Consider the following 144,179-nt stretch of genomic DNA (forward strand, 5'->3'; position numbering starts at 1 on the left):
AAATAATATATTAATATGTTTTTTAATTTTTGTGAAAAATAGTTTAAAAAGTAAAAGAAATAATATTAATAATAATTTAAATAAATAAAAAAATCGTGAAAAAAGTAAAAATGTATCAAATATGACATTATCACCATTTTATTCTAGATACTAGAGTCGGGGTACTTGGACTCGGGCTCCAACTTGACATGGACTCTGATAATAAGTCACCACATAAAATTAAAGCTGCAATACATAAGTTTTGCCTCTTTGTCGCCATCTCTGTTTGAAACCTGCAATTGCAGTTATTTGTGGAATTATCATCTTTACGTAGGTTGTGCATCGGCACGGCTCCTCAGCGCGGATGAATCTAATGTTTGCTGACAGTCACCACAGCGGTGTGGATCACATCTTGGAAGTATGATCAAAATAAGAATTTTTCACTGGAAAATGTCATCTGAACAAGTAAGTATCATGTCTGCCACTTTTGTTCTGACCGACTGAGAAAAAAGCATTTCAATAACGCGCTACCAAAGGTGATTAAATCTAATGATCGCTTAGCTCATATCACATCAAACCGTGCAAATTATTATTACTGATATACATCAGCTTTGTGTGACTGTGTATTTAGTGTGTATTAGCGTTACCTGTAGATTTCAATTTCTGCCACTCCACAGACTGAAGTCTTTTGCTTTTGACTACAGGTTAATCTCCAGTTGTCAATGATGATTGTCATTTGGACCTTTCTGCATTACAATCTGCCATCAAAATGATAAGTTTAATTATTTCATCTGCTGTGAGAAAAGGCTATAAATGATCCGCTACCAGCAGCATCCTCACATGCCATATAGCCTACTAGCTGGGACTCCTTCTTTATGTAAACATACGTGACGTAATGACGCAAAGACAAACGGCTGCATGCTCAAATTTCCCGCGGAAACCCACCAGTACCACCCGAATTAGCTTTAAGATGACAAGATTACAAGACATCAATAAATGTCTCCGACTCAAATTGGTTAAAGGTGCCCTAGATTATGTTTTTAAAAGATGTAATATAAGTCTAAGGTGTCCCCTGAATGTGTCTGTGAAGTTTCAGATCAAAATACCCCATAGATTTGTTTTTATACATTTTTTTAACTGCCTATTTTGGGGCATCATTATAAACAAGCCGATTTTATGCTGCGGCCCCTTTAAATCCCATGGTCCACGCCCACAGAGCTCGCGCTTGCCTTGAACAGTGCCTTAACAAAGTTTACACAGCTAATATAACCTTCAAAATGGATCTTTACAAAGTGTTCCTCATGCATGCGGCATGCATGCGTCGGATTATGTGAGTATTGTATACTGTTATATTGTTTACTTCTGATTTTGAATGAGTTTGATAGTGCTCCGTGGCTAACGGCTAATGTAGGTGAAAAAAGTATAGGTGTAGGTGATGTAGGTGAAAACAGTTGGTGTTATGTTGAGATTCGCCTGTTCTTCGGAGGTCTTTTAAACAAATGAGATTTATATAAAAAGGAGGAAACAATGGAGTTTGAGACTCACTGTATGTCATTTCCATGTACTGAACTCTTGTTATTTAACAATGCCAAGATAAATTCAATTTTTCATTCGAGGGCACCTTTAAGGACTTGGAACCAACACTACTAGATACTGTTTGGAAATTGTGAGATTAAGCATATGCATTTTATTCAAAGGACACACATAGTTTTATTTATGTCTTTTGGGTTTTCAACATGGTAGGTAGAAATAATAATAATAAAAAATAATATATTTATAATATAGTTTTTACATTATAATTTTTTTACACATGAAAATATACAGTTGCTCAAATTTGGGGGTGAAAAAGTTTGAAAAGAAGACTTAGAATACAGTGCACAAGTCACATAATTCACAAAATAATCCAAAAAATGGGCCATGAGCGTAATTAAATGATGACAGCATTTTCATTTTTTTTTTTTTAACTATCCCTTTAACATGTTCTTGAAATGTTCATAGATTACATGAACAGCATGACCAACATCTTAAAGGGGGATTAGGCCCAAAAAGTGTCTAATTTCCCTGGACAGGACATCTCAATAATCCAGGCCTCTGCAGCCAAATGAGCCACATGTACAGTTGTACAGAGCTGTATGGATTGATTTAGAGCAGTATAGTGCATAGAGCTGCAGAGAGAAATATAGGTTTAGAGGAGCGGTATAGAGTGATATACAGACCATTTTTGATTGGTGTTCTGTGGCACAGAAAGATGTAAAGCAGCGAAGAGCGGCGTGGAGTTGTTTAGAGCAGCGTAGGGCGGTGTAGATCAGTGTAGTTTAGCACAGCTCCCTTCTCCCACTATCTGGAGCAGAGCGACAGACTGCCGGGCCCATGGGGCAGATTCTCTGGCATTCATCCACACTGCGAGCCTGCTGGAGGAAAGAAAATGGAGCTCTTTGGTAAAACAGAAACCCCCCTTTTTCTTTTTTTTTTTTTCTTTTTTTGCTGTTATCTCTTTTTTCGCAAATGCATGTACCATTATTTTCCTGTTCTTCACTTTGCATAGTAATAGGACCGATAGATCTCCCTCATTGGATGAATTTCCAAAATCAATTTTCTCTAATTATCATCCATTCCTTTTTGTTTTCTTCTTTTATCTCGCTTAACATCCCCTCTCTACTGTGCATTTATTCTCGTTATCTGATCCTCCCTGTCTCCAATGTGTCTCTTTCTCGTTTAACTCTCTGTTAAACTGTTAGCCTTTACCACAGCCTTAAAAAACTCATCTCTGTTCATGGGAGTGTTAACGCTCTTCAGCACATCTCTACGATGACTATGACCACTGACTGGGGTGGAAGTAATGTTTTTTTTTTTTTTTTTTTTGCAGCTGAAATCAGAAGCAGATGGATTCAGGATGGCTCAAATTAGCCTCTCTCTCGTGTTCTGCTGTTGCTAAGTAACAGTTGACAGACAGGGGGTGACAGGCCAGTGATGGCAGCGTTTGATGGCAATATGTCTTTGGCTCAATGGCTCCGAGCTAACATTGAAACAGTGCCTCATTTAAATCAGAAGGAGAGTGAGAGAGAGAGAGAGCGAGATTTTTGTAAGAGTCTGTGAGCAAGCAGATGAGCCAAACCTACCACACACATAGCCAAAATTTGTCACTCATGTCATATGTGAGAATACAATCATGTTGCCATAAGGACATCTGTTGTGTGCCAATAAAATATGTTGTTTTAAGGGCATTAACCAATCAGAATCCCGCCTTTCCCCTGCATAAGATCACAGATTTGACTATATTTTAAAACTGTCAGGCACACAGACCATCAGGAAAAACAAAAGGGATAGAAAACTAAACTGAATAAAGAGGTCATTTTTTTGTATCTATTGTAACTATTATGTATCATGTTTTTATTCGTAAAATTGTTTTATTTTCCCTAAAGTTGGCATGAAAAGGAAGTTGTGAGTCTTTTCTTCCCTATTTTTGATGTATATCTGAGTGAAAAGGCTTCTCAAAGAAAAAATGTAGGGCAGAAAGAAATGGTAAATGGTAGCCTGGTAAACGTCATCAGAAAAGAGACAAAATCAAAAAATAATATGTAACATTTGTAATAAATATTGCAATATTCCATATTAAAATAAATAATTTTGATCTCATGGTGATTTAGAGCTGTTTGGTTTGTATAGAATTAGCATTTCCCATGTAAACTGCTAGGACTACACTGGTTTTCAGATTCGTCACGCATGTAAACCTGCATCCTTGTGGTTGTTGTAGTCTTTATGTAGAAACTTGTCAGCAAAAGCGCAACTGTTTCAAAATTCATGTTTGCGGCAAAATGTTGCCTACTTTATGTTGTAAGACAATAAGTCTGTAAGTAATTAACCTTATATTTTACTGTACACTTTTGTTTGCCACTGTATGTGCAGCTCACTGCATTCAAGAAGCATTTTTACTTGACGTTACACATTACACTTTTCTCCGAAATGATAGATGGCAGTGCAGAGAAAGAGAAAGAAACCGCAGTAAACGTTAGAATAATTTTATGAACTCTGAATTTGTCAGTCACAAATTTAACAGCGTAGTTCAAATCTGACTGCTTTAATAATATTTGCGGTCTGTTTCAAGTAGGCTCACCTGCACATGCAGTCGCTGTTCGTTTAATGCCCCAAAATTTTGAGATTCGCGGAGTAATTTGTCAAGTGTGCAGTGACGTATTGGTTTTTTTTTTTTTTTTTTTCGCGCGGATCCACAACAACAGGATCCATTGAGTAGAAAATATAAACGGATTAGAAGCTGCGATGAGCAGAAACAGTCCTCAGAACCTACTCAGGTAAACTTTTAATTTACTTGTTGATAAAGTTTGACAGTTTGACAAAACAACAAACACATACATCTGTCTGGCTGTCTGGTTCTAACGTTACGTTACACTACTTTTTACAGTTTGCGTTTTATAAAATCAGTATCTTTTTTTTTTTTTTTTTTTGTACGTTTGAAATCATGTTATGAAACGAATTTTATTTATAATTTATTCATTACCCCATAGTGAAGACAAAACAGATTAAAATTACATGGTTAAATTGAAATTTCACAAAATTTTAGACTGTCACGTTTCAGTTTTTTAGCTGTTAGAAACAATCCACATACAGACTGGCAAGAAACCTTACATTTTTAAAGACATGAAATAGAGTTATGGACTTCTGTGTATTTATAGCACTAATAATAATAGGCTATAATTCAATCAATTTATACAATTAGATTAGTTAAACTGTAACAGTATGTAGAATTTAATATTAACCTAGATTAAAAAAGTCAGTTTTGCACCTTTTTGTTACCTTTTGCTCTAATTAAACTTACAGTTAAAGGTGCCATAGAATTGAAAATTGAATTTACCTTGGCATAGTTGAATAACAAGAGTTCAGTACATGGAAATGACATACAGTGAGTCTTAAACTCCATTGTTTCCTCCTTCTTATGTAAAGCTCATTTGTTTAAAATAGGGCTGGGCGATATATTGCATGCAATTGTCACGCGCATTTCGTCAGTAAAGCCGGTTCCCTTATTACGGCTAAATCGCCATCACCTGCTTTCAAATGGAGCGGCATTTAATAGACAGAGCCGTAGTTCACTGACAAGCTACGCAATATCGTGTTCATTATCGCAGATGAATCGCCTTTGATAATGAACGTGATATTGCGTAGCTTGTCAGTGAACTACGGCTCTGTCTATTAAATGCCGCTCCATTTGAAAGCAGGTGATGGCGATTTAGCCGTAATCAGGGAACCGCCTTTACTGACGAAATGCGGGTGAAATTCACATGCGATATATCGCCCAGCCCTAGTTTAAAAGACCTCCGAAGAACAGGTGAATCTCAACATAACACCGACTGTTACGTAACAGTCAGGATCATTAATATGTACACCCCCAACTATTGCATATGCCAGCTCATGTTCAAGGCATTAGACAAGGGCAGCCAGTATTAACGTCTGGATGTGCACAGCTGAATCATCAGACTAGGTAAGCAAGCAAGGACAACAGCAAAAAATGGCAGATGGGGCAATCATAACTGACATGATCCATGATAACATTATATTTTTAGTGATATTTGTAAATTGTCTTTCTAAATGTTTCGTTAGCATGTTGCTAATGTACTGTTAAATGTGGTTAAAGTTACCATCGTTTCTTACTGTATTCACGGAGATCAGAGTCATTTCGTTATTTTCATTATTAAACACTTGCAGTCTGTATAATTCATAAACACAACTTCATTCTTTATAAATCTCTCCAACAGTGTGTGATGTTAGCTTTAGCCACAGACCATAGCCTCAAACTCATTCCGAATCAAATGTAAACATCCAAATAAATACTATACTTACATGATCTGATATACGGCATGACAAACACTTTGTAAGGATCCATTTTGAGGGTTATATTAGCTGTGTGAACTTTGTTTATGCAATGTATTATAGAGTCATGAGCTTGGAGGCGGGGAGCGTGAGGATTTAAAGGGGAAGCACGCTGAATCGGTGCATATTTAATTATGCCCCAAAATAGGCAGTTAAAAAAATGAATTAAAAAAAATCTATGGGGTATTTTGAGCTGAAACTTCACAGACACATTCAGGGGACACCTTAGACTTATATTACATCTTGTGAAAAAAGCGTTCTAGGGCACATTTAAGTCTTAGCAAGATTCTTCAAAAGATTTTTAATTTTTCCTTGTTCAGAATAATAACGGTAAGCAGGTTTAGAACAACATGAGCATAAAAAATACAAAACAGTAAATTAATGAGAGATTTGTCATTTTCAACTATTTTAACCCACAAGTTCCACATTTTCCTTGTAGAGTTTTTTTTTTCTCATTTTCAAGACTTTTAAATAATACATTGAATATATTTGTAAGCTACTGCCATCATATGTTCCCTCATTTATTTTACTTTGATGTGTAATGCAATGTTTATTATATTCTGTACTAGTATGTATGTCTCATTCTATAGCAATATTAAAAAGAGAGGGTCTGATAGAGATGAGATAGAGGGAATAAGAAAGAAGCTCGGGCACAGTATTAGCTAGAGAAGGTTTATTATTCTCTGCAGCACTCAATCAAACATTGGCCCTATGAACAGAGAGTAATGCTAGAGAATCAACCTCAGGGCTTCTGTCTGTCTCTCTCTCTGTCTCTCTCTCTTTTATTCCTTACAGTGTGTGAGTGGTATCCATCTGTCAACTGTCAGTGCCAGTGAGAGATATCCAGAGCTGTCACATCTTGTCAGCTCTCTGAGCTGACGCCTTTTGCAGCTGCCTGGCCAACACACACATACACACACACTGTCCCCGATGATGGCCAGCATGCAACCACACTAAATGGGGAAATAATGTGGCTGAAAGAAAGAAAGCAGATAAAAGCTGTATAAAAAAAATCATGGGCCGGAAGAGGGATGGAGGGATGGCAGGAGCAGACAGATTGTACAGAGGGACGATGAGTCAGATCCAGGCTGTAGAACTCTGTGGATGAGAGACTGAGTTGGAGAACCATCAAAGTGCTGTGGACAGGGGGTTAGGCGAGGGGCAGCGGGCATACGGGCAGCGTGAGGAGGATTAACACAGAGAAAAGCTCAGAGATGGCTGTTTCAATGGCCACAAGATGAAAGGGGCAGAGTAGATATATGACATATATATAGCCTGTCCCTCTTCAGCACGCATTGGTCGTCCGTTTCTCCTTCAGTCTGCAGATTAATGTTCTTGATAGAGCTTCTAAGACTCGCGTGACTTTGCCGTTAGTTTGAATGGCTGTTAAACGGCTTGATGTAGCTATTTGGCTCTTGTCCCAGCTCTTAAAATGATCTCCTTCTCCTTGTCTACTTTCCATCATTAGTTCAGATCTTCACAAGATCTGGATAAATAAAAGCAAGATGGCTTCAGCTCCATCAAGCTCATCGGCGTGTTAAAAAATCTAAAGACGAGGGAGGAAAGGATCATTTTGAATTTTGGAAAAGCGCCAGCTGAGTGTTGAGAGATCAGAGCAGGACATTCCCATCTGACTTCCTGTCTTGATTTCACTCAACAGGAAGCAAGAAGTCAGGTGTGGCCGGGGGAAACAAAGCTACAGCTTATGTTTAAGACGTCCATCTCTGGGGCCCAGATTTGAAGGATTAGTTCACCAAAAAAATTAACATCCTGGCATGATTTACTCACCCTTGTGTTGGACTAAACATGGATTCTGTTATTTTTTATGTAAAGTATAAAGTTGCATGTGTCTAGATTCTTTAATTGTAATGACATGAGATTAGTATGCTCATTTTGGGGGGTATACTATCCATTTACATGTGGAAGACTAAAGACATATGGTCAGGTGTTTAAATGAAGCACTCATTTTCCCTGGCTGACACAATATAATGATGAGAAGTACTGTGCATAAAATGAGCGGGCGTTAGAAAGAGAGATGATTAAAGATTGAGAGATGATGTTGATGTACATGTGAGTTTTGTGGCATTTGACAGTTTCCGCATTTGCATCTGCAACCTCAGCAAAACTGATCTTTACAACTCAGACAGAGCAGTGTGTATGCGTGTGTGTCTTACAATGGCTGATGTGTGGTTGTGCTCAGGGCTTGACATTAACACCCGCCAACCTGCCAAATGCGGGTGGATTTCAGTATTGGTGTAATGCAGTCACTCCTACTAGCCACTTTGGGAGGTTGAATTTTATAAATAATATATACTTTTTTCAATTGGCTTTTAAAAAGGCATCTGAAATAATAAACTAAATGCAATGTAGTGTCAAAAATATTGATACATATTGATACTAAAATATCTGAAATGCTTCCACTACTCATTTTCTATAGAACAGATACACGACACCAGCTGCGCTTTCTTGCTCTCCCATCTCTCCGACAGCAAGTTGATACACAAACTTGCCTCCCCTCACTCACTTGTTTCATTTGCTCAGGATGAATATTGTTGGTGTTACAGGGCTTGAATTCAGGCATAGGATTTGTGTGTATTGCGCATAATTTTACTCATTCCCGCAGATTTTGTGCTCACACCCAAAGCGCGTGCATATGAAGCCGGCTCTCAGTACTAAATTGAGTTCACTGCTTATTGTACTTAAACAGTCAAATACACACAAAATAATGTCAAAATGCGGGTCTTGGCGAGTATTCACGTAAACACAGTCAGTTATGCTTTAAGTGAACATAAACAGTTGAGAAAGAAAATGCGTGTAACATATAAAGCCCTGGGTATACTTTTTTTTTTTTTTTTACGCGAACGCCAGTGTACACGCACAGTCGAATGCACAGCCCTGCAAAGCACTCGTACACATACATACACAGGCGTTTGAAGCATGCAGTTCTTTTGAGCAATCTCTCACTACAAGTTACAACCCATGTAAACATCTTTGTATTTTTTCATGCTATAGTTGTACAAAGGAGGGTAACTTTCTACCCTCTTTGCAAAATCTCTTCTCTATGTTGGCCTCCATTGTTGCTGTAGCTTGCATCGATTCTGGCCTGTTCTGTTTATGCAGTTTTTCTTTGACTACCTTGTGAATTGATGCCCCCAGGGTAGAGTCCTGCACAGGCCCTGTTTGATAAACCTGCACCCGCAGTTATTAACACCACACCCGACCCGATATCTGACAGAAACACTAATTTTAGCCCGCACCCGACCCAGTTGACATAAAAACCGCGACCCGACCTGCACTCGCTGTAAATCTCAGGTAGACAAAAATATTTTTCTCATGTAGCCTAACACAAGCAATAAAACCAACATTAGGCATTATATGTCGCTGGATCTAATTAAACATTGCATTAAACAACACAAGTAAAATAGAACAAAGAATGTTTTAGTAGGGCTATTTAACTGTAAGCTTAAAGCTAGTAAATATTTTATCAGATTCACTCTGCATTTTAACGTGGTTGTCTCTTCTAAAACTAAGCAGTGTTTACCTGGCCACTGGTCCTCTTTGTAGCAGCGCGAAAAATATTCTAAAACATTTATTCAAATTGTAAATAGCCTATATTAAATACATAAAGTGAGCAAAGCGTGCTCCCTAATAATCACTATAGCTTTCAATCCGATGCAGCGTGATTGGCTACAATGCTCAGCGCAATTAGAAGCCTTTAACGGTCTTCAGACAGCGCGTGAACACAAATAAGCACAGGACCATTTGAAAGCAATCAGATTCGATTCTGATTCTGGGAGTCACGATCCGATTCCAAAATGATTCTTGATCTTCTTTTTTCTTATTAATTAATTAAATTACTGACTTGAAAATCTTAAAATCCTTACGTAAGCAATTATAAGTAGCCTACTTTTTAAAAATTACTAAATTGAAACTGTCTGTTAAGAATTTTAAACTTATATAACTTCAAAACATACAAGCAAGTAGCTAAATAATAGAAACAATAGAAATAGTGCTATTTAAGATTATCTGAACGTTTTCCATTCAAGAAATATGAGTAATTTTCTTTCTCATCTTTACTGTTGTTTGATTGTTACTATGACAACACAGACGGCGGGAGCTCTAAAGCCGGGCACACCTAACGATTAGCTGTAACATTCTAAGACTGAACTGAACCAAAGTCCCTTTAAGACAAGTCATTTCACTCGGCGGCCATCTTTGAAACGCCTCTCGGGCATCCTGGGCATCATGCCCTATCTCTTTGAATGGGGAAACATCAAATTCTCCAAAACTGTTCACCAACCTTACAATTACATTTCATATTTGAAATCACCAATGAAATCTGACAACAGCTGTCTTATAAATGTTTTATCCAAACGCTCGAATCATGACAAAAAACTGTATTTTTTAGGCTGGATCAAGCTAATGCGCATGCGCAGACCTAAATGCGCGTCTCTTCTGCCATGTTTCAGAGGCGCGCGTCTGACTGTTTCTATAGAAACCGGCGCTTCTAACGGCTGTTGCAGTGACGCGATGACTTTACCAGTCGGCGATTGGCTCTTATTTAGAAGGCGGGACTTATTCCGCCATATTGCGCGTTACACTTTCTCCCATTCAAAACAATACGAGTGACACGTCTTGTGTTATTCTATAGTCTTTGACTGAACACACATACCGATTGTAGCTGCATTCACGCAGAGATCTCTATTGAAATATAAGAAGTAATGTGGTTTGTTCTGTCCGTTTAATCCCTTAAAACATAACTGGCTGTGTTTACGACATAAATGATGACTTTGTAGAGCAGTAAGGAAAATACCGGCGGTTAAGTCCGCGCACTGCATGTGTAACATCAAACAAAGCGCGCGTCTTTCACAAGGCATCCTGTGCAATGAAGCCCGCGAGTGTCCTTTATAATTCGCTTCAACCTTCCGAACTTTATGAAAGATTATTTTGCGGAAGATATGTGTGTGAGGAATTGGAAGCAAGCAGAATACGGGTGTTTCTAAACCACACTCAGCGTCATCGCGCATCTGGTTAAAGCGGAACTCAGTAAGATTTGCGAAGCTCCCCCTACAGGTTCCTTCAGTGAATCACACTGTCATAAATACTCCAAGCACAGCTCTGGACTACAACGCTCACCAGCGCAGTAGTTTCGCAAATACAGTACAAGAAAGAGGAAGTGGCTAATTTGCAAATACAGTACACTCGATGGAGGTGGATAATTTTCGAAATTGTCTTATAAAGTCATAATATATACATTGTTTTTGAATTACCGTAAAGCATTTTGTCACTCTCACATGAACGTGAACATGAGGCGAGATTGTGTTGGGTCGATGCAGCTCAACCTATGAGCTCAACTTGCAAGTGCTGTATTCTGGAGTAGACGTGCCAGAGGGGGTTAGTGCACACGTCAAACAATTAACCATCATAAGGACTATTTAAACTATTTATGAAGGTAAAAAAAAAGTTACTTAGTTCTGCTTTAAAACTATAAGCTCAGAATCGATTCAGAATCGTTGGATAGAGAATCGCGATGTATCTTTTTTTTTTCTCCCACCCCTAGCGCTGTCACTCACGGAAAAACCCCTTAACTGTTAAAAGGACAAGATAATACATCAGACATTTAAACTGATTTTTTATTATGAACATATGACTGACCTGAAGGAAAATGTTAAATCTGAATGCAGGTAATAAACTTGCACACTCGATCTCTTTCTCATAATACTCTTCTACATAATACAGTAAGCTTCATTGAACAATATCAATTGAGAACAAACAGATTATGTTGCTAAGAGTGTTTGCTAAGGGTGTTGTGTAGTGATACACAGAACTGTTGGGTGAACACAGCTATTGACCAGTCAGAATCAAGGACAGGAACTAACCATTTTATAATGTGTGATTGTGCACATTTTCTTATATGTTCACTACTTTTATGATGCTTTTTGTTTTTTTTATTTTGATGCTTGACATTTTACCATCCACTTTCATTGTATGTAAATGGCCATTTAGACATTCTTTAGCAAAATTTCTTCTTTTTTGCTCCACACAAAAAAAAAAAAAAAAAAAGAAGCCCTACAGGTTTGGAATGACACAAGGGTGTGTAAATAATGACAGCATTTTAATTTTTGAGTGAACTATCCCTTTAAGGTTTCTGAAGATTTAATGTGATGTTTTGTAAGAGTTAGAAAGTCTGAAAGAAAGTAGTATAGATGTTGTTTGTGTGGTTTTTTACGTGGAATAATGTGTGATTGTGCACATTTTCTTACAGGTTCACACAAACGCACCAGGAGGGATCTGAAGCCCACGCGACACAGACACCTCAACCGAATGTAAAACAAACACACTCGATTTCACTCTTCAAAAAGATGTTCTCCACCTTCAAAGCCTTACGACGAAAGCGGAGCGGAACGCTCCAAAACACAGGCAACAAACAACTCGTTTATACATTCTCCTAATTCCTCTCCGACGGGCCTCAATGTCTTTCTTCCGCAACAGACTGTTGGGGATCACGGCTTCAATGTTGCGGTTTTAAGACTCCTCCGTCTCCCCTCCCCGCTCCTCCGCTATCTCTGTGATAAACGCCGGAGCAAATTCAAAGCCAAACAAACACGGATTCAAAGAAAGATTTTCGTGGCAACTTAAGGAAAGCGTGCGTTCCTGACAACGTGTCGCCGGGGAGTTTGTTCAGTCGGTGCTCGCTCAGATAGACCCTGGCTGCTCATCCTGAGCAGGGAAGTGCATTTGCTTGATTATCATTAAAAAAAAGAGAGATGATGTCTTCAGAAGTCAGCAGGGATATTTATCAGACTCGCAGTTGGAGACATGATGGCGTGTCTCTTCTAATAGAACAGCCTCAAGGCTCTGGGCCTGTGTGTGCAGGTTATGATCCCATGAGAAGTGAATAAGTAAAGCGCTGACTGATCACATGTATTTACTTCATGCTTGCCTTTTGTCCTGTAATGAATATCAATGAATGAAAAGGCAAATGTGGATGAATAACGTAGATGGCGTACTTATTCAAATGCATATTACTGCGGCATAAAATACTGTAGACTATATGACACAACAGATAAGGCTTTTAACATCTACCATTATAAACCAGGGCCGTAACCACCATAGACATTGAGGGGGACAATAAATAGAAATGGCCAAATTTGATATTATTGATGCTGCTCTGCTGTACTCCATTACGCTCTGTTTGTTGTTAGGATGATAAAAAAAGATTTCAAAGTTCATCACTGTCAGAATGAGTGAGCTGGCCAATCAAATCAAAGAAGGCGGGGCTTAATGTTCACAGAAAACAAGTGTGAATTCCAATGTGACGCTTTCTTTTTAGCAGTGAAAGAGTACGTGGCGAGTAAATAGCTAAACATTTAATATTTGACAACTGTTTTATAAAATACATATATATATATATATATATATATATATATATATATATATATATATATATTATTTGCAAATAGTTTACATTGATTACTTAATAAATACAATAGACCTGGAACTTTTACCGTTATTATTTTTTATTAGTTATTAAAGAGGATCTTTTCGTCGACTGAGAAACCAAAGACTGTTACTGAGTTTTTGAAATGAGCGCATGCATAAGAATTTCGAGGGAACGCCTCCCAAAACTCGTGCACGAGTATTGGAACACGAGTGTTTACCACCGGCATTCGCTGTGTCGTGTTAGTGGATTCATTATGTCGGACTCACCGCAGGTAACTCATAATCTGCAGTTGTTACTCCTGTCTCCGGACAAAAACATTGCATGTGGCGCCTGTGGAGTGTGGAAAGTTACTGGAGCGCGCAGCCGCGCTCGTCTCTCACAAGGAACGTCATGGCAGTGATTGACAAGCCAGAGGGCCAATCGCGTAAACGATTGGCTGATGTTTTTAAGGCCCTACCTCGTGCACAGATGATGTATATTAATATTATTCCTTTCAGTGCACCTAATAAATAGTCTTTTATCAGTTAGTAAAGAGAGTTTCAAGTAATATTGCAAAAATGTAAAAAGCTAAACATCCTCTTTAGCACCTTTAAATCCCTTTTAATATTTTTATTATTCAATTTCTTTTTCCTTTTAAATTATTTTTACAAAAAATATTCGCTTTTGAAATCTGCAATTTTGAATAACGTGTACCAATAAATAGGGTTCTGGTGGTGGCTGACTTACCCAGTGTGTATACCGTGGTATTTTTCTTTAACATAGTAAAGGGTTTGTTTGGGGCTAAATTTAAGATCACACTTTTGTGAACGAGAAATGAATTTATAATGATGTAATCAAACTTAGCAAGATTTACAACGATTCCCTTTTTATTACGATGTGCGTTCTCTTGCAGACCAGACTGTGAAAGCGCCATAAATCACTCTATTTTTATAGGTGTGTATATATATTTATTTTATTTCCACGACATACTTTTACTGCTGCTTGCTCAAACTTCATACAAAACAAAAGGAAAAACAACATGACCTGTTATCAGTTTTTATTCAAAATCCCATACCTGTCTGAAAGCAAATGTTCAGACAAGAAAGAGAAGCTCACAAAGACGGAGAGGAGGGAGCGCCGCAGGAAAGTTCCACATGCAATCTTTTTTGTTTGTTTGCGAGTGTAAACGCAGTTGTGATGAAATATTGATGCTCCCTTCCAAACTGTCTTGTAAGTCGTCTCCGTTCTTTCAGGCTTTCCATCTGTAGCACCTGAGGAAGAGGACGGGAACGCCGGGCTGTCAGGAGAGATGAGCTCAAGCTCTCTGCGGCAGGCTGTCAAATGCGACACATCCTCTTCAAGAGCAGACACAAGAGCAAACTTCCGCTACTCCTCTATCGTTGTCTCTTTCTCTATCTGTGTCGCTGTTCCTCAATCTCTATCTTTCTTTCTCTCTTTGTTTTTCTCCCCTAATCACATTGCAGGACAGTAGGTAAGACTTGTGTTTCATGACCTATGGAAACAGAAGCATCCATCATTTGTAGGTAATCAACATTTTTGAAGGAAGTGACTCACCAAAAACAGCAATATGCATATATAGCAATATGAATACAGATTCAAATATAAATTAATTACAAACAGATATGGAACAGAAACGAAAAAAGACAGTGTTCACATACTTCAGCTCTCCCGACATCTCTCTATTTTCTTTGTTTGTGCTCTCCGCTATATTACTGCAGACTATCATTTGCAAAGTGTTGTTTGGCATTTGTGTTTTCTCTATTGGCTTTGCATGCTTGGCTAGCTGCGCTCGAACCTCTCAGCAGAAGAGACCTAGGCCTTTTTTAATAAGGTCCCTCATGAGAAATCTTCCTCATCTGAGCAGGAGCATGTCTAGAGGGCAGTTAAAGAAGAGAAATAGAAGAGGTAACAAATAAAAAGATGAGGAGATATAGACAGAAAAGAGGAGAGACTGATGAGGGAAGGGGAAGAACGTGATGCGTGATTGAGTTTGTGCATTCTGCCTCTCTTAGAGGTGAGAGCTGCTCTATCAGGGGACAGGAAAAGGCATTCAGAGTGTGACATGTTTGTCACGGTGGGCGACATTGGCATCTGTCACGCAACCTTTGGCAACGCTTGCAATAACCCTCTCCGTTCCAGAGAGTATGAGACAAAAAGAGACTTTGAAAACGAGAGAGGTGTGTCCTAGTCGGAGTGCACAAGCTTGAGGGCTGCAGTGCTCACAGCAACCTGTCCTGTCTGAATAAATCCAAGGATAAAGGCCTGAAGTTTTAAAATGTAATAAAAGATAAAAAACATAAGAGTAAAAAGAGATTCCCTTGTTTTTGCATTAGCAATTCTATGGTACTCACATTTGGCATTTTGTCTTTCTGAATAGGACAAAAGAATCAAAATGATCTTCCCTTCCGAATTCATGGAAATGGAGAGGGGGAGGAGGGCTCCTGTCAGGAGGGAGGCATGGAGCGCTGGTCAGTATATCAGGGAGTTTTAATTAACAGCTCAGTGATGAGGATTGAAACAGCCCTCATGCCGTTTACCACTCTACGGGACCGGATCAAACCAAACTGTAGCGCAGAGGGGTTGGACTGGTGAGTCTGAGAGAGTGTTCAGGAAGTACCATTATGTAACTGAATATATTGGATATTTATCATAAGACATTGTCAAGGTCTGTTAGTATCAATATATCATTATTATGATGATGATGATTATTATTACTCACAATCCATATAAACAACTACAACTATAGTGTAACCATTAATAAGTAATGATATTTATAAATCTTATTATTAAAAATCAGTATAAAAACAACTAAAACTTCAACTATAGTGTAACCATAAATAAGTAATGATTTTAATAAATATTATAACTCTTAATCGGTATAAACAACTAAAACTACAACTATAGTGCAACCATTAATAAGTAATATTAATAAATATTATTCAAAAACAGTATAAAAACAAATAAAACTACAACTATAGTGTAACCATTAAGTAATGATATCTATAAATCTTATTATTCAAAATTAGTATAAAAACAAATAAAACTACAAATATAGCATAACCATAAATAAATAATGATTTTAATAAATATTATTACTCATAATCAGTGTAAACAACTAAAACTACTACTATAGGGTAACAATAAATAAGTAATAATATTAATAAATATTATTACTATGACTCTAGTTGTAGTTTTAGTTGTTTATATTATTGTTGTTGTTCACAAAAATCAGACTTTAAATAACTAAAACGACACGTAATGTAACCATAAATAAACAATTCTATTATTATGACTAGTTGTGGTTTTATTATTATTATTTATAATAGTCATAGAATAAACAACTAAAACTACAATTTGTGTAATCAGAAATAATGATATTAATATTAATAATATCACTGTAGTTGTAATTTAATTTGTTTAACTTATTATTATTGTTATTATTATTATTATTATTATTTATAATAAGTATAACCACCTAAAACTACAACTTGTGTAACCATAAATAAGGATATTAATATTAATAAATATAATAAGACGACTTTAGTCATAGTTTTATTGGTTTATATTATTATTATTAGTAGTAGTAGTAGTAGTAATAATAATATTATTAATAATAATCATAATCATAATATAAACAATTACTACTACAATTAGTGTAACCAGACATAATAATATTAATATTAAAAAATATGAATAATATGACTAGTTGTAGTTTTATTATTATTATTATTATTATTATTTTGTTGTTGTTGTTGTTATAAAGGAAAGATAAAAATGTAAAATTAATTTTAAGTCTCATACCAGACTGATTAAGAAGATTGAAGCATGTTTGTTCTAAATCTTCCTTGAAGTATTAGTAATTCACATTGTAGTACACTGTGTCCAGTCATCCTAAATGGTTTAAAAAGTAAATAACGCCACCTCCCTTGACATCTCTCTCTCTCTCTCTCTCTCTCTCTCTCTATCTCTCTCTCTCTCTATCTCTCTATCTCACTCTGATGAACAGCTCCACTCAGCCATCTATAAAAGACTGGCACTGAAATCAGGGGCATTTGCATACGGTAATTATTCTGCGAATCAGGCTACCTTTATTACTACCACAGAAATCTACTGTCAGCAGACACACATACATCACTGCACCGGGGACATACAGTACGTGTATATCTACATTACTGCACTGTGCACAAGACAAGGATGGAGGAGACGCATACTTGCAGTACATTATATTGTAAAACACCTATTTGTTTATTTAATGGGATATTTGTAGTGCCCTTGGAATTATTGAATTCCTAAGTACAATCTTCAAATAGCTAGTTAGCTGTCATTAAGAAGATGTTTTCTTATCCAAAGCTGTACTTGTGTGTTTGCTGTACACTTATTAAGCAATACGATTCGAGAGGCTGTGCTATGTTGTAAATACAGTCGATGCAAATGGCCTGCAACCCATTCAGCCATTAAATATATTCACAGCCGGGTGTCGTATTGCTTTTATAAAATTTTTACTAGAATTTAAAAATATTAAGGACACTAATTTGATTAAAATACTCTGCTAGAATTCCTTACATAATTTACACCAGTGTAATGATGTAGTACACATGCATTCAAACACACAACAGTGCAATTTTGTGGATTGTTCATTGTGCATATATCACACACATACACATATATACTAAAGGATGTAGTTTGCAGACATTGTCACTAATGGTGTTTGCTGTGTGTGCCCTGGAGACGGTCTGATCATTTACTGACAACATCATTATCCTGAGCTTATTGATCCCGTCATACTGCTGGGAACAATAGCACACACACACACTCTCTCTCTCACACACACACACACACACACAGTTACTGCCTTGCTTTAATTAATAATTAAAGTGACACTGTTCATTTCAGAAATTGTCAGTAAACATCTTGCTCATGTTTTTATTGTCGTCAGCGTTAAACACAATCATTACAGACAGTCGAACCAAGACACAATATTGTATATATATTCTGCTGTGACTTTGTCAGATATTGCGAGATCTGTCAATATCAGGGAAAGTCTGATTGGCTGCGCTGTTGTGTGACCATCAAATCATTGGCCTGCGGTGACTATACATTCAAGTTTCATGAAATGAAAGTGTTTGTCTGGAAACATCATTTGGACAAATCCGTTTCATAGATTTTTTTTGTCATATTGTCGGTGTCATTTGAGGCTTCAATAATAATTTAATATAATGAAAGTTCAATTTATGTAAGGCATAATGTACAGTCATTCGGTTATTATTACAAAATACACCCAGACGGGGTGATTAGAGCCATGCAATACTCGCTGAGATGTTATTATTGTGGCAGATGTGTTAAGGCATTGAATAGAAAAAAAGTTTTAAAAGTCAATATATTGTTGCTACCCTAAGACTCGCCAAGTGAAAAAGTTGTGAGGTTTGTTGTCTGTAGCTCAGGGGGATTCAATTAAATTATGTTTTTATATAACTAATTTTACAAAATTAAACATTACTTGTAGTTCTAACATTAAATAGTTAACATACAACAATAGAGTGCCCCAGGGATGGCGCGTTTTTGTAGGCAAAACCCGGAAGCGAGTTAGCATTTTAGGACTTCCGGTTCCAACGCCGTAAAGTCTATGGGTTTTTTGAATGGGTTTTTGCTAAATCGCCTGAAATAAGGTCTGTGGTAAACAAAGCCTCTAAATACTTTCACGTTTTAATCTATGACATAAAACACACCAGTTATAATAACCCACTTGTGATTTTTTTTTTTTTAACTTTTACTGTGTCTTAAATTCGGCAGTTGCTAACAAATTGCTAAAAGGGACTACTTCCTTTGGCGGGGACTTTAGACGTCATCATGACAAACAGGACATTTGGACAGCATTTCTCATGAAAAAGTGGATAAGTATTCATACACAGCGCAGATCATAATCAGTGAGCATGTTTTTAAATAGAGTTGTTTTCTAAATAAAGTTTGAGGACGCTTGGTGGTGACGACGTTGATCCGCGACCATGGTGTGCTGTAGTCCGTGTATAGCCTACTGTTAGCCTTTTATATCTGATGACTTTATTTAGGCTTCAAAATCTATAAATGTTGTGTTAACTTGTAAAGATTATCTTGATAGACAAAACGTGTAAGTGTCATAACCCTTTGTTAAACACAGAGCTTATTTTCTGCGAATTTCCAAAAGTCTATGGGAAAAATGAATAGGCTTTCAGTCGAGGGAACCCGTGCGCTGCTAACTTCCGGGTTGGCCTACAAAAACGCGTCATCCCTGGGGCACTCTATTATAACATTTTGAAGTTAATCTATCTCTTAAAGGAATAGTTCACCCAAAAATGAAAATTCTGTCATTTACTCACCCTCAAGTAGTTCCAAACCTGTTTAAATTTCTTTCTTCTGCTGAACACAGGAAGGAAGATATTTGGAAGAATGTCAGTAACCAAACGGATCTCGCCCCCCATTGACTACCATAGTATTTATTTTTCATACTATGGTAGTAAATGGGGGGGCAAGATCTGTTTGACATTCTTTCAAATATCTTCCTTTGTGTTCATCAGAACAAAGAAATTCATACAGGTTTGGAACTACTTGAAGGTGAATATATGATGACAGATTTTTCATTTTTGAGTGAACTATCCCTTTAAGATGAGCCCCTGTTTGATTTTCAACACGTAAAGGAGGAACACAATTCACTCATCACCATGCATAGTATCGCCTCACTGGACTTATTATGGGATTGTGTTACTTTATAGTCTGCCCTGAGTCCTATATTGCCTCAGCGTTGACGCTTGAAACCTGCGCTCATGGGACTCCGGTCTTACTATTAATACACACTGGAGAGTTTTACTAACATTCATTTACTTTCTCTCTCTGTCTCTGTCTCATTCTATCTATTCCACGTAGACTAGTATCTCTCCTTTTTTTCTCTCTCTTCCTACTATGAATATATTCTATTATATATCTGCTTCGTCTGCTATCACTGTAACACATTTTTAGTAATTTTATTGGTAAGGTAATGTAAATGTGCTTAATTTAAAAACCTGCTAATTTGTTAACTGTAAATCTATTTTATATTTAACAAGAAAATAATAAGTGAATATGCGAACTTGTAAATTGTTAGGCACCAAATTAAATGTGATGCATAACACTTTTCTTGGTTATGTTTATTACTTCAGTTATTATTGGGGTCGGTAAGATTTTTTTTTTTAATGCTTTTGAAAAAAGTCTCTCATGCTCACCAATGTACAGGTACAGTAAAAACTGCAATATTGTGAAATATTTTTACAATTTAAAAGAACTGTTTTCTATTTCCATTTGTTTTAAAATGTAATTTATTTCTGTGATTGCAAAGCTGAATTTTCAGCATCATTACTCCAGTCTTCAGTGTCACATGATCCTTCAGAAATCATTCTAAATGGCTGATTTGGTACTCAAGAAGCATTTATTATAATCAATGTTGAAAACAGTTGTGCTGCTTAATATTTTAGCGGAAACCGTGGAAACTTTGATGAATAGAAAGTTCAAAAGAACAGCATTTATTTGAAATATAAATCTTTTGTAACACTGTAAAAGTATTTACTGTCACTTTTAAATGAATTTAAAGCACCCTTGCTAAATATAAGTATTAATGTCTTAAAAAAAACGGTAGTATACATTTTTACATTTAGTAATTGTATGATTTTTATCATTTTATTAGCACAATGCTGTCCAAATGTTTATTAAAGGAAAGGCCAGTTTTGATCAACTTAAATTCATAATGCTGCCTTTTAATGTGCCTTTTAATGACTGAAACATTGTCGTCATATATATATATATATATATATATATATATATATATATATATATATATATAAATTTTTTTTTTTTTTTTTTTTTTTTTTTTTTTTACTGTATATTTAACAGGATTTTTAGTATACTCTCTGTTCTTCCTCTCTCTTCTCTCTCTTTATCATGTTTTTTTTCCATCTGTCTTCTTGTTCATTTGCACTCTCTTGTTCATGCTCCCTCTATCCTCCATCCTCTTTTCTTGCACTCTGTTTGTTCTTGGATCTCTCTCTCATTCTTTTTCTCTCTCTTCTAAATGGGAGAGAGGAGAGCTCATGGCCTATATAGAAATCCCAGTGGGAGTGTATGAATTGCGGATCCTCTCTGAGTAGCTGTTTTGTCATGTTTTATATCATTCAACTAATAAAAGGCAACTCCGTTTACTAACGACTCAGAGTCCCATAAGAGCATTGTTCTAAATGTACTGCAAACACAGTTGTTTGCTTCAGAACATGTTCTCTCTTTTTCTTTCTCCCGATTTCCCCTTCTTTGCACAATTTGCAGTCACGCTCTCTTTCTCTGTCTCGCTCTCTGATTTTCTCGCTCTTTAAAGTGCAGTACTGAGATAAAGTGTAATTGAAGAGTACTGAGCTACCATCCTGCCAGATGAGGAGATTTGACTCTGGAGAAAGAGATCTTTAGAAACACGCTCGCTTTTGCAGTGGAATTATCTTGTCCTTTTGTATGTACAACTGTTGTGTGAGTTTTGTGTCATTTCCTGATTGGCCGGCCTTTCAGTCCTCCAGGGCATGGTCAAGATCTGCTTTCTGAAATGGGCTATGATGTCGTTTGCCCTACGGACTACATTCGTATGACGTGTCTGATTATTTGCGAAGCAACAAACCGAAGTGAAACCTTTTCTGAAAGACGTTAAACAATATTCAGTCATTCCCAGAGGAAAATTGTTTTGCTCTTTCATGGCTGAGGAGATGTAATGGAGTTCTCAGTTATGTTTCCTTTAAGCTTCCACTTTGTTTCAGATGTTTCTCCTCTTTTTAAATGCATTTTAATATACGTACACTACTATTCAAATGTCTGGGGGTGATTTTGTTGAAAGAAATTAATACTTTTATTCAGCAAGAATGCATTAAAGGGTTAGTTCACCCAAAAATGAAAATTCTGTCATTAATTACTCACCCTCATGGCGTTCCACACCCATAAGACCAACTTATTCACACAAAGATATTTTTGATAAAATCCGATGGCTCAGTGAGGAATGCTTTGCCAGCAAGATCATTTCCTTTTTAAATGCCCAGAAAGCTACTAAAAACATATTTAAAACATATTTAAAATAGTTTAAATATTTTTGGGTGAACTAACCCTTTAAATTGATCAGAAATGACAGTAAAGACATTTATAATGTTACAAAGGAATTCTATTTCAAATAAATGCTGTTCTTTTAACAAATCCTGAAAAAATCATAGTTTCTACAAAATTATTAAAAATCACAATTGTTTTCAACATTGATTACAGAAGTGTTTCTTGAGCACCAAATCGGATTGATTTCAGAACGATCATGTGACACTGAAGACTAGAGTTATGGCTGCTGAAAATGTTGCTTTACCATCACAGGGATAAATTACATTTAGAAATAATGTATATTCAAATAGAAAATGGTTGTTTTAAATTGTAATAATATTTCACAATATAACTGTATTTTATTTTTGATCAAATAAATGCAGCCTTGGTGAGCTTAAGATACTTCTTTCAAAACCATTAAAAACCAATCCTAAATAGTAGTGTGCACTGTATATATTGATATCACATGAATAAAAGCCCATAACCAGTTAAGGTAAATCATTTACTCTGAACTGTAAATGGCATCATGTGTCCTGTTATTACTTGGCACTTTGACATTTTTTGCACTTATGCCTCTTAAAAAATATATATATACTGTATTCTATGTTGTCTTTGCTATGGATATCCTGTGCAGGTTTTTTCCTTCCATGTGTTTGGAGTCTATGAGATTTCATTGCAGTTTATGAGAAACTATTAAGAGATTGTGAGAAAAGGAGTGTGATTTTGTTGATCTGGTCTGTCTCAGCAAATCGGCATTGAATTGCTTGAACTAACACCTCTGTCCTCCTCAGAATTCAAAGGAATTTACTTAAGGACACACAGAGATAGACAAAAAGCAAGAGATCAGAGGAGAAAGAGGGAGAGTTTAGATGCAACCCGATCAATACGTCAGTCAAAGGCAGCTTTGATTGATTCTTGTGTGTGTGTGTGTGTGTGTGCGCATTAAAATGTGAGGGAATGCATACAAGAACACAAAAACAAGACAGAATTTCTCAGAACCTCAAGTGCCCTCCTAATCCAATTAACCCAAAACCGACTTAGCAGAGAAAATCTCACATGACTCTTAGACGGAAAGTCTCGACAAACGCTTTCCACACCTGTCCCCGTTTCCATTTGAACCAGGTGTGGGATAAAGTCAGTGCTTCTCTGTCCAAGTGACCCTGAGCCTCCCTCCTGTCTCAGCAGCGGTTTTAAAGAGAGCTCCGAGAGCTTTATTGCTAAGTGGGCCTAGGCACACTAAAGTGGCTGGTGACTGTGTTTAACAGGACCATTAAGAACAGACAGACCGATCAATACTTTGAGGGAACAGGAGAGAAAGGAGATGTGTAGTTAGTGCATGACTGTCTTGAGGTGTCGGCAAATCTTAAACACACCGATCCTTCTCTCATCCTATTATTCTTTAATATACCTGACTCTGCTACAATTAAACCGAACCCTTGCAGGGCATAATGCGCACCGACCGTAAAACTGAACGTGTCAACATTTCCTTACGATTGATTTGCAATCAGACATATCTTATATCACCTTATAAATGCAGACAATTCCTCCCTAATTAGGTATAGTGTGCTTTAGTGATTAAACAATCTGAGTTGAGTTGGATTCATCGCCTAGCTGTTTGCTTCTTGGTTTTTATGTGTCTGTGCATTTATCTCTATTTATTAAATAAAAACCATTGATCAATTCATGTGTATATATAGCTAAAATCAAATATGGTGACACATCAATAGCATCGACGCTTGTGTTATGATGTCATGGCGTTAATTCACGTGACATGCAAGAACCAATGAGGTTTGATGTTGCTGGCGTGCCATATTTGATTTGGGCTCTGTATACATGAGCTGATCAGTGATTTGATTTGAGAGTGAAATGACCACTTACACTTTAATATGTATTATGCTAAATTTATTTTTGGACAATTTGGAACTTGGACTTTTATATGGACATGCTCAAATTGTGTTCCACAGAAGAAAGAAAGTCAATTGGAACAATATGAGGGTGAGCAAATGATGACAGATTTTTAGGTCAATTGTTCCTTTAAAGAACCTTAAAAAACTCCTTTTTGAAGGTCTAAAATAAGGAAAAGAGAAAAATCTGGGTTGGTAACTAAAAGATTGTTGGTTTGAACCGCAGAGGCGACAATTTGTGAGAGGCCACCATTGTGCCCTTGAGCAAAGTACTTAACCCCAACTTGCTCCATAGAGACCGTCCTCGTCATAAAAAATTATGTAATTTGCTTTTAGATAAAAACATAAAACAAATATAGAAATTGATGTAATATTTTTTTACCACTACAGGTACAGATGACTTTACATCATGATACTGATCCTTGGAGTCCGTGGAGTAATGGAAGTCACCGGAGAGCTGCTGAATAACTGTGCTGAAGTAGGAATTACAGATCCTGGATCTACGGAAATGGTGCTTATGTTGGAGCGGGGTATCATTCTAGTTTTGTTTTACATTTTAAATTAAGATACTTTCTTTGTTTGGTAAAGACATTATATTGCACATCGGCCTTTTTGAGACCTGCAAGACCCCAAGAAAGTGCGGTTGTCTTTCTTGTGTTGACACATTTCTTATTCAAACAGGATGTTTACATATTTACCCCCGGTTTCACAGACATGGCTTAAGCTAGTCCTAGACTAAAATACATGTTTGAGCTGTTTTACCTCAAAGTAACTTGCACTGACATATCTTAAAGGTGCCCTAGAACTTTTTTTTTAAAAAGATGTAATATTAGTCTAAGGTGTCCCCTTGAATGTGTCTGTGAAGTTTCAGCTCAAAATACCCCATAGATTTTTTTAAATTAATTTTTTTAACTGCCTATTTTGGGGCATCATTATAAATGAGCCGATTCAGGGCTACTGGCCCTTTAATTCTCGTGCTCCACGCCCACAGAGCTCGCGCTTGCCTTGTACAGTGCATAAACAAAGTTTACACAGCTAATATAACCCTCAAATGGATCTTTACAAAGTGTTCGTCATGCATGCGTCGGATTATGTGAATATTGTATACTGTTATATTGTTTACATTTGATTCTGAATGAGTTTGAGGCTGTGCTCCGTGGCTAACGGCTAATGCTACACTGTTGGAGAGATTTATAAAGAATGAAGTTGTGTTTATGAATTATACAGACTGCAAGTGTTTAATGAAAATAGCGACGGCTCTTGTCTCCGTGAATACAGTAATAAATGATGGTAACTTTAACCACATTTAACAGTACATTAGCAACATGCTAACGAAACATTTAGAAAGACAATTTATAAATATCACTAAAAATATCATGATATCATGGATCATGTCAGTTATTATTGCTCCATCTGCCATTTTTCGCTATTGTTCTTTCTTGCTTACCTAGTCTGTTGATTCACCTGTGCAGATCCAGACGTTACTGGCTGCCCTTGTCTAATACCTTTCATAATGTTTGGAACATGGGCTGGCATATGCAAATATTGGGGCGTACACCCCGACTGTTACGTAACAGTCGGTGTTATGTTGAGATTCGCCTGTTCTTCGGAGGTCTTTTAAACAAATGAGATTTATATAAGAACGAGGAAACAATGGAGTTTGAGACTCACTATGTCATTTCCATGTACTGAACACTTGTTATTTGACTATGCCAAGATAAATTAAATTTTTAATTCGAGGGCACCTTTAATATATGTCAGTGCCTCTGTTTTGTCTCAAGATGCACACCAGTAATGTTTTTTTCTTGTGAATGTTTATAAAAGCTACTTATATGCCCTAATTGAACTAAGGCCTGATCCAGGCTTAGGCTAAGCTCTGTCTGTGAAACCGGGCCTTAAAGTCACAATAAAATTGAAGTAGTGACATATCTTTGCTTCCCTATTGTGATGCACATCTGAGTGTGAGTTAGGATATTTTGATTAAAAATGACCAACTCAAAACTAAATTTAAAAATTGAAACATGTACGCTTGAATCATTTACAATGAGATAAATAACATACATTTAGAAAATAAATAGGGTGAATTTCCATTTCATCCCAACTTTGAGAGCCAATAGCCTTAGCTTTACATCACAGCCATGAACATGAACTGCCATTTGCTATTGCTAATCATAACTAAAAACAAACATTTTGGATAAACCCATCAGATGTGTTTCAGTACAGTTTTCCCAGAAGGGCAATACTAAAAAGCTTAAATCTGTATGTCTTCTAATCTGAATGATTAGACTAAATAAGATTTTGTAGAGAGATTTTATGCAGAGCCGTTTTTTTACTGCCTTTTCTTCAGTGGAAGCATAAGAAACTCTCTACATAGTGTTTTAGATGCTACAGACTTCGCCGGCACTACGGTGAGCGTTTGAGTGTGTGCGAAGGAGACCAGGGAAGTGCGAGCCTGCCTGTTTGACTGTTTACGTGGAGCTGATATATTTATTTCTATCTCTCTCGCTTCCTCAGAGGGTGGTGTATGAAGCTGTGTTTGCCTGCGGCAGATCCCCCTGGCAGTCTCTGAGAGCTGCCATCTTCTTCTGCCAGCCCTCCATTAGGCCTGTAAGGTGTGTCAGTCAGCGCTCGTACACAGGGGCTTATGGGAAGACTGCGGGGAAGTGAGGAGTGAACGGTAACTTGTAGCGCGCACACACACACTACTCACCCACACATGCCAGCGTGTGTCAAATTAGGACAAGCAGGGGACAATTAAAGTCTCTGTCTCTTACACACACTCTCACACAAACACATATACACAAAGTTGGCTGTGGATGCAGTTGTCTCAGACCTCTTGTCTTCTCGTCTCTTCCTCCAGGTGATTATATGTACTGACTACTGCAACTCTACAGTAACACAGTGTCCTAACCAGGCACGATCAGCCGCGGTTCTAGACTGTTTACAGTGGGTGGCCACAGTGAAGTTTGCGTGATGTGTCATGATATGTCGACTATAAAACTAGGTCTATAAAATATTTCGCTGAAAGCATATGACAACAATAAAGTGTAGTGCAGATGCTCATAGGCAAAATATGCATTCTGCAGTTTTTTTTAATGAAAAAAGCAACTTAAGGCATACATTTTAGCAGCTTGTAAGTTCTCTGGTAAGAGTGCTATTTTAGAATTGTATTATTTATACATTATTATAGTATTTATTAATATTTTTAATTATCTTGTATTTTTAAATACAAGATAATTAAAGCTTGCAGTGATACAAGATCATTTTAATTTTACGTTTTATTAATTTTGTCATATTTATTAGTTTTTTTATGTTTCTTTTTAGCTTTAATTTTTAGTTTAGTTTTAGTTTCAGTAATTTAGGTACTTCAACTAAAACCTATTTTTATTTCAGCTAATTTAAGTTTTTCACATAATTGTTATATTTTATTTCAATGAGCGAAAACATTTTTTTTTATAGATTTTGTTTTACTTAAAAATAACAATACTGTCTATGACTTTAGTGTTGCTAGCTCCATGCTCTAGAGTTGTGCTAAATAATAAGAGTAATAAACTCTGCAGTTATAGAGCCAGCATTTGAAGTGAACTGCACAACTTCACCTGAGTTTGAGAACAATAACATTATTCAGCCAAATTCTGCCAAAGTCTGCTTACTCTATTTAAAAACACTTGCCGCCTTACAGACAGGGAAAAAGAGACAGAACGCTACCTCAGAAAAGTGGCTTACACCTGTGAGTTTGCTGAAAAGAAAAATCTCTGTGTCATCTCTCAGCAAGATATGTGCAGTTCAGCTGATCATATTAGCTTGACAAAAAACAAGCAATGCTTTTGTTGAAGTTCGTTTTAAAGGTCTTGTATTGTACCAAGTGGCCTACACTACTTTTTATTATTTAAATGACTTTCTTTCTTTAATAGAACTCAAAAGAAGATGTTTAGTGGAATGTTTGTGCTGCTCTTTTCAATACAGTGACAGCGAATGGTGAACGGTCTTTCAAGCTCCGAAAAGGTAAAAACAAACACCATAAAAGTAGTCCATATGACTTGGTAAACGATAGCATTGCGTGGGAAACAAACTACAATTTGAAATTGCTGCATCTCATATAAATGTGTCAAATGTTTTTACACCCACATAAATGTATTTAGATTTATAAAACGGTTAGTTCCTGTCCTTGATTCTGATTGGTCAATAGCTGTGTTTTATTCACGATAAAACACGGCTATGACCGCTTCACCCAACAGTTCTGTGTATCACTACACAACATCCTTAGCAACCACTCTAATCTGTTTGTTCTCCATTTATATTGTTCATTGAAGCTTACTGTATTAGGATTGTGAGGAAGAGATTGAGTGAGCGAGTTTATTACCTGCATTCAGATTTAGCATTTTCCTTCAGTTCAGTCCTATGTTCATAATAAAAATCTGTTTAAATGTCCGCTGCAATATCTTGTCCTTTTAACAGTTAAGGGGTTTTCCCGTGACTGACAGCGCTAGTCAAAGCATTTGTCAGTTGCGTCTTTTTCCATGTTCACAACAATTTAGTCTTTTCAATGTAAAAGTCTTAACTTCTGTTGCTGTTCACAGTGAGGGACTTTTTTTTTTCAGGCGGAAGGAAAGCTTTTAGTGATTTTACTTCATGAAAGTTGCATTAATACATATTTTTTGGCTTTAATATTTGTATTGTGTGGTAACCGTTTTATAAAAGCAATAAGGTACTCGAGGCTAGTGCTGTATCGTGAATAAGTCACGGCTAAAGAGGGTTTAGGCACTTTGCATCATGCCTAACAACACCCTTCAGCTGTGACTTATTCACGATACAGCACAGCCTCTCGTACCTTATTGCTTACATATACACTACTGTTCAAATGTTCGGGGTCAATAAGATTTTTTTGTTGGAAGAAATTTATACTTTTATTCAGCAAGATTGCATTAAATTGATTAAAAGTGACAGTAAGGACATATAAAATGTTACAAAAGAATAAAATATTGTTCTTTTGTGCTTTTTATTAATCAAAGAACCCTCAAAAATGTTGTATCACAGTTTCCACAAAAGCATTACGCAGTACAACTGTTTTCAGCGGTAATAAGATAGTAATAAGAAATGTTTCTTGAGCACCAAATCAGCATATTATTAGAATAATTTCTGAAGGATCATGTGACACTGAAAACTGGTGTAATGACTGCTGGAAATTCAGCTTTGCCAACACTGTAATACAGTAATACATTTTTACTGTATTTTTGATAAATAATTGCAGCCTTTGTGAGCATAAGAGATTTCTTTCAAAAACATAACTGACACCAAGATTTTGAACAAAAGTGTAGATATATAAATAAAAAATATAAATATGTGTGTAAAGTTACGTTTGAATATTGAGAAGTGCAAATGAGAGCCGGTTTTCCACCTTATATTTCAATCTGTTCCTCACACAAGTCATACAGGTTTGGAATGGCATGAAGGTGGGTAAATAATGACAGTATTTTCTTTTTTGTGTAAGCTATTCTTTTAAAACTGTGGACACAAGCAGTAAAACTTAAAACTCAAACTATTTTGATTATTTTTTTCCCCCTGAAGTATGTGTGGGTGGTCTAAGTGTGTGCAGTACTTGTTTGCCATTACTATTTGAGAGCCAGTACATCAGGAGTCAAGCATAACAATACATACGCGTTTCAATTCAAAAACTTTTGTATCCTCTTCACACATTTATAGCATTTCCACAGTCTCAACACTCAAACTCATGACAGATCTCACTCTGTCTCCATCTGTGTCTCTCTCAGTCTCTTTTTCTCCCCTTCCCTGCGGAGGAGGCCTGCCACATCTCTCTTCTCTCTTGTTCTTCACTGTTGTTCATGGATGTGGGGGCAGTACAGTATCAGATAACTTTATCCTGGGCCAGTGCCAGTATTTTGCGCATGCAAACGCGCACACATACACACCAGCTGTGTGGGTGACTCGGCTCCCAGGCAACGGCAGGAGGTCAGGTAGTCCTTTGCATTGCATGCTGGGAGTGTAGGAGTGTGGGGGTGTGTGACAAGTTATTTCAGCTTTTGTTTAAAAACATGTGCAACAGTTTTGCTAAATGTCCAAAACAAGTCGCGCAGGAGTAGTTGCGGACTGTCGTCAAGTTGAGCGCTTCAACTTTGTGTTGAGGCGCCTAACTGAAAGTTCTTTTTGTGTTGTCTTTTCACCAGGATGAAGAAAAGACAAGATGAAAGAGTGATTCAGTTTGAATCGCCTACTCTGTCAGATGGCCTGAGTCCTTCATGAAGTCTGTAATAATCCATCACGCAGGACTATCAAGGTGATATATGACTTCCATTTCATTCACATGAGGTTCATATGGTGTCGTCAGCTTTGCTTTTAATTATCGAAACCTCGCCTGATCCCGCTGTTCACATCTCCCTAAATATTGATTTGTCTGTGGAGCACAGCTAAATCAGTCAGTGCATTCAAAGCATTGATTGTGGGTGGTAAAAAATAGGACAAAAAAGGAAAAATTTGAAAGAATTGTTTCCATTACCATGACAACCATTCTCTACGAAAATTTCTTTGGCTCTCAGGTCAGGTTTGGATGGGGGTTCGGACGTCTTGTGGGGAACAGGTTGATTTCGCTCAGCCTTGCCCAAAGCGATGTCACATCTTTAAATGCAAGGATGCTGTAGCTTGATTTTAATTTAATTATATTTATAAAGAGCTTTTCATCTTTCATATGTGGACTTAGCGACACATCTGCTTAAAATAAAAAATTATGCTTTATATTTTTTATATTTTTTAAATTATGCTTTTAGCTTTTATGACCTTCTGTTAATGGAGAGACTACATGGAATGTTTGTCACACCACAGGACAATTAAAGTGCACTTTTAGGGGCACAAATTTGAATAAAAAAATTTGAATAACAGTCAACATGGAATTAAAAATGATTAGTACACTTTATATAAAAGGGGACCTATTGTGCCCCTTTTACAAGATGTAATATAAGTCTCTGTGTCCCCAGAATGTGTCTGTGAAGTTTCAGTTCAAAATACCCCACAGATCATTTATTATAGCTTGTCAAATTTGCCCCTATTTGGGTGTGAGCAAAAACACGCTGTTTTTGTGTGTCCCTTTAAATGCAAATGAGCTGCCGCTCCCAGTCCCCTTTCCAGAAGAGGGCGGAGCTTTAACAGCTTGCGCTTTGGATGCTCAACAACAACAAAGCTGGAGAATCTCACGCAGCCAAAATGACGATTGTCAGTAGGGCTGGACGATTAATCGAAAAGTAATCGAAACCGAAATTTAGAACTTTTAGAATTTTTCTACTTTTGAAGTAACTATTTACAACCCACAGCTTCACAATTAATAGAGAGAAGGTATGACTAATTCACACACGCAATCGCTCTCATTACGTACTGATACTGTGCTAATTTATCTTTATCTGATTTACAACGAGCAGAAACCATAGATAAAATAACTAATAGCTGATATGTCAGAGCACTTTTTCAATAGGAAACAATATCCCACCTTTAATAGTCAAGCATATTTTCAGTACAAACCTTGTAAGTGAACTATGAGGAAAAAAAAAAAAAAAAACAGAAACAAAATAATTGTTCATTAATCATAATCGAGGTAAAATGCTCAATTAATCAAGGTTTTGATTTTAGGCCATAATCGTCCAACACTAATCGTCAGTAACGTGTTCATTGTTCAAACTGGAGTCGGACACTGATGGAGAGACTCAGGAAGAAGTTACAACTTATAGAATGCAACTGGACACTTCTGAATGGTTAGTGGATACATTTATGTAGTTGCTGTGGAGTTCAACTCATTGACTAGCTTGTGCCGTCTTGTTAATCTTTTGTGCAAATCCAGCATTGAATTGACCCTCGTTTGTGAAGCAGTCTGGCGTAAAATGACAGCATGGCAACAACTACAACAGCTCTTCCTCTTCTCTAAAGCAGCCCAACATGGCCTCGCCCCTTTGTTGCATGTTCCCAGGGGTAGGGCTTATGTAAATTTTAGGGTTTTTGATGTCACCTACCTGGGAAGAAGCTTGTAGTCCCTACCAGCCGTTTGTTGTAGTCCTTAAAAAACAATTTTTGTAAAAGAAAATATCTCCCTTTGCATTGATCTTTGAGCATCGTAACTTTGCAGATGTTGTTTATTCTCAAACAGCAACATTACACACTAACTAAAGTTAAAAAAGTGAAATCATAATCAAGGACCCCTTTAAAAAAAGCATGTTTGTCTTCATAATCATTCATCAAAATGTCCTTTTTAGATGATTTCACTTAGGTCATGCAGACTATTAAGTAACTATTAAGTAATGTGACTAATGCCACTTTTTAGAAAAAGCTTAATGTTTCAGATCTTATAGAGGCTCTCGATAGTGAACTTGACCGCCAGCTATTATGTCCTGATCGGAAACTTTCCTCAAAAATGGCTATGGAAACAATCCACTGCAAGCTTGGATTCAGGTCTTTTTTGTGTTGCATGTCTAAATATGTCACATTACAGAAGTAAAATGGTTTGCAAATGTCTTTTGTTGTGAAGGGGGCCTTCTAAGGACGATTTAAAAGTATTACAACTAATAAATTATTACTAACACCCCCCACCACCTTCAGTAACTATTGTCTGTATTGAAGTACAGAATCATGTATGGAATCATGAAGTTTAAATAAAATGTGGTTATTTTAATATATCAGCACTCCTACTTTGTTAATAAAAAAAGTTTTAAAACAAGCAGCATTTTCATAAATGAAGAAGAAATAGTAGAAATATATGTCCTATATGTGGGACCTTTGAATAAGACCTTTAAGCCAAATAGGCTGAAAACCACTGATCTAAAAACTTTTTTTCTCCTTCATAAATATAATATATATATATATATATATTTAATATATAAAATTTGTTGTTAGAGCATTTCTTATCTGAAATGGCAGCTAGATGCTTAAAAAAACACTTTAGCTTACAGTAATGGCAACTGTAGCAGAGCTCAGTACAGCTGATTTTAAGTCCATAATATGGTCACTTGAGGCGTTGCTTCCTCAGCGCTTCTAGCGTCTGTCTGAGGGTTGCCATGGCAACCAGGGCCCAAGAATACCTCTAACTGCTCCTGACTGCCACCTGTTGGCTGGGCCAAACACCTTCGTTTACTAGATTAATCATTGTGTGTTTAACAAAGGGAGCACAGTGTTACAGCAGCGGCTGTAGTTCAAGAGCGAGACAGTTCTACAAAGTGGCCATTGTTAGAGGAGCCGCAGTTGGTTCAAGCATCCAAAAAAATAACAGATGGATTCAACTCTTTGAGCCTTGGGCAACGAACACGTCCTATTAAGTTCTGTCCCTCTATCACAAACACACACACACACACACACACACACACACACACACAAAAAAAGCCTGCAGCTGTCCTACTCTCCCAAACTCCATGTGTTGCTCTGGATTCATATACTCGTTCTCTCTCTCTCTTTAGGCCTTCTGGATATGTCTCTGTCTTCACGGAGGGACTGGAAGTAGCATGAAAGGAGAAGCTGTCTTGTGGTTCTTGATGGCTGTACACTAATTGCTGACCCTAACAGGTCCAATTAGAAGCTACACGCGCCCCGCGCGGGCCCAGGGGACTACACATCCCGGCATGCCGAGCACTGACACTCTCAGAGTGACATGAACAAGACAGCAACCAGACGTTCCCCTTTCTTCTTTTTCCCACCATGCTTTTCTCCATCGTAAGTAACGGGCTAATTTGTGAGGGCTGAGAGGCACATCCAAGTGACTTTTTATGGGCCACAGATACAGATGCATTTGCAGTTGGAGTTTTTGGCGCTTTATTATAAACAGAGATTATGACATTTGTAAGTATCAATAGTTAAAAGTAAAATTGTGATATAGGATTCTATCTAAGGCCTGGGACACACTAGACGATTTTCAAATCTTAACCGATTTTAAAACAATGTGAGACCACAGCCATAAGGACAGTTTCAACCGATTATTTATTTATTTATTTATTTTTGGTCAGAGGCAGCCCGATCAAGAGTGTAAATCAAACGTATTTGATATTTACAATTTGGGATTGGGGAGGCTCTGACTCGATTAGGAGCAGTAAAATAATCATAATGACACCACACAGTTGAGAATTATTTTGGACAAAAAGTCAGTTCAACAAGCCTTGAACCGGGCTCGAATCGAAACCTCCCCAATTCATTGGGTGATGCAAATCGGGCCAAATATCGGGTTTAAAATCGTCAAGTGTGTGGACAGCATCAAGTTAGTGATACAGGTTCTGGAACTATACGATTTTTTGTTGCACCTATATATATAATATAATATAATATAATATAATATAATATAATATAATATAATATAATATAATATAATATAATATAATATAATATAATATAATATAATATAATATAATATAATATAATATAATATAATATAATATAATATAATATAATATAATATAATAATATCCTGCCACCCTATGTAGAACAAGTGGTTTGGGCAATAGGTGGAAAATATAATATATCATATAATCCAGCCATCTATTCTTCAAACCGCTTGTTCTCTGTATTATATTATATTATATTATATCATTATAAAGGTGCAACAACAAATCGTATAGTTCCAGAGCATATATCACTAACTACATATCACTATTTTAGGCATATATCACCATTACACTTTTAAACTGCTCTGTTTTTTGGCCTATATAAAACAGTTTATGTGCTTTATTGAATTATTCATACACTATAATTTCATAATCTATAATGTATTTGATATATTATGATTTTATATTGCATTATTCAAGTGTTTGTGCAGTGTGTGAAAACTGAATAGTAGCGCACTTACTGCATGACAGCTATGGAGGAGCTGGTGTGATCACTTAAATTACTCCGACGCACTTAAATTACTCCATAATTTTTGGTTATACTGATAATACATCTTTTGAATCTGTGAAGAGTCTATTTTTATTTTTATTTTTAAACGGGGTGCGCATTCTGCCGTCTCGCTCAGTGAACTTGAGTGCGGTGAAAAAATAAACCGAAAAAACTCTTGCCTCACAGACATGAAAAATATAACTATAGAAAGCGAAATGTACTGCGGAGGTGACGAGTCAGTATTGTCAACTTCATCACTGTAGCCGAAAACACAGAAAACACTAGTTTATCAATTAATTATTAAAATGTTAAAGCAATCTCCATGCTGTTTTTCCCCCGACACATTTATAATCATTACTTCTGCCGGTGCGCTGTGGCGAGCTTTATGCATGCACTTGAACGCTAATTAGGCTATGTAGTCTACTAGTCAGCCAGAAAAATCTTTAGTCAAGGGCAGCCCTAATATATAGACCCTTAATGGCAAGCAAAATAATATAATATATAAAAATGTTGTAGATTTAGTGCCTATATAAATATTAAAAGTGCCTATATAGATATTAAATAATGTAATGTATTTATAATATATTATATTTAAGTACATAACATTATTATTTATGTATTACTACTATTATGTAAATTTAACACTTGAGTTTTTTTTTTTCCCTTATTGTAGCAGCCCGGTACCTTGTTAACGCAACTTTTCCGGACTTATAAAACCCGTGCACGCTCACTCCAACCAATCACATTCAAGCTTGTCAGTTTGAGAAAGTGCTTTCTTTTTTGTGTGAAATATGCATCAGACAGTCAGTGCATATACTGGGGGTGGGCCGCAGGCATGACGCTGATACTAGTTTGATTGAGTCGTGCTGATGGACCTTCCCTGGTCCCGTCTATCTGTGATGCTGATCTAGCGGTCTCCAGCAGCCCCATATGGATCCTATTATGTCTCGGCTCTGTCAGAGAGGAATTACAGGGCATCAGGCATGAGAACATGATGACCGTATCAAAACGTTGTCATGTCCTCTCTGCAGAGCTCTGATGTGGTACGCACACATGCTCTGACGTTGCCCCAGATTGCGGCATGGTCGCTGTCCACACGATTCGCAAGCAAATCAATAGCATTATGTCTCGTAACCCTCACAATCTTTACATCACGAACAAGTCCCCAGGGTCGGAAAATAAACAGCTGCAGTTGGAATAAAAGCGGCCTAAAATTGGTTAAAGGAATTGTATTTATTTGTCGAGGATAGATACAGAAACCATTTGTGTTCTGAACTAAAAACTGAAATGTAACTCTTTTATATCGGATCTTTTAAATGTGTACATCCGTCTCGCTTTTCATTCTTCACTTGAGCTCTAAGGCTCTTGAAAAATTCATTCAAAGAACATTGTTTGTTGATTGATTCTCAGTATGGAATATTAATCCCAAATCGTATAGATATTTTATTAGATGTGAGTATTTAATAGTTTAATCTTGAAATAACATAACTGATTGAGCTATTGAAGCTCATGCGGTATTACATTATGTATAGATATTAAATCACGCCGGCTATGTATTTTCCTCAGCAGTTAGAAGGAAAGACGGCGATGTTAGCGCACAAAAGAGGAAGAGTTGAGAGATCAGCCCCATTTTCTGCCATTTACAAACACCTTGTTTAGTTTCCCGTGTTTACCGAACGCCTGCACGTTGATTCTCCTGACATTGACGCATTGCCCTGGAAAAAAGAAAAGAAGCGGAATAGATAAATAACACAACAGCGACACTGCTCCGTAATCCCTTTTGTTTCGCTGGATTTGTTCTTCTCATACGCTAAAGCAAACAATCCCCCGTAAAAAAACTTGGCTTGGAACTTTCCCCCCCTCGACAAGCCCCCTCCCTTTACGCCCGTGTGTGAGAGAAAAAGATATTTAGTGACTTTGATATGTAAAGCTACAAAATCTTACCTGAGGCTACACAATCATCTCTCTTCCACAATCCAGTCAAATCAGGAGAGAGAGCGAGAACAAAAGAGATAGGATAGGACACCGAAGAGCAATGCAAATCTCGCTTTCTGATGAGAACAACAAAGAAGGGGGGAAAAAAGGAGTGAAAGGATGGATGAGGAGATTAAAGGGAAGACAAAACCCACAATTGGCCGGCGCTGGATTCGAAACGCCGCTCTCTCTCGCAGCAACCCAGTCCGTCATTCCGAGATGTAGATTTCCATTAGGAACACGTTATTAAATGCAAAGGGTTAAAGGCGAGGGCTGTGAGGTGAAAGTGGACAATAGACTAAATGCTACATGCGCTCAGGGCAACACATCAGACTAATTTAACAGAGCATGCCTCCGTGATGCAGAGGTCAGATCTGGAGAGTTGCACGTCCTGAAGCCCACAATGCTTTTTTTAATGAAACAGGCAATGGAAAGAATGCCCAGCCATTTAAAACGCCTGACCCCAGACTTTAACACAGCACTTGTAAATTAGCCACACAGACAGCCTTAGCCGAAAGGTCACGAGCGTATTTTTCTGCTCCTCTTTCTTTGACATAATCTAAAACGGAGGGTCTGAAATTAGCTTTAACCTCCCGAATGACACGTTTATTTACATAACCGCTATGGACAGAGGGAACGGCTCCACGCTAGATCAAAATCAACACATTGTTTTTGCCACGTCGCGAGCAGTCGCCCAGTGACCATCTCCGAGTGGCCCGGGGATATTTGTTGTCAAGACGAGAGCTCAGCAAAGGGCTTCAAATAATCTAATCTGGTGCATCTAAGTGTGTTCTGTCCTAACGCGCCTCTGACCCCATTCTGTTCTCGCGGATCCTGGCGGTGGGGGCCGAGGGGGGCTCATGTGCGGCGCGCTAATCCGCCGAGTCAATAGCGGCAGCGAGCGCTCGCGAATAAACCGGTGCCGCGGTGGTGGCACTATCGCGACTTGGCTTGACTCTAATGCCAATGTCTCCTCAGGGGAAGGACTTTATTTCAGCGTCGTTAAGGGAGGGTTTCGGAAAAACATTAGCGTCAAAGCGCGTGAGCTTTTATGGAACAGCACAGAGGAAGAGTGCGAGGAGAAAACCTGTCACAGCAGTTCTAGTCTCTGCGATCGCATGAGGGCGACCTGCAGTTTTAACTCTGTCACGGCAAGAGTCCGGAGGTTTCCTGCTTCGCTCTGCCTTTTGATAGCACATTTGAAATGCAAGAATAAACGTGTCGGCTTGGCACACAATCCGTGTCCACTGGGCCTTTGTGAGATGACCTTTGGCTGGTGAATGTCGGACTGAGTTTTTAAGTGTTATACGCATTAATTTGAGTGATTATTCATATTAGTGCGTGTGCACAAGGCTTTGACTGTTGTTTTTTTTTTGTTCTGTTTCCTTGAGGATGCCAAAGACCTTTATGCTAGGCATCATGTACCTTTTTTTTTGAGGGAGCACCAGTGACAGTCTTGGTTCACTGAATTGCAGGCCTATAAGAAATTCTTGTGGTACCCTATATTGTTTAAAATTAATTAATTTTTATTTGAAAAGTTAATGTTTTAAAATTAAGCTTTACTGGTTAACAAATCAAATTGTTTGAGAGTTATATATATATATATATATATATATATATATATATATATATATATATATATATATATATATATATATATATATATACAATAAATATATATATATATATATATATATATATATATATATATATATATATATATATATATATATATACAGTAAATGAGTACACCTCCTTTGAAAAGTAACATTTTAAACAATATCTCAATGAACACAAAAACAATTTCGAAACTTAATACCTTATAACATGAAAGTAAGGTTAATAATATAACTTAAATTACACATTTTTCAGTTTTACTCAAATTAGGGTGATGCAAAAATGAGTACACCCCACAACAAAAACTACTACATCTAGTACTTTGTATGGCCTCCATGATTTTTAATGACAGCACCAAGTCTTCTAAGCATGGAATGAACAAGTTGGCGACATTTTGCAACATCTATCTTTTTCCATTCTTCAAGAATATCCTCTTCTATAGACTGGATGCTGGATAAAGGGTGATGCTCAACTTGTCTCTTCAGAATTCCCCATAGGTGTTCGATTGGGTTCAGATCAGGAGCCACTGAATCACTTTCACCCTGTTCTTCTTCAGAAATCCAACAGTGGCCTTAGATGTGTGTTTAGGATCATTGTCATGTTGGAAAAGTGCATGACGACCAAGGGCACGGAGTGATGGTAGCATCTTCTCTTTTAATATAGAGCAGTACATCTGTGAATTCATGATGCCATCAATGAAATGCAGCTCCCCGACACCAGCAGCACTCATGCAGCCCCATATATATATATATATATATATATATATATATATATATATATATAATTTATTAGATATAAGTCACATTCAAGATCCACTTGGCTCACTAATTTAAGGGGGCACATGACACAGTTCGGTGGGTAGACTGTGTGTCTGCCACCATGTGTGCGTTTTTTCATACATGCAAAATGCTCGTGTGTTCAAGTGATTGATTAGATGAGTGAGTAATGTGTGTGTGAGTGTGTGTTTAACAGTTAACGCAGCAGGGAGTGGACAGAAGGGCCAAGTGTGACAGGTGGACAGGCATGATAAGGAGAGAGCAGTGCAGCCCAGCGCTCAGCAGAAGCAGAGCCCAGGAGAATATCCAGCCAAAAGCAGCTAATAGCTGATACTCATCAGAGATAGAGCCACTGAAGATTTCCTGTCTCTGTGGAATAGTCTGTTCATTCAGCTCCAGCCCAAATTCTCCTCCCTAAACATGTACTGTATTTTATACAGTCGTGACAACATGTTGTTGATCAAGTTTTGTACAAAAGGACAATTAAAGTTGGGACTGATGGAACATGCCATGGTTAGTATAGTTTACAGCTTACACTATAACTCAGGTTAAATTGTATGGGTTTTTTTGCAAAATGTTTTTGTTAAATTATGATATTCACATGTTCAGTATGAACGTTATGGTCTTTGTGACTACTCATAAGAGAAAAAAAATCACAAATGAAATCTCTTTAATTTCACTTTTTGTTTGTCCTAGATAAGAATGAAATCAGATGGAGACTAAATTGAGATTTTCTGTTTACGCCAAAGAAACATCACATTAATCTTGCACATTCTCTCTCAGTTTCAGAAGAGATTGCAACAATATCTCGAACTGTTGATACACATGATCAGGCCCATGTCTTTTAATTTTTTTTTTTTCTCTTAGACAAGAATGAGATTATATTAGAGCAATAATTGGGCCTTTCTGCTTCTCAGATTTCTACAGATTTCACACCAGTGTCTCCTTGAGTTTCAGAGATGATCTCAGCAACTGTTGTAACTGCAAGAACCCAACATGGTCAGTAAAATTTTTTGCTTTCTCTGTGATCCAGAATTTTTTATTTTTTTGTACATTTGTTTTTCACATATATAAACTTGATCATATTTGTGACTGCCCATTTCTTTAATATCTAAACTGAACTCTTTCTCCTAGACAAGAATGAGTGTAAATAAGAGAGGAAATTGTACCTTTCTGCTTCTCTGCTTTTACAGATTTCAGGTTCCGAACAGATCTCTTTTGGTCAAAGTTCAAAGGTGAGTGATTTCAATATGAACAAACATTTCTCATTAATTTCAGAACAAATGATCTGCGCTATGCCATTTACAAAAATGTTTATAGATCTATACTTTTACTGCGTGTCATCATTTGACTCATTTGTTTCTATTTTTATTTCTTATAGGACGAGAGCGACCCACTAAACGTGTCTTTACACTGCCGAGCCCACGCTTGTAATTTTTGTAATGCCCCAGGTCCCATGAATTCAAGCGACGGCCCTCTCTGTGAGACAAATACATGTACCTGAGAGATTTTCAGGTATGGAAAGATGATTTTGATTGATATGTATTTACTTAGGCATCAAACGTATTGAATGAAGGTTCAGATCGGAGCTTGTTTGTGTCGAGCCGAATGATGTTTACGGTACAGTATCGTTCGAGCTTAGTGATTTATCACAAACGTGGCAAACAGTGAGTCAGTCAGCAGTGTGGGTGGCAATGTGTCACCAACACACAGCGCCATCTGCTAGGAGTTTGTTCAACAAAGATCGATTGTGCTTCGAGACGCTCCCTCTCTCTGTCGGTTTCTCTCCTGTGTTCGTTCTCTCACCTCCTCTCCTCTCCTTTCCTCTACTCCGCACAGAGGAGGACGTGCGATGCCAAAATAAGAACGAGATGTTGGAAGGCACTGAAGAGGAAAAATGATCGGTTTGTCCTCTCGTTGGGAGCGGTCCAAATCTGTAGCTTCATCTGAAAAGTTTGTTTTAGCAGTTGGTCATTGCTTATGAAGCCAATAAAACTGTACAAATGCACCTATAACGTCAGCTCACGGCAGCCCCTAGGGGTCAGACGTGGTAAGTCGACATGTGACTTTCAAAAAGCGCTGTTTAACATACAAAAAATATATCATGTTGCCCTGCGAAAGGGTCAAGTACAAATGGTTAGATCTCAGGAGACTAAGCTTCACTCTAAGCGCTTCCTGCAGAAATCAAGATCTACGATACGTGTCAGCCATTATGTGAGACGTACGAGGTAAAATTGCTAATGTAAAATTGGTAATGTGATTAGAACGGTCCCTGGCAGGCGAGGCCGGGGCAGCGGTAAACAAGCCACCGCTCCTTATGTGTAAGTGAAGATGGTGGAGGAGACACAGACTCGACATGAATAACTTCAACCCGGCCTGTTTGCCCCAGAGCTAGAGGTCAGGACCCGTTTGGAAACAGCGTGTTATGGCGTTTGGACATACTTGTGCGGGTGCTGGACCAGTCTTCTGCGTTTTATGCCCTTTAGCTTCTTACATGCCAGTTAAAGTCACCGAGGACAGCAGCCGACATCTCCTTTTGCGCTAAGACAGGGGATCCGTTTGTTGACAGAGCCGTCCATACATACGCCAGATTGGGATCTGTGGCCTTGGTAAAGCCAAGGGTCCTACCCCCATCAGACTCGCAGCGGTGACCCTCGTTTTGGTGTTTACGCCCAGGCAGGTGTGCCCATGATTGCGGGGTGCGTGAACTGGCATCCGTCAGGGCATCCGTTCCCTTAGCGTGAATGTAAAAGAGCCTACAGTCTGTGGGTGAGGCCCTTGTCTGTTTACCTGCCAAAGGAGGGCAGAGAAAGGGCTATAAGCACAGAAGGCCTCCTTTGACCTGGTGTTCCTGATGGCCCCCGGGGTCAAGGTCCCTCGTTTAGCTCTCTAAAAGGACTATGGGTATGTTTTTATACTTGTTTTATGTTATTTATACAGCCTATTGCCAAATGTAGCATTTGATTGCACGGATACCAGTCGTGAATGAGTCTTGCGTACCGGCAGCTCTCATTAATTGTTGGTTCTCTCTTCTGTCTTTGTTTGAAATGAAGAGGTTTCAGAGAAGCAACAGCAGTTGGAGTTAAGAAGTGAGTTGCTGGACTGACACTTTTTTGTTGTTGCAGATTCTCTATTTTAGATTTTAATTGATTTCATTAATTATTTCCAAGCCAAAAAACATCTTATCTTGAAAGCCATGTTTGAGTCTCTTCGGAGCATAAATATTTTAAGAATTGGGCCCTAAATTTGAGGTGGAAAAAGTGAAAAATGTTGAGATGGAGGTTGTATTGGGGCCTTAAAGGATTAGTCCACTTTTAAACACACTTTTCCTGATAAATTTACTCACCTTGTCATCCAAGATGTTCATGTCTTTCTTTCGTCAGTCAAAAAGAAATTAAGGTTTTTGAGGAAAACATTCCAGGATTATTCTCCTTACAGTGGATTTCAATGGCTACCAACAGGTTGAAGGTCAAAATTACAGTTTCAGTGCAGCTTCAAGGGCTTTAAACGATACCAGATGAGTAATAAGGGTCTTATCTAGCGAATCGATCGGTCATTTTCCAAAAAAATACAACCGTTTATGCTTTATAAACAAAATATCGCCTTGAACGTACTTTTCGCTTCCGCATTCTTCATAACGCTTATGCTGAATGTCCTACGCCTTCCCTATTCTACTTACGGAAAAAAACGAAACTGCCGCCGCGTTCGTTCCATAAGTAGAATAGGGAAGGCATGGAACATTCAGCGTCAGCGTAAGCGAAGAATGCGGAAGCGTAAAGTACGTTCAATGCGATATTTTGTTTATAAAGCATAAATGGTTGTATTTTTTTTCGAAAATGACAGATCGATTCGCTAGATAAGACCCTTATTACTCATCTGGTATCGTTTAAAGCCCTTGAAGCTGCACTGAAGCTGTAATTTTGACCTTCAATATGTTGGTAGCCATTGAAATCCACTGTAAGGAGAAAAATCCTGGAATGTTTTCCTCAAAAACCTTCATTTCTTTTCGACTGACGAAAGAAAGACATGAACATCTTGGATGACATGGGGGTGAGTAAATTTATCAGGAAAAGTGTATTTAAAAGTGGACTAATCCTTTAATCAGCTTTGACCTTTGTCTATTTGTGATCAAAATGTGAGATATGTCCTAAGCCTTCCCTATTCAACTTATGGAACGCACGCGGCGACAGTTCCGTTTTTTCCGTAAGTTGAATAGGGAAGGCGTAGGACATACAGCGTAAGCTTTTTGAAGAATACGGAAGGCGATCGGAAGGGATAGTTCACCCAAAAATGAAAATTGGATGTTTATCTGCTTACCCCCAGCGCATCCAAGATGTAGGTGACTTTGTTTCTTCAGTTGAACACAAATGCTGATTTTTAACTCCAACCGTTGCTGTCTGTCAGTCTTATAATAAGAGTGGATGGGAACTCGAACGATAAGAGTCTAAAACACTTCCATAGACAAGTCCAAATTAAACCCTGCAACTCGTGACGACACATTGATGTCTTAAGACACGAAACGATCGGTTTGTGTGAGAAACCGAACAGTATTTTTATCATTTTTTACCTCTAATACACCACTATGTCCAACTACATTCAGCACTCGATTCGTAAGGTCTGATCGCGCTCTGACAGCGGCAGTGATGTCTAGCACTCATTGAAGTATATGCGCGAGACATCACTGCCGCTGTCAGAGCGCGATCAGGCCTCACTAAGCGAGGGAAGAACGGAGTTGGACATAGTGGTGTTTTAGAGGTAAAAAATGATATAAATACTGTTCGGTTTCTCACACAAACCGATCGTTTCGTGTCTTAGGACATCAATGTGTCGTCACGAGCTGCAGGGTTTAATTTGGACTTGTCTATGGAAGTGTTTTAGACTCTTATCGTTCGAGTTCCCGTCCACTCTTATTATAAGACTGACAGACGGCAGCGGTTGGAGTTAAAAATCAGCATTTGTGCTCAGTTGAAGAAACAAAGTCACCTACATCTTGGATGCTCTGGGGGTAAGCAGATAAACATCAAATTTTCATTTTTGGGTGAACTATCCCTTTAAAGGCACAATATGTAATTTTTGCCACTAGAGGTCGCTTACTCAAAACAAAGGCGTAGCTTGACGATGCCTTGAATGAGCGTGGAATCATGGGAGTTGTCGTCTCCACCTCCACAACCGATGGAAAGCAATCAGACAGACTCAGGCAGAAATCATGTTAATGGATGAGCTAATGTATTAAAGTTTTATTAACGGTACTGTGGTATGAAGGGCAGGCCGAGAACCACGAGAGTCCAGCAGAGATTTTATGCTGCTTCCTGCTTATAGGCTGCTTCCCCTCTTTTTGTTGCATATGTGAGGTAAAGCAGCATTGTTTTACATGGTTAAAACAATCATACTAAATACATTTGAGTGTGTTGAAAGTTACAACGTTACTCTGTGCGTTCCCTTGGTGGCTGGTATAAGAGACTTGTTGCACTTTGCAGTAATCCAGATTGGTATTAGAATGTCATTTTAATAAAAATTGGATGACTTGCGTTGCTAAATGACATACAGTTACTTTAAAAATATATTGTATGATGGAAAAAGCTCTTTCTGATTATGCTATGTTAGCCACTTGACAAAATAGTGTCTCTGAGGCATGGTAAAAATCATGGTAAATCAAGAAAAAAAATGATTCAAACAATAAGACTAACCGTGTTGAGCTATATAACTATTAATAGTTTTCAGTCAATAAATATATCCAAACAGTTGCTCACCTGTCTAATAAAACACATAATATATTAAAGCATCTTTGGTGTTTCCATGGTTTCTATGAAAGTATAACTGGAAATCAAGGGTAACACGGGTATGACGTCATTGACAACGAAATGACACGGTCCATGTCCTGGTTAAAATTCCGGATTTCTCTGGATTTAAACATTGTTTGAAACATTTGGGATGATGTAAGTACAATATGTATGTCAATAAAATATATAACATTGTTCTAGTGGTTTTTGGATATTTTAATCTAAAAATCGTACATATTGTGCCTTTAAATTGATCAAAAATGACAGACAATTATAATTATTTATATTTCATATAAATGTAATTTTGAAATTTCTAAAATATATATGGTTTCCACAAAAATATCAAGCAGCATACCTGTTTTCAACATTGATGATAATATGAACTGTTTCTTGAGCACCAAATCAGCATTTAGAATGTTTTCTGAAGGATCATGTGACACTGAAGACTGGAGTAAATTCAGCTTTGCCATCAAAGGAATAAATTACATTTTAAACTACATTCAAATAGAAAAGAGTTATTTTAAATTGGAATAATATTTCACAATGTTATTGTTTTTATGATACTTTCTGATCAAATAAATGGACCCTCTGTGATCCAAAAATATTACCAATCCTACATTTTTGAACTGTAGCGCGCATATGTGTAAGGGGGCAAGGGGCAACAACACCTAATTTTTTGCACTTCAAACACTGTCTGATACCCCACCCTCACTGCTGACAATGATGGGAATTTGATTTGTAAATTTACAAAAGAAAGTGTAATAGCCTGCATATTGTAGTCATTAGAACTGTTTTTCTGGTTATTTCCTCAGGGACGAAATGGAAAGATAGAGAGCGAACGAGAAAAATAAATGCAAATTATGAATCCGTTTACAAAACACCGGTAAGAGCATCTTTCTTTCTTTTTTTCTAACACCCAAAACCTCACAACTTCCTGCCTGTCCTTGGGGAAACGGCCACACTTCTCCAGTCCGCCTATGAACAAACATCTGCCGTGAAACACGGAAGCGTTCCCCTGATGATTTGTTTCCAACAGATCCCCTCATCCCATGTGCTGTTTAATCACGTGTTAAAACTGGCGAGAATAGAGCAAGTCCCGGCAATCTGAAAATTAGACAAAAAGTCCGGGAACAAATTTACAGATTTTTAATGAAGTTTTTTTTTCTTCTTCTTCTTCTTCTCCTCCATCTTGATGTGTCTCGCTCTCTCCTGATGTGCTCTCAGCAGTGCCGCGGTTCCTCCTCCGTTAATTCAGTTCCTAAACACCTGCTTTTGCACCTTTGATAATTATGGCTGGAACGTTTGTTAATCCGCTCTAATAGTGCTCAAGCTGAGTCCGTTTGCAGCTAATAATTACGGCAGTCGGCATGGGGTTTGGCTCGTCTCTGGTGTAGCCTGTGTGATACAATACCGATCACAGCTCTAGCTAGCTAACATCTCGACTGGGATAACTCAACATCACGTCCCTGCCTCTTCCTACAGCTGTCTCTTAAAACTCGCCGCTCTCTAAATGCAATATTCATCCCTCTTTTGGGACATTTATTTTGGAGATATTAGTGCAAGCTTGACCTTAAAAAGAGATGAATTAATAGGATGGAAATATATCAGGAAAAATAAACGAATTCTTGAAGCCCTGAAGGAAGAGCAAACAAATCATTGGCACAGATCTCACCTTTGGGAGTTGTCATACTTTGCGTTTTTTTTTCTCCTTCTTCTTCTTCCACTCTCTCTCTTCTTCCTCCCTGTGAAAAGTTAGCTAGCGCTTGCATATCATCATTAGTGTGGCTGCTGCTCCTTCAGAGATCAAATGCTGTTTTCTCAGCACTAGCAGAAAGTCTGTTGGTTTTAAACTCCAGAGGGTTTGCCCCGAGGCTTTAAAAACATAGGCATGTCAATCTGTGCATGTCGAAAGCACTCTCACAGGCTGCTAGATAAAAAACGGCGATCATTTAAATGGTAAATAGTCTAAATGTTTGGCGTTTGAAGAGTGGAGAAATGCCAAAATAGATGCTGCTATGGTTCATAGGGAAGCAACGAGGGGCAAAGAGGCTTCTGCCTACCGTTTCATATGCTATGGCTAATCGTGCGTGTATCGGAGTGTCTGATCGTTAGCATTGAATTAAAAGGAGAGTTCTAAGGCCGGGCTTCTAGTCTCAGATCTTTCTGTATTGACACGTTGCAGCGGTACAGACAAGAAAAAGCATGCAGCAAAACACATTAAAGAGGAGATTCTAGAGTAATTCTATACTGGCTGCAAATGCTTTAATATCAGGGGGAAAAATCCTGAGGTGCAATCAGTGAGTATAGACTAGAGCAAAAAGAGAGAAAAGGGATGTGTGATCTTCGTGTTTGTTGTACACTGAAATAAAGAATCTCAAAGTACAGACAGAATCTTGAATGTATGTACAACTCGACAATAACATTCTGGTACTCTATTGATAAATGGTAAATAAACTTTGTCATAAAGTGATGAAGGCAGATTTGTTTTGTAAATTCCAAATAAAATAATCATTTTAATGGTTAGCCTTGGTTAAAGTGAAAATAAAGTGAAAGTTGAACATGACACCACAGTGAAATTTTGGTAGTGCAGGATAAAAGTCAAAATAGGAATGTTGGTAGCACTTTATTTTTACAGTCCTGTTCCCCATGTATATACTATGTACTTCTTATAGTAATTACAATAACTGGGTTTTAATTAGGTACTAACCCTGAACCTACCCCTAAACCTAACCTTAACCAATGTAGTTGCTTATATTACCCAGTACTTTCTTAGGTAAGTGCACTGTAAGTACATGTAAGTGCACGTACTGTAAAATAAAGTGCAACCGGAATGTTTTATGAGAGTGTTACTAAAATGGTTTAAATTTTATATCTTGCTGAATATGGTGATCTGTTTCAGTGTCTACCCAAACATATGAAAATGCACATTTGCTAGAACCAGACATTTCATACTAGTGAGGTTTAATATTTTACCTTTTTTTTTTTTTTTTTTTTTTTTTTTTTTTAAAGTAAGCATCATATATGTGATGTTGGGTTTTCATGTTTAAATAATTTTTACACTGTACAAACTGTATATTCCATCCCCTAACCCTAAACCTACCCATCACAGAAAAACATCCTGCATTTTTGTTTTCAAAAAGCATCATTCTGTGTGATTTATAAGCTGTTTTTCTCATGAGGACTAAAACGTAGGGTATACACATTTACTAGTTATCTTAATAGGGGCATTGCATAGACTTCTATTCTTTTATAAGCAGCTAGTTGTAAATACCATAACCAAGGTGGTTAGTAACAGAAATCTTTCTGCATTTTTACAAAAAAAAAGTTTTTACTTTTTCTATCTCTGCATCGCTTTCACAACATTTTAGATCCCTCAGTTCTTGCCATCTCTGAAAAGCCGATGTTGATTCTCGTTTTATTACAAGAGCATTCTCTTTTTCCCAGCATACTCTCCACCAAGTCTAACACACACACACACACACACACACACACATATATATATATATGTGTGTGTTAGACTTGCGTTTTGCCGTCATTTTGATGGACAGGGTCGTAAAAAAAATCCATCATAATCAATATTACCCGTCATTTTAATTTTTATATTTTAATGATAAGACATTTTATTCACAAACTTACAGGATAAGCAAATTAGCATAGGCTTGCATTTATTTATACTATGAAAAGAAAGTTGATCAAAGACAAGCTGTGTCACTTTCAGTTTTCATCTTGAACTCGTCACGGATTGTGAGTGAATGCGATCATCCTTTCCTCTTTACTACTGTACAGAACGAAATAAACATGAATGAAAATAAAAAATATGTTGAAAGATACAGTAGCTTACCGAAATCTGTATCACGTCAGTTCAGTCAGTGTTGCCAACAATGTCACCTAACATTATACCTCAGAAAAGCCATTCGTTGACCATAAACTTATAGTCAGCAAGAAAAATAACGGAAGGGCTGCAGAATTTTTCTATCACTGCTAAACAAATTCCATCAAAGATGGAAAATTTTCAGTTAACGTGATCTCTGAGATATATAAATACATATTATATATGACGTCACACAACCGTCGGTGACACTCCACGACCGCGTTCAACATGTTTTTTTCAACATTTTTGTTGATCCTGGAACAACATTCAAATCAACCAATCTGATTTGAGGAACAAGTTTACAGATTATGTCAAGTTTAGGCTTAAAATCATGAATTGGTGCTTCTACATCAGTGTTATTCATCTATCATTTCCCTCTGATTTTGGGGATAACTTAAGGGTAGGGTTAGGTTTAGGGGTAGGAATAGGGTTAAGACTAAATTTTCAGACTAGAATGTTGTTCCAGGATCAACAAAATATGTTGACCCAGGAACGCATCTAACTCAGCAATATCAGGACGTGCTACACAAACACACACGAATAAACACACACACACATATATTTAAGGAATAACTGACGACTTTTTTCAATTCTTTGAAAATAATGCACACCCGAGGTGGTGATGTGGCCACGACGCGAAGCGGAGTGCATTATTTTCTAAGAATTCAATGGGCCGGAGTCAATTATTCCACTTATACTACTGTTACCACACCTCAAGACACTGTTCCGATGTTGTATTTCAAGACAGGTTTTTGTCCTTCAAACACTCTTTGTGTGTGGGACTAATTTCTTACACATCTCATCCCAAGCCTATGTTGCTAATTACAAAACGGAGGCCCAAAACTAGTAACAGAGGCTTAAGCCTTGATAGCAGAGCCAGTTGAGAGAGAGAGAGAGAATGAGCATATATGAATTAGCCTACCTGAGTCTGTGCGTCTCTCACGGCAGCAGTGTCTCTACTAATAGCGAATCTATAAGTTTATCTACCACAAGAACCACACAGACATTACCTCGCTGGTGAGAAAAGTAGCTTTGTAAGTTGCTAAACTATTTTACTGATTAATTCATCAGAGCAGCGCTGACAAAATGTTTCTTTGCGAGTGTGTGTCCGCACTATACAGTATGTGTGTACGTTTGCGAGAGAGAGAGAGAGAGAGAGAGATGGAGAGAGTATGCCCTTTCAGGACACAATAAAATGTATTTTGTGGCAAAAACCATGACAATAATTTGTCGTTTTCGTCCTATTGTTTACTATATTTATTTGCTTGGTCAGTGTCGTTGTGGGTTTTGTTTCTTTTGCTGCTGTAGGACCTATTGAAATAACTGAAATCATTTGGCGAAGTGATATGTAACTGCAGTGCGGTCAAGGCCTGCCTAGAGCTACTTCAGTCGTGTGTTTCCCTGAAAATAATTGCACACCTTAGAACGTTGGTCAACCAATCAGATTTGAGCGTTCAACAACCCCGTAGTATAAATATATATATGTAATTATGACTTTTCATTTTTGTTAAAATGAGGGTCAATGCAGTAAAAAAGAAGTATGTGCTTTTACGGCTGTTTAAAAATACATGAGAAAAAGAAGCAAAGGCCTGAGACACAGCACCGTGGCTGTGGTACGACTCCGGCCTGCTGTCCTCCGTGTGTCCTCTCCCAGCGCCCTTAGAGTCACGCATCACTCATCGTGTCACAGTGAACTCCAGATGCTCTCACCCAGGAGAACCATCCCACCCCTCTCATCCCTCTTCATTCCCTCCAACAATTTAGTAATGAAATATTGATTTTTAGTTAGATTCATATTGATGCTATTAGCTTTGCATTGATAAATCACAGCTCTGTGCCCGTCGGTGGCAGAGCAAGTGTTTGCGGTGCAGTGCCGGGGAGATTACAATCAAGCCATTGATGTGTTAATTTGATGGATATCTTTGATTTCTGTGTCGTTTTTCCCCTCCCTTTTTTTCTACGCTGTCCTCTATTTCCACGAACCGAGTTTCATAACAATGCTTTAGCACAAATCACACACAGCTGGATTTATGAGACTCACTGTCCATTGGAGCGCCTGCAGCCTTCTACACACTCTCTTGCTCTGTGTCTTAGTGTGTGTTTGTGGGAAGGTGATATCATACTCTTCGCCTCAAATCACCCACGCAGCATTTGAGTGTCAGCCTGCACACATCCCAATTAAAGCCTTGAGAGAAAAAGAGGTGAAGCTAAAACTCAAAGCCCTTTTAGTCTCCACCCACAGAATGTTTCTATAAACACAGCTGAGCAATAGATGATCATCAACATTTCATGTAACATGATTAAATACACAATATTTTAATTAAAGCCAGTCTCCGCAGATGTATTTCTTCTAAAACAAATAAGTGGGGTGACTGTTGCTTAACATATGCACAGTTAGTAAGATGCTTTGGTCAAAAAGCACGTGTTAAATGATCATCTGTAATTAAATTACATCTTTATAAACAAAACATTATTATAAAACTGATATTTTTCTTTATTCTTATTGGATTAGTTGTGTTAAACCGCTATAAAATGCAGATAAACGCATAACTGCGACCACAGATTACACTGTTTAAACGACTTCATTTAGCTAATGCAAGCAGCCACAGATACAAAAAAAATTTAAATTACTTCAAAATCCTCAACAACAACAACAACAAAAAACATCCCCCAAATGTTGTCCCAGCTAGTCAAACACATTTCTTAAACACATTTCTTATATTGAACAAGTTTGCTGTTTTATGTGCAAAAAAGCATTCATTGTGTAACTTTGCTTCAAAGTAATGTATAAGTGTCATATAAAATTACATATATAAGAATAGGATAGACTAAAATGTACTTATTAATTGAAGATTTTATTAACAAGAAATCTATAATTGCCTTCAAGATTTTTTGGGGCATCTTGCATTTAGTGATCATACAAAGTCAAATTGGGGGGAAAAAATCAATTATTTTTGAGAACTCAGTTTAAATGTTCTCAACAAGTCCTTTTTTTAAATGCATAAAGTTGCATTGTTTGTCTAAAGTACTATATTACTTGGTGGAATAAATATTTATTATTTTTATAATTGTTAAAGGATTAGTTCACTTTCAAATGAAAATTACCCCAAGCTTTACTCACCCTCAAGCCATCCTAGGTGTATATGACTTTCTTCTTTCTGATGAACACAATCTGAGAAATATTAATTAATATCCTGACGCATCCAAGCTTTATAATGTTAGTGAGCAGGATCAACGAGTATGAGCTGAAGAAAGTGTCTCCATCCATATCCATAATAAGCATACTCCACACAGCTCCGGGGGGGTTAATAAAGGCCTTCTGAAGCGATGCGTTTGTGAAAGAAAAATATCCATATTTAACAAGTTATGAAGTAAAATATCTAGCTTCCGCCAGACTACCTTCCATAATCATGTTTCGAAGAAAGTGTAAACTGGTGTCACGTCAGTTAAGCTTTTTCCACAAGTTGAATAAGGAAGGCGTAGGACGTAGCATAAGCGTTTTGAACTGTGTCGTTTCAATTCAGAAGGCCTTTATTAATCCCCCGGAGCCGTGGGGAATATGTTTATGATGGATGGATGTGGATGGAGACACTTTATTCAGCTCATACTCATTGATCCCACTCACTGTCATTATAAAGCTTGGATGCGTCAGGTTATTTATTAATATTTCTCTGATTGTGTTCATCAGAAAGAAGAAAGTCATATACACCTAGGATGGCTTGAGGATGAGTAAAGCTTGGGGTAATTTTCATTTGAAAGTGAATTAACCCTTCAAGGGAGGTTTAAGCACTTACCTATGGTAAAATGATTGTAATATGTCCTTTTATTGCGTATTGCTTTAATAACACATTATAAGAAAAAATAAAACTACATTTATCCAGTATCAGATCCTGTAGGTCCTACCTTTAAAACAACACGAACAGTTCTCACCAAATAACACATAAAACATTTCTAGTAGCCAATGCAAAAATTACTTTTCCTTCCTCATTTCCACGATAACATTCAGTTTGAACTGAGTTTAATTGGAAATTATGATGTCTACACACAACGGAAGTTCCCTCATAAGTGTATGTAAAATGTATAGAGGGTAAATAAATGTAGGTTGTAAAATGTAATGTTTGTCTGTTTGTCCTCCCCTTTGACCCATACAGGCAAGAGGAAGTTCACAGTCTCCAAGGCACCAGATTACTCCATTGATCCGAACCCAAAATGGCTCCATGTCTGGCATTTTCAGAGGCCGTTTCCAAGTCAATGTCATCCTATCGGCCCCATACTAAAAGAGACAAATACGACTGGAATAAGGTATCTGCCTCATTATGAGGCACCACAGATCAGAGCTAAAATAGTTTAGACTGATTCACTGACCAACAGAATAGCGCCAGAGTTTCAGTTCAATAAAACTCAGCCTTGCATACTGTCTTTCTGAGTGAAGTTGCAACATACTACTACCATGTCCAAAAAAACTCGTGTAGTTTTGTTTGTAGAAAGGACTGGAAATACAGCTTCATTTATGTTTTTATATTCTAGTGAAAAGATAAATTGATTGATGTTTTTGGATTTTAGCATTAATTGGAGTTGTTAACACCTGCAATGTATTTATACAGTACGTTTGAAATGCTACCATAGAAAAGTGCTTTAGCAGGGCCATAACTGAAGCCTTCTCTCACAAGTAAAGATGGAATGGTTGCCTTGCTGTTGTGCTGGTATCAGACATGGGCTCTTCATCAGATGACTAATGGAGTTGTGCAGCTAACCAGGAGGCCCAAGGCTGTTTGTTAGCTCCTAACAAGGTGAACCAGCTCCTACGGAACAGCACACTAGCGCTGAAGGATTTATTATAGATCTGCGTGTCCGCAGGCCATGAACGTTAGCGCCAGTCTCATTGTAGTGGGTCCACCACACTAGCAGAGGGCTTAGATCATTATTGCCTCATTGTTTTGATACAATTTTGGAGAGTGGATGATGGATGGATGGATAATCGGATGAGTAAAGGAGTTTCGGTAGCCTAGCACATGAGGGTAAAGGATGGACTGCAGAAATACATGGGAAAGATAGGGAAAAGTGAGTTTTGAACACATTTGGAGAAGGAATTTAGAAAAAGTTTGCAGTCTTTACATAAATCAATATTTGGGTAGTTGACATTGTTGGATTGTTGACAGAATTTGTGATGTAACATGATTATATATTACTTTTTTATATACAGAAGTGGCCAAAAGCGATGTCTGGAGGGTGTTTTTTATTACCCTACAGGTTTGATTAAACCATCAAAATATGAGGAAAATATTTTACATATTTTAAATATCAGTTAAGAACAAAACACTAAACTGGGTTAAGGTATTTTTCTGACAAAATTATTTTGCCAAAAATCTACAAGTTTTATTTTACTATGCAAATAATAATAATAATAAAAAAATGATATATATAACATGAATATATATTACATTGACTAATACATAATCAGTTATTAATATTTTGTTGTTTCTCTCTTGCTTTTTGCTCATGTTTATAATTTCTTTGTATGACAGCCTGGTTAACAATGATGTTTTCTAATAGCCAATTGAAAGAATTATTAATAAAAAAAAATTAAATTTAATTTTTTGCAATCTAAAAACTTGATTTTTAAAACAAAAACTTTTACTAATACTTTTAGAGATTTTAAAAAAATAATAAAAAAAAATGCACAAGCGTGTATGTAAACCAGTGCCAATTTTCCCAGAGAAAACTCCATACCATCTGCCCTTTTGTCCCTCAGTCAATACAATCAGCCGGTGTCATCCAGCGGTCAGTCTCCATGCAGGAGGGGCAGGTTTGTGCGAGGTAGCGGGGGCTTTAAGCGACGCTAATCACCGCGCTCGCTGTCAATCGCCTGCCAATATTAGCCGCCCCGTCCCCATCTGTCAGAAGCGGGCCTGATGGCTCCCTCGTTAGCGCCGATCACCTGCCCTCAGCTGGAGCGGCTGTGCTAACATCCATCACTCACCCGCGCCCGTTTTTCCGCCGCCGCTGTCTAATGGCCTTCGTTCAATTGTCTCCTTTAGCTCGGGCGCTACAAAGTTAGTAGAGCGCAGGGGTGATGGGTTGGGGGGGGGGGGAATGTAGAGGGAGGGGTGCGACAGAAGCAGCTCAAACATTTCAGGCACGCTGCGGTGGTGTAATGAGCCATGGCAGCTGGATATACCTGTGCATGCTTTGATAAAGGTGAGCTGACACACCAGGGCCAGATAGGCACTTTGGTGTCGCAGACATATGTCTATCTATCACCGCAGAGTGCTGGAGGGGAGAGAGAGAAACAGGGAAGAGCAGCGTGAGCGGGAAAAAGCCAATAGGGAGGAAATGGTGTGAGAACAGCTGCTAGTATTTTGTAGTCATCAGTACGTACAAGCAGCGGTCTCCAAATTGGACATTCATGGCTAGAAGGCTCCTGATCTCAGTTTCCCCTCTAACAATCCTCTGAAAGCGGAGCGAGATGATAAACTGCAAAGAGCGTCTCCAAGCTATTCCTCTTGTGTGGCCCTCTGTGTCTCTCGACCCCTGTATTCTTCGCTGTTTCTTTCCTTTTGTCCGAAAAAGGAAAGGAGGGAAGCAAACATTTAGGGGTGCAGTGTAGCATGCTGGACTGATGCAATACATTCTCTTTGTGGGACCGTAGTGGTAAAGCCGCTGGACTGTGGCTCTGCTCACCAGCCGTGAGATGATTAATTCAAACTTAACACCAGAGAAGACACTAATATTCATCACCTCTGCTGCATTCCTTTCCAACGCCAGCCTACAGCTCTCCTAATTCATCAGCACAGACTACACCCCAGCAAAGCTGCACAACAACAGTGTATGCTGATAGAAAACAATGCAGGAGAAATCAAAGCACTCTCAAATCGGCGTACGTTTCAATTTTTACTAGGGGGGCTCACGCGATTGTGAAAATTTGGCCAGCGTTTAATTGTCGTACAAAAATTGTCTGTAATGTGTAAGCTTAATACACACACTGGAAAAAATCATTTAGTCACACTGGAAACATTAATAAAATGTACATATTATATACAAGGCTTCACATTAACACCTGCCAACTCACCAAATGCAGGTGGATTCCAGAAGTGGTGTGTAACGCAGTCACTCCTACTAGCCACTTTGGGTTGGGGTTGAATTTATATAATATATACATTTTTCAATTGTAGTCTTTTAAAAAGGCATCTGAAATAATGAAATAAACTAAGTGAAATGTAGTGTTGTCAAAAAAAATATAGATTTTTCTATACATATTGATAATGAAATATCTGAAATGCTTCCAATACTCATTTTCCGCATAATAGATATGCGCTTTCTCGCTTTCTCATCTCTTCGACAGCGAGTTTACAACACACAAACCCACCTCCCCTCATTTAATTTGCTCCAGGTGAATATTGTTGGCATTTACAGGGCTTGAATTTCGGCGTGGGATTGTACGTATTGCACCTAATTTACTCATTCCCGCAGGATTTGTGCTCATACCTAAAGTGCGTGTACATAAAGTCGCCTCTCAGTAATAAATTGAGTTATTTTTCTCTGCTTATTGCGCTTAAATGGTCAAATACACACAATATAATGTTAAAATGCCAGCCGGATTGGCGCGGATTCATGTGAACACGGTCAGTTATATTTTAAGTGAGCATAAAACAGCTGAGAAAGAAAATGCATGTGTAACAGTATAATGGATCCGTGTGTCAGGTCTTAAGGCCTTTGCACACTGAGTCCGAAATTTTCACATGTGTTTTTTCGTATTCGCAATCCTAAAAATTCGTCACGCACAGAGACCTTGCACACTGAGTCCGATGCGTATTAATGAATGCGTTGCGAAAAAATCGCAAAACAAATCGCAAAACAATACAAAATGAAGTCTTTAACCAGTGAGCACGATTAGTTGTCTCCTCTCTTCTTAAAAAGAGAAAAAGAAAGAGGAAATATTGGGTCCATTCAATCCCGAGATTGCATAGAGAGAAAGGAGATTTCACCTCATCAAGGAGCTGCGGGATTATCCCGAGCTTTTCAAAGTTTACTTCAGGATGTCAGTGGCTCTGTTTGATGCTTTACTACTGGCACAATCTGTCTTTATATTCGGTCTCTTTGTATTCTTCACGTTGTTTGTCATTCAGTGCTGCTGTTTTGTGATGTAGAAGATGTGGATCAACTTGTCATATGGCATTCTGGATTTTAGCGTTCGCGTACAGTGGCTCTGAATTGTCAAAACGTCTCTCAAAATGCGTGCCACGGATGCGAAAAATGCAGAAAATCGAACCTGATCCGAATATTTTTTTGACGGACGAAAGTTTCGGAGGCAGTGTGCAAACGTGATTGACATAACGTGAGGTCGAATTTATTTTTTAACGTGCGAAAGTTCACGCATGCGAATTTCGGACTCAGTGTGCAATGACCTTAAAAGTGACAGCAGTGCCAAATTATGAGATATATTAAAAATATCTATATGGCAGTTTTTCCTATGGTATCGATTTTAAAATTGTGGCCAGTGAAAATGCTGAGCCAAAAAGTTGATGTAAACACAAATATTGCACAGTGTAGAATATGAAACATTTCATGAAATATTAAAGTTATGTAACTTTAGTTATGTAAGTTTTTGTTAGCTTTTTTTGGTTTGCTGACCTGAATATTAAAGTAATATTTATGTTTTACATTTAGTCATTTCACAGTAAGTAATCAAATCATTTTTAAATAGATAAATTATAATAAATTTATATAGTAATAATGATAAATTATTCTATTGAAAGTGATGTTTACATTTTTAATCAATATTATGCATAAATGAGTAAATAAATAATTTATCTCTGTTCTAATATATTAACTTTCACACATTTTAAGTCAGTCCGGTTAGACCTTTGAGTCGTCATTGTGCTTCTTTAAGGAAAAGTTGTCGATAATATTTTTTTTTCAAATCTTCAGATCTTTTGCTTTTTTTGTGACATCCAAAGATATTTGGAGATATGTGAATGTAAAAAAAAAAAAAGTGAATCTGGAGCTGTTTACATTGACGTGTATAAAATGTGGGTTTAATTTTATGTTTGCTTAAAATTCCCATATTTTGGATGGAAATATACAATTCGAATACAAAGGTCACAGTTATCTAAAATAATCACAATGTAAATAATCACTACAGGCCTAATGCGATTTCATATTGTAGTCCGTCCCCTTTTCTTTATTTCCATATATGATGGTATGCTGAAACGAGTGGCCCTGTGCTTTTTGTTCTTTTGAAAATAAATCCCATTAGTCTATGCGACATCATACACTATTGTGTATCTCTTTTGTTTCATGCCATTCAGATGCCTAGCTCAAATGAGATATAGATCATCTGAATCGCGATTGTTGAATGGAAGGATTGTTAGCATGTAAATTCATCTCTTAAATTAGCACCTTTCATTGTGTAATCAAGTTCTGCTGTATGCTGGAAAATAAGACTTTAAGGTTCTGAATCCTGCGTTGCTATAGAAATCTTTTTTTTTTGCAGTACAATCCCTCTCCTCATCAGACGGAGAAAATACCTCACTTTGTTCTGTTGTGCTTTGCATTGTTGTTAGCCTTCCATTCAAACAAAGGAGACATTTTATGGTGCAAACGATCTATTCAGTGTTGCCTCCTCTCATAACTCCTCTCAGAAACAGCCTTTTATGCTAGAGAAACACCCTCATATGTTAAACAGACAAAAACCAAATCCCTTCTTCCAAGAGGGGAAAAAAGAAACGTGCATTTCGCCGAGAGCTATTTTTCTCGTTTTGTCACAGGGGAGCGAGGGTTTACACGTGCCTCAACATGGCGGCCTTGACCGCGTATGAAGTAGAACAAAAGTGCTGACTTCATCTCCACTTTCCTTTTCTCTCAGTAGCCAGACAATCTCATCAGCACTGCTTCTCTTCAGCATCTGTTTCGGTTATGATGGCCACCTGTCCTGTTGTCCCTCGAGACTAGGAGATAGGACAGACAATTCACACATGTAGAATGCCAAAATATGGTGTTGGTGTTCACACCAAAATCTTTTGCTTTTTTGTTCTCAAGACATGTATATTCACCTATGGTCTGCAGGCAGGGTGTTTTATTGTTCACAATATGCCTCGTTCACTTTTCACCCTTCATTTTAAGTGTTTATGTATTATATAGTGCGTATCATGACTGAACGAAGCTCTTTTCTTTCTCTCGCAGCCTGAAGAAAGAGAATCTTTAGAATAATTTCAGGGTTTGATTTATTTATTTTATTCAGATTTGAAATACTATACTTCAGTTTCAGACAGTAAATATAATGGGATCCAAAAGTCTGAGACCACATTGAAAATCCAGCATTAAAATAATTTTAAATGTCAATTTTTTTTGTGCCATTACTGTCACCAAATGAAATAGGAAAAATAATGACATTTTCAGACATGTTTCCTGAACGCTCCCTTCTGTCTTCCATTGGGTGGACAAACAGATGGTCTTGCCCCAAATTCACATCATTGGTTATGCTAATGTTGCTGTGATGGATTGGAGTGATTCTCAAACAAACAGTAGGTTGAGCCATGGTGTTTTTCAGAGAATTAAAACATTACCTGGAAATTAAAAATGTGGGTCCCACTTTATATTAAGTGGCCTTAACTACTATGTACTTACATTTAAATTAATAATTTGATACAATGCACTTATTGTGTACATACATGTTTTTACATTGTACTTATATTTTAAAAACACCTGCATGTAATTACATCTGTAATTAATTTCTGTAATTACATTTATAATTACACTGTTTAACCATCCCTTACACCTTACCCCTACCCCTAAACCAACCCATACCACCAAACCTGTCCCTAACCTTACCCGTATCCCACCTCAATAGCAGCAAAAGTGCTTTGCAATTCAATATGAACCCAATAAGTACATTGTATTAAGGCCACTTAATATAAAGTGGGACCAAAATTTGAAAATTGTTAGTATTTTATAAACCACAAAAAATCTTGTGTTATTCTATTATTATGAGAGAAGTCTTTTTTTTTTCTTTTTTAAGTTTTAAAGCATTTTCACTAGTGGTCTCAGACTCTTGGACCCCACAGTACATCCATCTGTTTGTGTTTGAATGTCTGTCTTCAAAAGCACATCTTGAGTGTGGTAAAATGTCTAAATCAAAATGTTCCTAGAGAGGAAATAAATTCCTGTCTGTCAGATTTCTCCCTTCCACATGGTTTGTTTAGTAATTTGTTTTAAGTTGGCAATCTTGACAAGCTCAAGAAGGTGAAAATGGCAAACTATGTGGGACCAGCTGAAATATTTCAAAACGAATCTCATACATTCCCTAAGTACATTTGAAATATTTCTTCTTGTTTTAGACCTATTGACATTTTCCAGCACTGGTAATTAAAAAATCATCAGATAATGACCCAGCAGTACAATGCTCTTCTTATTTATTCAGAATAAATGAATAAACACATTTATTATTAAATAGAGAAAGATACTCTCCATGACCTTTTTACAGTTTGAATGCAAATTATCATAAATATTAGTGCTGATGACTGACTTTCACCTCTGGAATACTTGATTCTGATTGGTCGATCGCAGCATTCTAGTCATGTGTTTTGAATAATGATAGTTTAACTGTATATTTGAATTTGTGCCAGGCAACCAAATTCTTTCCTGTAATTCTCACATAACAAAAAATGGTAATACTTTATAATAAGAATTGTTAACATGAGTTAAATACATTGGTTACACTTTATGGTAACACTTTATTTTAGTGTCATTGTTACATATTTTACATGTACTTACCATAGTAATAACAGTAAATTATGCATAATTACATGCAACTATATAACTATATCCTACCCTAACCCTATAGTAAGTTCATGTTGTTAATTAATATTACTCAGTATTTAAATTTATAATTACACTGTAACAGTGACACCTTAAAATATAGTGTAATCCACTTTATTTGAAGGTGTCTTTGTTACACTGTATTTATACATTTAAGTACTGAGTAATATTAAGTAACTACATGTACTTACTATAGGGTTAGAATTAGGGTTAGCTGCATCTAATTATGCATAATTTACTGTTATTACTATAGTAACTACATGTAACATATGTAACAATGACACTAAAATAAAGTGATACCAATATTTCTATAGCATTTATCAATCTTATCTACTCTCACTCTCAACATTTAACACATTTTAAAGTTAAAAAATGTAATGTTAACATTTTTTAATGCACTGTAAACTAACACGAATATGAACATTTTTATTATGTAACATTAACAAGTACTGTAAAAATATATCACTCATTGTTAGTTCATGTTATCCATAATGAGACCTTATTGTAAAGTGTTACTAAAAGTCCATTTATTGATTTATTTGTAATAATATTAGTCGTTATTGCAAAATAAGCCTCTCCATGGTGGTTTTATGACTTTACATTATCCCTTACATATATCACAATAATAATAATATTCACAACGATTTTGCATTTGGCCCTCAAGAGTGGCACTTCATAGCCCAAAGTTTCACTTGATAGCCTTGCATTTCACAACACCATTGAAATCCAGTAAATGAAACAATTATCTATTATTTCTTTAACTAGTTTTGTTAGTCTATCATAGCAAGGGCTCGTACACCTGCTTTTCTCCATTGTTACAGATGGGTCGTGCGCTATCATTCGGCACAATAGCTGCCTTTTAACTCACAGAAATAGCTTGGGAGTGACACATTAACACAGGTGTTCCTCTCACAGCTAAGTGCTCCACGAGGTGAAAGGACTTTAAGTACCTGTTGATAGGTGACAGGGAGGGACATGTTAATAAATACTGTTAGGCTGCGGAGAGGGGCCTGGTGTAATCGTGTGCAGTAAGTCAGATTGCTGTCTGGCTCTCCAGCAACAGTAAAGAGTTAATGACACGCTGTGCCAACCGCACGCCTCCTCTGCCTCGCCTCTCTATTGTAAAGGCCCTGCGCTACACAAAGCTGAGAAGAGGGATGAGCGGAGAGAGGCGGCGTGCCTGCCGATGAACAGGAAATGAAACAAAGAGAGAGAGGATGGCCTGATAGCAGTGATTATTACCCAAAATATCATATAAAGATGGCAGCGAGCGTGAGGGGGAGGACTAGCGTGCCGCCCACTTAGCCTCGCATAATGAAAACGTGCAAGGTGCGAACGCGGGCCAGAATCGTGCTTGTGAACGTGTGTATGTGTGTGCGTGAAAGAGAGCGAGGGGGTGGGTGGGTGCGCTGAGGGATAAATGCTAGGAATGTAAGCGTATTTTTTCGTGAATCCGGCAGAATATCAAGGTTACTCGAATTCATTTGTCCTTTTGCCATTCTTCGAGTTTACCCTGGAGAGATGGACCGCGGTTCCACCTTTTAAAAAGGTAGTTAATCTGGAACTGAAACGTACACCGACTCGACGTGCCCTTGTAATATGTTGCTCGAATGAAGGAGCCGATCAATCTGCTTTTGATTCATGGACATATTTCTCAGATTAACTCTCCACTGCCATTAGAGTCCCCGGAACAGTAGTGAAACGTGTTTACGACGTGTAGGGATAGGTAGCGTTTCCTGTTTATGGTGATATTACCATGCATTAACAGCTCTCGCTCTTCCAAACAAATGAAATCCACAGTAAGCTGACTTTAAATCGATAGTTTTCATCTGAAGCCTGCAGAAGTTGGACCGAGCTGAAACAATGCCGCAGTCAATGAGCAGGGTGAATAAATCTTAGGATTACGAGTCGGACGTGCGCATTCTGTGACCTTACTAAAACAGAAGTAAATGCGAGGTCTGCTATGGAGTCTGTTACATGTTACAAATAATTTTGGTTCTGATTGGACGAGTCGCACCTGTGACTCTGTGCTGCGCATTCTTTATTAATGTGCCAAGTTGCTATGTTGCTTGGCAACCGTGAACAGCCAATAGTTAATGAACTTGGCGAAAGAATCATCATTATTTAAATTATTATTCAGAATTTTAACTACTTATATTGGTGTTTTCTTTTTTTCTTTGTATTATCAACTTTACAGTTTGGTCACTCAGTATTTGATGAAATTTGATGAATTGAAGTCAGTTTTTGACTGAAATGTCATCATTGACATCATATTTAATTCATATTGAATCATTCAGGCTGATTTGTTTACCAGTTTGGTTGATTCATTGGGGAAAAACTGTCTCAGAAGAGTGATTCGCTCACAAGTAAAACATTTCTGCAAGTTTTACACTCAATAGATCTAGCCAGTTAAATATTTTAGAGCATAATTAGAAAAAAAAAAATATTTACTATGGATTTTTATACAGGCCTGTAAAAAGACAATTGTTGATAATTTCTTGGCCTTTCCAGGTTTTCCATTAGTCATTTGTGATTATAGGAAAATATATTTTTTTATAATGAATCATATATGAACCGATTTAGTCGATTCATTGAAAAGAGCCAGCTCAGAATAATAATTAATTCTATTGCTTCTAGTCATGAAATAAAAATGAAAAACTTTTAACAGAGTATAACTAGAAAACTGTATATTAACTATAGAAATTTCCATGACTTTTCCAGGCCTGGAAAATTTACCTGACATGTTCAGGTTTTCCATGACTGCAAGTTTGGGAATGACTGACAAAAAAGTTCCCTGGCTTCAATTTTAACCGTGACATTTTAAAAATTGAAACCTGAAAACGTCCATTTCAGCGTGAGCGTGAACTCCTTCTTTTACCTGCCGTCTGACCTCCTTGTATAAGGTGTTCTATTATCTTTTAAAACGATGGGCAGATTCTATTTCCTGTCCATCAATCAGCCACTTAAAATGTACTATGCTTGAGATTATGACGAGCAAATTACACATACAAGAGCTCTCAGCTTCAAAATGGTTATGAGAGTCGTTAAGAGTGTAATTAACCTTGTGTTAAGTGGCATTTACTAATGATTAATGTGCAGTATTATAAAGGCAGATTGTTTCCTAAAATGAATACCTCGAACATAGCCAGTTTAAGGCTAATTGATCCAGACATCAATAACCCAATGTGGGATCAATTACAGCGCCTATTATCAGAGCGACAGCAGAACGGGCCAGCTTTTAGTTGACACAAATGGCTTACTTACTTAGTGATATAAATTTATTGTGCCATATTTGCTGACAGTACATTGCAGGACGTGTAGGTTTTGTTGTGAATTGAACTTTGCATCTGGAGAACTTGCAATGTACCAAATACGGGAATTTCAGTGTCTTCAAGAGCCGTCAAGTTGAATCTTGATGAGAAGGGGCTTTTGAGGACTTTGTCTCTCTCCTTGTTCTTTGTCCGCTCCGCTGACCCGCTGTTAAGCTCTGTATTTGTGTAGCTTCTGCTATGTGTTAGGCCTCTGCCCCTCTGTCCCTTTCTTTCTCTCATCCTCTCTGTCTCCCCCTTTTGCTCGCTCTAGTTTTATTTGAGTCCATGCGTGTGTGTTTGTGTGCGTGTGAGGCCCTGGCCTCTCAGTCTGCCTTTCAGAGAGCGAGATGCCTGTCATTCTAATCAGCCGGCTGCCCATCTCTTCCACCACCAGCTGGCTGAGTCAACAAGAGAGAGGGCGAGTGTCTGAGTTGACTGGGCTGCCAAAGAACATATGCCCCTGTAACGGTATCTACTCCCCGAGCCCTGAGCGCTGGAACTCGCGGTCTTCTCTAGCTGGCAGGGCCGTCTATGATCCATGTCTGTTAAACCCATGTCTGACTGACACTGCCAGTGAGCTGGGTCCTGACACGCTGACGCTGAGCCGATCTGACACGCCGGAGCTCGTGCTGGATTCCTCCGTTCGCCGTTGCGGAGAAGTGCGGGTAGATGGGGAAATGGGGACATAGCGAGCATGAGACCGCGAGATTTCAGGCAAATAAGAGGGATGAGATGGCAATGGATGGGTAAAATGACATGGAAAAAAAGCACCTTTAGAAGTGACGATAAACTGTTATCGCTATCCGACCATTTCTTTTCATTACCAAACGTATGAATAATCAGCTAATTTCATGCAGTGCAATAAATGGAAACTGTAAAGGGATATTTAAAAAAAAAAAACCTGAAAATTGCACAGCGATTGCTGACCTCTCTGAAAAGAAATTTCTGGAGGCAGTGTTGTCTGAAACTACCTCCAGCTCTCAGAAAGAAGCCGCTCCAGGGCCTCTGCTTACCGTAGCGCGCCATCTGCTGGCAGCCTTAGTAACTGACCCTGCTAACTCGTTTGATGGAATGTCATGTCACTCATTACAAAAATAATATCCAGTGAAATGTTTCAATACAGGTTTACTTGATTATTATAGATTAATTTGATCCCCTATGTGTAGAAAAACTTTAGCTGTATATTGTCGCCAGTTCCAGTATGAGCACTTAATGAGTAGGCTACCTTAAATTATAAAGTTTTGCGGTAGGCTAATAAGCTAATGTTTCTTTGACAGATTTTCTATTTATAGGCTACATTTCTTATCCCTTAACTCAGAACCTACCAGGAATGAGAAAAAATTTTTTTAAGAAGTTAGACCGTCATGTTTGTTTTATAAACTTCAGCTTTGCAATTTAATGTACGTCATTTAGGGAGCATTTAATCCGCTGAAGACAAGCGTGTAAAAACTCTAGTGCAATGATGGTCGTTATATAGCCGTAGGTTCAGTTCACCTTCATAAAGTCACTCTTGGCTCATTAAAGGTTCTCCCATTAACAATAATCCTTCAGCATTTGGCTTAAGGTATTTGGGCAAAGGAGAAGCACGCAAATGCTCCGCTTTGTCGACTTTACGGCAACACTGGAATACATTAAACTCCTGCGCCCTTCTCCATAACTGTTTCCCGCTGTGAGTAATTAGCATTTCTGGGGTAAAAGATTCCAGCATGATTGTCAAGTGTATTACAAAAGACTCAAATTACTCAGGTTTTTTCTACTTCTTTTTTTGCGACCATTTATCTAAGCAGTGACAAAGTCTGCTTCTGTTCCTTGTAAAAGAGAAGGGGGGTGGGAATAAGTCTAGGACACATTGCCATGTTGAGAGAATGCATATGAGAAAAATGAAATTTTACACACCTTTGAATAAATATTCTTTTGAGGTAATATAATACTAAATTAAAACATACAATTATTTTATATAAATGGTAATGTTGAAGTATAAAATGCAAAACTTAATGGTGATCCGTGGCATTTTTTTAAGTGAAAATCAAAACATTATGTTTGTTTAAAAAGCTTGACCAGCCTGACATAGCAACACTGGCCCAATGGTGTGAGTTTGAGGGCGGGACAATCGGTTTGTTGACCAATGACTGACAGGGGTGGGAGTGTTCTGGAAACAAGTTTGAAAACAGTGTTTTGCAGTTCCATTTGGTACCACTAGTGGTGGACAACTTGCTTTTAAGACGGTCACCATGAACATACTTGGTTTTGTTGCCAGAGGCCATTCATCATTTGTCTACTAAACATCTAGTTAAATACATCAGCACTTCTACTTATGCTATTGTTAACATCACTGTTTGTTTAGAGCACTTTCCTCCTTCTTCTAGCTCATTACCAGCTCAGTGCATGGGAAGAGACCTAATCAGAAATTCCACTCCACTTGGTCTGCGAGAGTCGAGTCTTCCTATCACAGTTGCCAATACTGCGGGCTGTGCCTATAAAGAAGTCCCTAAAGAAAATTACACAAGAGTTTAAACCTTCAGGCTAATAGCATTGGCACAGACACTTTGCCAATATACATTTATCACCTTCAGCTCTGGCTGGGCCAAAGGTAGTGGGCCAGAGTCATGTCCTTCTTAGAAGTGTCTGGTTGGAAGATTGGACTGTCCGTCATCATTGGCTCTGCCCATTTCCCATGAGTGTACAGAAGGTTGAAGAGTTGTTTGTGTTGAAGGCGAAGTGATTGAACCATTGTCCTTACACCGCTCTGACTTTGAGAACATCAGTTCTAGGGCATTGTTAGAGATCTTTGCGCCACCAGCTTAGAGACCACCGTTGACAGAAGAGGACAAGAGAGTTATAAATGGTACATGAGAATGTTTATAACCGCGCAAGTCCATTCATCTTAACTTATATTGGTCTAGATGAACAAATGACACATGGATCTGTTGGGCACACTAGAAGAGCTGTAGAATTAGCTCTTTTGACTAATCCCATGCTAGTCGCTTTAGTCGAACACTGGACGGTTTGTGCCTGACTGATATCCCGGGCCCTGTATTACAGGATTTACTTTAAACTGCTTCTTTAAAATGTTCTGTTTCTCTTTGCTGTTTTGTCCTTTTGTCACAGAATAGACTATACTGGTGCTGTTGCTATACTTCTGAAGGATTTCTGCCAAAAGCGTAGCATTAGTTTAAGCTGTAGGATCCAGCTACATACATCAACTGTTAAGTATCAGTAAAAAAGAAAAAAAAAAGAAAAAGAAAATTAATGGGGAAGGGGGATGTATGAAATGTCCTTAATGTTAATGCTAATCACTTTTTGCCTATTAAGCACAAATTAGTGAGGGCGATGTTAAATGTCACTGGATGTCCTGGGAACCATTTGCACTTTTGAGAGTGCAGACCTACTGAATAGCTTCTGATTAGCATACTTTAGATATGGTTTAATTCTCTCCTCTGCTGATATGAGTCACGAATCACACGGAGCCATAAAGCTTTGACAATGATGCTAAAAGACAAAGGCTGCTGGCTGTCAGAAAATATGCAGGACAGGTTAATATGTAAGATTGGGGTTGTTCTTCTTTAAGGTATATGTGCCTGACTCTAGTTTAAGTTTGTTAGGGAAAACAAAGTGATTTATATGTTCAGCTTTAGAAGTAGAGTAGGGCAGTTTAGAATGGGTTGTTACTGCTGATAATGGAGGGGGAAAGTACTGTGGCAATATGGTGGTACAACAGTCAGACAATGATATATCCCATGGTACTGAATGATTATCATTAGTGATGCATTCATATTCTGGCTGATATTCTGTCTATATATATATGAGTCAATGATATGACGCTTAAATTTTCTGTCCGATTGCATTTTTTTCAGTTAAAATTTGGTTTAAATGCATAAAAAGATACTATATATATGTAGTACCTCTCCTGTGCATCTACTCACTTTAACTTTTCAAAAAACGTTAGTTATTTGTAATTTTCTGTTATTTAAAGTCTCAAATAAGTGTCATGATGTGACCGTCTGGCCATAACTGTTTTGGAAATGTCTTTGAAATTACTCTAAATTTATTCGAATTCATTTTCTGCACTATTTGGCATGATTTCTAACACGTTTTGTAATCCTGTACAAAATTGCAAAGCATTCCTATTTATATTTCCATCATAATATACAAACAAACGTTATCCAATCATGTCCATTTTATGAAATATCATGTGGTGCGACCATAAAAAAACTACCACTTTGCGTGACATTACACCATATGACATTTTTTAAGGCTGTGGCCAATTCATCTAGATAAAAAAAAAAACACTAAAATCACAAATTTCAATATGAATTTATGTGTACACAACATTCTTAATGTTTGAAAAATTGCAATAGATAGTTATTTTTTGTATTTTAAAAATGGCCTGTCGAAAATCCCTATACGTCATTGTATGTATATTATATGTATATCATTTTATATTTTTTCAATAATTATTTATGGCCGATAACTGATAAATGGCTAATATTAAAATTCCATACTATTTTATCAAAATAAATCACTAAATATAAAATAAATATAAAAATTGTTTTAGGCCTTACAACATTATATAAAAATGGGTATTCATTTTGAGATTTGCTTAAAGATTACATTCAGAAGTGTTATTAAATTATTAGTGTTTTTAAATATTAACTTTAATTTAGCATTAGATGATGGCAAAGATAATCTAAAGATAAAAATATAGTATGCACACAGTAAAATATCACCAAAAACTATTTAAAAAAATCTCAAATATTATTTAGCAATAATTTATTTGGTCATCACTGATAACCATTATGATGTCTTCAAGATAAGTTAAAGAATATGATGGGTACTACCATGGTATATGTCCAAAAAACATTTTTTCTGGTAACAAAATCTTTTCTTTTAGTGCATTTTGCAACGGAAGATAAAATAAAAATTGTAATCAGACTTACGTTAATCAGACTTTCAGTTAAATGTCATTCTTTTTGTCATTTTAGAGAATTTCAATCGATCCATAACTGAGAGCCTCGACATCAAGAGACTTGGTTTTCTTGGCCGCCAGCCTCCTGCATTTGACAATGGCGATGCGAGGCGAGCAGAAGAGAGTGTCTGCGTCCCTGATGACTAGCGTTCGCTCTCTCAGCTGTTTGGCTGTAAATAATCGTTGATATGCATAAACAGCTCTCTCCATTCATTACTGTCAGCATAGTGAGGGGCCTGCAGGCAGAGGTCGTCCGCCAGGGGTCCGCTCTCCGCTCTCAACCCCGCGGTACCCGTCACTCCAACCTGCTCCGCCGGTGCCCTAAACCCTCCATTAGCAAGGCTCCGGGTCGCGACCTCGCTGTGGCATTTGCAATTCCAGATCGTTTGATTAGCAGCGTATTTACATATTTCCCGCCGTAGACACTGTTGGGGTGTCGGAAACACTTGAAGTGTTGTAATTTTCTCTGGCCTTTTTGTCGCGTGGCGATCGGGGCCCACGCACACACAAATATGCACATGCACTTCTTTTCTACTCACCTCCGATGACAGTGACAGCGTCCTTCGCTTTCTTGCGACAACTCTTCGGTTCTGCTCTGACCCTCAGAGAAGTGCCCAGTGAAGTGGATCACAGTTCTGTCTGAATTCCCCAAAGATGGGTGGCCTCTTGCCTTTTAAATCTAGTCTGATTAAAGGCATTGAGTTTTTAATACATGAATCAGATTTTACCAATGACTGCTCTTCATTCTGGGACTGAGAAGGGACTTTAACTGTACCAGTCAAAGCAGTTCATTTAATCCAGCTGCAGTTTAATTTCTTGATAGGAAAGAAAGATGAGATCTTTTTAAAGCATTTTCTTGCTCAAACAGGAAGTTTGGGCAGAGCTTACTGCTTGTTGCCTTGTTCCCTTTTATGAAAAAGAATAAGAACTCCATTAGTCTCCCAAGTTATGAACAAGAGAAGTAAATCTGTACTGTAGTAGGAAACTGCATATTCCAGTTTACAGTATACTGTAAAAAAATAATACAGCAATTGGGTTGTTTTAAACCCAGTGAATGGGTTGTTTGAACTCAGCGGTTGGTTTATGTTTGCCCAACCTGCTGGTTAGTTTTATTTAACTCAACTATTGTTTAAAAATGACTGTATTGTAGGGCTGTAACGAGTCCTCGATGTAAATTCGATTTCAATTGGCCCTTGTTGAGAAACCGGTAAAATACCGGAAGTGGAGCTTTCCACGGACGAGAATCCATGAAACGCATTAGACCGTTTTCTAAGGCTGCACGATATTAAACCCGTTTAAAAATTATAATAAAGCTTAATGCTATTGTGAATTTACAAAGGCTGTGAATTAATTAAATAAATGTATGTGCTGCAGGTTTAATATATATTAAGGTGACCAGATTTCTGAAATGGAAACCGGGGACATTTCCTATTTGAGTGGTCAAAATATCACCGAAATCTCATTTGTTATTTATTTTTTATTTATTTTTTTATTGTTGGGGGTTCCATATTTTACATTAATAATCATTATGATTTAACTTTTTGGTCTGGTTTTAATACAATTCTCCAAAAAAACTAACCAGTAGGCCTAACTACAAAAAACTATTAAACTATTTTGAAAAATCACATTACAAAATAAAACAACGTAAATATGAGATAAATAAAACGGCATTTAGCAAATATTTTTTAACATGTATTATTGAATTTAATATTTTCCATTTTCACAAGCTATTTATATGCCTACTGTAGCCTACTGAAATCTAGTACAAATCAGCAAGTTTCTGTTTCAAAGGTGAAAAGTCGCCAACTTTCAGCGCACTATCTAGCTTAAATGTTAAACAAACATACAGCGATAGATGTGTGTGCCATCCTTTGAATGGTCTCTTAAAATAATCCACATTGCTAGCCATAATCATAGTTAGTCCATCGTTAGGTTACATAAGACAATAAGCCTTGACAAAATTCCCCGAACCACCCGAAAGTAATTTATATGTTGTCTAGGAAATATCCAAAACTTAAGTTAATTTACAAAAATAGCTGTCACGGTCCCGCAGAGTCAGTGACAGTACATATCCGGATAGTTCTGAACCTTCTTCTGCATCCATGTTTAATAAATCCCTCCTAAAACATGCTAGCTTACGCTTGTCAACATTGAGTCCAGCGTCTCTTTTTGCCTCCAGCTAAGCCCCGCCCACCAGGAAACGTTGCAATGTTTACAAACTTTAAGGGGTCTATAGTTAAGACGTGTTTGGAAATCGCTGCGTTGTGACTGGGGACATTTAAAATTGTCCAAAACAATCCCGAATCCTGTTGAGGCCCTGTTATAAAACACATAACCGTGTTACTACCTTGAAAGCTGAAAATGATTACGATGTTTCTTTTAAAAACTGATGATAATGGCGCTCTGCTCTCACGTTCTTTATGAAGTAGTGGCACATGCGCGACCAAGTGTAGTGTGGCTGCACCGCTCCCTCTGTTGGTGAAAATAATCACTACACGATTGCTCCGATAACCAGCAGGCGGCTGTATGCTGGTCGGACTTTTTTGCGATGTATTTGCGGGTTATTTTGAACCGGTTATTTTCCGGGGACAGCGCACCAAAAACCGGGACTGTCCCCGGAAAACGAGGACGTCTGGTCACCCTAAAGGCAGGAATACACCAAGTTTTTGTTCGTCGGCCGACTAAGTTTTCTCAGTGTGTTCCACACCGTCGGCTGAAGTTGGTCCTCGGCGCCTTTTTTTCGGCCGATTTGAAATGATGAATCGCCGTCGGAGCTTGTCGGTCCGTCGGGCCATCTGATCATTCTGATTGGCTGTTCAGCTACTGCCACCTGCTGGTTCGGAAAGGCATTTAATCTCACGCAGGCACAGAACTGACGTGCTACTTGGCCGTCGGCTGTCTAGCGTCGGTTTGGTGTGTCAGGGCAACTTTGGACACTTAATACATAAAGAACATTAGCTGTACAATTCAATACATTATGTATTTTGACAGTTTTGTTCAGTAAAACCATACGATTAATTGATTTTGATACTTTGAATCAATTAGTATTGTGTTATTGCTATTATATATTTATTTTAAGCCATATGTGTAAGTGAATGTGTTTTGTTGTGTAAGCACCTTTATAATGATCGCGTTAGTAGTTGAGCTATATGCGCGACGATCACCGCCATGTTTGTTTACGCTGCAGTCAGGAGAATAGATCTGTCATGAATTCATCCACGGGGGAGGGGGGGAGGGGGTGCAATGCTATTTCATGCATTCTGACTTATTTACACTGTTGAAGAGTTGGATTCTCATGCTAAACATGGCCAAAGTTTCAAAACACGAGTTGGACATATGGCGGAGTATTTCTGTGCCAAATGACTACTTTCGGTTTATCACATAATCAAGGGCGGAATTCCTTGTATAGGCACTTATCCCTGATAAGCGTGCACACACACATCACCCAGAACAAGAGAAACTGTGTGATACCCCCCCTTTAACGCTTCTCATTTACTTTGAATGGGTGACGTCATACGTTGCCGAACTGAATTGTGGGTTCCGTTGCGTCGTTTCACTCGCATTGCTCGCAGCAGAAGTTGAAGATTTCTCAATTTTTCAAGCTCCAATGCAGGCGTCAGCCAATCAGATCACAGTCATTTTACCTGTTTCAATACCTGCACAGGTTTAACTGTGAGCTTGAACAGCGCCCCACAGAGGTTTGTTTTTGGTCAGAGGTCTCTAGTGTGTCTAGTAGATCAGACAGACTCCTGCAGTTGTTTAGCAATGTAATCCCAAGTCATTTGTCAGAGCACAGAGCAGCAGCAGTAGCTATGCATGCACAAGAGGAGATCAATGCAATTAGCAACCATTTCAATGCAAAGGACTTCAATACTAATGTAAGTGAACACACATGACAGAGAGAGGTCAGAGAGAAAAAGAGGGAGAGAAAGAGATATGTCTGTTTGGGTAAAATGCAATTTCGAGCATATAATTTGGCTAATGTGTGCATTTTAGATATTTAACACTTAAACAAATAGTAAAGATTTATCCTTACTGTAGATTACAGTATTTGCACGCTGCAGTGCAGTATCTTGAATGACAGTGTGCATAAATGGACTTTTTATCTGCTGTCTAGAGCATTGTCTCCCCAGCCACATAAATATATTCAGAACAACCACTCGATTGCAAGTGGGATTTTACTTTTTACACAACTCCTCTATAAACAAAAATTAATATCGAATTATAGTGTCCCATCCCTCTAGGGATTCTTTCCAGGGACTTGAATATTTTGAATCTGGTTGCTAAAAAAATATTGGTTCAGTGAAAAAAAAACACAGATTAGGTACTACATTTCGATAAGAACAAACGACCATCAAAAAATGATGTTCTACATCTGAATGTGTGTATGAATTGAATTCGGAATTGCTACATCTGCCATGTTGTCACCATCATGTAACTTAAGCATCAGTTATGTTGCTTCATGGGATGGTAGAGTGTCCATTAGATGTTTACTTCAGAATCTCAGCGGATCTAGTAGGTCATCCGGGTACTTTATCCATACTATTTAATGAATACTATGAATTTGGACATACTACTCTTTTCACAAACTTTTCATCTACTATATAGTAGGGAAGTAGTCACATTTAGACAGGGCAAGTCATTCAAAGCAGAAGATGAAATTCATTGAGAAAACATTGTGGTGTTTCTTAGAAGATCTGTAGATATAGAGTGTTTAAGCAACATGAAATCATTTGAGAGAAAAACGCTTATCACGTTATAGAAAAAGACTAATACGTTTCAATAACGTCCTTACACCATTTTAATTTTGGTCATTCATTTTTGCAAATATCTGCCCATTTGTCTTTTTGTAAACACGTGGCATTACGCATTACATACAGTACATGCTTCCTCTTCTTCAATTGGTCAGCAAAATTGTCCCTCTCCTTCAGATAGTTAGTCTTAAAACATTGATTTGTGAATGTTATTTCACAAATTTAACTCAAATGCTATTGGCTCTTACTACAGTCAGTGTTTAACACCAGCAGAACAGCCATACACTTCAAATGGTTAAGACTTAAGTAAATGAAAAATGAGTAATAAAAAATCATCTACAAATGAAATGTCAGTGTCCTGATTGCTTCATGCCCGATTGAGAAGCAATGGTCTCGATCAGTGGTTCCCAAACTTGTCCTGGAGGACCTCCAGCACTGCACATTTTGTATGTCTCAGACACATATCGCAGTCAAAGCTACTTTAAAGGGTTAGTTCACCCAAAAATGAAATTTCTGTCAAGTTCTCACCCTCATGTCGTCCTAAACCCGTAAGACCTTAGTTCATCTTCGGAACACAAATTAAGATATTTTTGATGAAATCTGAGGGTTTCTGATCCACACATAGGCAGCAACGTCATTGCACCTTTTGAGGTCCAGAAAGGTAGTAAAGACATTAAAATAATCAACGTGACAACAGTTCAAATTGTCTTGTTCAAATTTCATCTTTGGGTGAACTAACCCTTTAAGGCAAGCCTCCAAGCTTAGCAAAAAATTGTGTAATGCTGCGAACGCAGGGAAGGAGACTAGAGCCTGTTTTTTTTTAATGGATGTCAATGGAGGAGAGGCTTCACTACGCTGAATAAACTGCTTTTTTGGGAAAACGGCTTATCATTTAACAAATCGACAGCCTTTCAGCTACTCTTCCAACATGTTTGCTCTTAAACATTTGGATTGATCTATTTTTAGAGTTTACACCGAAAAAAATACTGTTTTATGAGAGAAAAATGTTTACAGAACTTCAGTTTTACGGCACTTCTCATTCATTTCTACGGTATCCGCAAACAGTGATTGACTGTTGACAATTCTGAACGAAATGCAATGACGTCAGTGCTGTAATGTGATTGGTTATCAAGGCACACATGATCCAAGTTGGCTGTTATGCTTTCTCCAAAGGTAGACCCTTGTATCTCCCAATAATCAGACCATGGCTGTGTCCGAAATCGACCCCTATACCCTTAAATAGGGCACTATTTGAGGGGACCGCCATTTGTAGTGGTATCTAAAACCATAGTGGAGTGCAATCATTCAATCCCACAATGCACCGCAGTAACGAGCGTACAACTGATGTACACTCAACGGCTAGAGAACACCCATAATGCATTGTGAGGGTTGCGCTGAATGAATTGTCGGTCTCACCAGAAGATGGCACCCACAGCTGAATCATCCATCCATCCATTTCCAAACCACTGGTCCAATGTGGGTACATACATACAGGTATAAATTCCTTTTCAATTGATTATTAAATTGTTTTAATTAAGGTGAATACATAGTTTCCATGACAGAGTTCAAGATAAATTTTTCATTACTACTGGAGCTGCCAGTTAGCTAAACGCTAAATGATTTTTAAACAGCAAGCACAAGCTATGCAAAAGCAGCAGCATTCCTGTGCACTCAGTGTCCGAATTCGCTCAATCGTTTTCATTCACTCCCTCAAGTGAACTACATTACTGGACTAATGTAGGGAATAGTGAATTAGGGTATAGGGGGCGATTTCGGACACAGCCCATCTCTGTTGCAGTCTCTACTAATAAGCTGATGAGTTGAATCAGGTGTGTTTGATGAGGGAGAAATATAAAATGTGCAGTGCTGGGGGTATAAGCTATTCCAGGACAGGTTTGGGAACCATTGGTCTAGATTAATATTAACACCATTTAATATTTAACACCATTTAGACCAAAGGTAAGGGTAAAGTTTAATTTAAGCGGTTCAAAACTTCAACAGTTGACAATGTATGATGGAGATGATGTGATGATGACAGCTGACAGGTTTTGTGTACTTCATTGAACAAAATATATGTGGAGGGAAAAAAAGAGAAAACTTTTAACCACACAAAATACATTCCATACATTCAACTACTACTTCTATTCAAACCACAAAATTAATAGTGTTACATAAAGTAAAACAATCCAATTGCAAATAAATTCATAACATGCTATTTAGTTTTCTTAGGTCTTCTGCTCTAGTACTCAGGGGTTTTAATTTAGTAAAAAGCTAACAGGAAAGGCTATTTGTTTTTGTTTTTTTGTGTCCTAGGACAAATTTTTAAAAGATTCCATGATTTACTGTTAGTAAATTACAATTAAGCAGTCACATTTCATCCTATGCAACTTCCAAGACATCAATTGCAGGAACATGAAGTCCCTATTGCCTTGCTCAAGGGCATTGGTGATAGAACTGTCCTCAGTAACTCTCAGTTCCTGGGTCACTGCCACTGCTTAGAACCTGCAACATGTTACAGTTTGACTGCTGAGTATCAACACAAATTCACACGGGAGGTTCTTCTAAAACAAAATTTGTAATGTAGGATCAGTTTTCTTGGCTTAGTTTCCAACATAAGGACTTCGGCAATATAAATGCTCTAGATAAATGTTCATTTTTGACTCTTGTACATATCTAAATGCAATTAAACGTACACAACTGTGCAGGACTGTATCTGTAAATACCTAATTACCATATACAACATCCATAGAAATATATGGACAAGAATTTCTTTGCTTTTAAGTTTTCAAACTCTAAAAAATATGGCATTCTAAAGCTTTATACGTAGCATTATAAAACGCACTAAAATCCCCCAATCTAGTCTTGCACTAATCACTAGTTTCTCTATGATGTAATAATTTAAATGATTATACAGACAACTCTTCATGTTAAGATTAAAATAGATCCTTCATCGAAAACTTCAGCATTTTAACATGGCTTTAAGACCTGATGTGCCATTGAATTAACAGTTTTCTTTCTCTTTTTTGAGATAGAATTATTCAGAATCCACTGAGGCAAACATATTTGATGGAAAAAAGGAGAAACACAAGCGCAGACAAATAATATTCCTGACTTCGTTGGACCAATCAGATGACACTAACGCAAAATATGGCATGTGTCTTTACCTTAAACTCTTCAGAAAGATGGTTTATGAATGACACTCAACACAATTGGAAACCCATGTAACAATACAGTTGCGCTTACATAAATACTTTAAATCCCAGGTATAACACAATACAAAAGTGTTGAGGGCATATTTTGATGATAGTGCCAAGTGTTTGTCCAACCAGTGACAAAACACACACACATCTATATTATATATGCCTATAATCAGCAAAACTCAAATCTAAGTACTGAATTTCACTGCATGTCTCCTTCGCGTGCAATTATGCACTGTTGTGAATGAATGCAGGCTTTGGAATTTCATCTAACTCAAGTCCTGAGAAATAGAATGTGGAAAACACAATCGCACACGCACGCACGCACAAACTACACTCGTTGTGGACTAAGGCTATTTCGTTTAACCACTAGTCATTCAGGGAACTCTGAGGCAGCATTTCAAGTTTAGGGGATCAGCTGAAGTCCTTGGGTTTGAGAACGCAGCTCACTGTCATACTCCATCAGCTTTGACCTTGTGTTGCCAAGGCTTTAGCCCTCAAGTGTTTTGCAAGTTCTGGATAAAGGAGGTGTAAACATGTTGCAAACATGTCGCTGGTCTGTTCTGCGTAGTTTCGTTTTAATCTAGAGCATTGTGTCGGGTGAAAATATAAAGGTAACACTTCCCATCAAACTAAACTAAAAACACGAACAAATCCAATGCCGTACATTACACAAAGTCTTCCTTGAATGGCGTATTTTTGCATCAAACAGTTTTTGATGGACTTTTTATAGATTTCTGTCTTCATTTAAGCTGGTCGTGAGGAGGTGGGGATGTTCAGTGAGATCCGGAGGGGTCCGTGGGTTCATTGGTAGGGGCTTGGCGGAGTCTCCTGTCCGGGTACTGTGCGTTGTCGAAGGCTAGACGGTGCACGGTCTGGACATGAGTCTTCAGGTTACCTTTCTGCGAGGCGCTGTAAGGACAGTATCGGCACTGGAAAGGTCGCTCACCTGAAACGGACACACAAAAAACAAGATGAGGTCAGAGCCTGGACCTGAAGGTGAGAGCGGAGCCGAGGTTGGAACCAAAGAGGAGAGAAAGGTGACGTGGCGGTGATGTCGAAGGGCTGGCTTTGAGAGCGCTGCCTTCCCTTTTCAAGAGGAAAGAACAGAGGCAGGTTGGGAAGGTGGGGGGAGGGGCCGTGGCATGATTGATGGGCTGATGACATGCCATATGGAGACGGTTGACTGTTCCCCCCGAGGGGACGTCAGCCTTTTGTTTTCTGTTTCTGTCAGCTGTTCGTACAAACACACAAACTCACAGACACAGGAATCTCTGCCTGCCTGCCTTCCCCTGAGCAATAAGACGTCACACCGATGGTAGATGTCGAAAGTCTGGGCATATCAAGTTTTGCGAGGAGAGGCGAACTTGACAACCACACACAGACCTAGTTTCTCCTTCTGCCCATGTCTGTTTGGGGCTCAACACTGGAATAATTGTCAGAGTCCCAGTTTCAGCGTTTAATTAGACTGATGTACAACGTTGTCCTCGTGCAATCGCATAAAAATATCCCCCCACACCTGAGCAAAACAAATGAGTCTGCCATTCAATTTCTCCGTATTATTATTTTTGAAAAATGAATGAATTATCCACTAGGAAATAATTGTCATTCCGAGGGGCTGAAAAAGGGGTATTATCATAAATCATGCCTCATAAAAAAATGAAGACAGACACAATTAATCAGGACTATCTGAGGCTGGGTTGCGCTGGCTGCCTGATAAGGTCTGCGGCACAGTAAGAGCTCATCCAGGGGCACCGTGGGTCCCTAGAGGAGAAGAAAGTGAAACCCCGATCCAAAACAGAACTCACCAAATTACATTAAAGGTTATTGTCAGAACATCACCAAGAGTGCGGCACAAATTTAATTTGACCTTTACTCTCGGCCTGCTTTTGCCATTTGTAATATGCAACACATGCAAAGGGGGTAATTCATTAAGGGTGGGCCTCCCCGCTGCAGCAAAGCACATCTCCGACTGTTAAGGTAGATGCGGGATGTGATCCATTTGATCCCCTAACGTCTGTTTATTTCTAGAATTTTCTGCATGGTAACAACGATGGCAGGTTGCAACTGCACATCACAGAATGAAGAAAGGTGAAGAAATGATTGACAGGACAGAAACTTTAAAAGAAAAAAAAAACACAAGATACACACAAATAATGCAAACAACCGAACGAAAAGTGAAACATACTTGTTTGGGGGCTTCTGTAGAAGATGGAATCCAGTTCCCATGAGTCCATTGGACTCAAACATCACTGTGGGAGCAAGGTGGCCGGATTAAAAGAAGGAAATCAAATGTAAAAGTTGCAAAAATTGGAACTTGTTCCCTTTTAATGTTACCCAGCAGGGTGTAAACATAATTCTTGAAGCTTTTAAATCAATACAAAATCAAAATGTACTCTATTTACTATCTAATCATATGTTCCTTGCTAAAATAGTCTTCTATCTGAAATATAGAGACTAGAGTTGTGAAAAGTACCGACTTCAGTACCACGCCGGTACTTACATTTCAAAAACGTGACGCTTTGAGCGCTGTTGAGCAGATTCGTAAACACCTCTGATTGGCCACTGTGTTGACGCGCTCATCGTGTGATTGGCTTCAATAATCAAACGCTTCAAAAACATTGTAAATGGTCATCAATGACGTTCTTCACCGAGCGCTTACACAGATACACGCGGGAGTGTTTGAAAGCTCCTGCTTTCAAAGCGCTTTAAAATTTAAACACTTCTGTGTGCTTTCAAACTCTCTCATGCATTGATCATTGTAGCCAATCACAGATATATCCGATGAGCGCATCAACACAATGGCCAATCAGAGTGTTTACGAATCCGCTCAACAGCGCTCACATTTTTAAAATTTCAGTACCGATTGGTACTGAAGTCGGTACTTTTGACATCTCTAATAGTGACCGCTTTTCACAGCCCAATCAATTGATAAAAATATATATATTTTTTTCTTCTCACTAAATAAAAGTTTTACTGGCACATTAAGTTACAGAAGTAAAATTGTTTGCTAATGCCATTTCATGTTGACTTAAATGATGTTTCCTGGTCACATTCGAAACAAGTATTAGGCGTCCTCAAAGCAGGAATCCATTTTAAAAGCACTAAGGTGCAAACCAAGAATCCACCCTCTCATCGAGCATTAGCCGTAAAGGCCTTGAATTAGTATCACCAGTTAGCGTGGCCGCGGCAGACAGTGAACTGAAACTACCAATTTAAAGTGACACACAGAGTTAGTGTGCATGCTAATGGAGGCCGGGGGCCCCTGCCCCGCTTCATTTGGAAGCTCACACTGAAGAGAGCAATCACTGATGACGTAGATTTAAAGTCTATGTACATACAAAGAGAGCACTCCGTAAAATGTAGCATTTGGCTTCTGTCACTGGGGATCAGTCTGGCTAGTATGCACAACCATCACACACTCTTCGAAACAAAACATAGAAGAAAAAAAAAAACTCGGTCCTCTCATGAGCCGAGCAGCTAAATGTACACCCCTGTTAAAAAGAGTGAAGGGAACCCTATTCATTTGGACTACTGTGAATGGTACATGACCTCTTTGTATTATTAAAAAGCTGCTACGGTGCATGCTAATGATGTGCAATAGCGCTTTTCCCCTAGAAAACTGAAGGTAAATGTACTAAATACTTATAGTATAGGTGATTTCAGTTTGTAGAACGTAAATTGATACAAAATCACAATGGCAATGAATCATATCAAGACCCCAGTTGTTTAATATTCAAAAAACGTTAACAGAAAATGACCACAACTTCATTATAGATTTGCTATGGTAAATGAAAGTTTGTTGTTGAACATGAATGATGGATATAATCTTGTCTGTGATGAAATGAAAAAGAACCCCTGATTGAGTAGGTGGGGTTTGTGTGTGTGTGCGCGTGTGTGTGTGTGAGTGTGTTGACAAGAAGACAAGGGCAAACTGTCACATTTTCTCAGTGAGCATTTGACGCATATCATACTGGACTGGTGACTGTTCAGCTTATTAGCATGCACAATTACAGCTCCATAAGTGACATCTGATTAATAATGTATACAATTTTCACAGGTCAGAGTCATACGCAAATATGTTTGCGGCGGAAAGAAAGAAAGACTCTCGTCCAAGGACAGAGAGAGATTGCTCGTTATACATACACACACACTTACACATAAAATACATGCACATTTAAATATATATGAAATTTTATGCTAATATATGGGAATCATTTAGCAGCTTCTCTCTTATCCAACTTGACTATATACATTTTTGGTATATTTATAAATTATTTCACACATTGGTAACACTTTACAATAAGGTTCATTAGTTAAACATTAGTTAATGTATTAACTAACATGAACTAACCATGCAAAATACATTTGTTACTGTATTTACTAATCTTCATTAACATTAGTTAATGAAAATACAGTTGTTCATTGTTTGTTAGCATGTTAGTTCACAGTGCATTAACTAATGATAACAAGATTTTAATAATGTATTAGTAAATGTTGAAATTAACATTAACAAAGATGAATAAGTGTAAGTGCAGTTCATTATTAACTAATGAACCTTATTGTAAAGTGTCACCCACATTTTGTTTATAATATTTCATATATTTATAAGTATAAAATAAAAATGTATTAAAAATAATAAAAAAACACTGATATAATGTAAAATGTAAAGCTGATTGGATAAAGTATGTTATATTATTAAAAATATTTATAATTATATTTACAATGATATATAAAATGAAATGACAGCTTAAAAATGATATAATGTGACATTAAAAGCAGTGTTTTATAATATTTAATATATCATATTTATAATGATAAAATGTGACAAAAATAGCATTTTTAAAAAGGAAAAGGTATTTTGTGACTGTGGACGCTACTAAAAAATGTAGTTAAGTTAGTAGTTAGTTGCTTTCCAACGCTGATGTGTATGTTTGTTTTTAGTGTGTGTATCTCACCTGTGTGTGATCTCATGTGTGTGCGGTAATGGCTGGGCTGGTTGAAGCTCTTCCTGCACACCGGACACACATACTCCCCCTGCTGAGACCCTGACCTCGCCAACCCTACAGTTCACAGACACAAACAGAGAAAGAGAAATGAAAATTAATAGGAAAAACATGTAGCCGAACTTATACAGATAGAGAGGTTAGGAGACGGAGAGAGAGAGCATCATTAGTATGTTTTATGTGTCATTATGGGAGGCTACCTTCAGGGCTTGGATGGGGAGCTGTCATGCCGCATCACGAGAGCATCTCTGACAGCCTGACATGAACATAGGCCCATGTGACCGCATAAATTACTGTGAATTAAAAGCCTTGCCCTGTGATGTGCCCCCATCTGCGCTACCATGTCACATGTCAGGTGTGCTGCTTTCCCCTTCCTCCCTCTCTCCTTGTCTCCTTCCCTCTCGCTCTCACTGCTCTTTTCCTGCCCGTCGCTCTAGCTATGTCAGGCCTCGTCCGCGCGAGGGGAATCGCTTGGACACGTGCGTGTCGGTGAAGGACTCGCTGAAGTAACAGGAACGGATGTGGAACCTGAAGCAACCGGCATTCGTTTCCCCTCAGGGCGCTTTAAGCGCGTGAGCTGAAATTCTGTCCCTTTGGCTCCTGTCCGTCACCTGGCACTGGTGGTCCTACCTGCTCCGACCCCTCGGGCCCCGCTTTGTCATAGCGTCGAGCCGTGACTGAGAGCATTGGTGGCAGTGGTAAGCAAGGCTACGTTTAGTAAACATGAGTCCGCGAGTTATTACCATACAGGAGCGACGCAACAGGAAAAGCAGCGGACAGCACAAACAAAAGGAAAGTCTAATATTGGAAAGGTCACTTTATTGTATGTGACTCAAAGGGCTAAAGAGAGCGCTGATGATATCAGGCCAGACAGTTGACAGAAATTTCCGCTGTCTTTCCGCAGAACTACACTCACTGAAACCGGCCAACTAGACCACCGCCTGGCAAAATGTCCTCAAATGAAGTGGAATGGAAAAAAAGCATTTGAAAATATTTTTCAAAGCAGCTGGTGGCTTAATTTGACTCCTCTTGCTCTTTCGCTCATTCACTCGTTGAGTTGGCTACTTTGCATATTTGTGGCGTCGAGGCGCTGTAGCCCCTCGGAGAGCACCCGGCACGCCGTTACAAGCGTGATGTTTAAGGCTCGCAATGCCTCTCAGCGATAGCTGTCTGAAATGTTTTTACACACTTTCGTAGGTTACACGATGATGAAGAGATTACTCAATAGTTCCATTAACCTTTGCGTATGGGCATGCTGGCACAATGGCGTGTGGGGTGCTACGTGCCATTTTAGCCCTCACCGTTCTCATTTGTCATTTCAGCTCAGGAGTAAATGTAGTTAATGTGCTTTTGCTGAATAATTTAGGTACTGTGACCTGACAACCATTTTTCAGCATGTCAATCTTTACCTGTTTTTCAACGGTCCTGTGAAGTTAGTGTTATTGGAGAAATTCTGACCCTTAAAAATTTTCTCTGAATAACTTTGTCTAAATAAACGAAAAATAAAACACTACAAACTAAAATCATAATGCTACAGGTGAATGTAGGCATCACATCATTATAAGGTACAATATAAAAAATGGATTTCATTTGCAAAAAGAATCCAATAAAAGTGTTATTAAATCATTAGTGTTATTAAAGATTAACATAGGTGAGCATCAGATGATGGCAAAGGTAATTTAAATGCAAATTTGGGAAATGAGCATGCATAAACATCCAATATTGACAGATACCAATAAATAATAATAAAAAAAAATGAATATACATACCAATGTATATTATATCTCTAGATCCAGGCCTTCTAAATAGCAAACATATGATACTACAAGCTTTGTCAATGGATAATATAACAAATAGTAAACAACTGCTTTACATTTTACTTGCAAATTTTGAACAAATGTGTCTTATCAAGTTTGCGTACATCTTGTGTTTTATTATTCAATTGTATCATGTATATATTGACATTATAGGTCTGCTCTCTAGATATCAATATTGGTCACTAAAAAACAACTAATAATTGTGATACTTAATTTTTTTAGGTCAATAGTTTTTACCTTCAACTATTCTGTAAATGATTAAATGTGCATCCACATCTTTAGTTACATGGGAAGGTTTCTTAATCGGTTCTTGACTGAGGTATGCAAATGTAGGATTTGCATCAACATTGTGCTGATGTGTCATTACATTAGATCATAAAATCAGACCAAATTGCATGTTGAAAAAAGGTTATTATTATTAGTAGTAGTAGTATTAGTAATAGTAGTAGTATGTTTTTGTGAACTCATAAATTTTTGAGGGCTACTTAAATGTCCAAATACTTTTTAGGGCCACTGTACAATAAATGTAAGCTTATTGAAATAAAATTAACAGTTTAAACAGCGTCCTATGATACAGGTATACTTCCAAACACCCCTAAACAGCCTCTTACCTGCTTGCTCTGCAATGGCATTGCTGAAGCCCCAGTGGTGGTAGAGGGCAGCTAAATCATGAGGACTGCAGTTCTTCAAGAAACTCAGGATGTCCGTCACAGCTTCTGGACCATCAGCCTTTGACTGTCTCTTGGACTGGGAGTGAGAGGATGGGCCACTCGAGCTAAGTCTGCTCCAGGGGTCATACCCAGCCACGGACGGTGTATCCTGAGCTTGAGAATCAGATCTGCCGGGGGTCTGAGGAGCATGGGCTTTGGAGCTCCTCTGATCTGAGAGGTTGTGTTTGCTAGAGAGCATAAAATGAAGTCCTTCTTGAGGTAGCAGACTACTCTCCATCACTCTGCTTCCCGTCTTTGGGGTTCCAGTCTTCTGAGGACTTGCCGTGGGCCGTGATGAGCTGTTTTGATGGACGTCTGCTTTGTGTTTACTGCTTGCCAACTCATCCATCCTGGACTTGCTGGTCTTGTGTTTGGACGAGTGAGATGGTGCCCCTGGTGCTGTGGCCGCATGCCAGTTCTTGCTTTGCGAAGAGCTGGACTCTACGCTACTTGTCTGAGGTTTTGATTTCTTTGTCCCTCCAGGGCTGCAGTCAGGTGGACTCGTTCGGGAAGTTCTCATCTGTGGCAGAGAGGGGCAGTCCTTACCCTCCAGAAATGGAGGTGGCCCAGTGCGCCTCTTGAAATCGAGAAGTGATTTTGGCCCCTTGAGGCCATTTCTTGGGGCCCACTTAGGCACCAACGTAGTACTGTCAACTTTGTGTGCGATTCGTTGGTGGATCCAGAGAACTTCTGGATACAGTGTTGCATAAGAGCAATAAGGACACTGGTGTCTAACCAAACTGTTCAATAATGTAGAAGAAACGCCTTCTTTTTCGTTATCCACCTCCATGGAGAGATTAAGCAGATTAGCATCCACTTTATCTGTGGAGCTACTTTCTTCCAAACCCTTGCTCTTTTCATCCTCCGTCTTTGAAGCGGTGTCGCTCAGTGCTGCCCTCTCCAGGTGAGTTGAGGTGGTGTAGGGCCAGTAGGGCTGCTGCAGCAGGGCATTTCTCAGCCTTGGGAAGCCCGTGTGGCTCGTTTGGTGAGTTTGGCTTTGGCTGAGTGAGCTGGTTAAGGCATCACTCCTCTGGCCCCAGTCCCTGATCGCCAAATGATGTGTTTGGACGTGGGCAGCGATGGCCGAGGGCTCCGAGGTGCAAAAGTCACAGTGCTCACAGGTGTATGGCTTTTTATCTGTCATGAAAACAACATACAGGGATTTGTTACTATAGAACAGTAGCAAAAAGTCTCTGAAAATATAAAAGTTAGCAATCATAATAACAGTGAATTTAGATCAAAACAGTTTTAGAGTTTCACCACAAGATGGCACCACATAACCATGTCAATTTACTTCAGTACAATGTACTAATCCTGTACAGAAGTTTTGGATCATGTTTATATACAGTATATACACACACACACACACACACACACACACACACACACAAAACCTTAATGGTGGTAGCACAATCACAGTTTGTTTAACAGTAGTACAATGGAGCAACAGACTACTGGGCCTGGGAACTTTGCCTGGGTCTACCTCTTCTCATCTGTCAGCAAGATGTTTGTTTACATTTAACATGTCTGCAATCTCTCAGTAGCTCTCTCTCTTCTATTCTCTCTCTCTCTCAAGCCATCTGGATTGCATTTGGTGGCTTACACTAGCTGCTGTGCAGCCTTCAGTCCACCCTCTCTGAGGTTACTTTTGAGCCAATTCGGAGAGGGGGGTCCTCTGAGATAAACCTTACACAAATGTAATGGCCATATCTGCTTCCCTAAATTCTTACAGCCTTAGAAAAGCTACACGAGGAGCTATTATATTCTAAGAATAATTTGGCATGATTATGAATCTTTAAGAGGAGATAAATTGTGTGCAAAAGCATTCTACAGTCTTCACACCTTTATAAAAAATATCAGCAGTGAGTGGACATCTGTTTCAACTCTTACACAATGAAAACTCTGTTCTGGAACATTCCATCTATGTTAATCCCTAAGAGGGCATCTTTTGTTTAAGGCAATTTATTTTTCTTAACCTTGTGGTATCACGGGGCCAATCTCTCAGATCTATTATCTATTCCTTTATAGACGATTAATACAACACCCCATGATTTCACTAAGTATGACAGGAATTATCAATCATCAGGACACATTCAGTGCTCTATGGGGCATTGGCTTTGTTGAGATACCTGCCATCTGCAAGTATTTTCCAGTGATTTTAGTGTTGTGTTTTAACTGAAGGTCTGCACTTAGATGGGGAAAGTGGAAAAAATGCACACAAATCAAAGAGCTTGTCTTCCTGAGACAGGAAGTCCAGAAATAGCATCATTCAAAGAGGGCTGGACAGCTTCAGCTACAAGCTCAAAGGACAGAAAACAGATGTAAAGGGGTATGAACAAGTGATACACAAGTGAGACTAAAACATATCTCACCCAAACCTATGAGACCTATAGTCCTTTGAGTGCCTACCTGTCTTGAGGTCCTTCACAACAAATGCAGCTTTGGGTTTATTTTTTTCTTTTAGATTTGATGCAGAAGAGTAAAACAAACTATAGGTACTACAAATGGAAATTGTAGTTTTATACTTAAGGGAAATTTTGTGCATAAAGCTTCAAATATGTTAATTCTTAAATTGAAAGCAAAGAACATGCTCTCTTTAATTAAATAAAGTGAAAAAATGCCATAATGACAGCCCTGTTTGGAATCAAAAATGTATTGAAGATTTAAACTAGGCACAAAAGCACAAAAAGTACAATACATCTGAGCATTTAAAGATGTGCAGTAGTATTTGTCCACAAGGTGTCTCTGTCCTCCTTCAGAAGCTGTATTTCATACAGTATCTGTTAAACCAGCCGTTCTCATATCCTATTCCTGGAAATCTGCCTTTGGTACCTGGTCTAAAATACCTTTCAGTTATTTGTTGGTTGATTCGCTAGTTTAAATGTGTTTCATTAAAACCTTTTATGAAGGTGGATCCACAAGAGTAGGATCACTTTAAAGGCTCTTGAATGTAATTTGTCAAGTGACTACAGCAGATAAACCTGCTTCATAAATGTCATTATAATGCAACACTTAACCATCCCAGTGTAATTTCTGATCAGGTACCTGTTGTGAAGTTCACACATTCTTTGGAGCACTGTCACACTTTTAGTGTAGCTATAATCAAACACACCTGAAACAATTAAACAAGGTCCTTAGGTTCACTTAAAAATTATGCTGTAGGCAAATATTGAACAGGGATAGAAAAGAAATTTCTACAATGAAGTGGATTTATAGTAGCAATACTGAAGGCCCATAGTGTACAATACACATGCAGTAAATGGGTAACCCATAAACAGATTCAAATGATGAAAAGCAAAAACTATTTTAGCATCTGCACAGCATTGCATTGTGCATGTTTAGTAGGCAGGTAGGCAGAATGGACGTTATGATATGCAGTCAAGTGATGCTTGAAGTTTATAACAAATGTTCAAACTAAGAACACTTTTCTGAGATTACTCTTCAATTTTGTACTGGCTTTAAATTTCTAAATGAGAATTACCTGTGTCCCCAAAGAATCCTGTCCGCCTTTGATCCCTGAAGTGTCCTGCTGATTCCCCTGCTTTAGATGGGCTGGACGCTGCTTTACGGAACAGTCCATTTCCACCAATGGTTTCACCCAAGCCACCATGTCTGATGAGCATGTGGATCACCATCTGTTGCTGTGTGCGGAAGCCCTTTCCGCACTCCAAGCACTCTGAGGTTTTCTGGGAATTCTTACGGCTAGGGCGAGAAGTAGGCCGGTACTCTGAGTCACTCAGATTCTCTGGGCTTCGCTCACCTGTCAAGACCTGGCTGTTCCTTTCTCCATTGCTGTGCTGATCTGTATTGGAGCCTTGGGTTCCAGCCCCTCTCCGTTTCTTGGTTGGGATACTCACAGTGGAATCGAGTGATTTCTTCCGCTTGTCCTGTCTTGTCAAGACATACTCGCCCTTTTCCCTGTCATATGCTACATCTGCATCGGCTAACCTCTCTTCCCATCCCAGGCTCTTCTCAGATACCTCCACCAGTTTGCCTCTGGTGGCCAGTTGCCAAGCCTGGTAGCTACTTACTGGATCAAGCTCTGGGATTCTTTTCCCTAGAGTTCCCTCAATGGGGTTCTCTTCCTTTCCTGCTGGTTTCAAGTTTAGGCATTCCAAGAAGCTTGTCTTGGTGGCAGATGCGAAGTCCTTATCACTACAGAAGGTATTGCTAGGAGGCTGCTCAACATTTCTGTGGACCTGCTCGTGCAGTTGCAGGCTCTGGCGGTCATGGAAGAAGTTACCACACTTGGCACAGAGTTCATACAGACACACTTCATTCACCAAGTTGGACTCATCCTGCGCCACCTCGTTGACAGTAGCTGGAAGGTAAGAGTCACTCTTTGGTTTTACCTTGGTGTTGTGAGTCTTCATGTGGCTACGTAGGAACCAGGGCTCACGGAAACGGCGTCCACAGATCCGGCACCCATGATCCAGACTGTTCTGATGCTTCTTCATGTGAGCTTTCAGAAACCAGGCTTGGGTAAACACCTGGTCACATTGTTCACATGGGAACTCGCCTTTACCAAGTTCACCGTCAGCTTCCTCGCTGGTAGAGACTTCTTTGGTGATAGATTCCTCCTCAATAGGATGTACCTTCTCAACGTGAACCTGCAGTTGGTCCTCCTGCAAGGTCTCATAAGGGCACAGTTCACATTGGAAGACCTTGTGAAGCTCCTGCATATGCTGTTCAAGCTCTGCCTGACTTGACACTCTTTTCCTGCACAGAGAACACTGCAATGACTGTTTGCCGTTTTCACCAGAGATTCTTTCCTTCTTACCACCTTTCTTCCTCATTTTGGTTGCCTCTTCACCACTCACAACCTTGTTGCAGGCTGAGGTACTCTCAGTCGGACTGGAGCAACCACCTTGATCTTCTGGCACCCCTCCTTCTTTTTCCCCTTCCTCATCCACATCTTCCTCCTCGCCGCCAGTGCTCTGGCTGAGGCCATCCAGTTTGTGACTGCGAATGTGGGCCTTTAAGCTACCCTTCTGGGCTGAGCGGTGATCACAGTGAGGACACTTGTATGGTTTCTCCCCAGTGTGCTTTCTCATGTGCTGGGACAAGGAGCTGAGAAAAGGAAAACTTCTTCCACAGAGTTCACAAGTGTGACCCCGGCTCTTCTTGCCATCGGGGTTGTCCTGTCCACCCTTGGAGAAGGTCTCTTGCTCTGCAACTTCCGGCCTTCCCACCTCCATCTCAAGGCTTGAATATTCCACTATACTGCTATCTGTTGTCCAATTTATTAGATCCTATTAAGTCTGTCTCGCCTGTAGTCATTCGGTCTGGGTAAAAGTTCTCTTTGTCAGACGTGTCATTGTTGGAAATTCTGTGTTGACAGTGTTGCTTTTGTCTGGAATATGTCTGGAGTTTTTTCTCCTATGAATCATCTTAACAGCTGAAGGCTTGCTTCATTTTGGTCACCTGAGAGGAAATGGAGACACAACAGAAGCAAATTTGAGAACAAGACTTGCAAATGAGTAAATAAAGGTTATTCATTAATCCATTAGTCCATGGCAACGAACAAGCAGTTACTATGACAGACTCTGCCCTTTTTTTTCTTTTTCTTTTTTTTTTAATAAAATTACAGATTTTTGGGGGGAAAAAATTGTAAAATTACTTAATGATTCTTAATATGAATCAAGTGCTGTTATGTATCAAGTGCTATGTCTTAAAACTGTAGAGATTCTAAACTGTTACATGGAAAAACTTAGACCCAGTGTTTGAGACCCCCAGCTAAAAGAGTCTTTTTATATAATGTCATCTGACAGTCTTTTGTTCAGTTAAATCTATTCGTTTAAGGCAGGATCCATACTGCATAGCTGAAAACAGAGGACATAGTACATTGGGTTTTATGCTCTGCACCATTTAAAAGTGAGTGGGAGAGAGACAAAGAGATAGAGAAAGACAGCTGATGTTCTCATTTAGGAGTCAGAGGGAACGGCACGTCTTTAAGTAATGCATAAACACACTAACTTACCCAAAATGCTCTCTGATTATTCTAACAAGACAATAAACACAGATACAGTAAATATACTGCTCAATATTCCAACAAGCATGGTATTAATTGTTGTAAATCCACAAAAGCTTACACACCCAAGTCCAGAATCAGGATTTCCTGCCATTCTGATTTGTGTTCTATCCATTCTAAACATAGCAAACCTTTTTTTTCTTTTTTTTTTGTTTGCTTTATTCAAAAATGGCTATGCTGACTGACAAAATGTTTATTGTAATACCCAACCTGACATATCCATTTATCTATACTACACTACAGTGGAGACTGGGTGAGGTTGTAACATGGGGAACTGTAACTAATCTCAGTAATATCAGGGTTTTAAGTTAAAAGTCCAATTATACAAATGTGTGGAAATGCTCTTACAATATATTTTGAATTTAAATGTTACACATTTATGATTTATTAATATTAATAATATCTACAGACAAAACAAAACAATGGTTTGATCGTTTTTTTTAATAATTGTTTATTTTCATAATTATATTATTAATCATAATTATTATTTGTTACAGTTTAAATTTAGTTCCTATTATTCCTATAATAGGCTGTTCAATGACATGTTCTCATTGCCCCACTATTAAGGTCAATGTGTATTCAGTAAACTGTATCTTTTTTCCTGGGCAATAACTGTGGAAATGTTCAATAGTTGTTTTTTTGTTTTGTTTTGTTTTGTAGCCAAGACTTTAAGGTTTGGGTGACAACTTGCCCCTGTCTCCCCTATAATTGAGTCTGTCTGTGTGCATTTGTGCGAGTCTTTGACTGAAGGACAACAGTCTCAGTTAGTCCCCTCTCATAATCAGTATGAACAGTGGTTGTCTGCTCACAGACCTAAATTTGTTGTGTGTACGTGTGTGTGCGTGTGCATCTGCTCAGGCGTAAAGAGACTATTCAGTGTTGGGCAAGAGAGGGGCCAGTTGGGATGAACCCTGAGGGCCGGTCCTCTCTCTCAACAATCAATAATCCATTATATACCAACTACATTTCACCACTGGCCCAGCATCCCCCTCACACAAACACACACATTCTAACGCACAAAAAGCACTCCTCTCTCCACAGTTCATCTTTTACGGTAAGTTAACTTGCTGGGCTATAAAATGCCAGGTAAGAAATTTAAAGAAGAGACACTTAGGAAATTGGAAGTTTTCCTAGAGGTCCCATCATCCATTTATCTCAACTTATATCCAATGTTTGCCTACTTATCTAGTTTATTTTCTTTGATTATTTGATTTTGTATGTTGGGAAGCGTGTAAACAGTGTAGCCATTATGACAATGGAATGGATGAGGTGCTTAACCGCGTAATAATGGAACTGAACATGCTGAGCTGGTAATGAATAGTGTTTTGCTGTTTGGCAAACCAATGAGCTGAGCATTAAATCGCCGTAACTATGATACCAAGAGGTTTGGGAGATGTGTAAGGACACAAACACACACATACATATACACACGTCAGCAGTGGGGTTATTATTGAAACATGGCTGTTCTCAGAGGGCTTACCTCAGCTCTGCTGACCTACTTATCCCCAGACAGTTCATCTCATCTTGTAGTTCCATCAATGCAGGATCAGTGCATTTTTCAAATTGAGCGGTGTGTGTGTGTGTGTGTCCGTGTGCGTGTGTGCACTCAAATCCTAAACCAAATTGTGCATTTTGTCCAAATGCATAGAGACAGTTACCAAACCACTAACATGCATCAACAATAACAAGAGAAGATAGAAGAGCTCGACTGTCTTTTGTTCTTATTGTGATGTGACGGACAGCAGATAAATCATTTGTTTTTCCTTAACACTACAACCAATGAGATTTTTAATGCATAATCTGTCTTAAAACAAGTGTAATGAAACAAAACGAAGTTTAAGTATTTGATTTCCACTTAATGTGCAGAAGGTTTTTTGTTTTTATTTCAAATGTTTTAAAGAACAAACCACAGTTATCACTGATGAAGCTCACTTGTTATCATTTCTGCAAAACTCCTATAGGAGCATATTGCCTCCATGGGTTTCCTATCTTACTAACAATTTGGTAGTTCTCAAATCCCCCCAAACTACAATCTCATTGTGCCTCTCGCACCAGAACTGTCACAATAGCTCATGTCTATACCTCCTCTGAGCAGCGGGGAGTCCAGCACAACCATTGTTGGATGCAGGGGTCCATCCTACGCTAGAGGCCTGTCTGAAGCATGTCTGGTTGGGGAAGACAAAGGGAAGTCCCTCCCGGTCCCATTTCGAGGTAGAACCTGCCTGGTACCATCAACTGCTGATTACAGCTGCAATAAAAAGGGGGCCCTGGTGCATGTTTGCGATTGTGAGCATGATAGCAGGTGCTGAGGCTAACATTGTCATGTTAAATTACGGAAAATATTCTGGTGTCTAGGACAGAAGTAGTTCCCCCCAGGTTTGAAACCAAGAAACGAGAGGAGCCAAGAAAAAACGGGCTTAGTTGGACATGCTACACAAAATGTCAAGTCCAGCAAAGTTAAAGTCTGTGTAATGAGGAATGCGAGTACAGATGTGGTCATATGATAAAAACCGAACGGAGAACGAGCACAAACGTTTCTATTCAGCTGAAATGTAAAGCTTAGTGATACAACTTGCACAGGGTGAAGGGCTCCTTTGTTCTGCAGTGTTTCTGAAATGGAGACACAATGAACACTACTTAACTGTAGCCTGACCACGTTACATAGGCATAAAACAAGATTTACAACTTAAGTTCTTCAAAAATACGCTTCCCCTATAGTTGCTGACAGTGGTTATGATTGGGTATTTATGATTCTAGCAGTTTCCACAGTTAGGATACAGCCACCGTTCATTTCAGATTCCTGAGGAACCTTCCTCTGTCCCGCCTGTGGCTGTTAGCCCTGCCTCAACCCTTAGCTGTCATTCTTAATACACATTTGCAGTTACATCCTCTGTATAATGTAAGCATCTTCAACATAGTTTGTTGATTAAAAGAACAGATCACTTAATCATTCTCACTTACTAATCGCTGTTTCAGCTCTGTATGTCATTATTTTCAGTATAGAGTAAAAAAATAATACTTTTATTTAGCAAGGATGTATTAAAATTATCAAAAAAGTGACAGTTAAGACATTTATAATGTTAGAAAATATTTCGAATAAATGCTGTTTTTTTACCTTCTATCCATCAAAAAACATGAATGTCACGGTTTCCGCAAAAATATGAAGCAACACTGTTCAACATTAATAATAAAAAGAAATGTTTATTAAGGCACCTAATCAGCATGATAGGATGATTTCTGAAAGATCATGTGACACTGAAGACTGGAATAATGACTGCTGAAAATTTGAACGATAATAATCTTTATTGAAAATCATCAACAACGAATGTCATTATCGATTAGTCGCGTCTGCCCACCGTGCATGGAAAACTTCCACCAGTCGCGTCAATTTACAGCACTGAATAACGCATTTCTATGGACAAAATGCATCTAAAAATAGTGGAGGAATAGTGGAGCTGCTGCAGGAAAGGTACGTTATCCAAGCTGCCCAAAACATGAGAATTCTTTATTTTAAGCTTCAAGCTAATGCATTAGCGTAATGTTTTACTTGGCTTGCCCTGTCAGGCGCTTTGACAGCGTGTGCTGTTTAAAGGTGCCATCGAACGTTTTTTTACAAGATGTAATATAAGTTTAAGGTGTCCCCTGAATGTGTCTGTGAAGTTTCAGCTCAAAATACCACATAGATTTTTTTTAATAAATTTTTTTAACTGCCTATTTTGGAGCATAATTAGAAATGCACCGATTCAGACTGCGACCCCTTTAATTCCTCATGCTTCCCGCCCCCAGAGCTCGCGCTTGCCTTAAACAGCATTAACAAAGTTCATACAGCTAATATAACCCTCAAAATGGATCTTTACAAAGTGTTCATCATGCATGCTGCATGCATACATCAGATCATGTGAGTATAGTATTTATTTGGATGTTTACATTTGATTCTGAATGAGTTTGAGGCTATGCTCCATGGCTAAAGCCAACATTACACACTGTTGAAGAGATTTATAAAGAATGAAGTTGTTTATGAATTATACAGACTGCAAGTGTTTAAAAATGAAAATAGCGACGGCTCTTGTCTCCGTGAATACAGTAAGAAACGATGGTAACTTTAACCAAATTTAACAGTACATTAGCAACATGCTAACGAAACATTTAGAAAGCCAATTTACAAATATCACTAAAAATATCATGGATCATGTCAGTTATTATTGCTCCATCTGCCATTTTTCGCTATTGTCCTTGCTTGCTTACCTAGTCTGATGATTCAGCTGTGCACAGATCCAGACGTTAATACTGGCTGCCCTTGTGTAATGCCTTGAACATGGGCTGGCATATGCAAATATTGGGGGCGTACATATTAATGATCCCGACTGTTATGTAACAGTCAGTGTTATGTTGAGATTCGCCTGTTTTTCGGAGGTCTTTTAAACAAATGAAATTTATATAAGAAGAAGGAAACAATGGAGTTTGAGACTCACTGTATGGCATTTCCATGTACTGAACTCTTGTTATTTAACTATGCCAAGGTAAATTCAATTTTCCATTTGATGGCACCTTAAATTTTTTTAAACTTTCATATCCTTATCTGTAAGTGTTCCAGATCCACATGATTATTTCAATTTTGCATGAAGGCTCATCCTGACAGTCTGCGTTAAACTTCACACTTTACTGAGGGAGGCAAGGAGCGCCACGCATGCATGCGCTTCAAATAGATGGTGCACATTAGAAAGGAAGACAATTAATATTCAACGCAAAAATATTAATTTTGCTGAAATATCTGTTGCTGGATGTTAAATTTAGGTTTAAAAGTCCACATGTAATTCAAGTATTTTATGAGAGTGGTAACTGTAAAGGGATAACAAATTGACCATTCCCAAAGACCCGCCCCTTTTAGTTACTGTTGCTACGTCCGACGAGCAATGCCAATCTCTCTCCACACATCATGTTCTCACGCAGTGAAAAATACATTGCGGAGCAAAGAGGACACTGAAAACGTGTCAACAGAGAGAGCAGGTTACTTTTGATATGAAACAAAGTCTCAGATTTAAAATTTTGTAAAAGAAATATAAACAATAAATACCATTTTGTGGCTCTTTAATGTGTCGTGACAGATCGCTGTAGCGCCTCAGTTCAAGCGGCTCGTGAACCGATCTTGTCTTTCTACTAGTTCATTTATAGCATTCATTTATAGGCGTTATGATTGGTTAGATCGCCTGTCAATCAAACTCCTGGCGAAGGGTCAATTGAATATAAATGTAAGACATTTCTTACTTTTACAGAATAAAGAAATGACAGTAACAGGTTACTGTGTCCACTCCAGAGTGAATGTGTGTGTTCCTGTAGGACATTCCTCTTATCTGTTAACACTGAGTTTGTGTTTTTCTTTATTAACTTTATTATAACCTTCATTTTTAATGTAGGGATTTAAACTGTCCTTTTGCTTTATAGCTCTTTTGCATGTAGCATAGATACAGAAATACTCACTTTATAGGCTATGTTTTCATAGCGTTCAGTTGGCATTGTTTGAAGGACAGCATTGGGCAGGATGTGTATAGTTTGTTTTGTCCCAAAAAAGAAAAAAAGGAAACTGCACTTTTTATCCGATTAATCAATTAATCGAAGAAATAATCAACCAACTAATCGATTATCAAAATGATGATTAGTTGCAGCCCCACTGAAATTCAGCTCTGCTATCACAGGAACAAATTACATTTTAAAATATATTTTCAAATAGAAAACCATTATTTTTAAAAAAAGTATTTCACTGTATTTTAAAAAATATTTCACTTTATATTTACTGTATTTTTGATCAAATAAATGCCTTGGTGAGCATGAAACATACAAAAAAATCTTATCAACAACAAACTTTGAACTGTAGTCTATATATATATATATATGTGACTACAGTTCAAAAGTTTGTTGTATAAAAGTCTGTGGAAAATGACTTTAATTCAGGTCTGTTCTCACACAAAACTGTTGTATGGCTTCGGAAAACTTGAAATATTGTGCATGGAATATTTTAGGGTGTTATCTGTCCTTCTTGGAGCTGATCATTATAAATACACATTGCCATTGTGTAGTGATTCTTTAAACTTAATTTCTTTATTTAAAAAAAAAAAAAAAACAGACCCCAAACTTTTGAAATGTAGGCTTAAAAAAAATTACTTTTCACTTAAATATAACCAATAAATTTAGATGTTGCCACATTAAGCATATTGCAGCAAATATGTTTAGCAAAATCATTTTCACAAATCTATACTTCTGTGACATTCTACTGCTGAAGTAATTAAATCATAACTAAATGATCAATGATTGATTAGCAGCCATATGCTTGAGAAAAGTCTTCAAAAATGATGTCGCATCTTTATGACTGCATTTACAAGCAAGAACCGCTGTTTACACTTCACCGACACACAAGCAACAACATATGTGCCCGTAAAAACAAGCATAGGCATAAAAACACAAACAAAGACGGCCAGCTTTCAGTGGAAAGAAACAGCAGCACATATACAGGCCCATATCTGAGAGACACAGCCCTGAGCGAGAGCTCCATTCTTCCCCTCCTCTCTTTTCTCTGGCTGATGAATGGCTATGGCGAATCAACTGTCTGCTCGCTTATTCAACCTGACGGCTAGTCCAGCTCAGCACAAACGCCCCATGCTCTGGACATTACTCCTCTGCTCTGAGCCAGTGTTTGTGGAAGAGAAAAAGAAAAAGTGCATGTGTGTATATCCTCATGTGAAAGACAGAGCTAAACCAGTCCATCACACATATGGTTTTTCTAACACACCCCAGTTTGAACCATACAACGTGAGCCAAACAGTGTGTGTGCTAGTATGTGTGTGCCCTGTGCACATATGTTAATTGTTGCATCCCTGCCAAACAAACATGTTGCATGTCAGTGTGTGTGTTTGATAAATCCTAAAATACCAAACTCCACGAGAGGCCGAGCAGGAGGAGCTGTAGGTTTTGAAACAACATCACAAACCAATACTACAGTACAATGTGTGTGTTATTGACATGTGATGCTCATCTGCTAATAAGATTACACCGTGCAGTGACTTCTTCACAAAGCGGTAGTTTTTCAAGCTCAGCCAGAATTCATAGCTAATGAATGGAATGATAATGGCCTCAGATCACTGTCATCAGTATTATCAGACCGCTGTTTCCCCAGTAGAGATTACAGATGCGCAAGTGCTCCGTGACCTCCCAGTGCCGTCACTACAGAACGCCACTCCCTAAAGCCAGAACACGGTTACACAAGCAATAAGCGAGGGATTATTTTCCTGTCAGTGTGCATGATGTCTGACTAAAGAACCTGGAAATCCTGAGTTATGATATTAATGAAAAGTTGCTACCGTATAACGGTACAGACCCTTTTGTTCAACAGAAATTATTAAAAATAAAAGATAATGCTCTGTAGAAAAATGCTATTCTTAATCTATATTAATATTTCTCGTTTTCATTTGCAAGTTTTCTCACTTGTTTAATGTTAAGTTTAAAAAAAATGTTGATAAATCAAAATATCTTGTCAAAAAATCCTAAAGGGATGCTAAAAGAATCAATTATGGAAGCTTGTTTCAGCCACTAAATAAAAAAAAAAAATGAAAAAGGTAATTGCGACTTTTTATCTTACAATTCTGACTTTTTTTCTCGCAATTGCGAGTTTGCATTTCACAATTCTGACTTTTTTCTCAGAATTGGTAGATTTAAACTCGCAATTGACCCTTTTCACATTTCCGGGTTTCTCGAAGCGGAAGTCGTCATAGTTGGGTAAAATTCCATAGCGAAGAATGAGAGAATACATTAAATATATTTTTTGTGTTCCCATTTGCTCAAATAGCAAAATAAAAACCCAACAACAGTGTTTTCACGACTTTCAAAATGATGAAAAAATAGAGAGAGATTGATAATGGCAGTCAGAAGAGAAAAAGATGTCAACTTTTATAAACTTTACTTATAAAGTCAATTGTGTAATATGTCAGAATTGTGTGATATAAAGTCAGAAATATGAGTTATAAAATCAGAATTGCCTGTTATAAAGTCAGAATTTCGAGATATAAACTCACAATTGTATCTTATAAAGTGAGAATTGCAAGATATTACTTTTTTCTCAGAATTGTGTTTATATCTCGCAATTCTGACTTTATAACTCGCAATTCTGAATTTATATCATGCAATTTTGACATTATATATCGCAGTTCTGACTTTGTAACTCGCATTTCTGACTGTAACTCGCAATTCTGAAATTATATAATGCAATTCTGACTTTAAAACTCACAATTCTGACATTGTAACTCACAATTCGGACTTTATATCATGCAATTCTGACTTTATAACTCGCAATTCTGACAACACACAATTCTGACTTTATAACTCGCAATTCTGACTATATATCATGCAATTCTGACTTTAAAACTCGCAATTCTGACATTGTAACTCACAATTCTGACTTTATATCATGCAATTCTGACTTTGTAACTCACAATTCTGACTATATATCATGCAATTTTGACTTTATAACTCGCAATTCTGACTATATATCATGTAATTCTGACTTTATAACTCACAATTCTGACTTTATATCATGCAATTCTGACTTTGTAACTCGCAATTGTGAGTTTATATCTCGCAATTCTGAGAAAAAAAGTCAGTCTTTTTTCCCTCTCAACTGGATATTATAACATGCAATTGTGAGTTTATATCTCACAATTCTGACTTTTTAACTCGCAGTTCTGACTTTATATCACACAATTCTGACATTATATTACGCAATTATGACTTTGTAACTTGCAATTATGACTTTATATCACGCAATTGTGACTTTGTCACTCGAAATTCTGACTTTATAACTCGAAATTGTGACTTTATATCTCGAAATTCTGAGAAAAGTCAGAATTGCAAGATATAAACTCACAATTAAAACTATAATTATAATTATAATTCATTGCTCACTATATAAAAATTCGTAATTACCTCTTTATTTTTTATTTCATGGCAGAAACAAGCTTCCATAATCAATTAAGAATCAAATCAAATAATAAATCACATTTATTTTCCAAAAGGTAAGGTTATTCAGATTACCTCACATTTTAGTTATATTATTTAATTGGATGATTTCTCTTCTTAATTTCATTAGGATTCCATCAGCATTCCTTTACTTAAAAAAAAAAAAAAAAAAAAAATCTTTAAAGGAACAAATCTGATCAATTTCTCACCCTTATGTTGTTCCAAACCTTTGTGACTTTCTTTCATACGTGGAACACCAATGTAAACGTTTAGCAGAATGGTCATGATGTCGTTTGGCTGTTCAGGTAGATTTACTTTATTATTATTAGCTTTTTTTAATTCGCAAACAAGACAAAGATACTGAAGAATAGGATGTCTTTTTTAGTAGAGTGCATTATAAAGTGATACTTAAGACAAACAGCTAGCGGTCATATGATCACCATAACATTATAGTGTACATTACTCATGCAGATCTGTGAAAGTGGCGAATTGTCGTAAGTAAATTTGTTTGGAATAATCGAAAAATGACTCTACATGTGTCCACAGGTGAATTTGTATGTTTTTGGGTGCAAGCCAAAGCATGCAAGTGTGCACGTATTTCTGTGTGTGTATGTGAGACAGCAGTGATAGAGAGATGAGAGAGGGACACCAGCAGTAATGCTTATGTAATATCTGGCCGAGCCTCTGCAGCACTCCTGATGGCAGTATGACATAACACCTATGCGGCCACACAACTCGTCTAAGAAACACACACATACACACTCAAACAGACAAATAAGTTTCATCTGATCTTGACCAGATTAACAACTTGTTGCTTACTGATTTGCATGTAAACTATTATGATTTGATGGTTGCAAACTGCAATAAAATTCACAGAATCACACATATATAAAAATAACGACTTTATTTAACAGTTTGAACTGTCAAATGCAGTTGACCTGGTGAACAAAGTGCAGGCTTCCGTGTGTACTGTACATCCGAACACCGGCTCAATATCGGCCAAAGCTGTACACGTGAGTACTACGACGCATGCGTGTGATGCTGACGCAGGCGTTCGGACGTAAACACGGAAGCGCTGCACTGCATTTACTACGTCAACTGCGTATGACAACAGTTCAAGTAGTTATTTTTGTTTTGTTTTTGCACACAAAATGTATTCTCGTCACTTCATAACATTAAGGTTGAACCACTGTAGTCACGTCGACTATTTTAACAGTTTTTACTACCTTTCTGGACCTCAAAATGTGCAATGACATTGCTGCCTATGTGTGGTTCACATACCCTCGGATTTCATCAAAAATATCTTAATTTGTGAACGACGGTCCATACATGACGAAATATGAGCTATATTCCACATCTTCTGTCACACCGTAGCTTTGTGAGGGTAACAGGCTGAAATTTAGAAGAAGAGATGTCTGATTTGTGAACAAAATCAGATTGAATCAGCTTCATTGAATCAGTTGATTTAGTTCACATAACTGGTCTTAATGATTTGTTTATGAATCAAACAAATCTGGTTCTTGAGGTCGACTTACTGACTCAATGTTACTATTGTGTAGCTTTAGAAAGCTTGGAAAATACTGCAGAAGTCTAATTGTATGGTTCTTTTGTGTCCTTTTTTTAAGCTTGACATCTTCACCCACTCAGTATATAAAAAAAGCGAGGATATTCTCTGAGAATTTTAATTCAGTTTCAGTTTTACTTATTAAATTTACATTAAGTTAAAATGTTGATGAGAAATGTTTTAGTTAACTATAATACCCTTGATTTACACTTTGTTTGTTATCACAGTTGTCTTGTGACTGTAGAAGTGATATTGTGACAGTAAGTGGCTTGCAGATACACTAGTGTGGTTGGCGTGGTCTAGCTGAACTATAATCTGAAAGCATTAACTTGCTCTCTAAAAAAAGCTCTCTGAACAGGGATTAGATTATCATGGTAAGGCCAGCTCAGACTCTCTTTCTCTGTCTCTCTTTTTGTCTCTCACTCCCCTTCTTTTTTGCAAACACTTTCTCAGCAAATGAAGGTAAAACAGAATAAATGTGGCACAGGAACAGGAAAGGTTGCAAAAGTGGGCCATTCTTTGATTTTTAACTCAAAAAATTGCAAACCATATTAATGTTTTATCTTTGCGTTGAGCATATGTTATGGCACAGAACAAACTAAAACTCTTCATTGGGTTTATAGCCTGGGGGCGAGCGACTGCTGATTGGAGGGGTTGCAGAAGCCACCTGGGGCAACTTAGGGGTTAAGTGCCTGGCTTTGGGTTGCCAGATCTGTATGACCCATATTTGGCAGAGCAAAATAAATAAATAATATTCTTAAAGGTATAGTTTACTCAAAAATGAAAATTCTCTCATCATTTACTCAGGTAACTGTCGAAAGCATCCAAACTGCTAAAAACAAGCTAAAGCTATAGCATTCGATCAATTCTTGCGTTATATGAACTTCACATAGCGCAGCTCATCCCTACACCGCCTGTATGCTTTATTGCCCTTGATGGCAGCCCAAGTGGGACACTCTTCCTCAGAACCGCCTGGCCTCCGTAAGTATATCTGCGCCCTTGGCGAGAGACGTGATCACGATCGCTCGGTTAGAGAGTGCAGGGCAGCCAGATGTCTTTCTCATGGCCTTCAAAGTATTGTCTCTCCAACTGTTTATTTATTAATGTTGAGTTCACACTGTGATAACTCTCACCCTGCAAATACTGTTTATTATACCAGAACCGTGAAAAGTGGCAAGTTTTTAAGTCTTTCCCCGCCAGCATTTATTTTTAAGTTTCCAGCAACCACCATCATTTTTGATCATTTTCACAAAACTTTCATGACCAATATTTTGTTGAATAAATGTCTGAACATACAAAATATCAAAAGAACGGAGCCTCTAATATTAAAAAAAAAAACATTTCCTAGCTTCATGCATTATTTTTATTTTATTTTCATCAACGAATGTGGGTACATCAAATAAAAAAGCAGAAATTTTATCAAAAAGCTGAAAAAAATTGCATGTTTTTTAAAAACTACAATGAATATAAACAATGCTTTTATTGCATGTTTCTGCTTCTTCTTCGCCTGTGTTTTGATCTAGAGATTCTGTAGTCTTTCAGAAGATGTGTAATAGTGCCCCCTGCCATATAACTGTGAAAACACGGAAAGCCGGAAAATTCCATTAATGACAGGGAAAGAGTTAAAGACTTATATATATATATATATATATATATATTATATTATAGTCTTTAACTCTTTCCTTGCCATTGACGTAATTTTCCGGCTTTCCGTGTTTTCACAGTGTTCTGTGTTTTATATATATATATATATATATATATATATGGTGCTTGCCTGTGCATGGTATAAAAGCCACCACGATGCTGTTATAAGGTGCGTCCCAATTGCGTACTTACGCACTATTCTATGACGTTTTTAAGTATAAATAGTGCGAGTAGTGCATTCACACTGAAAGTTCCAAAAAGAAAAAGTACACTTTAAATACCTGGATGATGCACTAAATTAACAGAAAAAACGATGTGTGGAATGTTGGACACTTCGTGCATTCCACTGTCGCAGCTTTGACTCTATTGTTAAATGTATTCAATGCATTTACGTGTATTCACGCACTACATGGATGAGTACATAGTGCACAAGTACATAGTGTATAAGTGCATAGTGGATAGTGCGTCATTTGGGACGAAAACTATATAACTATAGTTTTGTGGGTCGTTGCCAGGGCATTGCTATGAGGTGGCTAAAGGGTCCTGAGGTGTTGCTAGGTGGTTGCTATGGTGTTCTTTGTGGTTACTTGCTTACCCATCCAAGTTAAAAGAGCCCTCCCCCAAGTCTTTGACATTCTGCTCTCATATGACTATGGACGCTCTTTCTATTAAGTGCTTAGAAAAGCAATAGCACATGATTTGAGGTATTATTCGTGTCTGTAGCTAAAAAAAGTGTAATACTTTGGGTGAGGGGTTTGTTAAAATTCCCATGTATGAGTAATAATAATAGAGATACTGAAGCTTACATTAGCAAGGAAAATACCTGGGGCAGATCTTGAAATTTTTGGACCTTGGATTTGTCCTATAAAGTGATCCTACTATCTTATCCCTCTGATGCATGATGTCTACTACAGCAAACAACCATTTCAGCCAATGGCCAAAAAGCCATTTTTAAACATTCAGGGTGTGATCTTACATCCAAACTACCATGGGTGACCCCATAATTCTATATGACAATCATAGTGTTTTTATTATTGCTATTATTTATGACAACATAAATTCAATATGGGAAAGTATTGCACCAAGTACTGATGGAATATTTAACATGATAATCTAAATCAATGGACAGATATGCAACTCTCTCAGAATATTAACAAAATTAAAAAATAAATAAAATCAAATATATAAAAACTTATTTTTAATTAAGATATATGTGGTTTGGAAATAAAAATAACCATAATGAAAGTATTTTGTTGTTTTTTTACATTATTAATTCATGCATCAAGAGGTTTAATACAGTAAAGAATATGAATTTATGCTTTAAGCTCATCGTCACAGTCTCTGAACAAGCTCAAGTTTCTTAAAACGGCTGGTTTCTCTCACTCTGGTTAGTTCAGAGAAGGACAGGTAATCTAACACCATGAAAGCCATCTCAATCGCTCTCTTTCCCTCCCTCTTCTCTGTTCTTCTTTTTCGTGTTCCTGTTCTGGTAAGAGAAGATCTGTCTCTTTTTTAATGAAACTGCCCCGTCACACCCATCTCCCATCTGGTATGTGTGCATATATGTGTGTGCTAGATGGTGGGAGGGGGAGGCTGGTGTGCTTATGTGTATGAGCATACATATAACCAGGGGAATAAGTACATGTGTGTGAGTGTGTGTTGTCATTTCAGCAGGAAGCCTTTACTCTGATGAGAGGTCTCACTTCCTGTTTATGGAGCAACCACTGGAGCAAAACAATAGCTGGAATTTTGATGGATCGGCAGAGAGGACGCCCAACTCGCGCCCTCCAGAAAAAAAGCTTCAGTTTGTCACTATTGCTTACAATACAACAACACAATCTATTCTCATACCAAAAATTAATAATTAAAACTATTTATTTATTTATTTTGGAGTGAATCCTCTGGACTTTTCTTACAATTTTAGTGAGATTCATCCATTTACTTTACTACAGCTCAACGACAACAATAGCCTCTCGTGCTATTGTACAAAGGGCTGTTTTGGCTCAAGCCTGATCAAAATGGTGGTGTCGAGCATTCCCCTCGCTGAGGGATATGTCATGTCGGGCTCTCTGGGATTTGAGGTCAGTCCAGCTGGACGTCTGGTGCCAAAATGAGGTGGATTACACCCTTTAATCCCAGTTACCCCAAGGAAGTGAACTAAAGCTTCCAGCGTCCTTCTCCAAACCACAGACTTCATTCAGCTGATGAACCTCTTTAAACAGGCTTGGTGAAGTGTGACACAACAGTGCTACTATCACTTGTCACGATACAAAAAAAAAACAGATGTAAAAGAGTTTTGCCCTCGGGGGACCAGCGGCACCGACTGCCGAGATGAATTATATATTTACACTGTATCATGTGACGAGTGTTAAGACTTAGAAGCCTTGTCAGGAAAATACATGTAGAATACTTCTGTCAATTCCTTAGAATTGTCAAAATGAGGATGTAAAAAGTTTGGTGACAATTTTACAATAAGGTTGCATATGCAAACATCAGTTAATGCTACTGCTAGGCTACTACTGTTAGTTAATGCATTAACTAAAAGTATAAACTTTAATGTCATGAATTTATTACGTAGAATACTATACAAAATAAATGCTGTTCGTAAACCAAACTTTTGTCTTACACTGACATGAGAATTTTCTGTAAATTTATGTATCTTCCTACAAACAAAAGGGCTGCCTAGGCAACTATATTGATATATTGATTTCAGATATAACACTGCAATAGCGAGACTTTTTTTAAACAAGAGTTTACTGAAGATCCTGGAAGTAAAAGTATGCACTTGCACTAGAAAAATGCACAAGAAACTCAGAAACAGACTTCAACAACTTGAGAAATTTGAACAGAAGGGATGCACTGTATTGGATATTAGAGGTTTGGCACTGAATGCTAGCTTTATTTTTCTCAATAAGCGAATTCCCTTGAGCTTGAGCTATTAATAATCTCTGAGCTCTTTCTCAGAGGAACAGCTGTTGGGGAAGCTGAAATTTGCAAATATTCCCAACCTAGGCTCATTGGAAAAACATGCCTCTAACCACATTTTTGCAAAAACTCCAAAAATGTACCTTTACATATAATTCATTGCATTTTCCAGGTGAAATGAAAACTAGTGATAGTAAAACACTGATAACTTTTCTTTCTGTTCACACAAATTGTATTTACTGAGGCAAATTAATGATTAATGAAGACCTATATTTTCCATAATTAATACATTTTGACATTTGCATCACATAACCAGCTCTATAGACCCTTTTAATGTTTGTACACAATGATGACGTAGCAACGTATGCGCGCACATTTTGGCAACGAAACTATGGTGTCAAGCTACGCGAGCGGATTAAGCAACACAGACAGAGAAAGTTATTTTAAAAAGTTGACTTTATCAAATGGTATCCGGCTACCAGATCCGTGTACTATAGCGGAGTGGATAGAAGATGTTAGCAGATGGCCAAATATACAGTGGCCACATATACGTATTTAGTTGAGAAACCGAGCGTGTACACCCGAGAGAAATTATGAGCATATAAATCATATAAATCACATCTAACACGTTAGAACCACTGGGGAACAACACCACTTCCATTGCCAAAATGCGCGCGCGACTATTTGATCACGTGGGCTGTAAAAGGGTCTATATGTATGGCTTTACTGACATAGTAAACTTGCTCAGTACCTCACCTGGTACAGCACTGCACGTGCAATGTGGAGCATTTGGGTAAGAGTGAAAGACATAAGTCCTGATAAAAGAGCTCAAATACTTGTAGAAGCAAGCTAAAATGGAATTACTGCCTCAGAATATGCGTTTTTATCTCACGTTTTCTTTTTGTTAACACTATCGGTTAGTTTTATTGTAGGATTTAGTGTTGGTGGAAAGTTTTCAAATGCAATTAAACTTTTACTTCCACTCACCACGATATCCACAATTTCCAAAGTAATAAAATGTTGTCAGATTAATATTCATATGTTTTGGATAAAACTGAACACATTTTAGTGTCACACAATGGTTAATTAAGTTCGAAAGAGTTGTGAGATTTTCAAGAAGCCACATAACATCATTTTGCAGAAATGTCACCACAAGCCTGTTTTTCCACTGAACCTAGGATGAATATTTCAGATCGTTTTTCCACTTTAAAACCAAAAAACTTTGGCCACCCATATGACCAATACTCTCCCTTCCCATTTACACAATCACTATCCTTTCAAAATAATATCATAAATCCATTTTTAAAGCAACGATCAATCAAAGCAGCATCAAATATTTAGCTGCATTAAACACAAAGTACACAAATGAAGATATAACGTGCAGTGCTTTTCGACATGTTGTTTTACAGACAAACTAGACTCTGAATAATTTACAGCAGCAAGGCCTTGACATCCACAGGATCCAATTAGTTGAAATCCACATGCAATCAGTCCACAGGAAAAAGGCACAACAGGGACATCTCCAGAGAGATGAGACACTATTAGCAAGTTTCTAAAATACAGAGGAGTGCATTGCATAAAGACAAGAGCAAACACACTGCTGCTTTAACAAAACATGGAATCCTTGAAATCAGATCAGTGGACAAAGAATGTGATACTCGTATACAAATAACTCAGACACTCAAACAAACCTCTGATAAGACTGAGTAACAGCTGTGCTTTAAATAGCAACAGCTATAGTGTTAGATATTTTGTTTGATATAGTATAACATTTTGTATAGCACTATAGTGTATTATGATCTGCTAAGACATTTGCTTTTGGTTTTGTAAAATGTATTTTTTAAGTAATCAGTTTAAGTAAAATAAATAAAAGCATCTGGTTGTTAAAGGCAAAACTCGGACCAGCTGAATGTTTGTCCTTCCCAAAGTTTTAAAACAACTTTCCACAAATCATGTGAAGAACTATTCAGATTGTTAATGGTTTCCTTCAAAACAAAGATTGTAACTATGAATTTGTTTCTTCTGCTGAAAACAGATCATTTGAAGAATGTGTCAACTGTTTTTCTGCAGACAATGAAAGTCAATGGGGTCTGATGTTGTTTTTTGTTCCACAAAGGAATAAAAATCCATACAAGTTTAGTTCAACACAAGAGTAATTAAATTACGACAGTTTTCATTCTTGGGTGAACTATTGTTTAAAAGTCATTAACACAAAAACTGTATCACTAATCTAAACATTGAAGTTGGTTATGGTGGTTACAGCCATCACTAACAGTGGCACATGAGAGTAAACTACTAAAACAAAACTAACAAGGCAAGTCTAGATAGCAGAATCCGTCCTAGACAGTTCACAAAGAGATCCCATACCAGAAAGTACCAATGTGAAACTAAAATTCCTTGTGACTTTATCAGTCAGATTGGGTGGTTTGCATTACAAGCTCAAGAGAAAAAGAGCTGTTTCAGTTCTGTCTAAGGGTGGAGTTGCCACAACTGTTTGTGTGGTTTCCAGCCAATGGCAACAATGACTTGTTTCTATAATCTCAAATGGAAGATTTGTTAGACATTGTGTGATTATGCACTACTGAATAAAGTACCATAAAGGGTTCTTAGCATAGTATAGTCAGGTTTGGTCTAGTGTGGCATTGTTATGGCTTGATGTTATGTGGTTTGGAGAGTATTATGTTCTAAATGTATTACATGATCTGGTTTATCCAGGTTTGGTTTGCTATCTAATTTGGCCTTTCATGGTATCATATGATCGGTCTTTGCTGCAGTACCATCTTTCAGCATTGCTATGGTCTGGAAAGGTCTGGTCTTAGTTTGATATGATATGGTTGTTTATGCTGCAATGAGGTAAAGACACAATTAAAGGGTTAGTTCACCCAAAAATGAAAATTCTGTCAGTAATTACTCACCCTCATGTTGTTCCACACCCGTAAGACCTTCGTTCATCTTCGGAACACAAATTAAGATATTTTTGATAAAATCCGATGGCTCAGTGAGGCCTCCATTGACGCAAGATAATTAACACTTTCAGATGCCCAGAAAGCTACTAAAGACATATTTAAAACAGTTCATGTGACTTCAGTGGTTCAACCTTAATGTTATGAAGCGGCGAGAATACTTTTTGTGCACCAAAAAGCCAAAATAACGACTTTATTCAACAATATCTAATGATGGGCGATTTCAAAACACTGCTTCGTGAAGCTTCGAAGCTTTACGAATCTTTTGTTTCGAATCAGTGGTTGGGAACATCTATCAGTCATGTGATTTCTGTAATTGAGGCTTCGTTACATCATAAATGTTTTGAAATTTCAATGGTTCTCCACTGGAGGGCGCGACTTTGGCAGTGTTTTACAATTGCCCATTACTAAATATTGTCTATATTTTGTTCTTTTGGCGCATAAAAGTATTCTCGCTGCTTCAGTCACAGTCACATGAACTGTTTTAAATATGTCTTTAGTAGCTTTCTGGGCATCTGAAAGTGTTAATTATCTTGCGTCAATGGAGGCCTCACTAAGCCATGTTAATTTGAATAAAAATGATAAAGATGAATGAAGGTCTTATGGGTGTGAAACAACATGAGGATGAGTAATTAATGACAATTTTTTGGGGGGTGAACTAACCCTTTAAAGGGGACAGTTTACGCAAAATTGAGAATTACACCAATTGCACAAAACTTTGGAGTTGATGATTTTTCAGTGTTTCTGAAAGAAGTTTCTTATGCTCACCAAGGCTGTATTTATTGGAGCAAAAATCGAGTAAAAACAGCAATATTGTGAAATATTATTACAAGTTTCCTATTTAAATATATTTTAAAATGTAGTTTTTCCTGTGATGGAAAAGCTGAATTGTCAGCATACTCCTGTCTTCAGTGTCACATGATCCTTTATAAATCGTTTGAATATGCTGATTTGGTGCTCAGGAAATATTTCTTATTGTTATCAATGTTGAAAACAGAATTTTTGAGGAATAATAAGTTTAAAAGAACAACATTTTTTTAAAATATTTTGTAGTAATGTAAATGTTTACTGTCAATTTGGATCCATTTAATGCATCCTTGCTCAATAAAAGAATTTCTTTCTTTCGAAAAATAAATAAATAAATCTTACTGACTCCAAATTTACTCAACATCATGTTGTTCCAAACCCAGGACTTTCTCTCTCCTGAATAACTAGGATGGTCTTTTCCATATGATGAAAGTGAATGGGAAACCAGAGCTGTCAAAGTCTTAAAACAATGAAAAAAGCACCATAAAACTATACAGACAATAATTTTCAAACAACAAATTAAATTTCTGTTTGTTTCTGACACAAAGCTATTGTGTGGCTTAGAAGCCTTGGAATATACAGAGTTTATAAGCATCTTTTAAGTTCTTTTTTGTTTGTTTTTGTTGGAGCTTTACAGCTGCAGTGGCCATTCACTTTCATTATATGGTGGAACAACATGAGATGTGTGCATAAATAAGATTTTTGGGTAAACTATCCCCTTAAAAAGGCAAAAGACCATGGCAATGGTACAGAACAACTCTACTAACTACATGCTGGACACGATGGCAGTGAGGTCATGGTCAAAAACAGGGATGTGTGCAGTATACAGTACCAACCTGTTCCTGTTGGAACGTTGAACAGGAAGATACACACTGCCATCACTTGTTGTGCTCTCTTGTGCCAAAGCTGTGCCCTGCTTAGCTCTCTCTGTCTCTCTCTCTGCCCACTGATGCCAGCTCACTCATGTGCCAAGCCCTCCACTAGACACTGGGCATTATGCACGCCCAACACAGCTGATACACACACAAATCCTGGATACAATCATTCCAAAACAGTTTTTTATCATTAAAACACATTTGTATTTACTACAAGTAATGAACAGTCATGACACCACCAGCCTGTTTTTCCACTATACTGGGTGATGCTGATTAGTCAGCACTACTGAATTAAAAGACACGGTATCTGCCATCACTTGAATAAATTCTGGTTTAGTCAAGAGAGATAGCATCCCTTTGTGTACATATAAAACAAAACATGGGCAGATTAAGACATGTATTTCTGCCTTCACACTCCGGAAAAACAAGTACAGCAGTAGGTTTACCTTACTATACTGGTTGAGGCGGTATTTACTGCCATACAGTAGATCAAAACACAATTACAAAACAGTATTACTTTAATATGAAGTGGAATTACTTTTTGTAATAAATAAATAGACAAAATAATGTATTTTTAAGAATTATTTATTTAATACACCAAAATGACATTACATATTGATTATACTACATGAAAAATTGAACACATGTATTGCGTTATATATCAAAATATCAAACCTGTGACAAATAAATGATGCTAGATATTTTTTAGAATGAACTTTTCCGATCTTTGGATTTTTCCAATTAGAAATTCACTTCACACATGTGTAGCAGAGTAACCACAGCTGTAGATCATCACATTAACAATGGACGTGATCCGCCAAGACAACTAGAACATATCTAAATAATTATTTTGTGAAATGTTTGCTTGAAATGTGTTTTCTTTGAAATAAATGGCAATTGGTTTGATATTTTGTTATGTAATGCAATGACATTGACATACATATTTTTTTTTGGAGCAACTGTATGTATCTAACGCTGTATTTACTACAAAACACTGACCATTTAGTGCCTAATCAAAAACAAACAAAACCACAAATAGGTATATAATCAAATAAATATCAACCAATTTAGGAAGACATCTGTTCACTCTTAACCTGGACGTCTTAACTTAGCAAATTAAATTCTTCATGCGGAGTCTCTCCTCCCCCTCAGCTGCACTTAATCCCAGTGATTAAATCATTTTTCTTCAGTCCTAATTTTGCCTGTTACAGGGCTCTGATGGAGGATGGGCGTGCTCTCTATTGATTGGTGGGTTGAGCAGATTACCCTAATAGCGGGATTACCGCCCACATGTTGACCACGCGTGTTGGAGCTGCTCGGCCGTGGTGCCAGCTCCCCATCAGATGGCCCGGGGGAGCAGTGAAGACACACCACTCAATGAGAGCGTGTGTCTGTTCATCTGTCTGCAGGGTGCGCATTAACAAGTATTTGGCGACACATTAAGTTCTTTTATTTGCAAACTCATTAGTCATCTCAGCTGTGTTGTCAGTTAAGATGTAGTCAAGTTCACTAATGCTATAATAATTATCAAGTATAGCTTAGGCTATACTAAGGCTAGCACAACTTGCTTGGAACATGACGGGTCCTATGTTATTTAAAGGGTTAGTTCACCCAAAAATGAAAAATCTGTCATTAAGTACTCACCCTCATGTCATTCCAAACCCGTAAGACTTTCGGAACGCAAATTAAGGTATTTTTAATTAAATCTGAGAGATCAAACTTTGACCCTTCTAAAAGTTCATAAAGAGATCGTAAAACGAATCCATATGAATTGTCCAAATTTTCTGAAGAGACACAATCGCTTTATATGATGAACAGGTTGAATTTGCTTTTATTCACATATAAACATTGATCAGCGAACATAAACAGAAGCTCAACCAAACCTGCTTGACCCGTGAGAACAAACCTCTTGCGGAAGCTCAAACGTGCTCTGTAACACACGAGAATTAACCTCATTGGTTCTTGCACGTCATGCGAACATGCTTGAGGTTCCGTTGGTTTACCACAACTGATGTGTGAGTTGATGAATGTTTAAATGTGAATAAAAGCCTAAATTCAAACTGTTCATCATATAAAGCGATCGTGTCTCTTCAGTTGGACTGAACAGCTCAATTCATATGGATTAGTTTAGCGATGTCTTTATGAACTTTTTGAAGTGTCAAAGTTTCAGTTGCGTGGCTGTCAACAGAGGGACAGAAAGCTCTCAGATTTCATCAAAAAGAGCTTGATTTGTGTTCCAAAGATGAAGGAAAGTCTTACGGGTTTGAAATAACATGAGGGTGAGAAATTAATGACAGAATTTTCATTTTTGGGTGAACTAACCCTTTAATGTAGCCTTAGACTTAGCGCCCATGGACCGTTGGCTAAACAGCTGATGCGTAAGGCAAACAAAATGAGAAACACTTTGAAAGTTTCAAAGTCATCATATGACTTATGTTGAATTCTACAGGATTTCCAGGTACATGTGTCACGTCTTAACATTTAATGGGGGCTCGTCCGGGATCAACTGTAAATGTTGCATTCCCTTAATGCCCCTAGGCAAATCGAAAAGTTTTTGGGTCGTAACAGTCCACCTGGAAACAAAGCCTTTGTGACGCCAAACCACCTCATGGAAGAAAAATGTCGCTGTGTTTGACCACTTATCAGTATCAGCTAAATGCTGGATTTTCATAAGTATATGAAGTTCGCCTTGCACAATGTTCTTAAATGAAGAATAATTTATTAGATGCATACCGGTCTGTTATCGTAGGGAAGTCAACTTTACATTTTCACGCCCCTAATCATGCTGCAGAACAAAACAAACTGTGATGGGTTGCTTTACATGTCGGCCAGACGTCCTTTTGGGCGGTCCTTGGTCAATGAAAGCTGCGATGGAGTCCAGACATTCTGCCGTCAGTCTAAATGTCTGGCTATGCGAGACTACTACAAATGTAACCTGAAAATGTGCTTCATCTGGTACAGTAACATCTAAATAATCTGTTTTTATTCAAGTGGAAAATGTGATTTAATATAATTGAATCAAATTGAGTACATTGTGTTGCGCCAATAAAAGTAATTTAAATGCAGAAATACCCAGCTCTGACAGGGACAGAACTTTGACTAGAAAGAGTAATTTATAGCAGAATGTCCAAGCTGCTTTTTTTCCAAAATATTAAAGGGAATGGTGACCATCTTGTGCATAGTTTTTAGTGAAAAACTATTTAAATTTCAGTGATTTCCTCATGCAAAGCTACCGTTTGTTTAAATGATTTTAAATATATTGCACAACTCATATAATGCTTTTCTTGTACTTTTTTGTCCACCTGGGAGCTTGACAACCTCAGTCCTTATTCACTTCTAATGTATTGAGTAATGATGTAAAAGAGCAGCTCAGACATTCTGCCAAACATCAACTGTGTTCTACAGGTTATACAGGTTTTTAATGATGATGGGTAAATGACAAAATGTTATTTTTGTGTAAATGATCCCATTAAGGAAACGATTGAGCATTTTCATTTAACTCCCTCGCCGTAATTCAAACCAAAGGTGAATTAAGACCACAATTTATGTATATTTCCTTTCAGAATTATTGCTCCTGAGGGCAAATGTCTCTCAAACTCGGTGTGCGTGTGTCTTCGAAGCCATTTTCCTGATTATGATTCTATTAGACTGAATGTACAACATTCAGCTGTTTATCAAACAGACAGTTATTCAAATTAATCCACAACAGGTAAAACTGCACTTCAGTTGATGACATATGCATGACCCAATCCTCCAACCGTCTCTCTCATGTATCTGTTTCTGTACGTGGGTGTGTGTATGTGTGTGTTTATGTTTAATTGAATCAGCAATGAGAGGCAATGATGTAGCAATGAAACATTTAACAGCTTTGTGACATACTATAATACACATTACGCATACTGTAGCAATAATATCAGCTCATTAAATCTATTTCCCTACTTTGAAATAATCAACAGAATGCATCATAAAACATTACTGCATACACTTCACCAAAAGGATCTAACATTTGCGGCGCTCGTTATTATGTTTCTGAATCCAACTGACACTAATGGCTAAGCAGCCTCATATTGCTTCAGTATAACAAAGGCATTAAAATATTAAAGTTGCAAATGTAAGCTTTTCTCATGTGTCCAGATGGGGGAACTAGAAGCTTATTCAGGCCATGGAAAAAGAATTCCAGTAATCTACTGCTGATCCTTCACAATGCCACCCTTGTGCCTTTTGTTTTAGCCTCCCTATACTGCCTGTACTCAAAGCCACTGATAATGTTAATGGTCCCTTCCTCCAGCTAGCAGATCTTGAGCTATTAGGGGTTGCGAGAGGACTGGAAATGCTTGTTAAGTCATAGTAGAATGTCGAGGGGATGTACAGGGTCAACTTTGCAAGGTCACCACAAGTTCAAGCCATAAACCTCAAACAGAAAATAGTCTGGTGACAAAGGGAAATGTCAAATTAGGAACGTTATTTAATCCTCTGGATATATGCGGAAGATGCACATTCTAGACCAATAGGTATTTGACCAGTGTTCAAATATTTCAAATATCTGGGTCTTTTATTGTCATTTTATAAACAGCTTGGGCTCCATTTCAAATCAAAAGCACAATTCGGCCATCACTGTTTTTAACTTCTTTCAGTTTTTTTTTTTTCTTTCAACTGCTCATTCCATTCTCATTCAGAGAAAAAGATCTTGAAATCCAATAATCTTTCGACATTTAAATGGTTGAACCCAAGCCCTCAGGACCTTTTCAGAAGAAAAAGAAATCCACACAAAAAAAAAAAAATGCACTGAACATCTTATCACTTTTCCTTACATCTCGGTTGGGATTTCATAGGTTGCTTAGGTCTCTTCACAACTCGAACAAGCAGTACAACACCCACTCGCTCACTCCCGAATGAACATGCTGGAGTTTGTTTGATTTGCACTGTCAAAAGGTGTGTAGTGCGTGAACTGAAGCCATGTAAACAACTTGCTTCATTGAGGCTGAGCACAGTAACCAGCTGCACATAAAAGGGAAGTGACTTTAGCAAAGGCCCATGCAAATAACTCCCACCGCTGCTGCAAGGTAAGACTTTTGTCTGTCGGCAGAGAACACAAGAATAACTCTAGTGTCTCTAGTGTCATCTGCATCTTTTTAATCCAAGGCTACCTCTTGAAAACCAAATAAATTAGCCAGCACAATAAAATATGCAGTTGTTACTTTGAGGAGTTAATTATTTTCACATATCTTCACTAACTTTTTTTTTTTTTTTAAGAAAAGGCAGTTTGTTCCTTAATGTTTAAACTACATGTGCACATGGTGAAATGTTGGGATTAATTTAGATGAAACACCATTTTAGGTCACCTGACAAAACATCATTCCATTGTATGTAAACCAGCAAAAAGGAACACAAAAGAACCCTCAAAAGTATCCCGTTCAACGTCATGCTGGTCAGAAAAAGACCCTCATCACAAAGCAAAGGGGTATTAACTAGTATGCTGACGCCATCCCCGCAGCAGCCCCCCAGCAGCCCTTGTGCCAGCAAATTCACCTAATAATACAACAAGAGAGCCCAGCACATGCCTGTTGGGTGATTTACCACAAAACCTCCCTCAAGTTATTTGACTGTTACATGAACTTTCAGCTTCACACAAGCAGATGTTCCTTGGCACCATGACAGCCATGATAATGCACACACATATCACCCTCCTCCCCTTCATTCAGCTCATTATCATTATCAAACAACACCAAAACCAGTTTAACAGTTTGTATCCAAACTAATAAATAAGTAGCCTTCCTTATATGTAAATGGGCATGCAAACTTAAACATCTAGTTACAATAAATAATTTAAAAAAACACTTAAGGGTTTTCTCAAGTTTAGAGGCTGTTGAAACTGGCTATAGGTGTTTACTAATCAAAGTATGCTGCATAATCATATACTGTATAATCAAAACATGCTATAATTACTATGCATGCTAATTAGTTTGATTAAGTTTTATAACTGTAAAATGTCTTACCATATGTTTTTATTTATTAAGTGTCCTCATGAAAAATCAGTCATGCACGTTCTTTAGGAAGCACGAACATCCTCTACTGCTTTTCAAACGCTTCATTCACATAGCCTATTCCTTATCCCCGTATAGTGAAGATCCCAATTCAACAGGACCGTTATCCAAAAATTCCCTGTAAATCGCAGTCCGTCGTCCTCCAAAGGCTTTGAGCCTTGATAATGGTAAGCTAAATGCGAACTGACAAGCATCCGACAAGCTTTCAGGGAGAGGGGAGGAAAAAAAACTGAACAAAACAAAAAAGTAAAGCACCAAAGCCCCGCCCTAGACTGTAATAGCTCTGAAAGTAACATTGGGTTTAGATTTAAGACCATACGAAGCCAATGCTCGCTATTGTGTATTGTACCAAAAAAAAAAAACATCTAATAATAGATCATGTTTAAAGTAATCATGTCGAAAAAAAATCAATAGAATGATGGAAGATAGCTGTAACCTAATTTAATGCTGGGCATTACATGGTAGCCTATGTTTTTTCCATCTAAAATAATTGGTTTTCAGTGATGTATCATGTTTTCCTCTGCATCAACAGGTTTATTATTTAAATGCGCAGCTGTTTTCCTGAGCTTGGCTCGGTTTTGGGTTCATAGTTAAAATAATAACGATTAGAGTAGAATTTATATTTATACGCGATATAAAGTGCATAGTGACTGTTGTTAAATTAACAAGAGAGTGAATAAAGCATAAGGGTCGTTATATCTGCGTTGTAGATCTAAAAGTTATAAACAAACACGTAAATACATTTGTCGTCAAAGTCGCCTAAAGTTAAAATATATGACACATGAAACTTTGACATGCCAACTCAAAAACATTTCTGAATGATCGCAGATGTAGAGTTGGGAACCGGTTCTTTATGAACAGGTTCCATTTAACAAATACCGATCTGAATCTGAACACTGCTGCACTGAATGCGTTAACTGTTGTTTACACAAACATCGCTACTGTAGGCCTACAGCGAAACATACAGCAGCCAGCAGTCCGTTTCCAGAATGATTCTCTTATGAACCGATTCTTTATAATGAATCATAAACATTCAACGCAACTACTGTAGCCATAATGACTCTATTATGCGCCGGTTCGTTATAACAAAAACATACAACAAAACCGATGTAGTACGATTCCCGAATGAATGACTCTTACGAGTCTGTTAGTGAATCAAAAATATACAGAGCGACCAGTACGATTCCTAAACAAATGGCTCTTATGAGTCGGTTCTTTTTAGTGAATCAAAAGCACTTTAATCTGACTCATTTTACTAAAACCACAAATAGCCTGCATTATGTTGTGATTATAATATTGTATGTAAATAAATTAAATGATCAATGTTTTATTAGTTTTATAGCTATTTTAAGTAGCCTTAGAGCCAATTAAGCTACAAGATTGCAGGCTATGCCACCTCTAAAAAGTCTGTGAAAACTCATTAAACTTTGCCAGAAATGTATTTAATTAATTTCTGATTTGTTATAGACTAGGCTACATGCTATGTAAAAATCTCGTCAATCTCACCAGCAACAGACTGCTGTACACATATAAGCCTACAATAAGAATTTCTTACTTAAAAAATGTCTTTCTCAAAAGTAGATTCGTTAGAGGAATTATGGAATGATCCGAATCGGAATTATTAAATTCCTTCCGATTTCAATACAGATGGTTCAATGGTTAAAGCTCTTCAGAAGAGAAACTTCCTAAAAATAGCGCATGGACAAACAGAATGGGTTATGGCAGAGGTTATAACCTATGTGAGTGCGACACGATAGGCTTTATGTAGGCTAGCTACTGCTATTAACAATAAATAAATGAATAATCCAATGTGCGACTATCATTTAAAGTGAGTTGCCAATAGATTGATCTCTAATCTTAATCTCAGTTCCACCAGCAGCGCCGAAACAATGCCTATTCACATCACGACAGCAAGTCCCAGCGAAATCTCTCCGTCCAATCTCTCTTCAAAGTAGCGAACTAACATTAACACGAACGATTAAGCGATGCTACAGTTTATGATGAAATCTTTCTCAGAATTCGATTCGAAACTTACCTCGTTACATATAAATGACGTAATGAAGTTGTGGGGCAACGGCACAAACGCAAGGTGACACTCCGAGATGATGACAAACTGAGTGGCATCCGCACTCCGCAGTTTCCAAATGACTTCAGCGTTGAAATCGCAAATCAAAGCAATCAAATCGTCTAGGTTCGTAGATCGAGGAAACAATGTGATGACATCGAACGACGTTGATCCAGATCGAGACGGATCGACAGCGAAGTGCCCCGTGTGTTTGGTGCGACACCTGGAGAGGCAATGGTTCCGTACCTCCCTCTTTCATTGACTATTGTTTATTCAGCATAAAGTTATGTGATGCAGAAGTCTGGTGTTGAGAAGACTTGTAGTGGTAATGGTACAGTCTCGGTCTGCTGGCACATAAAGTGATAATGACTGACTTTCTTGATTATTGAAATGATTTGGGAAAAGATAAAACACACATAGGCTATACATATATCTAGGCTATATATGGGTCAAGGACATGAAGATATTTTTTTATTTATTTTGTCTGGATCTATTGGGTTATTCAACGAGACATTTCAATATACAATAAATAAATAAATAAATAATAATAGCCTAATAAATTGATTAAAAATATCTATGTGGTGTAACTAGAGAAAGTAAAAAAGTCTAAAAACAAATGATTATTATGAATTATTCTGTTATGTAGGCCTAATATCTGAATGTCCACCAATATCTGAAATATATCTCATGTCCACCCCCCACCCCAAAATAATAAAAAAATAATAATAAAAAATAAAATAAAATAAATAAAAATGTGGCAACCAACATGAAGGAAGCCATTTTGACCCCTTTAGACCATCATATGTCAAAGATCTTTTTTTTTTTAACCTTTCAATTCAAATCCACATTTTGTGAAGGTCAGAATGAGTAATCATATAATAAAAATGTTGATTTAGTGTGTATATATATATATATATATATATATATATATATATATATATATATATATATGTGTGTGTGTGTGTGTGTGTGTGTGTGTTGGGGTTAACGCATTACAAGACTCTTTTTTAAGTAACTAGTAAAGTAATGCATTACTTATTCAATTTGCAACAAAATATCTAAGTTACGTTTTCAAATACGTTCAAGTAACGCAAGTTACTTTTTCATATTTATTGACTGACAGCTCTCCTTTCCTCATGTTGAGAGAAATAAAGTGCAGAGGTGTTGTGTGCGCTGTGTAAACATGATGGTTATTGTAGTTCATGTGAACATGCATTTACTCATTTCACTTGCACAAAAACATTCAGTATTCTTCAAAATGATAAAACTGTGAAATGCAATCAGAATTTTACGCAAACCTGTAATAATTACCTATATTAAATTACACAAATATACTTTATGTATTAAATTTCACTTTATTAAGCAATGTCTTTGCTGCTGACCTTCAATGATCTAATTCAACCATAACAAGCAAAAACTGTACAGGTTTAAATATGCATTTCCTTCAGCCTGAGGAATATTCATTTCACTTTTGGTGTGAAAGGACCTTAACATTTGCCCGAAATAGAAATTTTTTTGATGTTATTAAACAACAAACAAACAAGGTCGGCCCAGTGTAATTTTGTAATACATTATAATGTAACGCATTATACTTTTCATAAAAAGTAATTAATGCAATCCTCACTTATATAAATTAACTATAGTGTCCTGCACCCACTAGTAAAAATATATCATATATATATATATATATATATATATATATATATATATATATATATATATATATATATATATATATATATATATATATACAAATTTCTGGCATGAAACTCTAATGGGCATCATTACTCATCCTGCTAATAATCACGTCATTATCTATAGGTCTCAGATGATTGGTTCCTGCTGTATTAGTAGCCAATGAGCTTGCATGCTTAATCATTTAGTTAGCATTTGCTTAGAAGCGCAGCGTGCTTCAGAAACCCTCCACCTTCCCCAGCTCCACCTGTATAGATCTGCTACGGGGTATTCATGTTCGCTATAATGTACAGCAGCAGCATGTCTACTTGCTCACAGCAGCGTGTCGTGTATGTATTGGCAGTAGCAAGTCCCATACCAAACACTCAGAGAGTTGTCATGACAGAAATATATATATGTGTGTGTGTGTGTGTGTGTGTTTGTGTGTGTGTTCAAGGTGTAAGTAAAGAAAATCATTTTGTTTCTTGACATTTTTGGATATGTTTTGCAAAAAAACTTGCAGAAAATGATTACATAGCTTAAAACTACAGACATCCTTCTTTGTCACTGAGTGACAGAATTTATCTTAAAATCTGAAAGTGGCACATGATATGCACACATGCAGGCTTTTATTACTATATTTATTACTATGTTACTATATTTTATTTAGGAGTTGCATGTAATGGTATGTATTTTTTATAATTTATTGATTTAGCAACTAGTCCTTTACTTGAATTAACTGCTCTTTTAAATGCTTTTTTTTAAATTCACCACACTTGCCCTTTAAAAAAACAGTGTGATTTAAAGTCAATAGTCAAACTTAATCACCATTGTATAATTTCAGCTCTTCGTTACATAACTTTCAGGCCCGCCATGCAGAAGTGGATAATGCAGTAGCTGTTTGGCTGGAGCTGTTGCAGGACACCTATGTGAAGAGTGGTCATTAGTGGCTCTCACCAGAGGCTGTGACAGCTGTCGCTTGTGGCTGCCGCTGGGCCCCAGTGCCTCCCCCTCGCCTGCTCACAATGCTCCAGTATGAACAGTAGGTCTGAAAAGACATGCAACCTGACTCCCTCATCTCCACTTACCCATCTCATATTTAATCCCAGACTCACCCTGTCATTAACCATCAGCCACATTACCTCAGGCCCACAGCTTTGATCATTAATCAACGCATTCGCGCAATTATCGAACGGCACAGATGCTCGCCTATCGTTGCGTGTTTTGCCAACTTTTATTTTTTCTCTCACATTTTCTATCATATTTTGTATTATAATACATCGTTTATTCTGTTTAATCATCCTGCGAGTATGCTTGACGATTAGTGTGGTACAATTAGGCCTGGTTTGTGGTATCGGGACTGCCACCCTTTTAAGGGTTTGTTTTTGAGATGGAAGTCCATGAGCGAGAGTCTATGGATTTTTTGGTTGTGGGGGAAGGGCAATTCTGAACTCTTTCACCCCACAATTCCTCTCAGGCACACAAAAAACCTCACACACTGGAGTCTGGACACAAGGGGGAAAGGATAAGTATAAATTATCACATGTGAAATACAAATGAAATATTTGGTTTTATAACAGGAGCACGAAATCGTTACCACAAATGAGTCTGATTATATGTGTCAATTTAGACGTTTGTTTCCAGCTAACAAAAATATGTTTCTAATAATGTTTTGCTAATGTTACCATTAAGTTATTTCTGAATGTTCTGTGAACTTTCAAAACATCCAGTTTTGTAAATGTTTTATGTCTTGGTTATGCAAATGTTAAGGGAACATTTAATTTTATTATTTTGCAAAGATGGGAATGTTACTTTTGAATGTTCTCTGAACGTTCTGAAACAAATAACATTTAGATAAATGTCCAACTAAAACATTTCAGAAATAAACATGCCATGAACAATGTATAAATAATGTTTTATATTAACGTGTTAAAAACCAGATACCTTTGAACAAACGTTCTATTGACATATTTGTTCATAACTTTTATAGAACCTTGCCAGAATGTTAGCTAAATGTCTGAGAACGTTCCCTGATAGCTGGGTTGTTGTTTGAAAGATTTACATTAAATGTTTAAATCATTTACATTTAGTCCGCAACCTATTCAGTTTTATCCCCAGTGTATTTGCATTGCAGACACACTTTGCCCTCACAAAGAACACTTGTTTCTTCTCCTTTTTTTCTTGAGGTGTTTGCATTCTGCTCCAGAAACTGTTTGCATTCTGCTCTGCGCTACAGATCCTTATGCTTCAAAGTTATTAAACATATAATCTCAAAGCAGCAACCTGTTGTTTTCCAGAGCAGTGCGGAGCAGAACAACTTTGAGAGTTAGTTTAAAGAGAAAGAAGTGGGGGAGGATGCATGTGAATATTCTTCCAGCAGGTCAGAGTTCACGGGCTCCATCAAGAAGTGTAGAATGCTTTTCCTGTTCACCTCCAACTGTGCAGTTTATAGAGACAACAGAATAACACGCTCAATCAGTTCATTTATAACTTTGTGCACTTGTGGCGAGCCGTTTCATCAGGTAAAAAAATTGATGCAATCTTTTAGCGCTGTAGTAAAACAGGAAGAATCTACTTTAAATCTGGGACGTATAGTTGCCCATCAATGACATCAGTTACTCTACTCTGAAGCGGAATATGATGAAATGTTTTGTATAGAATGTTGCAGGAAAAGGAAGTCTAAAAATAGGTCAACCCAACACATGCAGTTTGGTTTCTCATTGGTTAAAACATTGCAAACCTGAATGTTATATACTTAACCCTCTGCTTTAATCCCTTGTTTTCTGATTTGCGGTGTCAGGCCTGTTGCTTTGACAACAGCAGAATGTGGTGAATATTTCATGACGAGGGGAGGGGGAGGGGTGGCCCACCAAACTTTGACCTGGGGACTAATCTATTCAGACAAAAAGAGGCAGACAGGAGTTGAATTCTGAGACAATTAAGGTGCACTGTGGTCAACTCTTTGTGAGTTCTCTCATTTAAGTGTTATGTTTACAAATCGCTCCTGCTGCTTTTTCAGCTTTAAAACATTGTTTAGCTGGGTTTTCTGTAGACTTGCCTTCTTAGTTAATCTCTTTTGTCTTAGACTTGGGATTCACTGTCTTCGGCCCTTCCGTCAGTAAACAGTGTTAATGAAAAAGAAATAAAATATTTGAAGTCATGAAGTGCTAGAAATTGTGTTTTAGAATCTCATCAAATGATGTCAGCTATCTAAATGATTTTATATAGATTTTATTTACTTGCATTTTTAAAAATACGTTGTGAGAGTTCAAAATGTATTTAAATATATACCTATAACAAATCAATATTTATTAATTTATTTATTTTCTAATGTGATATAGGGTTGCCAAATGCCATATTGTCTTTCTTTTATTTATGTTGTTATTAGACGTTTTTTTTTTTTTTTTTTGTAAAAATGTAAAAAATAATTTGGAAAAATATTCTATTGATAGACCATAATGGGTACCACAGAAGGTTATAAAAAAAATTATCTAAAGAGATTTTCTGTGCACTTCCCCCTGGAGCACCTTAAGGTTAAGGGTCTTGCTCAAGGGCATTGAGCGAGAAGATGATCTCAGTAACTCTCCAGGGCCCCTCCTAGTTTGCAATTGAACCTGCAGCCTTTGTGTTCATAGCCTGGATCCTTGACTTCACCATGCTGGTTAAAAATTCTAGGCTTGTTCAAAGACTGACACTCCTGAACAGAACTTGGAGATGCTGCAGAAACTCTTCTGTCGTCCATTACTGCGCAAATTGCATTTATTTCGCCTCTCATCATCCATCAAAGCATAGGTGCTTTCATCTGGCAGTGTCTCTTTGTACCTGTAATTAGTTTTGGGACAGGAGATCGACTCTATTAAAACAGCATAAAAAGAGAATAAAGAGGTTTGCGTTTCCTTGTCATGGATGCTCAGGAGCTCTGCCTAATAATGGCTGATAGATTTGCTCTGTCAGGCTGTAGAGAAAACGCTAGTCTGGCATGTTTATGACATTACCTCAGAGTAGGACCAGGGCTGGAGTCAGCCACTCATGGTCGAAAGGGGTTTATTATATGTCCTGAAGTCGCATATGGCTTTGTGGCTCAGACTACACAACAGCTATTATCCAGGTAACAAAAATATGTTCTAAGAACGTTTTGCTAACTTTCAAGTTATGAAAACATTATTTCTAAATGTTCTCTGAACATCCATAATGTCCATTTTTTAAAATTTTTTAAAAACACTTTTTTTGTTGTTATGCGAAGGTTAAGGGAACATTCCACTTGATCTAAATGAAGTTCATGATGCAAGTTAAGGAGGAGGTTGTTCAAGCATCTGGCAACATCCAGCTGGAATTCTTGTCACACTCTGCACAGCACCAAAGCTTCTCTTCCGAAGATGAAATCGTCATCTCTCCCCACTCTCTTTCTCTGGTTCCTGATTCCGGTCAAGGATCTTCTTTGATATCCTCATCTCCGGAGTCTGTGATGGTAAAAAGAGGGTGCCTGGTTAGTTGTCTTACTATCTCTCCAAAGTGTCATTCAAGGAGTCCTAACTCCCCTCCTCAGAAAGGCTTCTAGCTAAGAAAGTTTTTCCCCACCCTGTCACCTCCAGCCTTCCCAACGAATGAATTTGGCAAGCCATTATTTACCTCCTATTGCAAAATGGATGGTAAATGGTCTGCGTCACGCACTAGCAGCTGCTAACATCTTACTTTCTCACAGAGCCAGCAAAGTACAGATGTTTAATCTGTATGTTTCATCAGTTCCATAAATCAACCATCTGAGAAGACAGGCGAAGAATCTGCCAAATCTCACTTTAGGCATTCAAAGCATGTCTCTTCTAACTCCAAAACAGGGACTACATCTCCCTTCCAAGACACAACTTCTGATCTCACTGTACTTCAACATCAGACAGCTGATGCCAACGCCCTTCCACCTCAGGTTTCCATTACTTCTCAGTCTAATGATCCATTCCTTCCCTTCCTTCTTTTTCTCAAAGCCTTTTGCCACCTGCTCTCACTAATGCTATTCCTTCTTCGTCCTTTCATCAAAATATTGCTCTTTTAAATATTCAACCGTTTCCTCAGGTCAACTCATGCCCTCTCCCATACCCTTTTCCTTGGGCTAACCAAACGCTGCCTCCCACTGCCATGCCCAATGTTCTCTCCTTATACCTGCCTTCACTTTCTGTTGAATTTCCATCTACTTCATCTGTAGATCCAAGGAGTATTTCCATTTCAGGAGTAGATCCAAGCGTGAGGCTGCCTCCGCAAGGACTATCTGCCTCGACATTTCTACCTTGTAACATCTCGATTCCTGGCTCTCTCTTTCTTCCCAAATATTTAATCTATGGAGTAGACCCTAGCGTGACGCTGTCGTTGCCTCTCCGGGAATTTCTATTCCTCCTAACCCTAATCCATCATTGCAGAACTTTCTCTGTCATTTGGGGGTAGTCTTTTTTCTATTCCTATATTCTAAGCTAAATGCACAGCCGGGTGTCCCAGTGGAGCCCGGGACTTAGAATTACACAATCGTCTCTTCCTAGGATGCAGAAGCTAGAGCTGCAGATCTGTAGACCACCAGACTTCAAAATGTCTTAATTCGACTACATCTGTCAAATCCACAACCTATGTCCCACAGTCCCAGAGCAGAGGCACTTTGAATGTGAAAAGAAGAACTTTTTGTTCCAACTTAAACAATTTTGGTTGCTCTAGACATTGAGCCTCATAATGGATTTATCATCACCCAAGCATAAATAGCTGAATTCAAATTGATGAGTTCTGTATAAACAATATGGCAAGTTACAGCAAGTTATGCCAATCCACCCAAAATTCTGGCATATCTTTGGAATTCAATGGAGAGTGAAATATTATTTTGCAGTCCATCAAACATTCAGCTGTAAGAGCAGCCCCAAAATATATTTCCATCTCCCCCTCCACATGCTCTCCTTCCAGTGCATCTCGCTACGATTTTAAGAGCTTTTTCAGAATTAGCAGTTCCCATTTCTGAGGGAAAAAAACTTGGTCCCATGCACAAAATTGAATTCTTGGGAGTCTACTTGGATCCTCTCGAATTTCAAACATCTCTTCCCAAAAAGAAAATCAATAAGATAATTACAGTAATATCCAACCTACTAACCTCTAACCAGGGCACAAAGTGGGACCTTGTCTCTCTGCTTGGTCACATAAACTTTGCCATGCGTATCACTCTGGGGTATTCCTCTAGGGTGCTCTTTCATTTCCCGTCTCCTTTTGCTTACATCCTCAGTCCCAGCTCTCGCTGATCCAGTAATCATTAATGAATCGTGCCGCGCAGATCTTCATTTGTGGACAACATTTCTCAACCATTGGTACGGAATCTCTTTCTTTTACAACGACTGCCTTTCTCGCTCTGGTGACATGCACCTGTTCACTGATGCAGCCCCATCCTTAGGATTCAGAGGATTTTAATTGATTTAATTGAAAAACAGTTCTCCTGTCATTCGTTTTTCATCAAGCTGCTACAACTCTTACATTTGCCTAAATCCCCAACACATCAAGCTATTTTCACGAGTTCACACTTACAAATAATTACATAGAATAAAAGAGTTTGTGTATTTGGCATGCTGTCCGGGGGAGGGCTCCGAGCTCGGAATGTGGCCCGAACCCAGAATACTCCCCCATATCCCTGGCTGGGATAGGAACTAACCGAGTGTGAGGAGTAGGGGTGGCAGAGGGATGCAGAAACTGTCGAGGAACGAAAGTGAGTTGGCTATATATATAGGCCTTCAATTGTCATGATTGGGTAGAACATTTGAACGTGCTCCTCCTGAACTTTGTTAATGAAACATCATTTGTCTTAGACCCTTGTGCGTATTTGTGGGTTTGGGGACCCTGGACGTGGTTTCCTCTTGAGCATAGCTCAAGTGAGGTGCCCGTTCTTTGGATGATCTAGCTTCATGTGTAGTACTCTATCATGGACTGGACTACCTGACGTGACAGGAACCAGCTTATCTATCAAACCGGGTCTTCTTGAATCATCTATTTGAGGGATTTCCCAGCCCGCCCCCTTCGTCGCATCTGGAGGCACGGGTACACTGGGTATGGGGTAATCCTGTGCAAAACTACATGCGTCACTGCTGTCATCAGGGCAAGACCCGCTCCTCTATCGTTGCGGCAGTCAGCATGAAATTGTTTGCCCATCCCCTTGTTTGCCCATCCTAATAAAGATGAAAAGTCCAGGTCATAAAAAGGGTGTGGGGGATCCTTTCAATGTACATGGGAGATGCTCCATGTGAGTCGCTTAGCACTTTAGTGTACTGCTATTGACTGCTTCCACGCTGGTGTGTTGAACTCTCTGCCCAGTTTAAACTCAAGTACTGCCTGCAAGTAATCACTGCCTTGCGCTCTTTTGCGCGAGGCTGTCTCCGCGTAGGTTTTTTGCCTAGCTTATGTTTTTCGACAGCACGTCAAACCTGTTTTCCTATACCTTTTTGCCCTATGATTATATAATAAAACGAACTTGTGAAATGAAGTTCATGATGCAAGTTCAGGAGGAGCGGGAGGTGTCTTACCATACCTTCTTCCAATGATGTCACTCAAGTATTCCTCCTCCCCTTCTCCAGCTGACGTTTTTGTGCTAGCGTTTTGAGAACATTATTAAAGACCACATACGAATACGAAGACTCTGAACGAACGTTCTATTAACATTACGGGAAGAATGCTTGTTTATAACTTTTAGAGAACCTTACCAGTCAAAGTTCTGAGTTTTGTTGAGTTGAGTTGTGTTAGCTGATAATGATAGACTAGGCAGAGAGTGTCAAATGCAACCTCGCAGGTGACTGACAGTGGAGAGCAGATGCTTAACTGTTTTAACCTGGCGGTTAGAATTTAAGAATATGTCCCTCCTAGCCATATGACAAAAACACAAAATTACAGTACTTGTGTGCGATGTCATGCACCTGTATGTGCGCAGCCATTCTCGCCTTTGAGAAATGACAGTATAGGGGTTCTTAGTTTTCATTCAGAAACCTCATTTCTAATGCATTCATAATACACTACATTGGCCTAATAACCAGCAAATCTGATCTCTTTCAGACATGGACGTGTGAGAAGGAGGGAGAATCCGGGATGAATGAAAAAAGGAAGGGAGGGCTGGGAGAGAGAGAGAGAGAGAGAGAGAGAAGAGAGAGAGAGGGATAGCAGGGGTGCAGGCAGATGGTCGGGCTGGTGTGGAGTCTTGCTTCGGTGGAAATCCCTGAGTGCTTAACCCCTCCTCCACTAGGGAGAGATGTGTCATGACAACAGTTCTCCCCCCTCCCTGCGACAGATCCTCACTGCTATCACCAATCCAGGTCCCCAGAGGAGAAGAAACAGCTCTGTCAGTCTGCCTCTGCAATACTATTCACATCTGCCTTTTGTGCAGGTTCAGGGAGTGGATAGATAGATAGATAGATAGATAGATAGATAGATAGATAGATAGATAGATAGATAGATAGATAGATAGATAGATAGATAGATAGATAGATAGATAGATAGATAGATAGATAGATAGATTGATTGATTGATTGATTGATTGATTGATTGATTGAAGATCAATAATTGACTCAAAATGGATGTTTAGGATATTGACCTGAACATTGTAACAAACCTGTGCTTGTCTCTTCTTCTCTTGTCACTTCTCTTGTTTTACTCTTAGAGCCCTCTACTGGCTCACCACAGTCACAACACCCACTTTATGAACCATAAATACAGTCACCGCAACAGGTTTATGCCCCCGGCATTGTCCAAGACAATGTTCAAAGGACTCATATATAAAAAGCTGATTTGTGTAAAATAATTTATACAACAATAATAATTAAATTTTATAATTCCAGAAGTTTCAAGAACTGAACTTTCCAGTAGTTAACGAGTTTGTTTGCCCATATAATCTTTAGAGTATTAGGTTAGCTAATTTGGCTTGCTGTCCACTGAGGAGGGGCTCGATGAAGCAGCTTTAACTGAATAAATATAGGATATGATTACATAGGGCAAGGTACCTGAGATGAAGGTGGAGTTTGGGGAGGTGGAGGGAAATAGTAATTTCTACCTGATAAAATATTTTACAGCTTGACATAACTGGAAAAATGTATATTCGTTATAGAAATTTCCATGACTTTCCCAGGTCTAGAAATCACATTTTTAAAATTCCCTAATTTATTCAAGTTTTCCAAGACTGTGGGAAATAACTTAAATAGTATGTCATGTACATCTTGATCTGTAGCTATTTTACCTTGTTTTAACCTCCTGGGTCCCTCTGTCCTCATACGAGAACTTTTCAGAGATATCAAATATTTGGAGGTTTCACCAAGACAACAACTTCTTGGTTTTTAAAAATGAATGATCAAACTTAGCACTCTTATGGAAATATGATAATATTGTAATTATCATTTAAATCTGACTAATTTTCTAATTGTTTGTTATAAATCAACATCTCAGGAAAATGTTATGGTTTTTTTTATTATTTTTTTTTTACATGATTATATGATCAAGAGAAATCGTGATAAAAAAATGTGAACGATTTATAAATATCGCTTTTGTGCTAGCATTTTGAAAACATTATTAAAGACCAGATACGAATGTTAAAGACGTATTAAAGACTCTGAACGAACATTAACATTACTGGAAGAATGCTTGTTTATAACTTTCAGAGAACCTTACCAGTCAAAGTTCTGAGTTCTGTTAGTATTTGAGTTGTGTTAGCTGATAATGATAGACTAGGCAGAGAGTGTCAAATGCAACCTTGAAGGTGACTGACAGTGGAGAGCAGATGCTTAACTGTTTTAACCTGGCGGTTAGAATTTAAGAATATGTCCCTCCTAGCCACATGACAAAAACACAATTACAGTACTTGTGTGTGACTTCATGCACCTGTATGTGCGCAGCCATTCTCGCCTTTGAGAAATGACAGTATCAGGGTTCTTAGTTTTTATTCAGAAACCTCATTTCTAATGCATTCATAATACACTGGCCTAATAACCATCAAATCTGATCTCTTTTAGACATGAATGTTTCACCGCAAGACAACAACTTCTCCTTGGTTTGAATTAATGATCAAACTTAGCACTCTTATGGAAATATGATAATATTGTAATTAGCATTTAAATCTGACTAATGTTCTAATTGTTTGTTATAAATCAACATCTCCGGAAAATGTTATGGGGTTTTTTAATCAAAATTTGTCTTTCTGTTACAAACCAGGGCATTGATTTCATACTGTACATGACCTCAGTTGAGGACACTTAAATCATGTTTATCAGGCATTTTAGGAGACACAACAAGTGAATAGGGAAAGAAATTACATATCAATATTCCTATGACATATTAGATATTATTATTATAATTTTTCCAACTATTACTCCCATTATTACAGTTCTTTTTTCATTACATGTTGTTCCAAGAACACAAGAATTATAGTTATGCAAATTAGATACAGTGTATAGATACATTGCATTGGGAAAACTCATGTATGGTCATTTTACCCACATATTGCATAAAGTAAAATGGTCAATTAATTCTGTTACATCTTTCATAACATAGTTGAGAATCATCTTTAAACAAAGTTTGATTAAAAAAAATCCTGAAACCTAAAAATGTATTGGTAAATAAAATAAAAAAAATCCCATTGTTGTTGCCTATACATGTAATTTCATATAATTTTATTTTTTTAACAACTGAGTCCCGGTGTCCACTTATGAGGACATAGCATAACATATGAATAAAATATAATTTTTCAAAAAAAAAAAAAAAAAAAAAAAAAAAAAAATATATATATATATATATATATTATTTGTTTCTCTAAACAATGTAATGACATGAAAAAAATAAATTCAAAATGTACTAAATTCAAAAAACCTTTCAGAAAAAATGTACACAAAGAATAAAGCTACATTTCAGAAAATAAAAATACTGGAATGTAAAATGAATGAATGAATATTGGATAATTGTGGCTAAGACTGTATAGAGTAAAAAAAAAAAAAAATCCAATATCAAGTAAATGTACAGAATTATAGGCTATAGCTAAATAATTAGCACCGTATGTAAACTTCACTTCACTGTTACACCAAAGGAGGGCAGTGTTTCACGTTTTATAATAATACGATCTAACTGTTGCCATGTGCAACAGAGCACAGAGAATAATGGATTTACGTGAGCATTCATCTGTACAGGGATATAGATATTCCAGAAACAGATCAAACATTTTCTCTTCAAAGAAACCAGTGACACAACATCTTCTTTTACTGGTATCTACGTGACAGATCCTCGGGTATATAATTAAAAGTCCATTTGTGAACCCGCAGGTCTCAAGAGCATGTTTGAAGTCATGAAATATTATGTGATTGTGTGTGTGAAAGGAAATGGCCACATTATCTGTACCGGGAGGGTTGACTGTGGTGCAGTCATTTAATCAATACTGAGTGTTCTTGGGTTTTGTTAAATGTTTGGATGATTGCTTTCATGTTGATAAGTTTTCATAAATAGACATGTAGTAGCAGTAGCCTACTCTTCTTGTAAAAAGCCTGGTATGTGTGTCGGTGAGCTTCAGTCGGTCTTTGTCAAATTCATTGCTTCTTTTGTGTTTGTAGGCCCAGATCAAAAAGAGTCCACTGAGACACCATCAAGAGAGACCTACAAGCTGCTGCACACATATTTTTATGAGAGAAAGAAACATCTTTGGTGAGGTGTGAATTCCCAACTTCAATCAGTATTTTTTTAGTGCAGTTTGGACATTCTCAGCAAAGTAATTTATGTTCTGAGAATGTTATATAAACATTCTATTTTGGTTGTGTTAATGGTGACTTCAAATGTCCAGTTTGCTTTATGTTAGCATGTTATTTTAAAGTTAACATTATGTTCCTGCAGTGTACTTTTTAACCTGTGTTCCTTTCACCAGCAATAATAATAATAATAGAAGTCTTCAGGCAAATATATATGATATTTGACACATAAATGACATGATTTGAAACCATTTAAAGACATTTTCAGTGACCTTTCAAGAGAACTATTTTAAGATCATTTAAAGAAAAGTGTCTGTCCATCACATTAACTGACTAGGCAGAACACACCACGCAAAGGTCATGGCAATTCTTTTGCTAACATTCACTTCAGAGAGAATCTCTTAAATAACTGATTTTCTGTCTCTCTTCTTATTCTTACATCTCAGTGTTTTAAATTTTAAAGCACATGGGCAGTTGACATGACATGCAATTTTACTGTTCTTAAAGAAAAAGCCCAATCATTATTTTTGTTATATTTTTATCCTTTTATGAACTCACACATACACACATTGATGAGTATTGGATTTTGCCTTGTATTCTACCTTGTCTCTGTGTTCCTTGCCTCGCCTTGCCTGTGTTTTGACTCTGGACTGTTTTCCTTGTTTGATGAACGTTTGCTGCCTGTCTTGACCTTTAGTGTTTGGATTACTCTTTTTTCCTAGCCTTCCTGTATCTGTTTGCTGGTGTTTGACCCAACTGTAATTAGATTATATTATGTTTTTAAAATACTTGTAATCAGATAGTTACTTTTTTATTAATTACATGATTACATGTTATGCTCACAATGGCAATAAATTATTCATAATTCACATCACTTCGTATTTACATGCAATGCAGGGATTCCTCAACTTTTTGTCAGCTGAACCTCTTTGATCTAGTATGTTTACTTGAAGTACACCCTGAGATTTTAAGTTAATATGTAAGGTTAATAATAAAATCAAGTTATTGATGATAATAATAATAAAAATACAATTTAAGTTTACAGTTCTTTGATGTCATTTAATAGTAATATAAACAAATAAAATCATTTTATTTTAATTGTTTTTATTTTAAAATTATTTATTTTAAATTATGATTTAATTAATAGCTTTTCATTAAACTCGCGAACCCCTGTAGTTCCATCATGAATTGCAGTCTGGGAATCCCTAACTAATGTAATATTTAATTCACTTCATGTTGTTGATAAATGTCACACTTCAGTTCGGTTTATTCTTAGTTTCATTTTCATACACTTTCAGTTTTTCATCAGTCACATGTGTTCCTTTGTTTGAGTTTCCCGCCACTCATCAGTTTCCATGGACACTAATCATCTTCACAGCTGTTTGTCCTTTAGTTAATCACCATGGGCCTCATTTATAAAGCATGCGTACGCACCGATTAGAGTGTGTGTATGCTTAAATCCATGCCAACACTTACATTTATAAAAACGGTCTTTGTTGTGGAAAAGTGCTTAGCGTCACGTCAGGGTCCTTGTCAGATTACTGTAGGTTTTTGGAAATCTAAGATATTCTTGCAGCTCGCCATTCTAAATGAAAGGATTTGGACAATGACTGGTGATCTTTTATATGTAAATGACATTAAACCCGGAGAACTGAAACCATTCAGCTGTGCGCAAGTTCAAGATCATTTGCGATTTATAGATTTCACATCTGAAACAGAGGCATACGCTCGTTTTCTGTGTACGTTCATTAACACGTACGCACATCTGAGAGTGATCCTAAGATCAATTTTAGGATGGTTTCTGTGCAACATTTTATAAATGAGGCCCCAGGTGTATATTAGTTCCTCACCATCACTCAGTGTTTGTTTGGTCTTGTTTATGTTAGCACTTGTTTGTATTCGTCATTGAACGCATTGGAACTTATCCTGATTTTCTTCATCTGTCTGAACCTTGCTGACAGAAGTTCAGACCAAATATGGATTATGCAGCTCTATTTTCTGCTGTGGCTTGTGAGAGCACAGATTTATTTGTTTTTTACGGAACATTTTTTTCATCTTGCCGTCACCTGCCCCTACGACAACAAGACCCTCAAATTGCTGTCCTGATCGGGACCAACTACCACCACCCTGTAGACCTCCCAGTAGGGCTGGGCGATATATCGCATGCGATTGTCACGCGCATTTCGTCAGTAAAGCCGGTTCCCTGGTTACCGCTAAATCGCCATCACCTGCTTTCAAATGGAGTGGCATTTTTAATAGACATAGCCGTAGTTCACTGACAAGCTACGCAATATCGCGTTCATTATCGAAGGCGATTCATCTGCGATAATGAACGCGATATTGCGTAGCTTGTCAGTGATCTACGTCTCTGTCTATTAAATGCCAAGAGGATCCTGCTGCTCCGCCTCTGGCCTAGGATCTCTTTGCTCCATCTCAACCTGTCGGCCCTCAGACATGGGGCTTCAGCAGATTCCCTTGTCCTGCTGGCTCCCTCTTGGTCAGTCGTCACACCATTTCCACAACGGATTTGCGGGCCGTCAGTTGCACTCCGTCCCTCCACCCCTACGGCTGCAATGGGTTTCTCCTTCCCCTCTGCATCGCCTCTGTCCTCATTCATACTGGCTCTGGCATACCCTCGGGTACTCTGACTCCACCTCTGACGTTCATTGCTGCGGCATCTCCAAGATCTCCAGAGCCAGTGATGTCACTCAAGTCCATCAGCTCTCCGCCTGCACCTAGGGATTCATCACCGTCAGTCGTCACCAAGATGTCATTAGCCACCACAACACCTTGGCTGCTCCCCGCGATTTCTCCCAAGGGGTACCCCACGGTGGTGTAGTCTAGTGATATGCAGGTGTATGTCACATACCCACTAGGAAAGGCCAAGGATTTGCATATACCCGCTTTAAAAAGCATGAGGATACGGATTTGGCGCTCTATAATGTGCCGTGACAGATTTTAATGCCTCAGTTCTAGAGAAGCGGCAGCCTGACGTGCACGTGAACTGATTCTCTCCTCTGCTTTAATACCAGTTACAGCGCGAAATAAACATGAATGAACAACTAAAGGTATGTTAAAAGATACAGATCAACTTATCTAAATCCATATCATGTCTCGTGTAATCGCGCTCAATCATGGTTTCATAGACGGAAAGATGTTAATAAAAACGCTGGTAAACAAACAAACGCAACGTCACATTTATCTCAGAACAAACATATTGATCATGACCATAAACTTGTTAGTCAGCTAGATAAATTAACCCTAGAAAGGACCATTTAGCTTAATATATTCACCATATTACATAGCCTATTAATAATATTTTTTAATGTTCTTTAACATATAATGCATGTTTGAATAAATCTATCAAGTTGATAGCCAATTTAAATGTTTATATTTCAAAAAAATTAATTGGAGTAGAAATAATTTTAAAGTTAGTACTGCCAACTTTATTATAAAAATTTCCTTAAGTGTAATTTAAGTTTGTATACAAATAAGTTAATTTTAACCTACAATATTAATGTAGTACCAACTGATTCCCATGTATATTTTACAGCATTAGTTGATTTTTTTTTCTTGAGAAAATTTTTCATGTACTGTAACTGATATACAGTAGGCCTATATCCAAAATAACTAATATCAAATCGAATTGCAAGTTTGTGAATCAAAATGCATAACTATGATGACAAATTAGCATAAAATTATGCAAAACAGAAAACAAAGTGACAGGGTGATATTGTGACATACTGATAAGCCTAATCTTTCCATTATTGTTAATAATAGTTGCAACCTGCACTCTTAAATGTGCATTGAAAATTGCCAGCTGATAAACCCCCGTGAATGCGATCACGGGGACCCCCTCCTGGAGATTTGCTTAGGGCCCCCAATAACGTCTCGGTTACAGAGGTAACCTTCGTTCCCTGAAGGAGGGAACGGAGACGTACGTTGGACAGACCGGCGAATAGGAATCTCGCTAGAGAGGCCAGTCTACTTCGAGTGTAACTAAAACGAGCCAATGCACATTGGCATGCAATCATATGCAGCAGCTGCTCGCCTCGCAGCGCGGGTATATAATGAGCAGCAGGTGCATTGCATCTTCAAGTTTTTCGCTGAGGAGCCGAACCGGATAGGTGGCAGCATCAGCGGGGTACAGCAACTGTGGCGACGGAATGTACGTCTCAGTTCCCTCCTTCAGGGAACGAGGGTTACCTTTGTAACGAGACGTTCCCATTCAGTCGGTCACTTTCGACGTACGTCGGACAGACCCACGAATAGGAATCCCTACCAAAGCGCCACAGGAGCTGCCCCCTTCCAGCGCTCGGTTGTAAGCCACCTGAACCCCCTTGCCTGAGGACGGTGGGACAGGGCTGGCAGGAAATTCCTTTCCCCCCTTTCACTGAAAAGGAATGCTGCGGAAGCCACATCCTTCCCCGAAGGAGTTATATGGAGAAGTACATATGGACTAACCTCGTAGGGCTGTACTGCATATGGAAGAACTGGGGTGACTCCAACCCGACGAAGGGTGGGTTCTCCCAGAGGGAAAGACACGGCTTCGTTTAGGAGCAAGGTGTTAGGTGTCACCCAGCCCGCAGCTCTACAAACGTCTGTCAGCAAGGCGCCACGAGCCAGCGCCCAGGAGGATGTGACACCTCTCGTGGAGTGAGCATGCAACCTGAGCGGGCAGGGCACACCTTGAGCTTGGTAAGCCAAGGCGATGGCGTCCACTATCCAGTGGGCCATCCTCTGCTTGGAGACAGCCTTTCCCTTCTGCTGGCCTCTGTAACAGACAAAGAGCTGGTCTGAGGTCCTGAGGCTTTGGGTTCTGTCAATGTACAGTCGCAAAGCGCGAACTGGACAGAGCAAAGCCAGGGCTGGGTCTGCCTCCTCCGGGGGCAGCACTTGCATGCTCACTACCTGGTCCCTGAAGGGAGTGGTAGGAACCTTGGGCACATAGCCAGGCCGGGGTCTCAGTACCACGTGGCTGTCACCCGGCCCGAACTTTAGGCACGATTCGTCGACCGAAAATGCCTGCAGGTCCTCTACCCTCTAGATGGAGGCCAATGCAACCAGCAGCAAAGTCTTCATAGACAGAATCTTTAAGTCTGCTGACTGCAAGGGCTCAAAGGGAGCATTCTGGAGTGCTCTCAGCACCAGAGCAAGGTCCCAAGAGGGTATGGAGGGTGGTTGAGGAGGATTTAACCGTCTCGCCCCCCTAAGGAACCTGACGACCAGGTCGTGCTTACCAACGGATTTGCTATCTATGTGGTCGTGGTATGCGGAAATAGCAGCAGCATGCACTTTGAGGGTGGAGGGGGACAGCCTATGCTCCAACCCTTGCTGCAAGAAGGAAAGCACGACTCTGATCGAGCATCTTCGGGTGTCTTCTCAGTGAGAAGAGCACCACTTGATGAACAGGTTCCACTTCAAGGCGTAAGCACGTCTCGTAGACGGTGCACGTGCCGAAGTGATGGTGTTAAGTACCTCGGGGGGTAAGTCACCTAGAACCTCTGAGTCCCATCCAGGGACCAGACATGGAGTTTCCAGAGGTCTGGACGTGGGTGCCAAAGTGTGCCCTGTCTCTGAGAAAGAAGGTCCTTCCTCAGAGGGATGCACCAGGGAAGGGCTGTCGCGAGGAGTGAGAGTTCTGGGAACCAGGTCCGGTTGGGCCAATAGGGCACAAGTAGCAGGACCTGCTCCTCGTCCTCCCTGACTTTGCACAAGGTCTGTGCAAGTAGGCTCACTGGGGGAAACACATATTTGCGAAGGCCCCGGGGCCAGCTGTGTGCCAGTGCATCTGTCTCGAGTGTTCCCTTGGACAGGGAGTAAAACAACTGGCAATGGGAGGTTTATGGAGAGGCAAACAGGTCTACCTGAGCCTCTCCGAGCTCTCTCCAAATCAGCTGGACCACCTGGGGGTGGAGTCGCCACTCTCCCAGCAGCGCAGCTCATGAGAGCATGGTTGAGCACATGTGCCAATGCAGTTGGGGGCCCGTCCACACCCCCGAAACTGCATGCCCGTTGTACGTGGCACCCCAGCCGGTGGCAGAGGCATCTGTGAACACTACACCATGCCGGGACACCTGCTCTAAGGGTCCGACCATGGGCTGAAGGCTTGACGGCACTCCGGAGTGATTGCCACCCGGAAAGTGCCGTGTTGCCACGGCCATCTCGGGACTTGGCCGTGAAGCCAGTGTTGAAGCGGTCTCATATGAGCAAACTTTACTGTCGCAGCGGCCGCCGTATGCCCCAGGAGCCCCTGAAAGAGTTTCAGTGGGACTGCTGTCCTGCCTTTGAACGTACTCAAGCAGTTCAACACCGACTGAACACGTTTCTCTCTGAGGTGTGCTGTCTGTTCAACCAAATCCAACTCCATACCGAGAAAAGAGATCCTCTGCACAGGGGAGAGTTTGCTCTTTTCCCAGTTGAGCTGAAGGCCCAACTGGCTGAGGTGACTGAGCACCAGGTCCCTGTGTTCGCACAACTGATCCTGCGACTGAGCTAGAATGAGCCAGTCGTCGAGATAGTTGAGGATGCGAACACCCTGTTCTCTCATGGGAACAAGGGCTCCCTCCAAGACTTTGGTGAAGACTCTGGGAGACAGGGCCAGTCCGAAGGGTAGGACCTTGTACTGATATGCTCAACCTCAAACGCAAAGTACAGGAACGGCATGTGTCAAGGTTGAATCGAAACATGAAAGTATGCGTCCTTCAGGTCGATTGCTGCAACCATCTAGAGGACGGGTACACTCGAAAATGCATTTCTGCGTGAGCTCAGATTCAAAACTCACAGGTCCAAGATCGGTCGTAACCCACCACTTTTCTTGGGTACAATGAAGTAGGGACTGTAGAACCCTGACCTCATATCAGCTGGAGGGACCGGCTCTATCGTGTCCTTTGCCAGTAGGACTGCAGACCCGGAGATGGAGGAACTGCTCTTTTTTTTTTTTTTTTTTTTTTTTGGGTACAGCAAAGTGGCGGAAGAGAAACAAACCCAACAAGCAGGATTTACCACCGGAGGAAGAGCAGCCCCACCCATCTCTGGGTCACCCGTCTCATGGGTGATTTTTCACTAACCACTTAAACAGCAGCAGAGACGGGAGGCGTCATCTTCCTGCAGCGGACACAGTAAAACAGGCTGGGCCGGAGTCTTCTGCAGGGGACGACACCCTTGGCAACGAGCAGACTGAGGGCCCACGAGGAACTCAATGGTTTGTCGGGGGAAGCTCCCCGGTCTGCTACTAACTGAAGAGAACTGCTAGGCTCAGTCCCCGACAGTGTCACCGAAAAGACCACCTTGTGAGATGGGAGCGTTGAGAAAGCGTTTTAGCTTGACGACCTCTTGCACCTTAGCAAGGTAAGCCAGGGGGCACTTCTGGACCACTGAGGTGGACATCGTCTGGCCGAGGGCCTGTGTCGTGACTTTGATCAGGGTTAGTCAACAAGCGCAGCTCAACCCTGGCTCAGAACTACCCTCATCCATAAAGAGTGCCTTGGCCTCACATGCAGGGTGGGTGTGGTCTGTGAACAGCCACCCCACCCAAGAGGGTAGTGAGAGAGTAAAAACTTTATGCAGATTTTGGCACTTTTGGCGTTCCATATTTATGGCACCAAAAAGTTTTCCATGCACATCCGGAACACCCAGGAAAGCATGGCTGTAAACCCTGAATGAAATGCTAGGTTCCCCTATGAGAAGGACCAGCAATCCAATCCAGAAGCTGCACAGCATGCAATGCTCTAGAAAGAGAGGGGCCGTAGGGCGTTGGTTCCCCGAAGGAACCCCTCAACCTCAAGTCACCCAAGCCTTTTCACCAAAGTAGACCTCTTCTGGTGCATCAGAGAGGGTGCTACAATGGAGATTAGGCAAGGAGACCACGCATCTAGAGCGCCGAGCGAGCGCCGGGTTGCCGTGACGACCCGCGTTGCAGCCCGACAGCTCAACGGCACACGACACGCAGAGGAGCGAGAGGTTTCCTCTCGCTGATCTCCATGGTCCCCCAGAGTGTCGGGCAGACCCGTGGCTGTGCTTTTACACACAAGCAGAAGCTGGCCAACAACAGAGGGGACTCAAGCTTCCCGGAGAAAGAAGAGTCACGACCGGCATGTCGACATGATCATGTTCTCATACGAAAACATGAACCACCCACGAACATCATTTCAGCACGCGCCCAGACATGTGAAACAGTGATCGTGGCCATCAGTGAGGACAGGAAACGAAACAAAACACACAAATAGAATGTCATCTTTAAAAATACGCACACTCTACTTTTAGGCTCTTTTAGGGACTTTACTCTTTTAAAGTGCTGAAGCACGCAGGGGAATGGCCGCCGCAACACAGACAGGGATTGTGTGCAGCCTGTCGTGTGCTCTCTCTCTCTTTGAAGGCGCTCACTCTTACCAGCCATAAAAACAGCTTTCAGTGCTCGAAGCGCACCGTACTGGCCGTGAGAACAGCCTTCTGACGCTGTCAAAACAGCTATTTGCTCAATAATGGCAAACGAAACAAAAAACAGAAAATAAACAGAGGACTTTGACCCTGCTGCTGTGCTGTTTGCCCGCACTCGAAAAAAAGAGTTCAACCAAAAAGCTTGACTCGTCTTCTAGCAGACTCTTGCTTGCAGAGAACAGGAACAACACCGTTCGGCTCTGAAGCGAAAAGCTGAAGATGGTGTCCATGTCCAGCTTGTTTAAATTCCGTATTGATTCATTCCTTTGTAAAAATCAACAGTTATTAATTTCGTTAATTCATCTATACATCAGCTCTGGAGAAAACAGTGATGTCATCGTCCAGCTCAGTTCAGTTTGCATACAATGGTGTCAATGCAGACAGATTGTTGAATATCAAGTCTCTCTAACTAAGCAAGCCAAAAGGCGACAGCGGCAAGGAACCCAAACTCTAACAGGTGATAAAATGGAGAAAGAAAACAGGCTCAGTCTGTGTGTGGCCAGTTCTCCTCTGTCCAACAATGAACAGTGCATGATTAAGATTAAGGCAGCGTTACAGGTCATAAATCAGATTGGGATTGCAACAGTCAAAATATTTAATCCAGTTCTATCTAGTTGAAGATCGGATTCATCACGCCGGTATGGAAACGGTTGGTTAGGGATCTGTGCCACTGGCTGTCGTGTCGATGATGTCTTCACAGGGGATTGTTTAGTTGACACTTCAGGGATGCATCGTGGTCGTGTCTAGGCGCATCTGATCTGGATACGACCCGGATCTGACTGACTACAGGGTGTGAACTACGGGGGAGCTAGTGGGAGACATGGGCTCCCCTGAAAATGTGATTTGTGAAATTTTGGGGGGTCTCAAATATTGACAATGTGTTGTTTTGCAGTTTCAGCTTTGTGTAATGTGATTGTGGATTATTATGTGTAAAATTGCAAAAATGGTGATTTAAACCTAATTCACTTCATAAGATAACTATACATGCTATTCTTGTCATGAGCATCAAGTTTTGGGAGCGCTGTGGTGCAAATTCCACTCATGTTTAGTACATGTTAACTCAAAGATTCATAGAAAAAATATAAACATAAAATATAAAATATAAAATATAAATACAGTCTGCGCCGAGGCTTTCGGAGCGTGTGTCGAGAAATCCCGGAAGCTTTCAGTGAAGCGCGTATTGAGGCTTGTATCGTTTTAGATCAGTGACGTCATTGATGACGTTCGAAGCCTCGCTTCTGCCTGACTGGTTCGAATGGTTCAACTGGATGCGGTTCAAATCTTGGCGTGATATTCTGACAGATATATAAACCCATGAGATCACCACAGATTGTGTGGTTTTAGAATAATAATATCTCCCTTCCTGCATATAATGACCAAAGAATTTATTACACACATTTAATATCCCCATTCATTTAAAGCCAATACGTTTAGGCTATTAAACGGTTATGTTATACAATCGTCATTATATACAACCAGAAAATACACATTACATTCAAATAAATATTTAAGTCTTTGTGGAAATGTGTGTTTTTTTCTTCATTGTTATTTCTAAGCCATAACTGCCGCAAAATAAAGTGTATCAGATCACATCAGGTCATCTGTAATGTGTCTACTTGTTTTACACACTTTGACCACCAGGTGGTATTGTGAGCAAATGAAGCCTCAAGAAATGAACCCTTTTGTGAACCACTTGGCTGAAAAGCTTCAATGCTTCATGAGGCTTCATCTCGCCATCACTAATTCTAGGTATTATCAACTAGCCAGAATTCTGAGATCACAATAGACATATCGGACTGTCACATCAGTCATGTGTTCCTTTAATGGAGTTTCCCGCCATTCATCAGTTTCCATGGACACTAATCATCTTCACAGCTGTTTGTCTTTTAGTTAATCACCATGTGTATATTAGTTCCTCGCCATCACTCAGCATTTGTCCGGTCTTGTTTACATTAGCACTTGTTTGTATTCTTGCCTGTTGGGATTGTCATTAAACGCTGCATTGGAACTTATCCTGATTTTCTTATTCTTTCTGTCTGAACCTTGCTGAGAATAACAAAGAATTTTTATCAATATGGTACAAGATTTTCCTATTCAAATCAATGTGATAACCAAGTTAGGTGAAAAGCAAAATCTAAAAGTAATCTAAAAGTAACCAAAAAGTAGGCAGATTATATTACCTTAAATGTGTAATGGGTTACATTTCTAACTACAATTTGTATCATATAATTTGCAATCAGTAACTGACTACAATTTGTCTGTACAGAATATGTTAATGTATTAAGATGAACAATGCGCATTAACAAACAATTGCAACATATTGGCATTATGGTGTAGGCTGGAAATGACTGAGTTTACAAATTATCTTAAAAGGTCTATGCAATTTTGTCACTAATCATCAAATCTGGAGTAGTGACAAAATCTATTTCTATCTGTGTAATCAAAATGAAGAAACAAAAACACACACGGTGAGACAAAGAGATTTTCAAGGATGAACAGATGCACAATCAAACACAGACTACATACATTTCTGATTCTTTATTTAACGTTACTTTATAAATAAAGGGAGGGTTAAAGATATAACATCAGAACACCTGGCCACTTCAGAATATCCTGTGCATTATAGAAAGTATAGCACCATTTTGGAGACAAATCCAGCGCTGACAGGGAGAATATGTGACCTAATGTTTATTCAGCACTTTTTCAGAAACAGTACATACAGGAAGAGTCTATGAGACACAAAACAACGAACAATATTAAGACACATGAGAAACATCACAAGAAAAAAAAAAAAAAATCAGCTGAATAAACTCCATTTCAGAATTCCTGGTTTATCATTTCCCACATTTTCCCTCTTACACTTTCATGTTTCCTTCCTTTCTTCCCACCGGTTTTAAACCTTTTATGCTCCCAGTGACTGTTTGTCCTAGATTTCTGCTTGTCTGTTATTTAAATATTAATCCTACCCCTGGTAATTACATGAGACCTTTCTAAAATAATATCAAAATTGCACACATAATGACGCAGACAACTTTTACAGGCTGTTTTAACACACATACTGCAGTGCAACATCTGAGGGCATACAATCCAAGCGTCATATATGCTTAGAATCTATTCCCTAGTCCACAAAGTTTTGTTTTTAGTCCTCTTTTAATGATTTTAATGCGTGTTCCTAATTAGGAGCTAAATAATTTCTCAAATAAATCAAATTTAATATTAGGTAAATGTTAACTGGTCATCATTTTTATATTGCTTAAAACACAATAAGGAATCCTATATACAAACTCCTGATACAAAGTAAAAAAAACAAAACAATATATAATGCAACACAAGGACCACAATAAACATCCACAAATACACAGCACATCACTGAGGTTGAACATTGATCTCAACAAAACCATGGAGAGGCTTTTTCACTGTAGCAGTAATGTCACGCATCAAATGCTGGATAGCACACAAACAACCCATTATGTAAGATACATCTGAGACGAATTCAGAATTATAAGATAATGGGTTTTAATGGCCATGATTTCCTACTTTTATCTGTTCAAACAGAGAAATATTCTGTCTAGTTCTGTCAATTAAGACTATTATCAAACCTTTTGGTTAATCTGCATTGCTGAGGGATGATGATCCCTTTTTGCTCTTGGAACATTT

At 38.3% G+C, this 144,179-nt stretch overlaps 2 protein-coding genes and 2 long non-coding RNA genes across 14 annotated transcripts in view; 2 read left to right on the plus strand and 2 right to left on the minus strand.

Annotated features, from left to right (window-relative positions):
* Positions 1-2,383: 2,383 nt before the first annotated feature.
* LOC125275434 lies at positions 2,384-34,849 on the plus strand. Of its 5 annotated transcripts, XR_007186445.1 has the most exons (11): positions 2,384-4,289; positions 14,539-15,211; positions 15,319-15,583; positions 15,684-15,894; positions 17,313-17,367; positions 24,718-24,838; positions 26,842-27,004; positions 28,294-28,332; positions 30,513-30,622; positions 31,963-32,084; positions 33,774-34,849. It is a non-coding gene; the product is annotated as an uncharacterized LOC125275434 (long non-coding RNA). The 5 variants fall into 5 exon arrangements; XR_007186444.1 differs by having other exon boundaries at positions 14,539-15,583; XR_007186448.1 differs by having other exon boundaries at positions 4,180-4,289; positions 14,539-15,583; positions 24,718-24,857.
* A 4,611-nt stretch (positions 34,850-39,460) lies between these two features.
* Positions 39,461-108,882, plus strand: LOC125275436. 2 transcript variants are annotated; one of them, XR_007186451.1, is made up of 7 exons: positions 39,461-40,058; positions 40,463-40,544; positions 40,739-40,780; positions 40,927-41,060; positions 46,138-46,208; positions 53,348-53,498; positions 104,688-108,882. It is a non-coding gene; the product is annotated as an uncharacterized LOC125275436 (long non-coding RNA). The 2 variants fall into 2 exon arrangements; XR_007186450.1 differs by lacking the exon at positions 46,138-46,208 and having other exon boundaries at positions 39,465-40,058.
* znf516 (zinc finger protein 516) lies at positions 75,992-118,799 on the minus strand. 3 transcript variants are annotated; one of them, XM_048202362.1, is made up of 6 exons: positions 116,583-117,666; positions 88,256-90,198; positions 84,676-85,911; positions 82,200-82,304; positions 79,430-79,493; positions 78,052-78,190 (listed from the first exon to the last, which is right to left on the minus strand). In XM_048202362.1, the coding sequence occupies exons 2-6, from the start codon at positions 89,970-89,972 to the stop codon at positions 78,187-78,189; spliced, it is 3,126 nt and encodes a 1,041-aa protein (XP_048058319.1). In that variant the 5' UTR covers positions 89,973-90,198; positions 116,583-117,666; the 3' UTR covers positions 78,052-78,186. The 3 variants fall into 3 exon arrangements, with proteins under 3 accessions (XP_048058318.1, XP_048058317.1, XP_048058319.1); XM_048202361.1 differs by lacking the exons at positions 79,430-79,493; positions 116,583-117,666 and adding an exon at positions 118,666-118,799 and having other exon boundaries at positions 75,992-78,190; XM_048202360.1 differs by lacking the exon at positions 79,430-79,493 and having other exon boundaries at positions 75,992-78,190; positions 116,583-117,664.
* Positions 118,800-143,045: 24,246 nt separating this feature from the next.
* Positions 143,046-144,179, minus strand: part of mbpa (myelin basic protein a) — a 10,992-nt gene continuing 9,858 nt past the window's right edge. For all 4 annotated transcript variants that reach the window (XM_048202368.1, XM_048202367.1, XM_048202366.1 and 1 more), the window contains one exon: positions 143,046-144,179. This exon is cut by the window's right edge and continues 368 nt beyond it. The gene's annotated coding sequence lies outside the window, so the exon portion shown is untranslated.

The sequence above is a fragment of the Megalobrama amblycephala genome, linkage group LG9 (genome assembly GCF_018812025.1).
Source record: "Megalobrama amblycephala isolate DHTTF-2021 linkage group LG9, ASM1881202v1, whole genome shotgun sequence".
In the NCBI taxonomy this organism is placed as follows: Eukaryota; Metazoa; Chordata; class Actinopteri; order Cypriniformes; family Xenocyprididae; genus Megalobrama; species Megalobrama amblycephala.

Bases quoted from the DNA above. Each gene is read 5' to 3' on its own strand.
- znf516 (XM_048202361.1), bottom strand. From the start codon at position 89,972: ATGGAGGTGGGAAGGCCGGAAGTTGCAGAGCAAGAGACCTTCTCCAAG. The intron at 85,912-88,255 runs GTAATTCTCATT...TTTTCATGACAG, and splicing joins AGGATTCTTTGGGGACACAG to ATAAAAAGCCATACACCTGT. The intron at 78,191-82,199 runs GTGAGATACACA...TGTCCGTTTCAG, and splicing joins ACACATGAGATCACACACAG to GTGAGCGACCTTTCCAGTGC.